This window comes from Nelumbo lutea, chromosome 3, assembly GCF_056320005.1.
Source record: "Nelumbo lutea isolate HS-2025 chromosome 3, American lotus-T2T, whole genome shotgun sequence".
Taxonomy (NCBI): domain Eukaryota; kingdom Viridiplantae; phylum Streptophyta; class Magnoliopsida; order Proteales; family Nelumbonaceae; genus Nelumbo; species Nelumbo lutea.
In genome coordinates this window covers 7,667,966-7,812,144 of record NC_142686.1, presented here as the reverse complement: position 1 = coordinate 7,812,144, position 144,179 = coordinate 7,667,966, and the positions used below count along the sequence as shown (strand labels likewise).

The 144,179-nt window shown below is 38.0% G+C and overlaps 7 protein-coding genes, 1 long non-coding RNA gene and 1 other non-coding gene across 12 annotated transcripts; 6 read left to right on the top strand and 3 right to left on the bottom strand.

Annotated features, from left to right (window-relative positions):
* Positions 1–25,858: 25,858 nt before the first annotated feature.
* NBR1 (ubiquitin-associated (UBA)/TS-N domain-containing protein / octicosapeptide/Phox/Bemp1 (PB1) domain-containing protein) lies at positions 25,859–31,496 on the top strand. Its single transcript, XM_088974591.1, has 7 exons — positions 25,859–26,400; positions 28,275–29,563; positions 29,660–29,783; positions 29,863–30,111; positions 30,245–30,397; positions 30,492–31,022; positions 31,162–31,496. The coding sequence occupies exons 1-7, from the start codon at positions 26,380–26,382 to the stop codon at positions 31,258–31,260; spliced, it is 2,466 nt and encodes an 821-aa protein (XP_088830717.1). The 5' UTR covers positions 25,859–26,379; the 3' UTR covers positions 31,261–31,496.
* An 8,965-nt stretch (positions 31,497–40,461) lies between these two features.
* Positions 40,462–41,350, top strand: LOC148862697 (uncharacterized). Its single transcript, XR_016110541.1, has 3 exons — positions 40,462–40,603; positions 40,742–40,777; positions 41,021–41,350. It is a non-coding gene; the product is annotated as an uncharacterized LOC148862697 (long non-coding RNA).
* A 3,914-nt stretch (positions 41,351–45,264) lies between these two features.
* LOC148862696 (putative glucose-6-phosphate 1-epimerase) lies at positions 45,265–50,841 on the top strand. 3 transcript variants are annotated; one of them, XM_088980355.1, is made up of 10 exons: positions 45,265–45,666; positions 45,836–46,085; positions 46,298–46,444; positions 47,269–47,343; positions 48,948–49,004; positions 49,088–49,245; positions 49,347–49,478; positions 49,762–49,864; positions 50,130–50,229; positions 50,371–50,841. In XM_088980355.1, the coding sequence occupies exons 3-10, from the start codon at positions 46,367–46,369 to the stop codon at positions 50,586–50,588; spliced, it is 921 nt and encodes a 306-aa protein (XP_088836481.1). In that variant the 5' UTR covers positions 45,265–45,666; positions 45,836–46,085; positions 46,298–46,366; the 3' UTR covers positions 50,589–50,841. The 3 variants fall into 3 exon arrangements, with proteins under 3 accessions (XP_088836481.1, XP_088836482.1, XP_088836483.1); XM_088980356.1 differs by having other exon boundaries at positions 45,469–45,710; XM_088980357.1 differs by lacking the exons at positions 45,265–45,666; positions 46,298–46,444 and having other exon boundaries at positions 45,755–46,085.
* Positions 50,842–50,920: 79 nt separating this feature from the next.
* On the bottom strand, positions 50,921–54,887 carry LOC148862695 (chalcone isomerase-like protein 1). Its single transcript, XM_088980358.1, has 4 exons — positions 54,360–54,887; positions 51,585–51,828; positions 51,380–51,471; positions 50,921–51,279 (listed from the first exon to the last, which is right to left on the bottom strand). The coding sequence occupies exons 1-4, from the start codon at positions 54,625–54,627 to the stop codon at positions 51,143–51,145; spliced, it is 741 nt and encodes a 246-aa protein (XP_088836484.1). The 5' UTR covers positions 54,628–54,887; the 3' UTR covers positions 50,921–51,142.
* A 21,090-nt stretch (positions 54,888–75,977) lies between these two features.
* Positions 75,978–83,649, top strand: LOC148862694 (serine/threonine-protein kinase STY13-like). 2 transcript variants are annotated; one of them, XM_088979062.1, is made up of 7 exons: positions 75,978–76,179; positions 76,381–77,090; positions 77,755–77,887; positions 78,079–78,274; positions 82,387–82,511; positions 82,594–82,752; positions 83,096–83,649. In XM_088979062.1, the coding sequence occupies exons 2-7, from the start codon at positions 76,960–76,962 to the stop codon at positions 83,408–83,410; spliced, it is 1,059 nt and encodes a 352-aa protein (XP_088835188.1). In that variant the 5' UTR covers positions 75,978–76,179; positions 76,381–76,959; the 3' UTR covers positions 83,411–83,649. The 2 variants fall into 2 exon arrangements, with proteins under 2 accessions (XP_088835188.1, XP_088835189.1); XM_088979063.1 differs by having other exon boundaries at positions 76,102–76,179; positions 76,413–77,090.
* Positions 83,650–85,109: 1,460 nt separating this feature from the next.
* On the bottom strand, positions 85,110–85,181 carry TRNAD-GUC (transfer RNA aspartic acid (anticodon GUC)). The gene has a single exon. It is a non-coding gene; the product is annotated as a tRNA-Asp (tRNA).
* An 11,057-nt stretch (positions 85,182–96,238) lies between these two features.
* On the top strand, positions 96,239–97,420 carry LOC148862692 (ethylene-responsive transcription factor ESR2-like). The gene has a single exon (XM_088974469.1). The coding sequence runs from the start codon at positions 96,239–96,241 to the stop codon at positions 97,418–97,420; it is 1,182 nt and encodes a 393-aa protein (XP_088830595.1).
* Positions 97,421–101,693: 4,273 nt separating this feature from the next.
* Positions 101,694–105,713, bottom strand: LOC148862691 (BTB/POZ domain-containing protein At1g67900-like). The gene is made up of 4 exons (XM_088980354.1): positions 104,779–105,713; positions 104,623–104,692; positions 103,265–104,506; positions 101,694–102,440 (listed from the first exon to the last, which is right to left on the bottom strand). The coding sequence occupies exons 1-4, from the start codon at positions 104,835–104,837 to the stop codon at positions 101,940–101,942; spliced, it is 1,872 nt and encodes a 623-aa protein (XP_088836480.1). The 5' UTR covers positions 104,838–105,713; the 3' UTR covers positions 101,694–101,939.
* Positions 105,714–128,615: 22,902 nt separating this feature from the next.
* Positions 128,616–138,812, top strand: LOC148862690 (SUPPRESSOR OF GAMMA RESPONSE 1-like). The gene is made up of 6 exons (XM_088974845.1): positions 128,616–128,753; positions 130,933–131,065; positions 134,871–135,057; positions 135,870–136,348; positions 137,764–138,084; positions 138,286–138,812. Exons 1-6 carry the CDS (start codon positions 128,746–128,748, stop codon positions 138,337–138,339), a joined length of 1,182 nt encoding a protein of 393 aa, XP_088830971.1. The 5' UTR covers positions 128,616–128,745; the 3' UTR covers positions 138,340–138,812.
* The last annotated feature ends 5,367 nt before the right edge of the window (positions 138,813–144,179 follow it).

Genomic DNA, 144,179 nt, shown 5'->3' with positions numbered 1-144,179 from the left:
TGTATATGAGGTTCGGGTTACAGGAAGAAAAAACAGAATTTTGGGATGGATTTTGCCCCTAACTCTGAAGGTTCAGGATTTGTAGTTCCATTAGGAAAGGGTGCTACATGAAACCTGGAAAAACTGTTGATTTTGTAGATAATTTCTACCATTTTAGGGATGTTAATATCTAGCAGCAAATAAAGGGCCAAGAGCATGTTTGCATTTCTTTCTCTTTGAGTACCCTAGATTCTGGAATCGATGCAGTTGGAATAATTCTATTCCTTCATAGTTTTTTGTTTTTTTTTTTTCATTTTTTGTGATCTATTGCTGATTTAATGGTGACTTAGATCTCACTGAATTTGGTGTTCTTGATTATTTTTATTTTTATTTTTTTTTCTTGTTCTATCGCACTTTGCTTCTAGGGTTTTAATTTTCTGATCATCTTGCTTGTCTCTTTATTACTGTGTATTTTGGAGGAGAAATTAATGAAACTTTGCTATTGCAAATTTTTATTATTTTAATACATGTTTCTAAGAAGATTGAGAAGATATGACTCCTGGTCAACAAGCAGTTCACCTATTAGAAGCTTTGATACTAAGTTAGCAGGAGGAATCAAAGCTAACAACTCTGGCAAGGGCAGAATTATGTGGAGAGCAACAAGGGCAGCAGTATTGTGGACGACGTAGGAAGAAAGAAATGAGAGAATACTTGAGGAAAAAGGAATATTTATGGAGGATATTGTAGACAGCATCAAAATAAAAGTATCCCACTGGATAAAAACTATGGAGGCCTTTAAGGAATATACTCTGGATGATATACTGAAGGCATGGGAAGAAGTGGCAAATTCCTATAGAACTCAAGACAAAGTTTTACTGGAGTGGAAGCCTTTAGAAAATAATAGGGTGAAAATGAACTTTGTTAGGAGCTCAATTGGAAATCCAGGACCTTCAAGGATTAGAAGTGTAATCAGGACCAATTGGCTATGCTGACTCCCTAAAGGCTGAAGATTGGCACTGCTACAAGGCCTAAGACTAGCAAACAAAGCAAATTAGATTGCAGCATATTGAAATATAGGGAGACTCAAAGCTAGTAATATCCTGGATGTGCAGAAACAACCTAGGAGCATGGATCTTGTTGAGACACAAATAAAGGGAATACAAGTGTACAAGAAAAGGCCACATCAGCCTTTAAAGAATGTAACTAACAGCCAACCACTAGAACAAACTAACTAACAAACTGGACAAGTGGAGAGGCGGGTATAACAGAATTGTAACAGCAGTGTATAAATAAGGAAAGGAAGCTATGAGGGGATTATGGATTTGAGAATACAATCTCTCTTTCTTTTTCTCTCTCTCTCTCTATCTCTATCTCTATCTCTATCTATCTATCTCTCTCTCATTCAGGAGGCAGGCTCCCTCGAAAGAGCCCCTGAGTTAAGCAGTCCCTAACAAGTTGGTATCAGAGCCAAGATGCCAAGCACAAGGTCATCCGCAATGGAGAACAGAGTCGACAACATGGAAGAAGAAATGCAAAGAATATCGGCTGACGTCAAAGAAATCAAAGAAAGCTTCGCATCCTTGCTTGAACGACTGGCACAGGCACCACCTACGCCGAATCAGGAAGAGCGTAGTGACACCAGTCATCGAAGTGGATCAAGAACAACAAGAATCGAGTTTCCCATCTTGGCAGAGGGAGATCCCACATCCTGGCTTCTGCGAACAGAAAGATACTTCGATTACCACGACACACAGGGACCTGATCGTGTCCCATTAGCTTCTGCACACCTGGAAGGAGAGGCGATCGTCTGGTACCAGTGGTACTGGCGACAACACCCAAGAGCCACATGGGCAGACTGTAGAGAAGATGGGCCGAATGGCCCATAGGCTGTTTATTCTTTTGTTCTTTCTTACTGTTTATGTTCTTGTCTGTAATGGGCCTTACTCTGGGCCCATCCTTTCTATGTTATGTTCTGTGTAAATTCTTGCCCAACTAAGGGCCTCCTTTTAATTATTCAAAGTTTATCTTAATAAAATGGTGTTAGGGTGTTAGAGGGAGAGTAAGTTCGAAACTCTCATTCTCTAAACCCTCATTGCAGAACTCTCAAGGTCTGTTTTCTTCATGGTATCAGAGTAGGCCTGAACTTCAGTATTCTAGGGCTGGAAGCTTCAGCTCGTGTTGCCTGATTCTTGGAGGTCATTGGAAGTTGCCCAAGACTCAAATTTCTTGGAGAAGTGGTTCGGTGGCTAGGAAGGATCAGAGAAAAAAAAGGGGAAACAGTTCGGTTCCTAATTTGAAGCTTAAATATTGTAAGTTGTGCTCAGATTTCTGGGTTATTTTTTTCCTGTTCTGGACTGTTAAACTCCGAAGTTCCTTTGGAAACAGTACAGCTATTCAGCTATCCTCTGATCAGGTTTAATCCAGAGATTTTTGGGTTGTTTTCATTTCTTTTCTAGACTGTCAAGTAGCTGAAATACCTCTGAAATCAGTACTGCTGTTTATTGTCCTTTTTGGATTGTTTTTGGGCCCCTGTACGGATTGTTCTTTGGGGCTGTTTTCATCTTTGACAGTGTGGTCTTCTCTACTGCCCACTCTGTGTTTGTAAAAAGGTCTCTTCGACAGTAGGGACTGTTCTCTTCTCTTTTGGGGTACTGTTTGGAAAGTACCTAAATTTTTGTTTAGGAAAGGAGCTTGGACTGAGTGGACAGTGTTTGGTAGTTTTCTGATTTATTCTTGAAGGCCGAACCAAGTTTGTTGGTGTCTCGTGCAGTCAACAAGGTGCTGCCTCTGTTTTTGGGGCTTTCACAGCTTAGGTGTGACTTAGCTTTATGTATTGCTGCTTGAGGCTGGTTTAATACAGCCCTTGTTTATCCTCATCCGGTGTTGTTTGGTTGAAGTTTGCTGAAGTCTTATTTGAAGTGGTTAAAAGGATGGACTCATTAGAGATTGAAAACAAGAATGTTGCTGAATTCGGACAGGTTCCGGGAGCCCCTGCTGACTCTTTATTGACTGTGACCACAGTCAAGCTAGATGGAACTAATTATCTAGCATGGTCACAATCGGTAAAGATTTATATATGTAGTAGAGGAAAGTAGGGTTTTATCTCCGGGAGCAAGAAGGCTCCCCTAGAAGATGATCCATCTCATGAAAAGTGGATCCAAGAGAACTACACTATTATTGGGTGGCTTGTGAACTCGATGCAGCCATAGATCAGCTAGCACTATCTATGGATGAATTCAGCAAAGGAAATCTGGGATAGTGTTGCTGAAACTTATTAACAAAAACTAAATGTGGCTAGAGCCTACAAGTTGAGAAGTGATGTGAAGAATCTGAGACAGGGGGAGAAACCATTATCTGTATACTTCTCAACTTTGAAGTTTTTGTGGCAAGAAATAGACTTGATAGAAGCTGTAACCTGGGACACCATTAATGATGCAAAGACCTACAGGAAACTGGTTGAAAGAAACAGGGTGTTTGAGTTCTTAACCGGACTAAACCCAGAATATGATATCACAAAGCAGAATATTCTATCCAAGGAGAGTGTCACATTGTCACAAGCTTATGCATTGGTGAGCAATGAAGAGAGTAGGAGGGCTGTCCAGGTTCAAGGGGTTGGTTTTAGTGATCACTTTGCAAATATGGGGATTAAATCTAAAAGGGTTGCTGGGACTTCTAGTGGCTCTAGAAAGAAAGAAGTGATATGTGAGTACTGCAAGAAGTCAAAGCACACCAAAGATAAGTGCTGGAAATTACATCCTGATTTTGTTCCAATTCGGTTTCAGAAAAAACATGATAGTAAAGGGACAAGGAGTGCAAATGTGGCTGTTGAGCCAGATAGTGATAAGTACTATACTGAAGAAATGTCTGCGTGTGCACAGTTGGCATCCATGAAAGCAGAATATGAAAAGTTTGGAAAGATGATCAGTCATCTATGTAATCTGAAGAGCTATACTCGAAGTAGCAAGGAAGAGAAGAGAACCACAGAACTGAAGAGAATGTCGAACTGTACTATCTAGTCGACCAGTCCTTTATTTATAGATGAATATAGTACAAGGTACAAGAAATTACTGGGATGCCCCTGATTAGTGATGGGACACCCAGATGACTTAAATCATTAAACAGGATTAGGCCCATTAACACAAGATAAGTTAAACATAAGAATGGGCTAATAAGAACTCTTATCAGCCGAACATCACTCTAACATTCTAACACTCCCCCTCAAGCTAAGCATGAATATCAATCATGTTTAGCTTGCCAAGTATGTCCCTGAACGTCGTTGATGCCAGCCCTTTAGTTAATACATCTGCAATCTGCATCTCTGATGGAGTATAAGGCACACAAAGTTCTCCTGAAATAATTCTCTCTCTGACAAAGTGTCGATCAATTTCAATATGTTTTATCCTGTCATGTTGCACAGGATTGTTGGCAATGTTGATAGCAGCTTTATTATCACAATACAGCTTGAGAGGACCCTCAGTCTTGATACCAAACTCATTAAGGAGAGTCCTGAGCCATAAGAGTTCAGCAACCTCGTGTGCCATAGCCCGGTATTCTGCTTCTGCACTTGATCTAGCCACAACATTCTGCTTCTTACTACGCCATGTGACTAGGTTTCCTCCCAAGAATGTACAGTAACCTGAGGTTGATTTTCTGTCTCCAACGGACCCAGCCCAATCAGCATCAGTGTAGGCTTCAATTTCAAGTCTGCTGTTTTTTCTGAATAGAATTCCTTTCCTTGGGCAAGTCTTCAAGTATCTGAGGATTCTTTCCACTACTCTCATATGAGGGGTCTTTGGTGAGTGCATGAATTGACTGACAACATGCACTGCATAGGCAATGTCTGGCCGAGTAAGGGATAAGTATATCAGTTTTCCTACCAACTTTTGGTACCTTTCCTTATCACAGTATTCCTCACCCATTGATTCTTGTAATCCATGGCTTGGTTCTATTGGAGTGTCTGCTGGCCTGCACCCCATCATGCTTGTTTCCTCTAGGAGATCTAGCACATACTTTCTTTGACATATGTAGATTCTTTCTCTTGATCTAGCAACTTCAATTCCAAGAAAGTATCTCAGATTTCCCAGGTCTTTGATCTCAAATTCTGAAGCTAAGAACTCCTTCAGCCTCTTCATCTCTTTCACATCATTTCCAGTAATCACCATATCATCCACATACACAATGAGTGCTGTAAGTTTGTCATCCTGTCTCCTTGTAAACAATGTATGATCTGCACTGCTCTGAGTGTACCCTACTTTCTTCATGGCCAAACAAAGTCTCTCAAACCATGCCCGGGGAGATTGCTTCAAACCATATAATGCTTTCCTTAGTTTACATACCTTCTTTCCAACATCATATCCAGGTGGGGGTTCCATGAATACCTCTTCATGAAGATCACCATTTAGGAAGGCATTCTTCACATCCAGCTGATGAAGTTCCCAAGAGAATTTTGCTACTAGTGATAGTAGAACCCTGATTGTGTTGAGCTTTGCTACTGGGGCAAAGGTTTCCTTGTAGTCAATTCCTTCCTTTTGTGTAAATTCCTTTGCCACAAGTCTGGCCTTGTACCTCTCAATTGACCCATCTTCCCTGTGCTTTACTGTGAATACCCACTTGCACCCAACGGTGCCTTTCCCTTCTGGCAGGTCCACCAATTCCCATGTCCTTGCTTTCGTTAGGGCTTTCATCTCCTCATTCATGGCTTCTTTCCACCTTGGATCAGATGCCGCCTCTGAATACCTGGAAGGGACACATACAAAGGAAAGAACAGACACAAAGGAATGATAGGCAGGGGATAAGTGTGAGTAAGAAACATAATCGGCTATGGGATGCCGAGTGGTACAAGAATGAACAGGCTTACGGAGAGCAATAGGAAGATCCAAATCTGAATTGAGTGAATCAGAATTACTTTGGATTGCAGAGACAGATTGATCTGAGTTCAACCGGTTGCAATCATGAGGTTGAGGGGCCTTCTTCCTTCTACTGTATGTAAGTATCTCTTTCTCTTGTTTACTGGAACCTTCAGAAGCATCAGTCGAATCTGGAGAAGCAACTGGCATAGTGGAAGTCTCACTAGGTTGACTCGGAATGTTACAGCTAGTAGTAGTGGAAGGTGATGAAATGGGAACAAAAAAGAAGGGAGAATGAGAATCCTCTTCCAACCCACTACTCTCCCCTTGAAGAGGACTCTGAGAAGACTGGAAATAGGGTTGAGACTCAAAAAAGACTACATCCCTAGTGACATATTTTTTCTTGGAGACAGGATCATAACACTTATACCCCTTCTGTGTAGGAGAGTACCCCAAAAATATTCCCTTTGTAGCCTTAGGATCCAGCTTGGTCTTCTTTGGATCTTTCACATGTATGAAGCATGTACAACCAAAAACCCGCGGGGGAAGAGGAAATTTTGGAAGAGTGGGACACAAAACAGAGAAAGGGGTCTTCATACCCAGTACCTTAGATGGCATCCGATTTATCAGGTATGATGCAGTGAGAACAGCTTGAGACCAATATTGCTTGGGCACATTGTGCTGGAAAAGAAGGGCTCGAGCTGTCTCCAATAGATGCCTGTTCTTGCGCTCAGCAACCCCATTTTGCTAAGGGGTGTAAGCACATGATGATTGATGTAACATGCCTGCATCTTCCATGAATGAGTTCAGGGATCTTTCAAAGTATTCAGCTGCATTGTCTGAACGGAATTGCTTGATCTTTTTATCAAATTGTGTTTCAACCATCTTGCAAAACATCATAGTTATCCGGGGAACTTCTTCACGTCCTTTCAACAGATAAATCCAAGTGCACCGAGAATAATGGTCAATAAAACTGATAAAGTAACGGAAGCCATCAATGGAAACAATGGGTGAAGGACCCCAAACATCAGAATGAACCAAATCAAAAGGGGCTTGAATTTCATTGCTAGAAATTGGATACATTGATCTACATTGTTTTGACATTTGACACACATCACAAATTAAACTCTGACTCAGAATGCCCTTACATAATTCGGGAAACAACATTGCTAAGGAAGAAAAGGACAAATGACCTAGCCTAGCATGCCACAAGTGCAGCCTAGCTATTGACTCCACACTTTCCGGACTAGTAGTAGAAGCTTGCAAGGCTGAGCTGACATCTTCATCAAAATAGTAGAGGCCCCCATACTCATGACCACTCCCAATCGTTCTCCTCGTCAATCTGTCCTGGAAGACACAATGAGAAGGAAAGAAAGTTATACTGCAGTTCAAGTTCTTTGTAAGCTTTGAAACAGACAACAGATTTGAGGTAAGACTAGGAACATGTAGGACTGATTTAAGAGAGAGATCCTTGCTTAGGTCAACCACCCCCTTTCCAGAGATGGTGGAGAGGGACCCATCAGCTACTCTCATCTTATCTTGGCCAGACAACAAATGATATGTGGAGAATAAGGATGACATATGTGTCATATGGTCAGTGGCTCCGGAATCAATCACCCAAGAGGTAGAATTAATGGAACTAGATGCACTAAATGCAGAGGTTGTACCTGATTTGGCAAGAGAGGTGGAAGCTAAAGAATTGTTCTTCAGACGAGCTAATGCCCGACTGAGAACCTCTACCTCACTAGCTGTGAAGCCCAAAGTACTTGGTCCAGAGGAGTCGGCAGCCTGCCTTGCGGTGGAAGATGACACTGTCTGAATACTCTGTGAGTTGTTACTACTGTTGTTGGTGGCAAGATTCCCACTTGCTGTGTGGCCCTTATGTTGCCTTTTGTCCTTTCTCAGAGCAGCTGACTTCAGATGAGGGTACAGGACCCAACATTTCTCCTTTGTGTGTTTCTCACCACCACAATGTGTACACTTGAGGGATTTCTTGTCTGAAAATTTATTCCCCTTAGTGGAGACTAAGGCTGAATGTTCTCCAGGTAGTTCTGTTGACTGTGTCTGGGAGTCAACTTGCATCTCCTTTCTCCTTACTTCTTCATTCCTCACCAGGTAGTAGACATGGTGAAGCTCAGGTAATTCATCTCTCCCTAGAATCTGTGATCTTATACAGGGTCAAGACCTGCTAGAAACTTGAAGGCTCTGCCCTCCTCAATCTGCTTATCATGCCTCCCCTTATCATTAGCATTTTCCCAATCCAAAATCAAATGGTGGTCAAGTTCTTCCCAGAGGCCTTCCAGTGTTGCAAAGTAGGTTGCCACGGACATGTCTCCTTGCCTTAGGGCTGCAATGTCTTGGTTCAGCCTGTAGATTCTAGCATTGTTCTTTTTCTGGCCATATGTCTTAGATACTTTCTCCCAAATTTTAGCAGCTGCGGGGGAAGTGATGAACAGTTCTGGCCACCCTAGGAGTCATAGAGGCCAGCAACTAAGACATGACTGTGGCATTTTCCTTGCGCCACACGGTGTATTCAGGACTGCCAATTTCTGGTTGTTTCTTGTCTCCATCCAAATAGCCTGTGAGCTCACGAGAGGTAATGAACAGCATTGCTGAGACAGACCACTCTTTGAAGTTATACTCATCTAGCAGCACACTTGTAATCTGCAAGCTGTGCAGATTAGGGTTTTCCAGGTTTGAGGACCTTGTAACAGGTCTGTTATCTCTAGAGGAAACTTCACCGGATAGTGAGGACATCCTGACTTCAGTCCAAGAGTTGTTCACAGTGCTGTAGGTGGTTCTATTTAGGACTGGCCGAAGTGGTCACAGTGTTCACAGTGCTGGTAGAAGTGTTCACAGTTCGGGTACTGTGCAGTGCTGTTTAGGACTGGTCGAAGTAACTGAACCAGTTCACAGTGCTAGTAACTGAAGTTACTTCAGTTAGGGCTTGTTCTGCAACTTGAAGTAACTGTGCAGTGCAGTAACTGAAGTTCACAAAGTAGGACTGATAACCGACCTGAAGAGAATCTGTAACTGAAGTTACCACAGTTCTGCCCAAGTCTTGCTGGGGCACGAAGCTGCAACTGTAGAGAAGGCTAAGTCTTTACCACTTGTTCTGCGCAAGTCTTGCTGGAGCACGAAGCTGCAACTGTAGAGGAAGCTCTCCCCCTTTCGGCTAGTGCTAGGACTGCTGAAATCAGTCTTCAACTAGGTATGTCCTATACAGACCTCTCTTAGTAGCCCAATAGCTACTATTTGCTGGAGATAATCTAGTAGGACATCTACTTCTGGGTCTTACTTCCCTTGAGTCCTACAACCAAGAGAAACCCTAGGTTCGAACTTGCTTTACTCTCTTACACTCCTAGGTCTTCACTGCAGCAACCCAGAAAAGGAAGAGAGAAGATGAAAAGACAGCAAGAGAAAAGGGTGCGCCTGCTGAAACCAGGAAGGAGCTAATGCTCTGATACCATGTAATCTGAAGAGCTATACTCGAAGTAGCAAGGAAGAGAAGAGAACCACAGAACTGAAGAGAATGTCGAACTGTACTATCCAGTCGACCAGTCCTTTATTTATAGATGAATATAGTACAAGGTACAAGAAATTACTGGGATGCCCCTGATTAGTGATGGGACACCCAGATGACTTAAATCATTAAACAGGATTAGGCCCATTAACACAAGCCCAGTTACAAGATAAGTTAAATATAAGAATGGGCTAATAAGAACTCTTATAAGCCGAACATCACTCTAACATTCTAACAATCTAGAGGATGTGACTTCTTCCAACCCTTCAGGAAATTCAGCTCCTTCTGCATTTGCTCATTCAGGTACAAGGGCCTTTGCCAATCATGCAACCACTTCAGGTAATCTTAAGATCCCTTGGATTATTGACTCAAGTGCTTCTGATCATATGACCAACCTTTCTACCATGTTTGCTTCATATGACTTGCTTCCTGGACGTGATAAAATCACTTTAGCCGATGGTTCACTTGCCCCTATTTCTGGCAAGGGAATCATCAAGGCTACAGATTCCTTGTTCTTACCTTATGCACTTCATGTACCTAGACTAAATACAAATTTGTTGTCTGTAAGTAGTCTAACCAAGTCACTCAACTGTTGTGTAACCTTCTTTCCTTCCTACTGTGTTTTTCAGGATCTGGAGTCTCGGAAGGTGATTGGGAGTGGCCATGAGGCGAACGGAATATACCTGTTTGATACTCCGGGACAATGCACTGATTATCCTGGGAATGTTGTTTTTGGGTCTGTTTCTTCAGAGTCTATTAGTCGGATTATGTTGTGTCATCGTCATTTGGGTCATCTGTCTTTTTCTGCCTTAAGTCATCTATTCCCTGAACTGTTTAAGGGAATTAGTTTGTCCAGTCTTCATTGTGAGTCTTGTGAGTTATCAAAACATTGTAGAAACAATTATCCTTTGAGTAATAAAATATCTTCTTTTCCTTTTAATATTGTGCACTCTGATGTGTGGGGGCCTTACCACTTACCCTAATGGGTGGCTACAAATATTTTATCTTGTTTATTGGTGACTTTTCTCGGTTCACTTGGATATTCCTGATGAAATCCTGTGATGAAGTTCCAAGACTTGTAAGACAATTCCATGAATTTGTTCTAACCCAATTTGATACTAGGATTAAAATCTTCAGATCTGACAATGCAAAAGAATACTTTGAGAAGAACCTATCCTGCTATCTCTCTGACATGGGGGTTATTCATTAAAGCTCCTGTGCTAGGACCCTAGAACAGAATGAAGTTGTTGAGAGGAAAAATAGGCATATTGTTGAAGTTGCAAGAAGTATCTTATTTGCCTCACATGTTCCTACAAGGTTTTGGGGTGATGCCGTTCTCACTGCTACCTACATTATAAACCGTATGCCATCCAGGGTTTTAGGGTTTAAGTCTCCCTTCAATCTCCTTCATCCAGACAATGACCTTTTTCCTATTCCTCTTCGTGTCTTTGGCTGCACCTGTTATGTATTTGAACCAAAAGCCCATAAGTGTATCTTCCTTGGTTATTCCCCCACACAGAAGGGTTACTATTGTTTTGATCCAAAGACTGGCACTCGGTATGTCTCAATGGACGTCACCTTTAATGAGTTTTCTCCCTTTTATGGTTCCTCTCGGGAAGAACATTGTCCACAGGGGGAGGATTTGTCACAGGTGTTTGCTCTTCCTCTTCCTGTTCCAGTTGAGTCTTTTGACAAGTCTGCTTCTCCTTCAGATGAATCAAGGGCGGATAAGTCGTTCCATTCTCCCTGTCCCAGTGTTCTTCCTCCTTTACCTCATCGTCCTATCATTTGTCACTTCTAGTCACAGATGAGACAACATGTACTGTTTCAGCACCCTTGGAGTCATCATTCCCTGACCTTGATATTCCCATTGCTGTTAGGAAAGGAAAACGGAAGTGCACTACTCACTGCATTTCCAAGCACCTTTCTTACAGGTTGCTTTCTCCCTCATACTTTGCCTATCTATCTTCTGTTGCTTCTAACCCTATTCTCAGGTCTGTGTCAGAAGCTCTTAATATTCCAGAATGGAGGGATGCTATGAGGTCTGAAATTGATGCCCTACACAAGAATGACACATGGGAAACGGTTGATTTGCCTGAAGGGAAGGATCCAGTCGGTTGCAAGTGGGTCTTTACTATCAAATATCGAGCTGATGACACCATTGAAAGGTACAAGGCCAGGCTGGTTGCAAAAGGCTATACACAAACATATGGAATTGATTATCTGGAGACCTTTGCACCTGTTGCCAAGATGACATCTGTGAGGGTTCTTCTATCTTTAGCTACTCACTTTGATTGGCCCCTTTATCAATTGGATGTGAAGAATGCATTTCTGAATGGTGAATTACATGAGGAGGTTTATATGTCTCTTTCTCCAGGGATGTATGGAACTGATATGCAAGGAAAGGTATGCAGACTGAAGAAATCACTTTATGGACTAAAACAGTCCCCTAGAGCATGGTTTGAGAGATTTAGAACAACACTTGTTAACTTTGGTTATGTGCAGACACAGTCTGATCATACTCTTTTTGTGAAAAGGAATGGACCTCTGGCAGTATACCTCATTGTGTATGTAGATGATATTGTAGTGACTGGTAATGATATTTCAGGAATTCATGATCTCAAATCTTTCCTCCATACAGAGTTTGAGATTAAAGATTTGGGGGAACTGAGATACTTCCTTGGCATAGAAGTTGTTCGATCCAAGGATGGGATTCTTATCTCCCAAAGGAAGTATGTTCTTGACTTGCTCTCTGAAACTGGGAAGATGGGTGCTAGACCAGTTGCTACTCCTATTGATATGAGTCATAAACTCTCTGCCTCAGATGGGACACTGTTAGAAGACAAAGGAATCTTCTAGAGGCTTCTTGGGAAACTTTTGTACCTATGCATGACTCGGCCAGATATTGCATATGCAGTCAGTTGCATTAACCAATTCATGCATGCTCCTCGAGACACTCACATGGTAGCAGCAAAGCGAATCATGTGTTATTTGAAGGGCTCCCCAGGAAAGGGAATTCTGTTTGCCACGCATGGTCACATGAAACTTGAAGCCTACACCGATGCTGATTGGGCCGGAAACATTGATGACAGAAGATCTACTTCTGGGTATTGCAGCTTGGTGGCTGGTAATGTTGTTTCTTGTAGAAGCAAGAAACAATCGGTTGTTGCTCGGTCTTCAGCTGAAGCAGAATACAGGGCCATGGCACATGGAGTCTTTGAACTTTTATGGCTAAAATCATTGATGGAGGAACTTGGGGTGGAACATGACAAGCCAATGATGTTGTACTATGATAATCAGGCTGCCATCAACATTGCTCACAACCCAGTGCAACATGATAGAACTAAGCATATTGAAGTTGATCGACACTTCATTAGAGAAAGGGTCTCTTCGGGTGAAGTATGTCTTCCTTTCATCTTATCTAAAGGACAGTTGGCAGATTTTCTCACCAAAGGCATTCCCAAGGCAAAACTTCAGCATGATACTAGCAAGCTTGGCATGATTGACATCTATGCTCAGCTTGAGGGGGAGTGTAGAGAAGATGGGCCGAATGGCCCATAGGTTGTTTATTCTTTTATTCTTTCTTACTGTTTATGTTCTTGTCTGTAATGGGCCTTACTCTGGGCCCATCCTTTCTATGTTATGTTCTGTGTAAATTCTTGCCCAACTAAGGGCCTCCTTGTAATTATTCAAAGTTTATCTTAATAAAATGGTGTTAGGGTGTTAGAGAGAGAGTAAGTTCGAAACTCTCATTCTCTAAATTCTCATTGCAGAACTCTCAAGGTTTGTTTTCTTCACAGACTTCATCGACGCCTTAAACATGCGATTTGGAGTCTCGGCCTTTGAGAACTATGATGAAAGCCTCGCTAAGCTACGACATACCAGCTCCGTCCAAGATTATCAGATGGCGTTCGAAAGATTAGCTGTGCGCGTGCAAGGTTGGCTAGAAAATGCGCTTGTCGGCAGTTTTGTTGGTGGACTCGGGGAAGAATTGCGGCTGGAGGTAAAATCCATGCAGCCCACCACCGTTCTTGAAGCAGCAGCATTAGCTCGACTACATGAAGACAAACTGAATCGGGCAAGAAGAATTAATCAACCTCTGGGAGCTGCGATCATACTAGGTATACCGAACCCAGAACCAGGTATCTTGGGTAAACCGGAGCCCAGATCAGGAATAGGAATCATAGGCAAGGACGCCAACTCTAGTTCAGGCCCCGACTCAGCCAAGAGGTTAACCTGGGCTGAGATGCAAGCCCGACGGGAAAAGGGCCTTTGTTATGCATGCGGAGACAAATTCGGGCCGGGCCATCGCTGTAAGATCCCTCAAGTTTTCTTCCTTCCACCTGAAACCGAATATGTCGAGCAATCAACAGACATTGAAGAGCCAATGGACAACCAAGAATGGGGACAATGGAGAAAGGAATACTCGAAAGTATCCCTGCAAGCCTTGACCGGTCTTGCTTCTTCTTAAACTATGAGAGTAACCGGACTGGTACAAGGGCGCCACGTGTCGGTTCTGATAGACAGTGGCAGAACCCTCAATTTCGTTACCCAAACATTGGTCAGACAACTAGGGATTCCGGTCCAACCATGTATAGCCTTCCGGGTGCACGTAGCTAATGGGAGCAACCTGGTGTGCGACAGTACGTGCATAGAATTAAAGATGAAGATACAAGGACATGAGTTCGAGGTAGATCTGCACCCCCTAGAAATCAGTGGAGCAGATGATGTTCTCGGAGTCCAATGGTTAAGGCAACTAGGGCCGATGATATGTGATTGGGCCCGCCTCACCATGGATTTTCAAGTGGGCAGCTCATAGGTGCATATTCAAGGGCAGCTGTCCATGGGTCCAGGACCCATTAGTCTCACCTCCCTAAGGAAACAGGCAGCAGACCCAGCCCACATCATATTAATGCAGATAGACTCCCACGGGAACGGCCCCATTCTAGCCCAAGGAAGCAAATCCAAAGAAGGCCGCACACAACTACAGCAGCTACTTCAGAAATTTTCAGTGATCTTCCAAGAACCTAAGGAACAGATTTCAGGTGGATACGCAAAGGGAATCACATCGAACTAGAGGCATTGGTGGTATGGTCAGGTCTCCCAATTGAGGATGCAACTTGGGAACCTTACTTGGATTTATAGAATAGATTTCCACATCTTGACCTTGAGGGCAAGGTCGCTTTCAAGGGAGGAGGGACTGTTGAGACACAAATAAAGGGAATACAAGTGTACAAGAAAAGGCCATGTCAGCCTTTAAAGAATGTAACTAACAGCCAACCACTAGAACAAACTAACTAACAAACTGGACAAGTGGAGAGGCAGGTATAACAGAATTGTAACAGCAGTATATAAATAAGGAAAGGAATCTAGGAGGGGATTATGGATTTGGAAATACAATCTCTCTTTCTTTCTCTCTCTCTCTCTCTCTCTCTCTCTATCTATCTATCTATCTATCTCTATCTCTCTCTCTCTCATTCAGGAGGCAGGCTCCCTCGAAAGAGTCCCTGAGTTAGGCAGTCCCTAACAGATCTATAGGCAAACTTTGAGGGGAAATCGAGAAGCTAGCAAGGGAAGTGGGTTCAACATTCAGATGGGTTGAGGAACTGCTAACGGGATGGAAGATTCATTGGCCAAACAAGGGGTCCATAGGGAACATTATTTCTGGGCATCATTGTAAAAACTAAATACATGGGTGGCTGGGTATTTTAACTATGATAAATGCTTGTTTTGGCATTGGCAATAATATGTTTAGCTTCCATTTATTATGCTTCTGATTTTCCCAATGTATTCCAATGTCCATCTTCTCTAGTAAGACATTCACAGGGACATCTCTGATTTAATCTTACAGAAATTAAGTTATTTGTCTTGGGAAAAATAGTTTGCTTTGGCTCAGTTCTTCTCTAGGTAACAAAAATTTATCTTTTGCATCTCTGATTGATTTTATACTTTTATTTCATGTGAGGGGTCCAATGAATTGGGGATGTTTTTTCTTTTGTTCGTGTTTTTAAGCGAGGTGTTTCTGAATAACCACTCCTCTCTGTATGTTGCTTTCTTTCTATTCTATTCACACTCCAATTTCTCTCCTTATCAGTTGCAGCATGCAAATAGGTTGTTCCTCTTATTGGAATCTATCATTTTCACAATCTTTTACCTTTCAATCTATGATACTTGAATACCTCCACAAGGGTGCTGTGTCATGTTGAATACATCAATTTTTAGTGTAAATTTCATATACACCGTATTCAGCCATGCCCTTGCCATATCTGTGTAACAAAGCTTCCAATATTCTTCTTTCATTACCAAATAATCTTGGGTAGTGACCCTTTTCCTGGCTTCTTTAAGTCATTTGGTATAGTTGTTGATGTAAAGAAGTTTAAAGATGCTGGTCTGTGCACACCGCCCATAAAGAAGTTTATGGGGTTGAGAATCAACCTACCTGCCAATGTTCACACTGATAGATCCCCTGGTTTAATTTCTTTGTTCCTTTTTCTATTTTTAGATATAACAAAAAAAAGTATTTTAACTTGGGAAAATGGATGAATATAATAGTTTATGTTTCATTTACTAATTTAGTTTTCACCAAGGTCTAGAGTCCCATTTTCAAAAACTCTTGGCATTTTTGTTTCACTGTAAGTGAATGCGAGATTCACATTTAAAGGTTTCCAATGAAAATATAATTTCCTGCCTGAGCTATTATGTTCCTTCTCTTATTGTAAAATTTCACAATTAAAGGTGGCTTTAGATTTTCCTTTTTCTTTTTCATTGAATAACTTGCATCTATCAATTCATGCCTTCTAATTACTAGGAAAGGCATCAATCAAAGTAAGAAATCATGGCTTCTAATTACCTCTATCAATTTTAGAGTTATCCCTTGCTTGAGCACATGAAAAACAAGTCTGTAATATATTTAGTGATTGTAAATTTTCTTTGCATTTGACTTCTTTCTTCTTTTTGGTTATTTCGGACTTTACATCAATATTTGGATTTAAGGAAACTTCTTCCTTTCCCTGATGCTCGTCTAATAAATGGCTAGTCTCATACCTCTTTTAGTGGATGATCACGATAACCTTCAGCATTGAATAAAAGCTTTATTTCTTAAAAAGATAATACTTCCTAATAATGAAAAGTAGAAAAACCATATTTGATTTCCAAGGTGTTTTAGTACAAATAGCCCCTAAATAATTGAAGGCAACGGATGAGGGATAATAGTTTGGTGTTTATGGAATCTTGTATGAGGAGTTCTAGCTGCCTACCTTTCTCATTTTTGTGTCAATTTTAATATTTATGATATTGGAAGTGTTATCCCAAATTGTGGATCCTAGATTGTAGCTTTCAGCTTAGAAAATGTGCTTCTATATGTAAAAATTGCACTCTATTACAATCCATAGCAATTCTTAGCTATGCATAGTGTATTTGTGTTGTGTACTAGCCAGTTCTAGTATAAATCTCTCCTTCTGATGTAAATTCTAATAATGACTTATAATCCTATTGTTGATACCTTGAGGGATCACTCAATGTATCAATTACCTGAGCATATCATAAAGGAAGCACTCAAGACAAACCAGAAAGCCTTGAAAACTTACAATTGGCCAGCTAGCTAGATCTATTTATCCAGTTCAAGTAGTTAGTGTGTCTCATGTTATTGTTGTTTCAATTTCACATCAGTGTGTGTTCCTGATAAATGACTGGATCCATTCAAACGCTTCAAAAGTAAATGGTGAACCGCTATATTAATAGCATTTAATGAATAGTTGAATAGGACTGTTAAATTAGACGTTCATTTGAATATGACATCTTTTTTATTGTTGCTGATACCATATCGGTTGAAATGATAGCAGCTTAATGTAATTAGTCCTGAGACCTGTACAATAAATAAATAAAAAAAACTCACTCATCAACCCAAGCTCCCTAACCTGGGTTCTTTTTTTATTTTGTCATGCAAATATTTATCTTGTTATACAAATAATATTGGAGACATTTTCTTATAAAATATTTAAAGGCTCTACTCTTTATGTTTCTGCAATCTATTAACATCATTTGTATGGATGCAAAACAAGCAATAGCAGTCAAAAAACCAACTTCAACAGATTGCCAGAACCATTTGCAGAAACCCACCTGTTTATGGTGCTCTTCTGGTCTCCACCATCTTGGATGATCCAGTTTTAAGGAATCTTTGTGTCAAAGAGTTGAAGGTAAAATTATTCTTTCACCATTAAATACAATTTTGATTTGATACAAAGTTAAATATTGATATCTACGAACATATGCAACTGCATTTTGGAAGTATATGTGCACTTCGTCAGTAACCTAAAAGTATATATATATATATATTTGCAACTCTAATCCAGAGGCTGCTGACCTCTTTGTGAAATATAGTTCCAAAACTTAAGTTTGGCTTGTAGTTATTGGTGAAATATATAGGACTATTCTTAGTTTTCTCTATAAATTTGTTTTCAGGTTCTGATATGAGTAAGATTCTCATTGCAACAACACTATCAAGCGTGGAGCTCACAGACCAAAGTAGAACTTCCCTTGGAAAAGGAGAAATTGAACCCCTAGTCAATTTGTTTGAGGTGCATGAACTATCTTGCTTTTTTTATCAATAAAAAGAAATTTCATTGATGAAAAATAGAAGTTACAGGGGTTATAGTTTATGAGTAGCCTCGACTACCCTACTACAATGTACTGTATCCACTATTAAGTTGATTTTTCACTCTTACAGTTGAGCCCAGAAACAGTGATCCCTGTTTACCCCTTGTTTGGCTAGCTGGTCTGCAAGTCCATTTGCTGCTCTAGGAGTCCACCTAATTGACAGTTGCATGCCCTTGGATAGATTTTTAATCTTCTTGATGTCATTTCTGAATAACCAGGGTGAGCTGTCCTGTTGTTTTAGCCAACTAATGATAACTCTGGAATCCCCTTCCACAACCAGATTTTCCGCCCCCACCTCCTTAGCCTTTTGTATCCCATATACCATTGCCTTCAATTCAGTTGTAGTGGAATTTCCAATTCCAATGGGACCCAAAAACAGCCCCAACACATTTCCTCCTTCATTTCTTATAACCCCTCCAATTCCAAATCTTCCTGGGTTTCCAAAACTGCTGCCATCAAAGTTTAATTTGATAAAACCTGGTTCAGGGGGCACCCAATCCTTCAGGACCTTCTTCTTTGCCGAGGAAGAGCTAGCAACTGTTCTCCAATTCCTTATTATATCATCCGCTGTAAAATTTGAAAATAAATTTAGTGTTTTCATCCATGAAGTCACCTTCATCATAATACTTTCTATTAGTTCTTCCTTGCATCTTTCCTTGTCTTCAAATATTCTCATATTTCTTTCCTCCCATAATACCCATAGCGCTGTTGCCCTTATGCATCTCCACAGTATTCTCCTCTTTGCTTTGGCCATCTAAAAGTAGATGGCTCAAACAATCTTTCCAAGCTTAACGGGATGACCCACTCGCATCCAAAAAGGTAGAAAAACCAATCCCAAACACTACTAGCAAGAGGACATGAGACAAGAATATGAAAGGCATTCTCACCATTTGACTTGCACAAATAGCACCAATTTGGTGAAAGGCACCAACTAGGTCTTTTCCTCTGCATCAAATCACTAGTGTTAATTGCACTATGATAGACCTCCCAATAAAAACCCACTTTGTGGGGGATAGGTCGACACTAAACTTCTTGTAAAGGGAAGGGTACCCCAAGTTGGGCAGGAGAAGACAAGGACTTGAAAATAGAGGCACAACTGAAAACTCCTGAAGGATGAGAAGCCCAAAGTCTAGTGTCTTGTTTTGAAGTGTCTAGAAACACCCCATCGAGCAAATGGAGTAGAGAGGACAATGAGCCCAATTTTGAATCCCTCATTATATCTTGCTTAAATTTTCTAGCAGGAATTTGTTGTTTTTAATTGATCAAATGCATGAACTGTCCTACTATTCCTAGCACAACATGTAAGCTTGGTAATTCAACTAATTTACTCTCTATTGGCTAGAAATGTGAATTCTTACTTATCTCTGTTATTTCCTTTGTAGGTTTAACATACACAAGGAGCAACTCCTAATGTGTGGATGGAGACAAAGAGGATAATCTTTTACATGTTGAGTTAAATATATGGGTGGGCAACTTGAATCCTGTTTTTCCATTCCATTCTATTTAATGTGATATCCATTGTTAAATTGTGGGAACCTAAATTATTTCTAACTACTTTGACTGTCCTTTTGGTTTACCACTTTACCCCTAGCTCTCTCAACTTGCAACAAATCAATTCTTCTTACAGGTGTTGTTAATGGTGTTTTATGCACATGACAAAACCATCATACTCTATTTTTTTCTCATTTTATCACCTATTGGAGCTATTGCTAGGTTATTTCAAATGATTTAATTTCTGATCCTATCCTTTGAGTGGAAAAGCTAAAAAGGATAGTGCCACTTGGAGATCACAAGTAAAGCTTAACCATGGTAACTAAATTGATTTCAAATTTCTTCTCAACCATATCATAGAAGAGATCCAAATTTTTTTCGGACATCTTCTAAAACAAATTTTTGGAACTTTTGTTGGGAGTTGTTTTTGTGCCTTTTTTTGTTTGAAAACATTGCTACCAGGTAGGATGTTTCCTGGAGCAACAACTTTTTTTATTTGGTACCAATGCTCCATGAAACGTTTTCAGCACTAGTACCCATTATCCAGTGCCATGTCACTACCACCTCACATCCCTGTTGGCAGTAGCAAGCTGCCAACTCCAGGAAACACCAAATTTGGTGTTGCTCCAAGCCATGCCTTCCCGATTTCCGAGGCGTGGCTTGGAGCACCATTAACAAATGCTCGTTTTCTGGAGCACTGTTTTTTCCGATGTGGCGTTGTATTTTGGAGCAACGGCAACAATGCCAAACAAACGCTAATTGTGCACTAGCAGAAAGCAATACCAAGTTACTAACAACCTTCATTGGACTAGAGGTCAGACAAGGAGACCCTTTATCCCCTTATTTATTCCTTTTTGTGTCTGAAGCTCTCTCATCATGCCTCCATCACCTTGTTTTGCAGCAAAGAATATATGGAGTGAAACTAAACAGGGAATGCCTAGTAATTTCCCACCTCTTTTTTGCAGATGACAAATACCTCTTCACAAGGGCAAATCCATCTGAAAGTCGATATCTGGTGGAGGCAATCCAACTTTATGAAAGGTCTTCTGGTCAACAGGTAAATTTCTCAAAATCTAAGGTTTTTTTCAATAAAAATCTTCACCCAAGACTTCAAAAGATTATGGCTAGAAGACTAAACATAAAAAAAGTGGATCACCCAGGAATTTATCTTAGATTACCTACAACAATTGGCAGATCAAATAAAATGCTCTTCAATCATCTGATAAGGAGGATCCAATCCAAGACTTCTAAATGGCATGAATTACTCTTGTCAAATGGAGGAAAGGAAGTCCTCCTAAAATCAGTCGTAGGTGTCATCCCAAATTACACTATGTCATGTTTTTTTATTCCAAAATCCTTTTGTGATGACATGGAAAAAGCCCAAAGGAAATTCTGGTGGGATTCCCTAGAAAAGAAGAAAATCAGTTGGGTCAATTAGGACACAATAAGCAAAAACAAAAATGATGAAGGGCTAGGTTTCAAAGATCCACATTGTTTCAACAAGGCCCTCTTGGCCAAACAGGCATGGAGACTTTGCACTGAAGATCAAAACTTATGGTGTAGAGTTATCCAAGCAAGATACATAAAAGGGAAAATTTTCCTAAACGATAATTTTCCTCGTAGGGGTTCATGGGGGTGGTAAAGCATCTTAGCTGGGAAAGAGATCTTAAAAAAGAAAAGAGCTTTTTGGGAAGTAACTCAGGAGAGAAGGTCAGGATTTGGAGCGACCCTTGGCTAAAAGACTTGCCAGATTTCAAATTAATGGACCCTGGCCCTAGAAACAATGGCCTCATCTGGGTCAAAGACCTAATAGACCAGGAAAGAAGATGCTAGAACTATACCACTTTAGGGGCCAGCTTCACCAAAGAAATGGAAAACCAAATAAAAAAATCCCCTAGCTTCAGGAAACTGGGAGGACAGATTAGTTTGGAAGGGAAGCTCTTCTGGGAAATTCATTGTTAAATCAGCTTACTTCATAGCAAGCAGGGAAAAGTTTGAATCCCTTTCTACAACTCAACCACTCAACATAGCCCGCATCCAAAGCAGAGAAACCTAGAAGGTGTTGTGGAAGCTAAAAATAGATCCCAAAAATAAACATTTCATATGGAGATGCATGTGGAAAGCAATAACTGTTAGAATGAACCTAGCAAATAGAAAGCTAACTCAATCCATAACCTGCCCTATCTATGCAAAAGAGCTATAATCAGTTATGCATGCGTTGTTCAAATGTGACCATGCTAAGAGTATATGGTTTGGTTCTGTTTTTTGTTACAACTCAGATGCAGTTCCAAATGAATTCAATAGGTGGTTGGTTCTTAGGATGGATTGAATCCTGCATTCAGTCGAAGGACAGAAAAGAAGAGCTGCTAAACTACTTGGTTTTATTGTTGTGGATAATTTGGAAAAGTAGGAATAAATGTGTCTTTGATAATGAAGTGCCTAACCCCTACAAAAATCTTTTGTCTTAACAGGGCTCGGAAGGAGAGGAAGAAAATTTTGTTGAAAAAATGGCCAGGTACTCTGCAAGTGCCTGAAGAAGATAGGTCAGCTTTTTTGTGGCAACCCCAGAGCCAAATGTTTTGAAGTTAGACGTAGATGACAATTTTTTGAGTGAGGGAAAAGCAGGTTTTGGAGTGGTGGCTAGAAACCATTTGGATCTTTTTCAAGCCATCATTTTTGGTTCCTCAATTGCAGTTTATTCTCTTCAAGCATAAGCCTATGCCTGTCTCCAAGGAGTTAAATTAGCAAAAGTCATCAGTAGGGGTCCTTTTGAAGCTCTTGATGCTTTCATTTTTTTTTTTGTAAAGATATTCTGGATGAATGTAAAGACTTGGACTGTTCCTTTAGTATGATCTCTCTTTCACCAAAAAAAAAAAAAAAGAAATCACCCATGTCCACAAAATAACATCAAAGTGTATAAAATAGCCATTTTGGGCCCTACAAACATGTTTTTCTCCTAAAGCATCATCTTTTAGGCCATTCTGTATTACCATTCTCCTAAAGCATCATTTTTCTCAATTCAATTATTGGCACATCTAGAAACATGTTCTAACCAATGTTGATCATTCTTCTCAGCCAACCTCGACCGTCAGACCAGTCTTGAGCAAGGTTTTAATTTTTAGAATTTCAGCCATTTTGGGCCCCTGGTCTATGATATTCTTCTAAACTTCAGAGTTTCAGATTTTTTTCCCACAAGTCTTAATGATTTTATTATATTTAAATATTATTTTTATGGTACTTCGTGTCTATATTATTTTATTTATTTATTTTAATACTATATCTAAAAATTCTGACAAAATAAGTTTTCAAACTCCAAATTTTCTGAAAAAAGTTTAAAATTGTGACCAAAATAAATCCACCGTACTATATTTGTATCAACAATTGATCTGGCGTTCTACAAGATGAATGCTTTTGTTATCATTTGTTTTTAAATTACCACATCATAAAAAAATAAAAATAAAAATAATTTGGTTTTGTTTCAAAAAAACAATACATATTTGGAAACCATAAAAGTGATAGTTTTTTAAATAAATATAGATTTTGCGGTATAAAATTGTTGGGATAGAGGCAAGAGTGTACGAGGAGAATAGTCTTACCTTAAAAGATGCAAAAGATTTGTATACAAGGATTGGCCAACAAATTAATGGTTTAAACTTTTGAAAGTGATGTCCAACTCTCCCATGTCTCGATATTACCAACTGCCTTCAATGCACGACAGTTATATGATTCATGGGGGGCTGATTTGATCTCCATATTAACCTCCATCTAGGTAGCCCGTACCTTCAAGCACGAGAAATGACTTGATTGGTAGGTAGCAAAAAGCAACGTAGCATCACATAACGAGAATGATCTGGATTTTTGTTTTTATGTTTTTTTTGGGCTAAAAAGTAAAAGCGAAAAACCAAACCGAGAAGGCATATGATGCACATGCGGCATGGCGGAGGGAAATAGGGGAAATCGTATAATAAATTAATCGGGTCCCACTGCCAGAATACAATTGAAATCACTATCTAATCACACTAAATTGGACGGTGGAAAACAATCCATCCAATTGAAATCACTATCTAATCTTGTGCAGAGGGCCAGAGGCCATAAATAAATAAAAAGCAAGGCGAGCGAAGGATCGTGGAGGCTTCTTATTGTACTGAAATCTAATTAATGTTTTTTTTCCTCTCAAATTGAGAATGTGAGAGATGATGAGGAAGGTGACAAGCGAGCGAAGGACTCCAGTCACTCCCTCCACCTCCACCAACAATAGTTTAATTTGTTCATCTCTCATTGTTGGTGAATGGTGGTTATACTCATCGTCCTCTCCTACTCCTACGCTATCACCTTGTACGTACTGCTCATCAAACGCCAACAGATCTTCTTGTCCTTGTTGGAGACGGGTTGTTTTCGTCTTCGTCGTCCTCAGACTCCTCGCTCTGGCTGTGGCAGACTTAACCTTTAATTGCTCATTGTCGCCGTCCGAGCCACCATGCATAATGACGTGGCTTGCTGTCTTGATCCCGGGTTCCTTAATTTGCAGGAATAAGGCCATCAGGGCCACTGGGCCAGGAGGAGGAAGGAGGCGTTGTTGTTCATCAGTTTATATATGTGATCGTGGGACAGAAGATAACGCTTGATGTCGCCATTTATGCCTTCAACGCTTTGCTCTAATTATCGAAGCCTTTAATTAATTTCTCAGCTTAATATATATAATCGCCCCCCTTCGCAATTATTTTTCATTCTCTCTCTCTTTCTCTCTCTCTCTCTCTCCCCTACTAATTAAAATATTAAATTGTTGGCGCATGCATGAAAAGTGAAAACAAAACTTAGCTTTTCCTGTACTGAGAAGTGAGAACTTCATCATCAAGAATCGCTCCCAGCTGATGAATCTCTCATCAGCAAGCTATTTATAAATTCTTCCTCCAAAATACACACAGTTGGTGCCTTTAATAGCTTAATCTGGCTCTTGGCTCCGGGTTCTTCGATCGTCCATGCAGTTGATACAAATTTTCATTGTGCAGATTGCATCAGTTCAGTCGTCATCAATCATTTGATCTCATCTGTGCATTATTAATTACCTGCTTATCATTATCAAATTAACGCCGGCAAAGAGTCTTGACTCCGCCAGAATTAAATTGTTTGTACAACAATGGATGGTAGCTAATAACAATGCGGGATAAAAAGGAACAAGAAAATAATTACTTAAACTAAATGGAATTATTTCATTTCAATTTTGTATAATTAAGTGAGTCCACCTTAGTTTGTTATGTCAACAATGTCAATGAAATGGTTTTCAATTAATTCTGGTTTATTAAGACTTAAGATTACGTTTCAGAACAGCGAGAACTGGTCTTGACCCAATTTGTTAATGGCGACAAAAGTCTAAAACCAAAACCAACATAATTGGTTCAACTCTATCAGGGAGACGAGACCTAACCCATTGACAGTCCCATAAATGTGGGCAGCCATTCCCCAGAAGAGTTAGCCCATTGCAACCAGCCTAGGATCCCACCAAGTCACTATCAGTTGGCTGAGCGTTGTATAGCGTTTGAATGGTAGCAAACTGGAAGACCAGTTGGCTGAGCGTTGTATAGCGTTTGAATGGTAGCAAACTGGACGACCAGTAGGATATATTTTGACTATGATGGTCCTTGTTACTTCTGCTCCAAGTCACTTCGTGGGCCCTGAAATTTTGTATAGCTCACGATACCATTCTTCATGCTTCTATACTATTGATATCGAAGAGACATGAAAGAAAAAAAAAAATCTAAAGAAAAGCATTTGATAGTGGAAGCAAAAAAGTAAGAAAAAGTCAAAAGAGAGAGAGAGAGTACATACACCAGAAAAGAAAAGATAAATGTAATGGGTCTTAATAGCTATTGGGCCAAGAACAAATCCTTCTTGATGGACCCTGTAACAAAATGTAATGGGTCGGAATTCGTCCCTGAACCGACTTTAATAATAATAGGTCCAGATAAGTACGGGGCCGGCCACACCAACCCGGGAAGTTCTAGCGAAACTCAATGAGGCCGTAATTCCGTAAAAGCCCCAGCCCCCCAGTCGAGGTTGTTTTTGTCAAAACAACTAACAAAGGGACAAAAATTAGGGGTATTTTGCACTAGTGTTTTGTAAATTTGGCAGGAATTTATATTTATTTTAATAGAAATAACATCAAGATCAAGTGGAGCCGGGTAAATAAAGCGAGCAACCGACCTTCCTCTCCTCCCAAAGGCTACTGCCACAGTGCTTCACGACATAAGATAAGATGCGAACGCGCTCCACTCCACACAAATCGGGACCCACTATCATAAAAGTCCGCCAACCCCAAGAAATCGTTCATCCACCAGAAAATCAGCAAGATCAAGTAATTCTAACCATCTAATTCTCTAAACTCTAAATCAAGTTGGGATCAATACGATAGGTTGTTGATGCAGCCAAAGTCTTCGATGTGAAGGGCTCTGATTTTCTTTTGAATGGCAGTCCAGTTGAGAAGCTCCCAAGTCCCAATAGGCCACGGCTCGCATGTTGTGGGTCCCAAATCATTTATTTTTATTTATTTTTTTAGGTCATGCAGATACGGTTTCACAATTCCTGCAGTTTCCTTTGGGAAGAAGGAAACCCGAAGAACGGAACCACTACTGCTCCTAGTCTCTTCATATATAAATCAGATAGAGAGGCCAACTGCGTGCGTTCGCCATTGTGGAAAAGCGCGCAAAGCGGATTACGGCTACGCTTTGGTTCCTGATCTCCCGTTCCTAAGATTATATCTCTCGCTAATAAACCTTAAACAATTCTTCTTACTTAGGGTTTATGTTGCTGATCTTCTTGAATTGAAGTGACGCAGAGCTTCGACTTACAGTAACGCTCATTTAACCGATCCAATACTTATCATACCTCATGGCTGAAATAGTGATAAAGGTTGATTTTCTCCCTTTTTTCAATGATTTATTTCCCTTTTTTTCTTCATGAATTACATACGTTTTTATTGTTCTGGTGTTTATTGGATTCACTAAGATACACGCTTCTTATACGATATTATAAGATGTTTTGGAAGATTTTTCTGTTGTTTATGGGATCAGAGTCAGCATGCTTGGGATTTTGGTAGGAAATTTAGTTAGGGAGTATTGGATATGGGGTAATTTGATACGAGTCCCTTATTTGGGGGAAGAATTTAGATTTCCAAGGGTCGTACTTATGCTCTTTCTCTATATGTTTTTGTTCATTCATACGATTAGATTGTTGCTGCTAAGCTAATTATTTCTCTAAGTACCACTTCTGTAATAGTGAAGACTATTGTCAAGATCTAATTCATTTTTTGTTGAGGCCTTTATATATTTGTTTGGTGTATCTGTTTTTCTGTTCCTCATGAATTAATTTTACTATATTCAACTTGTCGACTTCTTTGTGTTTGCTATCAAAGCTTTTTGTGATTGATTCCTTTTCCTTGTGTCTTTTGCTACTAACATATGGAGCTGGACTACATGAGTAAGAAATTGGTCTTCCAAACGGGGTTGTGTTGTCTTTTGGAAATCATTCATTAAACATGCTGGTTCCAATCTGACAATTAGAGTCCATATAAGAAGAAATTTTGTTGAATGTCATGGAGATTGAGCCCCATAAAATTATAATAGGGTTCTTATGTTTCAGTTGTTTATTTTCCTTTTTGTTTCATCTTTTCTTTATATTTTTATGTGATTGTTATTTTTTGTTAGTATTCTAGTATTTATAATAGTTTCATATAGCCTTCCCTCTTGACTTTTAGAGGCTGGCCTGCAAAGCACCTAGATACTTGTCATCCATGACTATAACACTGAAGGACATCAATGAATTTAAAACAATAATCCCACGCAAATATTTTCATCTACCAGTGGGAACTATCAGACCAATCCTTTGTTTTTTGTGGTACTATATAAGGCTGAAGTTTAACGTGATATATGCATAAGATTCATATGTGGGCTGTGGAAATTATCACCAAATCATTCTCTAGCATGCTATGTTCCTCGCTTAGACTTGGGTGGGTGTGTTACAGTCTAATATTTGGAAAGCAATCAATTTATCTTATTCAAGTTTGCTGAATTGAGTGGTTCATTGCTTTGTCTTTTAGTGCATAATTTATTATGGAGGTTCTATCTCCTTAATGGCCGATTGAAGTTGGCTTGATTAATAAGATCTAATGTGAAAAGAGAAACAGGGTGGGCCTTGGTAAAATGGTTGGGTTGTTCCATTGCGACCTGGGTGACCAGGGTTCAAATCTTGGAAACAGCCTCTCTGTATGTGCAGGGGCAAGGCTGCACACATCTGTCCCTCCCCAGACCCTGCATTGGTGGGAGCCCTATGCACTGGGCTGTGCTTTTTAATGTAAAAAAGAGAAACTGGAATAAAACAAATTATAAAGTCTCTAGGATTTTCTGTTAATTTTGATTTCAAGTTCAGTATAATTATTATTTTTTATTCTTGATCAGAAAATAGAGTCAGAAACTTATTGTTGTTGATCAAATGGTTAGCCATAGTGGGAGTTGTATTTACGTGTTGGTAAGCTATTTAGAATCCAAGATATGTCCATGTGCACAATATTTCCTCCATCTTTTGTTTCATGTTTTTCTCACCATTCATTTAAGACATCTTGTTTCGGCTATATAATGGTCAAATAAACTATTTACATAATCATCTTGCTTTGATTAGTGAATGGAGTTTCCTTTGTTCCAATCTGTGAGTTATGTCGCCTGGTTGACATGTGTTCAATACAGTATGAAGATTTATCCTTGATATTTGCATTTCTGGCTTTGCTTCAGGTTAAATATGGTGATACACTTAGACGATTTAATGTGGATGTTCATGAGAATGGATCCGTGGATCTTGACATGGATAGACTAAGAGTAAAGATCCTCTATCTCTTCAAATTTGCTCCTGATACAGATCTTACCCTGACATATATTGATGAGGACAAAGATGTAGTAACACTAGTGGATGAAGATGATCTGCTTGACGCATTTAAGCAGTGCCTGAATCCCCTGAGGATAAATGTATTATTGAACAGTAATCGAGCTGGAGGATCTGAAACAAGATTAAGTGGAAGTTCTACTCCCATGAGAACACCCCGTTCCCAGAGTTCCCACAGTCATTCATTGTCACGCATCAACTCTGGTGCTGCTGATGTCTTGAAATCTGTGCCAGAGCCTTTGCTTGATGCAGTATCAAAGCTCTCCCTTGATTTGGCATCAAAGGCTGTATCCTCTAATACAGTACTTGCTGATATTGTTGAGAACTTGTCTTATTTAGGACTATCTCACCTAGGCTCAGTTTCTCAGAACCAGACAAGTGCAGTGTCTCCTACACAAAGTAAGACTTCAGAAAACCCAGTGGATCTCAATGACATCAAGGATCCAATGGTTTCAAAAGACACTATAATAATACCAAAGACATTGCCCATTACTAAGCCTGTTGATTCAACTCATCTGAGAAATGAACAGGAGTCTGATAGTGGTAATATCAGCAAAGGTGTCTCAGACTCGAGTCCTCCAACCACCTCCATGGTTCTTAATCTGGATCTTCCAAGAGATTCAGCTGTGCCTGGATGCCCTCCAGTGGATGTCACTTCTGCTGGGGCTTTGGGGCACAGTGATCTTTCAAGTGACAATGGAAAGAACCTTCAAGAGGAATATGATGATAATCATAAGGGAATTTCTGCTCCAACTGTGGAACAGCTCACCAAATCTCCTGCTAATCATATGGTGCATCCTAATCCTCATTCTCATCCAGTCTCTCATACATCCATTTCACGTGTCCCCCAATCTTATTCCTTGGGGGATTCTAGCGTCTTGAATGAAGATAACAGCAGGAGACTTGCTACCTGTACTGGACATTCTTCATCACAAGTTAGTTTCAATCCTGTGAACAACTATGGGCAGATTGGAGCAATAGATGTCTCTGATGTTTTCCCTCCTGGTGGGTACACCCGTTTTCCTCCATTTAAAAGGGGCTATGGTAATTGTGATAGCATGGGAAGAATATTCCATAAGGGTGTTAGGTGTGACGGTTGCGGCGTCCATCCAATAACTGGCCCCCGATTCAAGTCCAAAGTGTAAGGATGATAGATCAAATATGTTTTGATAATTCTCTGGATGTTTTTCTATCATTGTGCTTGATAAGTTCTATTGGGATTTTTGTATTTTTGCAGCAAAGAAGATTATGACCTCTGCAGTATTTGCTTCTCAGAAATGGGCAATGAGGCTGAATACAGAAGAATTGATCATCCAATATCTTATCGCTCATCACGTTCATTTATGGAGTTTGCCGATCCTGTAAGAGATTCATCATTTATGTTTTGCTTATGATAATCTTTTATTGGCTGATTTACTTATATGCTCCCCTCCCTTGCAGTTTCACCATTCCCGATTTACCCCTTTACCACATATGCGAGGTTGTGGAGTGAAGCAATATCGATCAAAAATTGACAGTCGTTTCATTCAAGATGTAAATGTCATTGATGGAACCATGATGGCCCCAGCAACTCCATTTACCAAAATATGGAGAATGCGCAACAATGGTTCTATTCCATGGCCTCATGGCACACAACTTGTGTGGATTGGTGGAGACCAGCTCACTGATAAAGGTTCTGTTTATGTAGAGGTATGACTCTAAATATTTATTATGTTAATTTTCTTTGTTTTTGTTTTAATATTTATTCCTTTATTTTTGAGATTTTGACTGAGACGTTATTTCTTTTTTCTGTAAATATTATGATGCTTTATAAACATTGTAGCATATTCCATTGGAAGGCATCCCTGTTGACAGGGAACTAGATATTGCAGTTGATTTTACTACACCAGAACAACCCGGTCGGTACATCTCATACTGGAGGATGGCATTACCATCTGGTAAAAAATTTGGACAGCGTGTTTGGGTTCTTATCCAGGTTCTAAACACTTCCACTATTTTCTTTCTTTTAAATAAGTTAGTTTTGGTTCTAAAAGTTAGCTGTAATCTCATTTTCTTTCATGTGGATACAGGTGGATGCGTCTCTGCAGAACTCATTTTCCGAGAGTTTCCATGGCTTGAACTTGAACTTACCTCCTGAGAGCACTGAACCAAAACACCATGAGAACATAGATGTGAATGCGGATCCTATGGATGGTTGTAATCTAGGCTCTGGCATCATCTCTAATGCAGAGGTGGAATTAGTGAAACCAGTGTTTGACGAGAATGCAAACAAGGACAGTCAATTTCCCATAAACGATGACTTGATTATTGGTGGTGGTGCTTCAGCTTCTGTTCCTTCGGAAGTGCCTGCATCAGTGTCATATCCCATCATTGATTTATCTATTGGTCCATCTGATCCTGCACCTCTCAAGGGTAAAGAAGTCACGGAGGCTAACATGGTTGAGCAAACCCTTCTCAAGGAGCTTGAAGAAATGGGGTTCAAGCAGGCTGACTTGAACAAGGAGATTCTGAGGATGAATGATTACAACTTGGAGCAGTCTGTGGATGACCTCTGCGGTGTTGCTGAGTGGGATCCAATCCTAGAGGAGCTGCAAGAGATGGTAAGATGCAATTCTTAAAACATATCAAGTGCATGGGAGGTCCTATATCAGCTTAACTGGGTTCTGTTTCTTCATGTTATGTTTACTTGGCTGTGGAAGGTAGCTTATTTCAATGGATTTGTGGATTTGTCTGTTGCAGGGATTTCATGACAAAGAAATGAACAAGAAATTACTGATTAAGAATGGTGGAAGTATCAAACGGGTGGTACTGGACCTTATTGCAGGGGAAAAAGCTTAATGGAAGGTGCTTTTTTACTGTCATGCTTGAATGCCTTCAAGGAAAGCAGACTATGAAACTAGTATATATTACATTTAATTTTAATGCAACCTGCCTGTATTTAAATACAGATTAAGTTATTAGTAGTTCTAGTAGTCCATCAATTTCCTTCTGTTAAATGGGTACATGGAAAGTGAAAGTCTTATATTTTCTTGGGTACATATTTAAGCAATGGGATGTCAGGTTACTTCCTTTTTTGTTTGCTGTGTTATTGTTTTCTCTTTGGAAAGAATTAGGGATACAAGGGCTTTTGAAATTAGACGAATAAAAGGGGAATCGTCCACCCAATCTGTTATATTGACTAACCAACTATCCAGATATCCGATGTGACGTTTATATTTTGTGGTTGAATTGCTTTATTATTATCTCAAGGAGCCCCGATTGACCTATACGTGACCAATTTACTGTTTTGTGTTGAGATTTGAGAACATGGATTGTGGTTGGTCAATGAATCGGCCTTGTTTTTGCTTCATTAGGTCCTATGTTGTAGGTTGTTTACACCATCCAAATGATGATCACAATTCCTTTAGAACTTCAGAAAGCTAGATCCTGTTTGATGTATTTAAAACATGAAGATCATTTGAACGGAACTTCGAGTATCTTGGATGCTGTTTTTAATTCATTTTTATTAATGAATATCAAATCATTTCCAGCATCAGCTCATCTTTTTACCAGTATATTATTTTTAGTTTAGTTTATTAATAATATTTAGTATTCAAGTGTAATATGAATTGGACGGATAGATTTCAGTTAAAATCTGAATATTAGTGGGATTTGATTCAGAACCAGGTATGTCGTATCCGAACTTGACATATCAAAAGTTTAGTGTGATGTTAAAAATCTCAATGCAAATCAGTTTTATCCGCAACACCCATTCCTTGAATCTCCACAGATCATGTAGGCTATGTTTTGTTTGAAGGAAAAGGTAGGGAAAGGTAAGAAACCTTTACAGAACTTGCATGGGTTTCCTTACCTTTCCCTTCTATTTTCTTCAAACCAAACACAGGGTTAGGGAGTGTTTGCCAATATGGTTGGTTTTCTATTTTCCACTCCTAGTATCAGTACCACTAATCTGGGATCAGAACCTTCTTTCATTCTCCAATACCCTCTCTGAAATTTTTTTAGGGAATAAATATTCTCAATCCTCTCAATTCCATTTACATCCAGCTCACCTAACTCGTGAATTGGCTGGGACGGGACAGGCCCCAATTCTGATAGGCTAGTACTGGCTATTTGATTGTATTGGGTTGGTCCAATTTGACCGACCCTATTCCAAAACCTTGTTGATTTGATTGGGTAATGGCAGATTGGAGACGATGCGTTTGATGTTTTGCTTCCTACTGCAATTTCGAACTTCCATTTGAAAGTATAAGTTACGACAATTGCAATATCATAGTGAGAATATTTCACAGTGGTGTATGATGTAATGGTTGAGGCATCTATCTATCTCATAACTATTCCCCTGTTCAAAGTCCAAAGTTTAAGATGTCTGGGCCACTCCTATTGCATTATTTCCATTATAATAATCTGTCATCGTTGGGGGCCACTGACCATTGCTTAGCGCGATACTAAAACCTTAGGCTGGTGCAGTTGCTTACTTGCTACAACTGCAAGCCCACAAAGCAGAAGTTTAGGTCTATCCAGTTGTTTAGGTTAGACAATAGTGTAACTTATACGTTCCAGCATCTGCGTCTTGCAAATGGACAATGAAGTTAAATCATGGCTTAAATTTTAGTTAAATTTTGCAAAATTTCTATTTCATCTATTGTGTTTGTGACTGATGAAATCTTTTAAAATTTTTGGTGATATAATTTCAGAATAATTTTCACATTTCTTGAAAATTTGTTTGTCATATATTTGTCCTAATTACAGATTTTTGTATATAACCTACACAAAAAAGAACCTATATAATACAATTTGTAAAATATTTGTAAAATACAATTTGTTCCAAAAAAAACCCAAGTTATAAAAACTCTTTAACAGATTTTGGATTTTAAATGAACGAATTTTTTGAAATGTAAAACCTTGGATTGAACATATAGGGGAATAGGGCTTCTAATAAAAGAATGCACAGGGGAGCACATTACTGAATATTTTATTGGTGCTTGCAATTTTGGAGTAATATGATTTTGTAAGTAGTTTTTTTTAATTCTAAAAGTAATTAAATTTACTGAATTAATGAATCATTTCTCTCTTTTCACCTTCTCAATGTGCCATGCGAGGTTGTGGAATGAAAGGTTGTTTGTTAGAGCTTTACAATGGCTTCTAAAACTCCATATGCACCTGACCAGATACCCTACGAACCATTCCGGCTTTTGAGGACAATTTCATAATGGTTGAAGTGGTTGAATTGAATGACTTATTATTTTATTTTTAGTGAATAAGCAATTAATTAGCTTGTGAAATTAGTGCATGTTGTTCTATAAACTGAAAAAGCAAAGTAATAAGTCATTCAATTCAGCACTTCAGCGCTTATCAAATGGCCGCTTAATAGCTTGTGGAGTGGATGGAGTAGCGATGGCAGTACTTATCTTGATTATTTTGACGCAACCTTATACCTGTCAATAAGGTTTTCTAGATGACTTATAAACCTGATAATAACAAAAATCTAGCAAATAACAAGTTTAGACAAAAATTTAAGGCCTCTTTTACAGATTCCTCTCATTATTCTCTGTTAAAGGACCAAATTTGAATTTAAAAAACTTTCAACGTGGCTATTAAAAGAATCTTTTTGAGTAAATTTAGTATTGAATTAATAAAACATTCTATTACCATCATTACTTGGTGAAAACTGTAATCCAAGGTGTCATATATCATGAAGACTCAAATTAACTACATCATCCCTCCAAGTGGCAAAATATGACAGACAATGTAGGGAATTTTTTTTTTTACTACATACACATACATGTACCCTTAATTGGATGGGGCCATTATTAACTAGATACAGGGTCAACCTGGTACTCACCTAATATTAACTAGATACATGTACCCTTAATTGGATGGGGCCATTATTAACTAGATACAGGGTCAACCTGGTACTCACCTAATATTAGAATTTAGAAGGGTGTTCATCTGAAAATCCTTTTTTTTTATTCTTTTAAATTTATCCCGACTTTTCAATACCCCTGGGCACCACTATTGTCAGAAAATTTTATTTATAAGGAGACCGAATCAACCACCCACAAAATAGACCCTCACAATGTCTCACAACACATTCCTGTCAGGGACATCTCTCGATGATGACATCATCATTCCAGATATTATCATCGGGAGATATTCTCAATATACGGTAAAGATGTACTGTGAGACATTGTGGAGGCAGCCTTGTGGGGGATTGATTTGAACTTATTTATAAGATACCTGCCTTCCGTTAGATGTCAGTTATTATGACAGAAGTGATTCATATATGCTAATGATATTTAATCTAATGACAAAATTAAATCTGATCAACTTATTGACTAAAAATATCCTTGGTTTATTTCTTCTCCTTATTCTCTCATTTCACAACCCAATGGAACAAAGGCCACATTGTGCAGCCTCTAGAATAGGGATGTGACTGTCAGCCTGTGGGATGCATGGTTCAAAGTATTGATACCATACGTTTAATACGGGGTATATTATATCATATCTGTTAAAAAAGATACGATCCAAAACGCCTGTTTCTAGATGTTTCAGACCCCCAATTTTTTTAATAATAAAAAATATTTTATAATTTTTTCAAAAACTAAACTTAAAAAAAAACTAAAAAGAAAATATATATCGACCATTTCTAAGTACCAATACAATATCGTATCGATACTTTTGAACCTTCAAGAGCATATGGGTGCAATACTGCAATCCTTCCCTTCTAGTGTTTTGGCATCATAGAAGGAACATTATTCTAGGTTGCTTGACGTTGACGTGAAGCCCGGGAATTGATACACGATAATTCCTGCTGATTCTGAATTTCCTCCCCCCCCCCCCCCCCCTTAAAACAAAAAGTAACAGATTCTTTATTCCCTCTGTTTTTGCATATTTTATGTGCTCAGTGTATGGTACAACACCACACATATTGGAAAACTCTTTCAGGCCCATCTGAAATAATGACTAAAAAATTCCAATATTCCAGATGTGTGGTTCAAATTTTGTAAGGACTAGCCAGTGACCCGTATGGTTCATCAAAATTCAAAGGAAACTGAAATCGCCATGGCTTTAGCAAATAGCAGTTGCCTGTTGCAAGTTGCAACCCATCCACGCATACCGAAGCAGCTTTTTTTTTTCTTTGTCGGCACAACCTACAAAAGAACCCTATCACACCGGGGTCCACACTCCAGTTAGCCAAAAGGATGGTCTCTAGTCCCTACTACCATTTTCCTACTTTAGTTCAGTTCAATACCATCACGGACCCAGTATATGGCCCACATGCAGATATGGGCTCGGACCCACAACAAAGACGGAATCACAGTGCTATTCCTTTTTTTTTTTTTTTCATAAGATGTTGATAGGAGGATAGTCTTTATGTATTAGGTGGTGATGATGAATTATTTTGGTGGTCGGTCATCAAATCAAACCGACTGCCATCATATCGTTCATGCAAAGCGTTCTAATCGTCTCGTCTGTTCCCGGTTATATAGATCATGTGATTCCTGTAAAGGCAATGGGCTTCACGGCCCACCACTAAATGGGCCCCTACCCCAGATTGTTTCGACAAAAGCAACATGATATTTGCAAAATGGAAATTGTCGTTTGGCCTTGTAATAGTTGCATGGATGGTAGGGATGAAGCCAAGTCATTCAGTCGTGATTTCTGATCCTTTTAAGAAAGGGCAACCCTATCATTTAATAAGAGCTGAAGTTAAAAAACTGAAAGAACTATTGCTTTGTTTTTTACTCAAATCTATATCTTACCCATTTATAAAAATGTGAAATGGATGAGCATCCATCGTCTAACACCCTGATTTATATTTTCATTTCTATCCCCTCTCTGATTTTATATTTTTAATCCTATCCCTTCTTAAAATGCTGATTTTATATTTCTAATCCTATCCCTTCCTTATTTCATATTTTCACTCCTATTCCCTCTTAAAATAGTATTTTCCAGTTTTACTCTTTATCATATTTTTTATTTTAAATCTGAATTTTCACTTTTCGTTTTTATCCTTTATTATATTTTTTATTTTTCCAATTTTATTTAATTAACAATTAACATTGTAATTGGATAATCTTTGTATCTCATCATTTTCATTCATTTATAAAAATGAGGATGGTAACAATGTTTCGTCAAAAAGCATATTTTTCATGTTCCATTTTTTACCCTTTATCATTTTTTTATTTTAAAACTTGATTTTCACTTTTCATTTTTACCCTTTGTTATGCTTTTTATTTTTTCAATTTTATTTAACGGTTAACACTTGTAATTGGATAAAACAAATAAAATAACAATAAGACTACTATGGAACCTATTCCTCACCTTATTTTATATTCTCCTTGAGCACCTACTTAGCGAACCTCTTCATTGATTAGATCCAACATGTGTCAGGTATTGGATGGTTTGCCCAAACCACGAATATGAATTGAAGGGAAAATTTGATTTTTTTCAGCCTCTCTCTTTTCATCAAGGAACAATCAGATGATTAAATGATGTTTTTTTTTTCTTGTTTTCTCCCTTTTTTTTCAACTGTCTCTATTAACGTAATAAGTTGTATTGGATAGGGAAATGCTCTTAGGTTCATTATATTGATTCATTTTAGGTGTTTTTCTTCGATGACCATTGGGTCAATCCGGTAATCTAACACCCTACCAACATAATATCGTATGGATTGTACTTGGTAGGGCCATGGGGGTTTGGAATGCATCTTGTTAGCAGGAGATCCAAATTCTTCTATATAAATGGAATGGATGTTCGATTCGAATTTGAATATAAATGAATCAGGATTAACCTATATCCTAATGCTGGCCATTAGATATGCAAATAACGGCCCCACCATTGACGGGCAAAGCGGCAGGAGGCAAAAGGCCAAATGTCATCATTCACACATGAAGCAAAGACACAAATCTTGAAACCCCAATTCTCTCCTTTAAACCCTTCTCTACGTATTGTATATCTTATCCACTCCCCCTACTTTACAGTAGGAAGGAGGAAGTAGAAATGGCATCTCTCTTATCCTACGCACATTTCTCCTCAAAATGAAGAAAACAATATAAATTATATAAAAACAGAGAAATATGCAAAAAATTACAAAAATATAGAAAATCATAAAAAATTCTATATCATACCAAAAAATGAGAATGTTGCCTGTACCATTTATAAAAATGAGGATGGTGACAATGTTTCATGAAAAAGCCTGATTTTCACTTTTCATTTTTACCCTTTTTTTAGTTTTCTAATTTTATTTAATTGACGGTTAACACTTGTAATTGGATAAAGCAAATAAAATAATAATAGTTTTTTTTTTATTTTTTCTAATTTTATTTAATTAACAATTCACGCTTGTAACAAATAAAATACTAATAAAACCACTATGAAACCTACTCCTCTCTCCTTTTAGGCTTTATCTGATCTTCTCCCCAATAGGATTGCAATCGGATCGGATTCTAATTGGATGTAGCAAAATCCACATCCGATCCAAATATTAAGAACCTACATTCAAATTTGATCCAAAATTCAATTGGATTGAAAGACTCGGATTTGAATTTGAATCCTAACAAACTCATATCGGATTCAGATTTAATCCGACTCAACTTTAAATTCTCTAAAATACCAGTAAAATAAAAAAAAGTATTCATTTTTCAACTTTTATATATAATAAATTAATATAAATATAACATACTAAATTTATTATATATAAATTCATATATAATATAATATTTAAAATATATTTTTATAAATTTTAATATAATTATATAGAATTTATATATTAAAATTAATAAATATTATAATATAATCATATTCAAATTTTAATCAAATCATGTTGGGTCAAATCCAAATCCAATCTGATTATTAATCGAATGTAGATTGTAACATTCGAATTTGGTCCAATTACATAAATACGTAATCTGAATCCAAGATAATCAGATTGGATGTCAAATTAGGCCTAAGATTTTTGGGTATCATTGACAGGCCTACTTGACGAACCTCTTCATTGATTAGAGCCAACATGTGTCAAGTATCGAATGGTTTGCCCAAAACCCATGAATTCAAATTGAAGGGAGGAATGGACTTTTTCGACCTCTCTGTTTTCATCATCAAACAATCAATTAAATGATTAAATGAAGTCTTTTTTGGTTTTCTCCCTTTTTTTCATGTATTTTTTTCCCATTTCCCCTCTATTTCGATTGTCTCCGTTAACACAATAAGTTGTATTGGACCGGGAAATGCTTTCAAGTTTTTTATATTGATTTGTTTTAGGGTGTTTTTTCTCGACAATCATCAAGTCAGTCCAATAATCTAACACCCTACCAACATAATACCGTAGGGGTTTGGTACTTGGTAGGGTCATAGGGGTTTGGAATGTGTTTTGTTGGCAGGAGATCCATACTCTTCTATAAAAATCGGGCGTATGTTCAATTCGAATCCGAATATAAACGAATCAAGATCAACCTATATCCAAACGCTAGCCGTTAGATATGCAAATAAATGTGTCACCATTGACGAGTAGAATGACATGAGGCAAAAGGCCAAATATTATCATGTACACATGAAGTGAAGAAATAAATTCTAAAACCCTAGTTCTGTCCTTTAAATCTTTCTTTGTATAGTGTATATCTTATCCATTCCTCCTACTTCACAATAGGAACGAGGAAATAAAAATGGTGTCTCTTTATCCTATGCACCTTTCTCCTCAAAATAAAGAAAACAATATAAATTACAAAAAAAAAAACAAAGAAATACGCAAAAGCATTTACAAAAAAATAGAAAATCATAAAAAATTCTCTCTCTTTCTCTCTCTCTCTCTCTCTCTCTCTCTCTCTCTCTCTCTATATATATATATATATATATATATATATATATATATATATACACTAAAAAATGAGAATGTTGCAATTGGTTTGGCCAAAACACCTTGATTTTACTTTCCAACTTTACCCTCAATTTTTTATTTTTTTCCATTATATATATTGTCACTATAAAATAACTATGAAAAACATAAAATGAAGAAAATAATATAAATTACAAAAAACAAAAAAATACATTGAAAATTTACAAAAAAAAAATGTAGAAAATCATAGAAACTTATATATCATACTGAAAAATGAGAATGGTGCAATTGGTTTGGTCAAAACACTCTAATTTTACTTTCTAACTTTACCCTCAACTTTATATTTTTGTGTGTGTGTGTATGTGTGTGTGTGTGTATTATTACAAAATAATTATGAAAAAACACATAAAATTAAGAAAATAATATAAATTATAAATAACAAAGAAATATATAAAAAAATGTACAAAAAAATCATAAAAATTAAAGAATATAACATAAATTACAAACCTATACTCAATATATAACATAGTCAAACATCACCATCAATATCAAATACCCCATGCATACGCACGGGCCATTCAATTAATCTAAGAGGATAGAATAGGAAGCAAGTGGTGTCACCACAAGCTTCACATGGAGCGCTTTGGCCTCTGAGTCTTTACACGTATCATCCGAAAGAACTATTGCTTTGTTTTTCAATCAAATCTATATCTATAATATATATATATATAATATAAAGAAGAAAGAATAGGAGGCAAATGGTCTCAGTAAAAGCTTCACACGGAGCACTTTGGCCTTTGAGTCTTTACACGTATGAGCCCTTTTAATTAAATGGCAAGCACCCCTCATTTTTTATTCAACTCCATTTATGTAAGGTTAATTAACTGAATAGTAAGGCTAATTAACTTAATTTTCTAATTTCCTGTGCAAGTAACCAATGAATGGAAGAGGCATTTTGACTTCCAAAACATCTCCTTCTCTATCAATTTCCAAAAAATCTAGACTTCCAAAACATTTCCTTCCCTATCAATTTGCAAAAAGTCTTGAGTCTGGAAAAGAATTGTGGACAATATCTCTCTCTCTCTCCGTAAGAAATTCTAACTAAAAACCAATCGGAGGCAAGAGACGTGTGGATTTTCAAAACATCTCCCGCCCTTTTACTCGCTTCCTTTTGCTTTTTCTAAGTCTCGATACAAGAGACTACTGACCTTTTTCCAAGGATCCTAGTGACCTTCTTACAATGTAAGGATCGACAGAAGGCTAGAATCCGAGTTTAAAGGCATATTGCCAGCAAGCCAGGACCAGGACAGGAATGGATACGTTGTGATAAGAGGAAGACCCTACACGGTTTGTTTTTTTTTAGACCATTCTTAATATTTGTGTCTCATTACAGATCCGGATTCCGGAGTAATAGGTTTTGGCTAGATTCTTGATGAATTTTCTTCTATCTCCCAAAATAAAGTTTTGATTTCTTTGCGCTCTTAGGTTTTGCACTTCAAATTTAGTATGGCTATTAATCAGGTAAACCTACTACTCTTGGTTCCTTTATAGCTTCTCCTTTGGTACGATTTGTTTTATTTTTTTTCAGTTTTCTTCTTTGGTAGGTTAAAGGAAATTTATTCGTTTTTGGGTGTTTTGTTTGGTTTTGTGTTGTTCGTTTGATTAGGGGATTGAGTACCGTTTTTCTATTTGTTTTTTAGTTCTGTTACATTATTTGGTTTTTGTTCTTCTTTGCAATGTATGGTCTTCATTCTTCTTTTGCAGGTTAGGTGTCTGGAAAGAGATTCTCTAGTTAGAAGACTTGGGTGAGATAGGAATTTAGGTTTTATGGATTTTTAGATTAAGCATTACTTTGTATTATGTCCAATACTCTTTTACAGAAGGATATTTGTCATGGTGGCATGATGTTGAAGTTGTCGGACCAAATCCAAACAAATCAATCCTCTAGTTGTTGCAGGCATTGTTTAATTATTTATTATTGTCTTGGGCTTTTGAATATGGACCTAGCCGCTGGGGCATATACATGTTATGTGTATAAATACTACCATATAAATGTTAGTGTTTTCTTTTTAGTATATACCATTTTTCCTGAAATTGGAGTACATTGGACAATTACAGTGGACTAAAAATTGGTTTAAGGTCTCAGTTCTTGGTTTTGGGTAGTTTAAGATTTGCTCTATCACTTTGCATATATACATTTCATCACTTGCATCATGAATCCAAATAACCTCATATAATTTATGATCCTAGGAAGAAACTCAATTATTATAATTATTAATATTTTTTATGATTAATAGGGTGTATTACAAAAAATGTGGAATGAAGACTGAATTTAGTTGGAATTATTGTATTTTTTATCTTGAATTTTGGGAGAGGAACACGAGGTCTAAATATTGATCCACTATTTTCTGGCCTGATTTTTTAATTGGAGGCAGGTAGGGACTGCATCTTGCAAATTGAGAGAAAGAGAGAGAGAAGGAAGAAGATGTGACATGCACATCTAATATAAAATGTTTATATTTTAAATCATAATCTTGACATAACTATTTAAATTCTTGTTTTTTTGCCCTTGAACTTTTTATATATATTGTACAATTTCTAATTTTTGAAATATGAATAGAAATAATATTCAAGGCATTTTGAATACATAAATTTAAGATGTGACATACACATCTAATATGAAATAAAGATGTGACATGCACATCATTATTGTTGGCATTATCAAAATTAATAGAAAATAATTTATTTTTTATTCCATAAGCATGCAAAGTATTTAAAATACTTGAAGCAATAGTTGGGCCACTATGTGGCCATTCAAGCTTAGTAAAACTTAAAATTCTTTTATTCAAAATCCAATTTTCATCAATGAAATGGTCGATAACACAAATATAACTAATATTTAATTTGGATGTCCAAACATCTGGAGTAATTGCAACTTTAGAAGTAAGATTTGGTAATAAAGAAATCAAAATTTGTTTATATGAATAAAAATTTTTTAAAGCATCAATTCTTATACTATTCGTAGAAATTTTTTATATTGTGGGTTTACAGAATTACGCAACCATTTTTCTAGCTTTAGATCTTCAGCTAATGTAAATAGTTGTTTTGCATGTAAAATATACTTAGCAAGTTCTTGTCTCATTTTTTCTTGTAAATATTTAAAAGTACCAAAACTATTCCCCCTCCTAATCTATGTTTGGGTTGTTTCTCTCCCTTCATCTTCTTCTCGCTCATGTGTGAGCAAATGTCTGCTCAAATGACCCATACCACCCTTACTACAATAATTAAAGTCTTTCCTACATTTTTTGCAAACGACCATATTCCCCTTCCCCTCAATATCCTCTATTTTGAAAATTTTCCAAACTCGGTTACTCAGCTTAGAAGCCCTCATTTTTCCCTAGTATCAGTACCGGGGGTGAAAGTTCCACTTCCATCGATATCAATCGCATCAGTGCTAACACTATTGTGATGCGATTGAATATTACCCATGGTGAACATGTTGGAGAATCGGTTTTTAAAAGAGTTGGCCATTTTTTTTTAATTCTAAAAAGATAAAAATTAATCAAATTTGACTTACACGAATTGCTGATTCAAAATCCCAACTTGATTTCAACGGTTGAAGCCTTTCAACGTCCAAGCTCCCCAAATTGAGATAATTGAGCTGGTTGAACAAGTTTTCTTCTTGTTAAAAGTCGAAACTTCAATAAAGTTGAGACTTGAGAATTGAAGAATGCATAATCAGATAGTCAACTAACCACAATTACTTAGATTGTAGAGAATTGAGAATGAATGAGAAAGAGAGATAGAGAGAAGAGATTAAGAGAATTGTTGAATTGGTGTGATGAGAATGGTGGAGGATAGGGCTATTTATTGCAATTAAACATAATTCAATTGCCCAAAAAACTAGATGTTATTTAGTTGTTGGGAGAGGTATTTTGGTCATTGTAAAGTTACTTATAATTTTACCCCAAAAGCCCTCATAAACTAGTTGTTATATAGTTGTTGGGGGGCATTTATATCATTTTTTCAACCCTTTATAAGCAAAATACACAAATACCCCCCTAATATGGTTGTTTATAGTTGTTGAGGGTATTTCTGTAAAAAACCAAAAAAAGCTGAAACTAGCCATTGGGTCCGTTTGAGGGAGGGCCCAACGGCTATATTCCGGGTGGGCTGAGTGCGGCCCGCAGGCTGTGCTAATACGCGGGCGGCATGGCATAAGCTATCATGCCGTGCCGTGCCGTGCCAGCCCATGGGCCTCGAACCCTTGGCTGCGCACAACATGGACCTCCGTGCCGGGCCTGGCACGGTACTTAGCCTTGATTTAATGGTAATCATTGATAGTGGATTGTATCTTCTTAATCATTATTTTGCGTGTTTTTTTTTTTTTGTGAAAAATGAACTAATATACCAATTGACATGTCTTATACCAAAGAATTACAATGGTAATTGAAAAGTTTCTTATTTTAAAATCAGATAACTATTTTCTATTTCTTTTAGGAATTTTTCCTCTATTCTTCCAAAATATATTATAAGTTATAACATTTACAATGGTTAGCATAGTTGTTATTTATACTTTCAGAGAAGCTCGGACTTGTCAATCTTAATAGAAATCAGAGGGAAACAAGAAGAGAAATGTAGTCAATATATACTTCAACAAGTGTTTCTTTGGTTTGATTTTTTGTGCAAAGGTTTGGATATTGCAGTTAAATAGATTTAAAAGAAAACAGCATAAATGGTCTTGATTTGGTGGTTGATTCAAGTTTGGTGCTTAATGCAGACCAACATTTGTGGCAAAGGAGAGAGAATAGCCATCGATTTTTCTTTGATTCACTTAGGCTGTATTTGGTTTGAAGGAAAGAATAGGGAAAGGTAGAGAGAGTTTTATAAACCTTGTATAGGTTTTCCTTCCTTTCCCTACTTTTTCCTTCAAACCAAACATAGCCTTAAAGAGGCTCACCTTTTATTTCTAAAGGGGGGTAAGAAATGATTTGTACTCCTGTTTCATGAAAACCTATTATCATCCTCTTTTTTTTTTTTAAATCTGGAGGCATTGGATGCTAGGAAGAGATATGCAAAGGAATATACATGTTTGGAAGATCTTGTTTGATCATTTCTATCCAAGAAATATGGGGAAAGGCACAATATGCATGGAGGAAAATATTGTTTACACTTGCAAGTTCTTTCCATGATTTGCTTTTTTTTTTTCACATATAAAAAAGATGTGTTTTATTTCTTTTCTTATGTAAAACATTAGAATCTTTGCCTATCTTTTTTATCCATTATTTTGTTTTTTCAAGGAGAACACTAATATGCAGGACCCTTAGACATGAGTGAGAGGTGATTTTATGCATGGCATATCCGAGGTGCCTGTGTTTCCTAAATTGTACATACAAAATGGATGGTTTTAAATTGGTTGGTAACTCATTCAAAGATGTAAAAATTTCAATTTTTATTTTTATTTGTATAAATCTCATTTCTATATTATTCAAGTTGAATAAAATCATTTCTTACTTTGAATCTTGGGCTTAAGAGATTATGTAGCTTGCATACGTTTTGGGCCATTTCATCTGTCCTTGCATTCTTTTGGAAATAAATTTCTTATAAGCTTTAATTTTAAACTAAGTGTTATATTTACACAAAAAATAATTATTTTAAATAAAATTTCAATTTTCTTTTAATAACTATTAATTTCTATTATTTCACTTTCTCTTGACAACAAATTCGGTACACCGCACGGGTCTCTGCTGGTAATTAAATAATCAAGGTATGGTGAATAGTGATGTACTGACCTGAAGATTCAGCTGTGAGCTGTCTGAGCGAGCTGGAAAGGCCTACTATTCCTGATTTTTGACGGTCCAACCGTCCGGTCCAGGCCAATTCAATATGGTAGTGGAATGTACCTGGTTGACTGGTTGTTATGTGCATAATTATAAAATTAAATTGAAAAGTTAGGGTTGGATAATAATGATAATGATTTATGGCCTTTATGGGAAAATAGTTGAGTTGAGATGGAGTTTGTAGATGTAGACGTGCAGTTGCACTGTTGTGTTGCAGGCCGGGTTTTAATTGGGAAACACCAACTCTCTCACTAAAAACAAATTAGAAAGCTGGATCATGGATGGGCTTTTCCCGCCGCGCGTCAGCCTGTTCGTGTTTTTCTTTCTTTCGGTTATAAGGGACCAGCGAGAGAGAATAAAATAAAAATGGGGGGAGAGAGAGAGAGGGGGTGACTGTCCAGATTTATTGTTTTCTTCTCTCGACTTGAACAGAACAAATATGGAATAAAGATGACTGTCCACCCAGAATCACCATTAGAATAAAATAAGGATTATTAATTCATTGGATGTGATTTGTGAATTGTGAAACGAAGGAGAAGGATAATGACAATCCCAACTTATAAGAAAAGGGTAAAGAAGAAAGAGAATAATGGAGGACGTCGATTCGAATATTTGTATATATATATATATATATATATATATATATATTTCAATTTTCAAATAAACATGTATTATTTATTTTCTGTTAAAACATTTCAGTTTTAATGTATTGAATTGAATTCAATGGAATCCTGCCCAGACAATTCGACATGCACAATCGTTAAGGGAAAGAGACGCAAAGGAGCAGGGCATCCGATGAGAGGCCAACAGTGAGACAGCTTCTTTTTGGTTCCCATTAACAAAGGCGAGGCCCCATTTCTGCCTCTCTCTCTCTCTCTCTCTCTCTCCTTCTAGAGTCTATATAATCCTTTGCAAATGGGTTTACTGCGAACTCGAAGTGGGTGGCCTTTTCGTCAGACTCGAAACCGATATTAATAAAGAAAGAAAAGGTATTAATTATTCATGATTTGTTTGTTTTGATCATGTTGATGTTTGAGCATTTTTCTTTTCTATTCTATTCAAGTTCATCAAAGCTTGTTAAGGTTCGTATTACGGAAATTAGGGTTTCTGGTATACGATTTTCGAGCGAATTACTGGAATTTTTGGCCGCTGTTACTACTGTGATGATATATGAAGTTATAAGGTTCTTGTGTTGTTGTAGCTGGAGAGCAGAAAAGGGAAAACCAATCCTTTTGTTAATAGCGTAAGAGCAAGGTTGCGGTCCAAGCAGATGCCGTTGAATATAATTCACGACGTCAATGGATTGCCCAGGGTTATATTGACAGAGCCCGGCGGATCATCAGCTGAGGTCTCTCTCTCTCTCACACACACACACACACATAAAAGAAGTGATTGATTACACTATGTTTGATATGATCAGAGGGGATTAGCCGTTGCGAATGTTCGGTAGATGTAATTTTGTGTGGTCCGTAACTAACTTTTTGGTTGAAGCTACTCTTGGGTTGATTCTTAAGGAATACCTACTTGCATTTATGAAGAAACCAGATGGCCAAAATTTATGATGTCTATATTCTATATATTTAACAAAATTGGTGCAGACGGACCAGAAACCATTTGGTCTACTTGAGGCTACTCTTAGATTCATTTTTTTTTTTTTTTTAAATCTGAGGATTCCCACCATGAGGTTTATTGCTGGTGAAAATGGCCCCTCGTGTACTAATAATCGAAAATCATAGACCCACTTTAGGATCTTAGTTACATTAGGTAGGAATAGTAAAGGAGATGGATCATCTAGGTGTCAGCAAATAAACATCTCCCCTCTCAAATAACAAATTTCTTATTCTTTGGACTACCTCCAATTCCTGGGGACTTATTGAAGTCTTTGCACATCTATTCCACCTTAATCAATGGAGATGCTACTGAATAATATTCATTTTTACTGCAATTACAATATATCTAGTCTGGCATGTTTTTCCTTCCTGTTTAGAAATCATTTTTTTTTTTTTTTGAGAGAATGTTTAGAAATCACTATCTGCACAGACATTGGTTATCATTAGAAAAAAGGGGGAAAAACTTCTTGTTCTTCTTAATCAGGAGATTTGGTGGGTGTTTGGGGAATCCTCAGTCTTTATTTATCTATGTCTTATCCATTATAACTCAAAATGGCTGTAGGTGCTCCTATATGGTGGGCAAGTTGTGTCTTGGAAGAATGAACGCAGAGAAGAGCTACTTTTTATGAGCAGCAAGGTAAACTTATTCTGATAAAAATATCTTGATCTTTTTAATTGAGATTTCATTTTGGATTATTCCTTTAGTTATTAGGATGCTTAGGCCGGATTGTCTCAAGCATGGACATGTTCAGGTTTTCCTATTAATTGTTACTTCATCTCACCATCTCTACCAGATCTATATGCTCAAAGAATAAGGATCCTGGATATATAGTTGGAACTTCTCTTCGTTTATCCATGTTTCTCTACAAATTATGTTACAAGATATTGAATAGAAGTGCATTTTTTGAAAATTGGACTAGTTTAAATGCTCAATGGTCATCAGAGAATTCTCTGAAGTAAAGGACTTCTATTGACTCCCTCTTCTTTTTTATTGATGAAAATTTGAAATGCATCGATTATCGGATGCCTGCAAACCCAAGACTGGATAGAGGATTGAACTGCATGGATCATTACCTAGGTAACTTGGTTGGGTCAAAACTTAACCAAAATTCTACCGGACATTGGAACAATCAGGGAAATTTGATTGACTAGATGATTAAGCCAGTTTTCTAAGTGAATCCACTCAACATTTTGTACTTAAGATTTTGTTAACATTTCTAAGAACAAATCTGTAGTATGGTTCTGTAATTTCTTTTTCAAGATTGCATGTTTGTGGCGCTTCTTTTTTTAATAACTATTATATTGTTAAGATAATTTTAGTTTTGACTCCTATGTCAAAAGTTTGAGCCAGTTCTTGAACCATTGACACATGGCCCCATCTCTTTATAGGTTGATCAGCTGTCCTAGTGTGAAAAAAGTAGGGAACTAGGTATAAATAAGAGAAAGCATGACATAGTATTTATTAGAATGTTATTGTGTTGTTTTTCTAATTATCATCTTTAGCCTCGTTCCAGTTATATGGTTAAAGGTGCATACATCCTTTTCTTCTATTCTTCTGTATTTAGTACCATATATTCTGCTAAAGAATAGTTTATAGATCATTTCAGAAAAAAGTTATAGATCACTTACTACTGAATTTGCTTCTATTTGACAAAAAAAGAAAAAAAAAGTGTTTTCCACTAATATGATATATTTGGTACGTTATTAGGATTAAAAAATCTGGTTGGTAGGATTTCTGGAAAGAAAATATATATGACTAGAACCTAAGGTGATTAGTAAGAGTCAGTTGATCATACAGTGTGGATATTCAAAGTAGGTACAATTGCAATGATCATCCTGGAAGACATGGAAAGACATAGAATTACTATTTTAACTTTTCAGAATATCCTGAAAAATGCATCTAATGAAACATGGTGTATCTAGTTATTTTTTCTTTCTTTTTCTGTTTCTCTTCATATTTTTATACCATGAACTGCATAGCTTAAATGCAAGTCCCAATATATGCTAAGCATAACATGTGATTGTTAGAATGCTAGGAAACTTGAATGTTTTATGACCAAAAAGAACGTTGTGAACTTTAGTTCATCATATGAAATTCTGTTCTTGCATTCAAATTTGTTATATATTAATTTATACATTAATGGCACATGTCTGGATTTTCTTGCATGTATGGCTCTCAAAGCCGTGTTGAGAGCATTATGCTTTGTTATAATAAATATGGTGCCTTGTTCTGTTCTACAGGCTTCTTGGAAACCACCTAAAGCTATTAGGGGAGGAATACCTGTCTGCTTTCCTCAGGTTTGCTATGTGGATGGATAGAAACCTATTTATCTTCCTTGTTGAGTCTTGGAAATACTTAGTTTCCAGCTCTTCTTTTGCAGTTTGGCAATTTTGGGTCACTAGAACAACATGGATTTGCAAGGAACAGATTGTGGTCTTTAGATAGCTGCCCATCACCACTGGCTCCAGTTAACAACCAGTCCTCTGTGGATCTCATCTTGAAGTCCACGGAAGAGGATCTTAGGACATGGCCACGCAGGTAAACTGTAGGGATCTTGGATTAGTTAGATAATGACAATGTGAGGAGAATACCTGCATCATGCAAACACCCAAACTTCCTGTCTAATTGAATTTTTGCAGTTTTGAGTTGCGGTTACGTATTTCGCTTGGTGCTGGCAAGCTGACTTTGATCCCTCGGGTGAGGAATACTGATAACAAGGTGTTCTCGTTTACGTTCGCTCTGCGTAATTACTTGTGCGTATCAGATATCAGGTATGCCTAGTAACCCAGAATCCACTGCTTTTGCTGGCTGTGATGAGTGATCGAGTTTTGTTCCTTTTGTTGTGTTACTGTTAAGATGTATTATTGATCCAAAAGAACTACCATTAAGATGTTGAGAGACTTGTAGATTTTTCACATTTTCTTTTCCTTATTATGTGATTCCTTTTGCAAGTTCTGTAGTTAGGTCAGTTGGTTTCTCTTATTAGGAGCTGAGTGTGGAAGATATTCACTGTTATTCTTTCAGAGGGGTTGCATGATGCAGTTTGATTTGCAGTGAAGTGCGTGTTGAGGGCTTGGAGACACTTGACTACTTTGACAATCTAATGCAGAGAGAAAGGTTCACAGAGCAAGCTGATGCAGTTACTTTTGATGGAGAGGTAGTACTTTCCTGTCTTCTTTAAATGTAGGCATTAGGCAGGCTGGGAGTAAAGCAAGAAGTTTTCAGAACCCATATGCCACATTGAGAGAGGATAATGCATTTCTCTTTTCAACTGTGGATTGAAATAAATATACTAGCTTTTATTGCAGTAAGAATGGATTCAATAAGTTGGCAGCAGGGTGTAGTGCTTCTGGTTATATCATTACCATTTCGTTTGCCTGGCATATGGTTCTAAGAAATGGCTTTCTTGATGCTTTCAACAGGTTGATCGTGTGTATTTGAGCACACCAACAAAGATTGCAATTATAGACCATGAGAAGAAGAGAACCCTTGTACTCAGAAAGGAGGGCCTTCCAGATGCAGGTTTGCATTTACCCCTATGATCTCTTGCCTTTCTGTGCAACTTTATCATATAAATCTTTGAAAAACAAAATTCTTGTGCGAAGCACATCTATGTTTAAATGCATAATATAATTCAGCATGTGACATTATATGGTGGTACAGTTGTATGGAACCCATGGGACAGGAAGTCCAAGGCTCTGCCAGATTTTGGGGATGAGGATTACAAGGCCATGTTGTGTGTGGATTCGGCTGCAATTGAAAACCCAATTGTCCTTAAACCCTTTGAAGAATGGAAGGGCCGGCAAGAGCTTTCCAACGTATCATCAAGTTATTGCAGTGGGCAGTTGGATCCTCGCAAGGTTCTTTATGGCTTTAGCTGACCTTAGGCAGGCTGTGTGCTAATTAATTAAATGGAGGCTTTCATTTCCTGTAATATAGACCATCTTCGCCTACAACGTGCGGTATTTGCATGCACCTGTTTCTGTGTAATATCATGACTGAAACACTAGCTTTTGTCATATTTGACATAGCAACCTGCCCTTGTTTAGTGTTGAGGAAGGTTGCAGAATCCATTGAAACCTCCTTGTATGTGTATGGTTAAGTTGATAAAGTAAAGCTGTTAATTTTGGTAAATTGAAATCCTGAGCAGACTGCAATCACCATTGCTCACTGCCAGCAGAACCCACTTATCATCCACTAGTAGACCCATCAATTGCAAACCATGACACCACGAGTTCATTCAGGATTTCCATGGAAGAGCTACAAATTGTCTTGTTTTGGTCGAATCAAGAAGATAACTGACTGACTTAAAATATTAATTAAATACATGAGAAGGTATGGTGGTATCCATAATTTATGAGCCGCCACCATGGCTAGAAAATAGCATTTTAGCCTTATTTATTTTTGCCAAGTGCGTGTGGCTTTAATATGTTTTTTAACTTAAAAGAGTGAGCATAAACTTTCCAAATCTTTCTTTGGCTTCATTGTCCAAGACATCATCGCCCAGGTACATGTTGATGTAGGCCCTGCACAGCAATTCACTGTCCACCTTGCTCACCACCTCATCCCTTACTGCAACCACCAGGTCAAATTTGGTTTTTGAGATTTCTGTGAAAAACAAAAGGAATAGGAATTTGCATTTTCCATCTCCAATTTCTCAATTTACTTGTACCTTTTGTTTGGAGGGTGTAGCCGGGCAGCCTTGTGATCTCAATCACGGAACCAGCTGGTAGCTTGATATTATCTGATGCCTGGCCCATGATCCTGTTATCAAAATGAATTTGTCGATTCAATTCTTGGATACGAACTAAGAAAGAAATACTCCTGTTATTAGGATTTAGGTGTTGTAAGTATAGGGGAGGCATAGAAAACTTTACTTCTTCAGCAGTTCCTCATTCTTTTGACCGGTGATCTTCTTGATAGACTTTCCAAGATTTTCATCAAAGCTCTTTCTTACTATATTCATGGTGAGCCCAGGAAAGACGATTACCAGCCTTACCATGATTTTCACGTCACTGTCAATCGCTAACTGATACATCTCTTTGGTGGCTTTGCCTGCTGGAGCCTTCCCAATCTTCGACTTCATTAGATGTTTCATGGCTTCATTATCTGTGTAAAGTCCTGCATTGCATGATGGAATACTAATTATCTACTCTGCCCCAAAGAAAAAAACAAAGTTACAACTACGATTTATCTTTACTTAACCTGCCCATATGTCTCCTATCATCTTCTTTTGCTACCAAGTCTATGGGTGAAGCCGTAAAGCTTGACCCTCAATTACCGCAGGTAGGCGCAAATTGTTCATTTGATCGGCTCATCCCAGATCTGGACTTTTCATCCCAAGTCCCAACCAAACCTGGGGTGCACAAGTTTTGGGCTAACTAAACTATTTTTGTAAACCTCGTCCTCTCATGTCCATATTGATGTTAGACTTAATCCATCTAACTGAAAGAACAAATCAACTAAATTGTAACGAGCCAATGCAAGCCATAAGCCCACAACTTGGTGATTGTCGCAAGGGTAACGCCCAATGGGCAATGGCTAGGAAATTCTTTTTGTGAGGATTACTTCAGACTGTGGATAACCAGGCCACATCACACCTATCAAAAAGAACATTTTCTCTCACTTTTTCTCCATTTAAAAAAGGAGGGAATGCTCCCTTTCATAGCGGATAACAGAACCACTTTGCCATATTAAAGAGAATCTTAAACCAAATATGAGGTTTTTATGTGAAACTCTCTCACTTTTTTTTTCTTTTTTTTTTTTTTTTTTTTGCGATTTTCTTAAACTTATCCTCTCTTTTTATATCTCTAGGCTATATTTGGTTTGAAGGAAAAAGTAGTAAAGGTTTTCCTACCTTTCCCTTCCTTTCCCTACATTTTTCTTCAAACCAAGCATAGCCCTAGGGACTCCATTTGGACACATTTATTTGTAAGATACCTACCCCCATCAAGTCACCGTTAGTGGGTATGACAGAAATGGTCTACATGCACCATTGACAAAATTAACCCTGGCCAGACAGTAGACCATATTGACTAATTTGTGTATGATGAAAACATTAAACATCCCTCATTCATTTGTCTCCTCTATTTCATGTTTTTTGTTCATTTCACGACTCACCATTTCATGATCATTCAGTTCATCTTTTCATCTATTTCTCTCACAAGATAGGTTTTGGGCTTTCGCATTTAACTAGGCTTATGTTTGGGAGTGCTTATGTTAAAAATAAGTGCTTAAAAACATGTGTTTATTCGAATAAGTACTTATTTGTATTTGGCACCCAACTTTTCTAAGTGATTATTTTAAAAAACAAGCACTTAGTTTGTATTGTGCATTTGGTGTCTTTTTCTTTGATAAGCACTTTAAATAAGCAATTGCGATTCTCTTGTCAATTTTTCTTTCAAATTTTCAAAATATCTAATCTAAAGTGAATGAATAAAAGTACTTAGAAATGTTTTTATAAAAGTACTTTTGTAAAGGTACATTTTATAAAAGTGCTTTCATGTAAAAGTATTTTTATAAAAGTGTTTTCGTGAAAGACTTATATAAAAGTGATTTTGTGAAAGTACTTTCCTAAAGGTGCTTTTGTAATAATATTTTACTTTCACAAAAGTACTTTTTCATAAAATTACTTTTATAAAAGTGCCTTTCTAAAATTGCTTTTGTAAAAGGGTATAATTGGTATTCTAAAAATTTACTTAGGACAGTTCTGGGAGAAAAAAAATTGAATAAGTGCTTTTTGTATGAGCACTTAAAAAAATCTGGAAATTTGGGCTTAAAAAATAGGCCCATATTTTTAAAACAAACACTTATTTTGGGTTGATTTTCCAAGCACCAATAAGTGCTTAATGGTGTGGTCCCTGCCTGAATAAGCACTTATTTTTAAGCACTGCCAAACATGGCCTAAGTTGAATGAATGATGTAGACATAAACTCAGAGATATAATGGTAATCTTGTATATGCTTTTTGTCTTCTGAATTTCTAATGGGAAATGTGATGGGGAACCTTTGGAGGTATTGAAAAGTTAGGTTAAATTTAAGAGAATCCCATAATAGTGAGGGGAGTGTTAGATTAAAAAAAATCTAAAATATGAAGAAACAAAGCAGTCTAAATTCAACAGCCTGAGCTATGAGCCATCAATAGAATTCTCTTCGTATGACAGTTAATTCACACAAACTCCTTATACCAGTGTCGATGTTAGATGCATTGTTGGGCCTGGGTGAACAGCTAGCTGACATGGTTGTATTATCCACTCTGAAAAAGGTGCATTGCCTCCTTTTTGTATTGTAGTTGGTCGTCAGTGAGGCTGACCAGAATTCTATACTTGTATAATTTGTAACCACCCCAAGGCAATCTGGTACGAATTTGTTGAATGAAGCATGTATGACCATGCCAAAACTCATCTCAGCCCAGCCTGCTCGAGAATTCTTGACTTGGGCCTAGATTTTCTATCAGGCCCAGTCCACGCATATTTAAATATATATGTGTTTTACATATATGCAATTTACTTAATTTTTGTTTTCCGTAAACCTATTATATCAAAGCATCTACTACAGGTGCCAAAGATTGAGAATATATGCGAGATTACTAAAAGCAGGCAGAAAAAAGAATATATGGGTTAAAAAACGGTAAAAAGGGTTTTGATACGATACCGAAGCCATAGACTTTGATGGTGATGCCAAGAATGCTTTTCTTTCTCACGCCAACCGTGCTCAGCTGCTTCCCGTCGTCCAGTTGGACAGGAAAGGAAACACCGGTTTTGGGTTCGACCTCCTCTTTCTGTGCATTACGCCCCTTGAGTTTAGTATCGTTCTTGGATTCAGTTCCGACCGCCTCTGCCTGCACTTCCGTTGGCCCGGTCTTGGGTTCTATCTCGAGCGTCTGAGCCTTTGCGGTCACCTCATCGACGGTGGCAGCCATAACTATCGTGACAGAGTGAGAAGAAAATGAACAAGCAAAGGAACAAGAATTAATTAAAGATAGCCGACGGGGTTGTGTTCATGAGAAATTTGATGGTATTGGCTGGGATTCTTATAGACAAATGTGGATATAAATTAGTTAGGAGAAGCAGTTGGGCAGTGGTGGAGGCATTAAATTGGGTCTAGCCCTCATCATCTCCCCTGCCGTTGTGTTGGCTTAGACATATTGGCCCACTCCTTGATGACTTGATCAACTTGTGTGACCGACATTATTGCATTGGCATATATATACCACTCAGAATTTGGATGCAACCTGGGCCAGGTTAACTGCGTTGAGGGTCAGGTTATGATTGGGACTTAAGCCTTTGGCCAACCCGATCCAAAGCCCAAACTAAAAAAAGGCATTGTGTATTTATATTTGCGTTCATAACTGTATATTATTCAACTGTAAACAAACAGATAACATAGAGGTATTATGTACTCCTAAAGCCAACTGGTAGCTGATAGGGCCATATAAAGATATTTGCTAGATTATCCATAATTTTGTTAATTCATGTATGAATAATCATGTGATGAGTACAGATTGATTTGAGCTATATTTTAATTCTTCTTCTACCATTTCCCAAAGTTTCATTATCATATTCCAAGAATTCACACTTGTCATGCCATGCCATTGGAGGCTTATGTGGTTATTGCCAATATAGGACTTTTATTTGGACACAACAAAAAGCTTATACCGAAATTGCCCTTTAATGTTAGATGATTGGAAAAATTAAAAAAGGTTTTTAGTTTCTCTCTCTCTCTCTCTCTCTCTCTCCCTTACACTCTCTCACTCTTACAATCATCTTTATCTACTCAACGACTATGTGATTTGAAAATAAATAAAAATGGCTTTTAGTTTTTGTATTTATGTTCTGTATATCAGTTTCCCTCATTTTCTCTCTCTACCTATCGTTCTCCTTCAATCTTTCTCATTCTATTTCTCTATCGATCTCTCATTCTTCCTTAATTTCTATCATTTTCCCTCAGTTTCTTTCTCACTCACTCTCTCATTTTTTTTTCTTATACACATATGATATTAATCAGATTATATAAAAGAACATGAGACCAACTTGGTATGGTTCAAAAATCATTACAACAATTTGATAAAAATTTACAAAAAACTATTGGCTATGAAATTTACACCAATTGGAAAATGATAGAGATTGAGGGAGAAGGAAATATTGATCGAAGGAAGAGTGAAGGAGAAGAAAATGAGAGAGAGAGAGAGAGATGTTTTGATTTGGCTATAGACCAAAGTAGATAGAGGGAGCGAGAGATTAAGAAATGACTGTGAAAGCGAGAGAGAAGGAGGGAGATCAAGAGATGGATGGAGTGGGAGAGTAATTGAAAACCTATTTTCGGTATAGGCTTTTTGTTGTATCCAACATGGACTAAGAGTCCCATCTTGGCAACAACCACATAAGCTTTCGATGACATGGCAATGGTATTTTATAATTTAAAATGTAGAGCTGGTTGTCAGAGTTTTGTTGGTTTCTGGATCAACCTGCAACCTAATTTTAAATGTACAACCGACTTTGACTATAATTTTCTCTTTAAATTATATGTTTCATTTACATTATATAAAATATTTTTACTTATCACACTTAATTTTTGTTTGTCTGTAGTATCATTTGACTTAATACACTAACCCACCATATAAAAAAATTAGTTTTGTGATTCTTTGTATTTTTTATCATTGATAAAATTATTTCTTATGTATAAAACTTATTTTTGTTCAATATAATGAATGCATAATATTAGAGATGTATCCAATATTTTATTTTTTTATAAATATATAATATTAGATATGTGACCAAAATTTTCTTTATCTTTTTTTTTATGATTCTTTGTATTTTCTATTATTAAAAAATTTATTATTTGATTATGACATCATTTCATTTCTAGTTAGATTTTAAATTTAGCATTTCATTTTCATCATTAATAAAAATACTTCTTACATTTCATAGTTATTTATTTTAATTTTTTATTATTTAATTATGGCATTATTTATTAATCCATTTGACCCTAAATGGTAGAATTGCTTGCCCACCACTGGGAGGGAAAAAATGGTTTTGTTTTCAAATTACTTTTCAAAATATTTATTTTTATACTATTAAAATTATTATTGTGGATTTAATTACAAGAATTTAATGATGAGAAAAATATATATTAAATATAGGATTTAATGAGTAGAATAGGAAAATATTTTTATTTCTAATTGGTTTTAAATTTTACATTCCATTTCCATCATTAGTAAAAACATTTCTTATTTATCATATAGTATTGTTTAATATGTATGTTAAAAATGTTCCCAATTTTTTTTTAATTTCTATTTTTTTTCGTTTGATCTATTTTTGAATTTTATTATTTAATCGTGGCAACATGGACTGAACCATTTGGCCCAAAATGATTTAATTTCTTACCATCACATAGATGAAAATACGATTTTTGTTACGTAGACTTTAAAAGTATAAACTTTTGTGTTATTAAAATTATTAATTTATTAAGTATGGATTTAATTAATAAAAGTTAATAATGAAAAGAAACAAAAATGACTTAAATATATGAATCAATGAACATGAATGCAAGTTAATAACTTAAATGTTGGTTTTAATGAGAGAGAATTGAATGCATTGAATATCTTAAAATTACCTATTTTAAACTCATTTAATATCAAAAATCGATTATCCTATTTGCCCTAATTTTTTATCAATAAATTTAAATATAAAATAATATATTTTGTCTTTAGAAAATTTCAGAAATATTCTTGAGGCTATTGATGCTTTTTAAAATAGTATAGATATAGATATTTATTGAAGCCTGTTTTATTGATATATTTTGGGGATTTATGTGAGTTCCTCTAATGTATTCATGCATGTTGATCTTTTCATTGTGTATATGGATATTCAAAAAGCATGCTGAGATATGTTTGTTAAAATTGTCTGTTATTTATGCTCCTACCTTAATTTGGATTTTCCCTTACATTATCATTTTGGGCAAGTAGCAATTGGGTTTAGTTAAGCTGAAATTTGTCCCATGCACATAGAAGTTAGAACAAGGGGGACATGTTTTTGTTTGGGCTATGAACCAGATTACCACGTGGAAATTTCTGAGCCATTTAGACTTTAGACTCGACCCAACCGTATAAACTCGTAAAACACCATTAGCCCCTGTAGTTTGTTACTGCTGGAAAACCTATACTCTGATCCTTCTTCTCACAAACCCGATCGTACCAAAAAATCTTAACAAATGATTCAATGAAATAATTAACAATAATGTATTTGGGGAGAACATCTAATAGTTAAAAACAGCATGTAGGTCCATTGATTTCACACTTACGATTTTTTTTTTCTTAATTTTTTTGAATAAGACCCGTAGGATCAGTTTGAAAAGAGTATAAGCACAAATGTATACGATGCAAAAACTTGTGTTTCACTCTAATATTTGTATTTGTACTCTTCCCAAATTAAGATTTGAACCAATTTCATTATACTAATATTTTTACATTATATGGCTTTAAATAAAATCACGTTAACATGAAGTGAGAATAATATGAACAAATAAGATTGGAGAGAAGAAGGGTCTCTCAAGTAGAAAAATGGTGAATTGAGGTCGAGCAAAAAGAAAAAAAAAAACAAGTAGAAAAATGAAGCTCACCAATGGCAAAACTTTTCTAGAGAATGAGCCATGTGATTTCTGATGGAGCACGATTTGGATGCTCCTAGCTGAAGGATGATCTAAAATTTGGATGTATGACGAGTTGGTGCGGTCTGCAAAATAGTGAAGCTCAGAGAACCCGGGGAGGTCGCTCCGATACTTAAGTTAGTATTGCGAGCTGAAAGTTGAATGATAAGTGTACTAGTGAGTCAATAATTGTGTGTACCTGGGCCCTAGAGGGGCTATTGCCTTTATATAGCTGAGATGTCATGGACTTCACGAAAACGGTTCCGGGGTCTTCGGCCTGAGTGGATGAGATCCGTTTTTGCTTTAGTTGGGGAGTAGCGTGTCAGTTAGTGAAGTCTATCGTCCTTGCCCAATCCGGGCGAGGAGAGGATAAGGCCAGCCGTTACGCAGCGTGATCCCATGAGGTTTGGAGTCTACTGTGAAGCTTTTGGGGTCGATTACGTGTTTATTTTGGTTCTTGGGCCCCGAACTGGATTAGGTACCGAGGTGCCTCTATGCTGAAATGGCTTTGTGCCAAGGTGACCGAACACCCGAGCTCTAAATACTGCTGACTAGGTTCTTTTCGTTGAATTGTTATCCTTTGGATAGATCGCATTCACGTGACCTTTACTTACTAGGTTGTGCCAAATCACCCTTCATCAATTTCATTCTATCAAAATGGTGAATTGAGGTAGAGCAAAATAAAAAGAGAAGTTTCTCACACTCGACACCAACATAATGAATAAACAAAGGGAGAAGGAAGAATTAGAATCCAACAGCAACGGGAAGTAGACAATGTCCAAGTTTTATTTATTTTTGGGTCTCCCTCTATCTAATATGATCAGTTGAAATGAATTGCCCCTTAGGAGCTCAAGTATAGAGAGACCATCCATTGGGTTGCTCGTCAAGAGTCAAAACAAGAGTGAGGAGGATGGTTAGTTTAAATGAAGGGAAAATTATAGATTAATACTCTGTATTTGGGCTTAGTCTCACTTTGTTCTCTAAACTTCAAAACATACCAATTCAATACTTAAACTTCCAAAATCTGTCAATTTAATACATGCCGTTAAACTATGCCACACTAATTGGTACAATATTGAATCTGATCTGATCTGATTTCCACAACCTTGTATATCTGTAGCTTTTAGGTTTTTACTTTTTTCCTCCGCTAGCGCTAGGCTAGCTTAGTTACAATTTACAAACTATTGATGGCACTCATCGTTGCAGTTGCAGGGCCTATCATATGTTTAATGGCTTAATGCTTTGCCGGAACCTGCATGCATTAATTCAATGGACCCATCATGCCCACATTGGGTGTCCATTGGGCCACTGCCCACGTGATCCAAATTTGCCTTATTGGCTCAGCTTTACATGTTCGGTTTTGTACTCTGCAGGATGTAGATTAATCTGAGCCTAACCTGACTGTACGATTAGATTGGACTGGACTCTAGAGTGGTATCGGCGAATGAAGCAAACAGGTACATATTTATTTAGTAACATTAAATAATATATAACAAATACAACCAAGAGAAAAAAAAAATGACAAATACAAAAGAAGTAGCTGATGGTCACGTACTTCGCACATGCAATGGACCCGAAATAATGCATGGATAGTTATTATTGTAGTTGAAGATAGAATTCATAGTAAATTGGAGATTATAATAAATAAGAGGCATAAACTGATTGATTAATTGGTTAATATGGTTGATTCTGTGCTCAGCCCTAGGCAGAACCATCTGACATCTATTCAGTGAAAGTGGGGGTTGAGCCCTTCAGGCCTTCACTATAACATAACATATAGTTCAAATCACAATTAGATTGATAAATGATAGAACCAGTAATTTTACAGCATGATTAAGTCAAATTTACTGCAATTAAATTAAGAAGAAAACGGGTGATTTAGGAATAATCATTGCAATTGAATAGAGAGTGAGTAATGTCACAGGCTCACAGCTGCTATGTGTTTTATGTCACAGGCTCACAGGCTCACAACTGCTATGTGTTTCCCATAATGTTCTGCATTATATTCCTAATGTGTATTGGAAATATCTCCCGATAATAGTATTATAAATGAAGGGGCATCATTGGGAGATGTTTCTAATACACGGTGGGGATGTGTAATGGAACGTTGCGAGTGGAGGAATATAAATATGTAATTATATTATTTTGTATGTATTTATAGTGTACATAATTGATATAATCATTTCTGGCCACGTACCAATGTTTTGTGATGTAAAATTTTTTTGGCTAAGTACCACGTTATTTGACCCGGTAGTGACGTGCCTTAGTGATGAGCTACTTGGTAGCGAACTGCCTGGTGGCGAGCTCCCTAGTGGCGAGCTCCCTGGTGGCGAACTGCCTAGTGGCGAGCTCCTTGGTGGCGAACTGCTTGGTGGAGAGCTACCTGGTGGCAAACTCCCTACTAGGCGGCCTGTGACTTAGAGAATGGTGGAGCTCCATAGTGCAGCGCAACCTGACTGCCCTCAGCATGAGGTGGTCTTCTTTCCTTTGTAGGCAGTGGAGGGACCTGCGAGAACTGAATCAGAGGACCTGGGGGTATTTTCCCGGCGGGGGCTCTCCGACACTTAAGTTAGCATTCTGATTGTAGAGAGCTTTGAAGATAATATTGGAGAAACGAGAGAGCTAGAGAGCAGGGATTACCTCCATTTTTTCCCTCTCCCTCCCCTTTGGGGGGTGAGGTCTTTATATACCGGAGTCCTCGCGGGTTAGGTGGGTGAAAAGCCTCCAAACGGTAAGACTCATCACATCCTGTCAAAACCAGGGTACGGTGGTGAACTCCTCGAGGTTGTCAGGCTAGCGCTTGTGTCAAGCGGCCAGGTCGACGCTTGGGCCAAGTTGTCAGGGCGGCGTCTGCATCAGTTGGCAGGTCGGTGTCTGAGCCAGGTTGTCAGGTTGGCGCCTGCGTCAGTCGGCGGGTCGATGTCTAAGCCAGGTTGTCAGGTCGGCACCTGCGTCAGTTGGCGGGTTGGTGTCTAAGCCAGGTTGTTAGGTTGGCACCTGTGTCAGTCGACGGGTCAGTGACTGGGCCAGGTCGTCAGGTCAGCACTTGTATCAGTCGGCGGGTCGGTGTCTAGGCCAAGTCGTTAGGCAGGAGATCTTCCTGCGATACTACTGTACCGAGCTTCTCTACAAGTGACGAGCTGCATATGGCGAGCTGCCTGTGGCAACCTGCTTATGGCGAGCTGCCTGTGGCGAGCTGCTTATGGTGAGCTGCCTATGGCGAGCTGCTTATGGCGAGTTGCCTATGGCGAGCTGCTTTAGGCGAGCTGCCTATGGGGAGGTGCCTGTGGCGAACTACTTGCGGCAAGCCGCTTATGGCGAGCTGCCGAGAGGCCATACTTAGTTGGCATGAGGTGCCACGTGTCACAATTCCACTTGAGGGCCAAATCTGCTCTCATCAATAATTATATTTATACTCCTCCCAATTTGAGTTGAATTAGGGTTAGAATAAGATTTAGCTCAACGGAGCCTAACTCGGTTAGATTTTCTCTTCTATAACTGATTGATAACTATTTTGAAGTCATTAATAATGCCATATGCCAAGCAAGCAAATTATTGTACCTTTGGAAATTAAATGAGATGCAACAAGAGACGATAAAGAGAAGCCAAGAAGAAAATTCCAATTCCATCTTCAAACAAATTTATGCACATTAGATCCGAAAGATTACTTCTGGCAAATATTTTGTACCTTGAAAGGTTGATTCAAAGTAAAAATCAAGTAACTCCAAAGTCCAAACAAACTGTCCTTAATGGTGGCAAATCATATATACATATTATATATCGATTGATCCCAATTTAATCTGCCTTCTTCATCCAAATTAACAAACTTTATAAAATATTCTTGAAGGTGCAGAAATTGTGCAAAAATTTGAAAATCGGAATTAACCAATTTTAACGGATTTTCATTACCAAAAGAGGAAGAGAATGTCTATTCCACAAGGAATGAAAATTGGAATCCGATACCATCCAACCAATAGATTGGTATTAGAATTCATTCCAAATCTGATTCCAGGCCCCTATTCTCATGAACGAAATGGGCCCACCGTTGAGGGAAGAAGAGTATTGATCAACTCTGCGACAACTGCAGGCTCTTCATGATCCCCCGTGGGCTTCATGTGATGTGGAGACCCCACCTTATGTCCCTATTTACCCTACCGACTGACTGACCAAACTATTGAATTACCGGCAAAGCCTATATTTGGAAAATATATAACTTGCTAATTGAGGATATATAATATATATTCTACAGCATCGTTGGTTTTGTTTCCATTTCACGTGCATCCAAACACCATAAATTCTAATAACATTAATGTTTTCTTTTTCTTCATGTTACTTTAATTTTATACAAAGGTAATTCGATCAGATCATGATAATCATTTTGACATGATCAAGTATTTACATTATATAATAGAGTTAGGGTATGATAGATAGTGGGGGAAGACATGATACTTAATAAGTAATGAACCATTATCATAACAGTGATAACTGATCAGGTGATATTATCAAAATTCACGGCCGGGGAGGGTAATTGGTCAAAACCCTTCTGGTATCTTGTTTTTTCTGGCAGCATAAAATTTTCCTATATAATTAATGAATTGACAGTTTAATAAAAATATTCTATATGATAATTTACTTTATATTTGTGGTTTTTGCAATTAATATTAACCATTTGAAATCTTACTTGTAATATTGGCCTTGCATGTAACTTAAAACAGAACAGGCTAGTGGCAAGATAAAATTTTGAGCCCCAAACAAGTTTTCCATTTACAAATTCTCATTGATTTTAATTTTAGGAAAGTTATATAAGTAAATGAACCGACTAGTGTACTCCCCTGATCAAGATAAGGTACATTGTATTTTGAGGAGTAGTGACATTTTCTTTATTTAAGGACCTCAACTTTTGCCGCACATCAAAAGTTGAGATGGTTAAATCAACTTCACTACCCTCCAGTCCAGTCCAGTCCGGTCCGGTCCAGTCCCTACGGCCCACCCCACATGAATTCCAGTTAAACCTGTTATAATTTATATAAGAGAGGCTTGGATGCCAAACAAATTAAAACGAAGTCCAATGACTGACCGTATCATAGGAATTAGGAAGAAAGAAAACAGGAGGGCGAGGAAGAGATAGAATGAATGAGCCAAAGTTGTGATGAAATTAAACACTTTCGCAGTCTCTCTCGCTCACAAACAAAACACATACCCACTTTCATTCTCATCCAAATTCCAAAACCAATGAAAATCGTGACTAAAACCCACCTACAAACAAAATGATTGAATGGAGTTCTGGGGAAATTCGAGACCAATAGACCATGACCCCTATTACCGTTGTACCAACTTCCTTGTTCATTTGTTGGACTGTTGTCCCATTTGCTTTGATTAGATGTTGATCAGTTGATGTTCACTACAATTAAAATTTAAATGTAAATGTATGGATAGAAAACAAAAAAATTGCACATGCACACCGAGAATATATATGCAGCTCGTATACATGGTGGAACCCATTACAATTTACAAAACACACTTGAATGCAGAGATGGACACGTACGTCTTTTCAATTTCATGGGTTCATCTTATCTCTATGAACTTAGTTGCATAAAATAAAGCCATAAATTAACTGGTTGTTCAGTAGCATTCATTCTTGGGATCTTGGTAGGTTTTTCCAAGTTCTACCCTTGTTTCGGGGCTTAATTAATTATGAACTTTGTTTATTTTTAATTATCACCGTTGCATCTTATTCTGTAAGAGCCCAACTAAACCTGGGCTGCTGCAGTTGTTATAGCCCACCTCAATTCCACCGATTGGACTTAGGTTTGAGCTGTAAAAGAAGAAAAGAAAAGAAACAAACAAAAACTCAAACAAGTCTGCTATAAATTGGTAAATACTATACGTAAAAGGTAAAAGTAAAACGCCAATAATTTTGGTTTGGGATTTCATATTTTAATACTTCGTTTTGGAGAGTGGACAATGTCAGCTCACTAGCTCAGCCTCACCCATGACTCTCGGGTCTCGACATGTCCGGTGCCCTATGGGGTGGGTGCACAATTTATTACTTTTTGCCCCAGAAATCTTCTTGTACGTAGGAGCCAGTTGCGGAGATGCTTCCTCCCTTACTTTTTGCCAGCAGAAATGTTTTGCAGCATTTCAAATAAGTCAATTAAATCTATAAAAGTATCAATACATGTGGTTGGTTTTTAGAATTTTTATTAGACTAAAATATCTTAAGTTTTTAAAATCGATTCCAACAGGAATCATTTTAGGCCTGGTGGTTCTCGAGTTGAATGGAGGGCCCATTTGACAATAAATAAATAAATATAAAAAGTAAAAAATGGCTAAAAACCGTTGTTTAGGTCAATGGGTCAATGCTTCAACCACCCAGGTCAATGATTTTGGGTTGAAACGGAACCAGTCACCTAATCGGTTTCCAGTTTTTCAGTCTGGTCTGGTTTTGAAAAACATTGAAAATATCCCATTTCTAAGGTATCAATTGGAGAACGAGTAATGGTAAATATGTAATTTTATTTTATCATTTAATGTGTAATAGGAAATGACTCTTCTTTCTCATTTAAGGCTTATTACAAAAAGATACAAAACTCTGTTCTTTTGGTTCATAATTGTAAAACAAGTCAATGGCACAACTGTTATTTAAAATTCCCATTTAATGCCTGTTAGTGAAAATACACAAAAATCCCTCTTTTTGTTCAATAATTGGAAAACAAACCATGATAATTTTTGAAACCTCCCTTGAAGTTTTTGACTGTTGCCCAAACCTCCCTTAAAGTTTGGTAATTGCAATCACCTCTCCTAAACTTTTTGATAATCGCAAATAGACCCCCTTTGTAAAATCTTCTAACAAGAGGTATGCAAATGTCTAGAATACCCATATAAATATTATTGAGGCTGGTTTATATATAAAAAAACAGTATAAATGTTAGAGTTTAATTAAAGTTGCAATTTTACCATATGATGGACAAATTTGGAAAATACATCATTTCCAAAAAAAGAAAAATAGAAAGAATTGCGCTAAGTGATTGATATGAAAAGATAATTTGGAAAATAATCGTTTTAGTCAAAAGTTTGGACATTTTTGTGCTTTTTGTTAGACTAACAAATGATCTAATTGCAATTGTGGCTAAAAGTTCATGGGTGGAGATCGCATTTACCAAACTTTCGGGGGTTAATAATGATAAAAAAAAATTTATTGGAGGTTTTAGCAATTTACCCTTTCATTTATTTAAATTAAAAAAACTTGAAAGTACATCTTATATATGTTCTCAATAGCCAATGTTGGACCACATTAAATACCACGAAGGGATTTCCAACTTGTAAATGGATGATCAATTTATTCACTATTTTCTTGTAAATGGACCACATTAACCTATTTTCATTGATTTAGTTTTTTATCATTAAGGTAGCAAATGGTTTTCTCTTATTTATTCCCACCAGGGTTTAAAATTTCGATACGATATGCCCCATATTGGGCTTATCGTATCGTATCTTTTGGGTCCTAATACACCTGTTTATAGGTGTTTCAGGACCCCACTCTTTTTTAATGAAAAATACATGTATTTAACTCTCCAAAAAACAAATTTAAAAAAAAAAATAAAAAAAAAACATGTTTCCACGTATATCGAGAGGCCTATTGATACTTTGAACAATGATTCCCACCATATGTTGGGTTAATTTTTCATTTCCTTCACCTTAAAGCGCACATCATTGGATGCATGACAAGATATCTACAAAAGTAGATAATATTTTTATTTTTATAGCAGCTCATTATAAAGTTTTCAGCGGTTGAAGGAGCTGAAGTTGGATTTATCATATAGAAGCTAATTCTTGCAAAGACAACGGAAATTCAAATAAAATTTTGATGAAGGCAACTGATAAAACTTATTAATTTTATTAATAAACCATAATAAATAAGAATAATAACAATAATAATAATTATATTAATTATTACCTTTTTAGAAATTTTATTTGGACATATCTTTATATTAATGAACCATAATAAATGTGATAAATAAGAATAATTTTTATAGATGTAGAAATATAAAAAATAATTATAAAAAATTTTAAAAATTAATTATATACTATCATCATCACAAAATTTATCATATGTATAAAGCACATATAAAAATACTAATAATCTAAAAGAGGGGATGGATCACTGGAAGGCAAAAACTCTTCGGATACTCTCAAAACAAAATACAGGCATTCAGCCTCACATTGAGAACATCTGCATGGATTGTGCGGTTGGATGTGTTGCGTCAAAGTTATAAAGAAAAAAAAATTATTTCCTTTGCCAACTAGTAAAATAGATCATATGAGATTAAATGATTATTATCTATTTATCTTTATATGACCCACAGTCCCCAAGGCCCCACTGTTATTAACACGCACAATACTCACAACTATACGATTCTATCATTCCACTTTATCTATTTTGTTGCACTCCCCCATTTAGAAAGAGACACCTGTCCCTCAAAAAGAGGCTTGTTTTCCACATGTAAAGAGGGTATGGATATATTTTTTGCTACATAAGACAGGCAAGAGCACATTATGAGTGGTCAAGGGTCACTCCGAACCGGGCCTAAGAATCTTATGTATAAAATATTAATTATAACATTTATTAGTGGAGACCCGTGCAATGCACGGGCTTTGTTAAAATAAGTTGAGACAAAAGGACTTAGGGTTGTAGTTTGGCGTAGGTGCGGAGTCAAGTATATTGGTGGAGATCCTTGCCCCCGCCACAAATTTATTGTTAAAACCATTACTTATATGATTATTAAGGGAAGGTAGGATAAAAAAAAAAAACAAAAAAACAAAAAAAGAAATTTGAACTAAAATGTAGGACCAATCTCCAACGTTCGTCCAACTCCGAAAATAAAATAAATAAATAAGTAACATGTTTATTTTTTTTCTTTAAAAAAAAAAATCTATGATAAACCCAAATCTTGTTAGTCCATTTTTCTCTAAACCCTACCTCTTCTACCTTCTATTTCATTTTCTTGTTTAAAAAAGAAAAGAAAAGAAAAGAAAAGAAAATTTCTAGTTCCACCCTTGGGTAGGCCTAACCTGAGCCCAACCCAACTCAATAAAAAATTTTGCATAGGTTAGGCTTGAGTTTTCGAACTTCAAGTTGGGCTTACATCAAAAAACTCGAGCCTAACCTAAATTCAAGTGGGCTTGGGTTGAGGCCTTGGGTAGCCCAAGATCGATTTACTCAATTTGAGCCCGCAAAACATTTTGTGATATACATATCTACATATTATCAATATATTATACCTAAAAATTGGGTTACAAAGCTCAAGATGTTGGGTAAAGCTCGGGTTAGGGCTAGGTTGGTAAGTGAAAAACTACTGATAATTTTCAATAATTACTGATAATTTACTAACCTAGGCCCGAATTTACCAACTCAAGCCCAACCCGAGTTTAACCTAACATCTTGAGTTGGACTCGGACTTGGTCGTATTGAGTTTTATAGCCCAATTTCTAGGTAAAACATATTGATGATATGTAGATATATCATAAAATGTTGGCATGGGCTCAATTTGAGGCTAGTCGAGCTTGAACTACCCAAGGCCTCAACCTGAGCCCAACCTATGTTTAGGTTAGCCTGGAGTTTTTTGGCCAAACCCAGCTTGAATATCAACAACTCAAGCCCAACTTGTGCAGAAGCTTTGGTTGAGTTGGCTTGGGCTCGTGTTAGGCCCACCCAACCCAAGCTACACTCCTTTCGCCTCAAATTCTTTTAACAAAACTCGTGCATCACATGAGTCCCCACTAATAATTAATAGCACTAATTTTAATTTATAGTTATTAAAAATAATATTAATTACTAAAAACAATAATATTGTATAGTATTTTTAATTATTCACAAAATAGTTAATAATTATTTTTAAATTTTATAATTAATATTTTAAATATTTATTAATAAATTTTATAATTCTTAATTTATAAAAATATTACTGTTATTAACAGTAATATTATTAATTAATATAACTAATATTATGAATTACTAAAATAGTAATAAAATAATTAATTATTACTACTAATTACGTGGCCTGATTTACTTTATTATATATATAGATTAACAGTATTTAAGAGCATTAATCAACTTAATTAACAGTAGTAACTCTAAACATTAATAGTATTAACAGTGTTAATTAATTATTTAACGGTATTAAATGATTTATTAATTTAATTGTTTAACAGTAAACACTTAATACTATTAATTTAAGGAACATAATTAACAATATTTATTAATACTGTACTTAATTAATTACAATATATTTAACTAACGATAGTAAATAATTAATTAAAGATGTTAAATTAATACGGTATTAATTATTTAACAATATTAATAGTATTAACGGTGTTGAATTAATTATTACTGTAACAGTAACTAATTGGTCATTCCATTTGTAATTACTTTACTTATTCAACTTTCCGTTGAATGGGTTGATCCATAGGAATGGCAACAGGGCGGGGCGGGGAGGGTAGCCTCTCCCCATCCCCATTCCCGCAAAATTCCCCATCCCCGTTCCCAATTTCCATCCCTGTGCGGGGTGGGGAGGGGAGCCTCTCCCCATCCCCATTCCCGCAAAAATCCCCATCCCCGTTCCTGTCTCCATCCCTGTTAAAGGGGACAAGGTTATCCCCATCTCCATTCCCACGGGGATCCCTATTTCCCGTAATTTTTTATAATGTTAATAATTTTGTTTTTGCTTTTTATTTTATTTAAAAAATAAAAATAAAATAATTAAAATTTGCAATCTATTAAAAAATCATCCCCACGGGGATCCCACGGGCGGAGATCGGGGTCCCCGTGGGGTGGGGAGTGGTCTCCCCATCCCTGCTAATAGGGATGAAAATTTCTCCATCGTTGTCCCCATGGGGAAAAATCATCCCCATCCCCGCTCCATTCATGACGAATCTCCAGGGGGATCGGGGAAATGGAAAAATTGCCATCCCTATTCATCCATTTGTAATAATAATAATTATTATTATTATTAACATTAATTAAGTAACAATAAGCAGTAATTATTAACATTGTTAATGGGTCGGTCCGTTTGTACCCGACCCATACCCTGATCAATTTGTCTTCTTCACCCGATTAACGTCTACGGTATTCGCTCGGTATAGTGGTTGTTCGACCATAATATGAAATAGGGCCTATGTATGTGGGTTTGGACGACAGAAATGAGTGACCAGTCGCCGGAACAATGGAAACCACCAATGATTCTCGCAAAACAGACCCATTTGGACGTAAATGGTCGATGGTGTTTAAGACTAAGGGGTCAAAATGCTCCCCTGTTTTTTGTCCTTATTGTATTCCTTCCAAACTGAGCATAACTGCGAAACATGAACCAATTGACGGTGGGTTTGGATAGCGAAAAAGAGTCGTCGGTTGCTGGAACAACACCAACATCCAATATTTCTTGCACAACCGGCGCATTTGAGAATCAGTTCGGGAAAGCAATGGAGTGATTTTGACAGGGGCGTCGTATGTAAAATCAATAAGAAGGGACCATTCAGTCGCATGTGAGTCGGGAAGAGATAACATATGAAGGGAAAAGGGAAGTTGTTTTGGTAAGATATGAAACTAATAAGAAATGGTTTCCTATTAGGTTACGGTAGTTTGCAAAAGCAGAGTTATCTTGCGTTGAAAACTCTCTTGCCATGTGGCCAAGTGAGAGGCCTGGTAGGGTGTGAAATGTTAAGTGGTGGGCCAGGCATGATGAAGTGTTGAAATGAGAGAGAGAGAGAGGACATCGATGAGATGATATGGCTTCATGAGGGAGCAAGAAAGGCTAAGTATTTGTTTGACATCGATGAGATGATATGACTTCACGAAGGAGCAAGAAAAGCTAAGTATATGCAGTTGCAATATTGTTTTTTGATGTGTGGCTTAGAGTATCGTTTTCTCAAAAAGCGTGCCTTTTTTTTTGTTTGGAATCGTTGCTACCAGGTAGGACGTTTCCTAGAGCAACAACATTTTCTGTTCGTTACCAATACTCCAGGAAACATTTTCTGCATTTCTACCCATTATCCACTGCCACATCATTGTCCTGTTGGCAACAACGAGTTGCAGCTCCAGGAAAAGCCAAAATTGGCGTTGCTCCAAACCATGCCTTCCCGAATTCCAAGGCGTGACCTGGAGCACCATTTTCTTTGGAGAAACGGTTCCAGATAGATGGTTGTTTTATGCAAGAATGTTTTTTCCTACATGGCGTTGATGCGGCGCCATTTTCTAGAGCAACAACAATGATTCCAAACAGATGCTAAAATGAAGAGGGTCTTAGAGTTCTAAGTTGGGGTAAGAGAGAAAGCTCAAAGTATGACGTGGTATTTTTCTACTTTAGTATAGATTATAAGTGTTATATTATAATATTTATGCATGATCGTCCAATTCGACCGCCAAGGTCAATGGGTGATTGACTGATTCAATGGTTTTTGGCCAGGGATTGGGTTTGGGATAAAGCAAAACCGATTGCCTAAACGGTTCCTAGGCCGAACAATCCAACCATTTGGGTCAACAACAGTTCGAAAACCATGGGAGATACAATAATAAATTAGGTTGTATTTTTTAAAATAAAATAGCTACAACTATATTATTATGAATAATAAACAACCATGTAGAACTAGTCTTGAACCGATTATTTAATTGGGGTCGAATCATAGACCTCATTATATTGAAAACAAAATCAAAATAATACTAATTTACTTTTATGTTAATAAGTTAAACATTTTTAACTAATATTATCTTATTTATTATTTATCACATTTACTAAACATGATAAAAAATATAAGAAAGGTAAAAAATTATATATTTCATAAAATATTTGGTTCCGAACCTACATTAATTATGGACAAATAAAAATGAGAATCAATCCAATAATTAATCAAGACAAAATCATGGAACCAAAACCATTATAATTATGTTTAGTCAATTTAGCTCCATTAGGATAGAACGAACCCATTGGTTCAGCCCTAGTTTTCCTTAAATAAATAAAAGTCTATTGGGATGGGACTCGTATAGGCTATCTTGAACCAGACCCGATCTGTTGACAACACTAAATATTGGGCTCAAGGGGAGAGAATAATTTGTTAGTAAGTTATTTCTAAATAAATAAATAAATGTTAATTGAAATCTATCTCTTAATGTCACATCTCTTTTATTCTACTGATTTATTTTATTAAAATAAATAATTTATTTAATTTTATTAAATAAATAAATGTTTAAATAATAATAATAAAATAAATAAATGAATAAATAAATGTTGAGATAGAGAATAGGAGAGAGAGAGAGAGAGTTGAGAAAGAAGATGAATGGCATTTTATTTATAGGATGTCATAATTGTAAATAATTGCATGTGGCACTAATGTAATTTTCGAATGCCATTGAGTCAATTATATAAGGAGATTTGTCTTGTGGTATTACTATAATTTTTGAATACTATAAAGACAATTATATAAGGAGATTTGTTTATATGTGACATTCTTGCAATTTTTCAAACAAAGAGAGGTGAGAGAAAAGAGAGAATAATGAAAATAAGGAAAAGAGAGGCACGTGTCAATAATTTAGAGAATAAAAAACATATAAGTGTCAACCTCAAAGTGATGCATACACCTTCCCAATGCTTTAAGTATATAGAGAGGTAAAAAACATAAATATAATATGAAATAATATAAATAAAAAGTTTTGACCAATCAAAATCCACCCATGAATTTTGATAAATAACACATGATTGGCTATCACATTTATGATTCCAATTGATTGGTTAGACATTTTCCCGATATCATATCTTTACCGTGTCATAGTTGAACCCATTTTAGCAAAACACAAACTATACGTTAGGTTTTAATAAATCCGTAAAATTATAGAGATGTTTTAATAAATGACCATTTTTTATCCAATCACAGGTGTATCTTGGTGGTAACAAGGAAATCTTCGTGACCATGGTTGTAGGAGACGTGCCCTAGGGATGATCATTATCAATATGGCCGGAAAAAATTTGGATTTGGACCTAAGATCTCGGTGATTATGGTTGTAGGAGACGTGCTCAATGGAGTTTTTTTCGCATCATAGATTTAAAATGATAGTCTTGACCCTAATATTCATTCGGACATTTAATAAAATGAAAATAACAATGGAAATTTTGTTCTTGCTCTTGGTAAAATGTGGTCAATACTACTTCATTCGGTCAGTTTTCTTCTTTGTTCATAAAAAAGAAGATACACTGTTGTAGACCAATTATAAAGACACCGCTGTCCTTTCTTTTTTAATTTCTTTAAACCAAACATTATTTGATAGATCTAACATCTAGACATTGTTTCTTTCTAAAATCTTGGTGTAAACAACCATGTGCTGATATCTTTAAAACAATAGAAGGTGTTTTAGAAAATGAGCCTCAATTTATGAATGCTTAGAACATGTTGGTACTTGGTACTTCAATGGGGGTGACAAAGGTTTCTTGCGATGGAGAAGATGCAATTGTTTGAGCGATTTGATACAGAAAATAGATAAGAGAGTTTTGTAAGAGAAATAGTAAAATAAACGTTCCAATGTTCACCTAGCTAGCAGATTTGAATTTTCTCAAATTCTACCATTGTATTAGACGTTGATAGCGAGAGATTCCTCAATCATCTTCTTCCTTTGAATGCTTTTCAAGATATCTGAATGTCTATTAGACATGAGATTGGTTTACAAAAAGGGATGATTATCAGCCTGGTCTGTTGAGGCCTGGTTCGAGCTTGGGATTGGGTCCAATACTTTAGGCCCATCCTGGTCTGCACATATTTACATATATATTATTTATACAAAATTCATTTCATGATATATTTTATATATAAATATTAGGGAAAATTTTCAATCATTACCATGTACCTTGGCTCAAGTGACAATTTGGTCCCCAAACTTTAAAATGCGACAATCCAGTACCTGAACTTTTTAAATGTGACAAATCTATTATTCAAACTTTCAAAATGTGACAATCCAGTACCTGCCATTCATTAGTATGCTAATCAGCCATTAAGTGGCAATTGAAAAGTCAAAAATACCCTTTGAATGGCATCTAATTCTCTTTATGAACCATCCAAACATTGACAAAAAACTGAACAATCCCAAATCTTAGCCTCTTCTATTCAAAAAAGTTGGTGACTGTTTAGAAGAATCTAGAATTTGGGACTGTTCATTTTATTGTCGATGTTTAGATGCTTGATAAAGAGAATTAGATACCATTCGAAGGTCATTTTTGACCTTTCAAATGTCACTTAATGGCCGATTAATGATAGGTACTGGATTGTCACATTTTGAAAGTTCAGGTACTGGATTGTCACGTTTTGAAAGTTTGGATACTGGATTGTCGCATTTTAAAGTTTTGGAACGAAATTGTAACTCGAGCTAATGTATAGGTACTAATCGGGAATTTTCCCTAAATATTATAACACAGCACCTGCAATACTTAATGTAATAGTTTAGAATTAATTTTATGCACATATTATATATCATATAATATAAAATATTATATATTCATGGTTTGACTATGGTACTAGAAAGACATGGTATCATGGCATTAGGAAAACTTACAACTAGCCAATCAACTGGTATCTTTAAAAAGGGGACCAATGAGGTGGTATTCATCAAAATTCACAATGGTTCTTTGACATGGTCAAAGTTATTCTGGTACCATATCTTTCTGGTGTTACAGATTTTTCCATATAATTAATATTTTATATTTAAAATTCATAGACTTGAAACCTAGTCTTGGCTTATAACCCTTAGCACAGGAGCTAAGGCTGCATTTGGCATTTCTTATTTTAAGGACTTATCTCATTTTGCAGTTAAAATACCCCTATCGATACTGGGTTTTTAATTCCTAAAAGGAGATAAGTCATTAAAATAAGGAGTGCTAAATGTAGCCTATGCTTGGCTCAACCCAAGATCGGCTTTTATCAGAACAAACATGTGTCCACGCTGTTCTAACAGCCTTTTGCAACCTTGCATTGAGAATATCTTTCTATGAAATAAAGCACATAAGTGCAAAAATATCCTCAATGCAAGGCAATAAAGGCTATTTGGATGGGCTTTGCCCTGACTGAAGCCGAACCCATGATCACCAAAAAGTAATGTCCATGGCAAGGTTTCTGAATAAAAAGATGAGAGTAAAAGTGAACCAAACAGCGTTGGCCTCCTTGGAAAGACGAGAGAGAGAGAGAGAGAGAGGCTAAGGTCAGAGTAGCACTTTTCCTTGATTATGTAATATATAAAGATAAGAGATTTAGAGGGTAGGAGGTATGAACGTGAGACCGAGTATGAGAAGACAAACTACTTGGCCACCAAACAAAGAAGTGTACCAACGTAGAAGCAATTAAGGAGACTCACGGTTTAGGAACTCCTTTTATCTCCTTATCCATTTAACTCTTACCGTTCTATTATGGTTGCTGTTTTTTTTTTTTTTTTTTTTATTTCATGACCAAAAAGAAAAAATCAATGGAAAAATGTTGCAGAAGGTTGATATTCACCAAAAAAACACTTTTTTTTTTCTTCACATTGCCTCTTTTTTTAGAGGGCTGGACCAGTAAGGGGTGAGAGGTAAAGGGAAGAATGGGTTGCAATAAGGGGTATAAGTCAGGTTGGCTTGAAGTCAACCATAATCTAATCCAAATTGTTGAATCCAACTTAAAGTTTTTGGGTTTCTTGACTTTTCTACTTCATTCTTGGAAAATGATCTTATTTTTGGCTATATATATATATATATATATATATAGTTGAATTTAGGGTCATTTAGTAGAACATCCCCTGTAGTTTTGCAGATTTATTTAAACATATCCTATGGTTTGTGTTATACTAAAACATCCTATATAATTTGTAACCTATTTACTTAATTGACCTTTCATTAAGAATTTATTGTTTTGCCATATGAAAATAGTAATATGATCACATAAACTGAGAGCAAAATATTTGAAGGCATGGATTCATGGTATTTTATTCCAAAAGTACCCCTAATACTTTTTTGTATAGAAAATAAAGTTGGCCAAATAGGAAAAAATAGAGTGGTTGTTCATGTTTTACTAGGAGAAAAATGATATTTTTATTTTTAGTTTCTTTTGATTAAATTTATCTCTATCGATGTTAATAATAATTAATAAAACTGTCATTTTTCAAATAGAATACGAATTAAATAAATTGATTGTAAAGTATAGAGGATGTTTTAATAAAACAAAAACTATAGGGTAGGTTTTAGTAAATTCATAAAACTATAGAGAGTGTTTTAATAGATGACCACCCTTGAATTTAACTATTTACCTTTTATAATGACCATAAAGCTGATAACAAGTATCTTAAAAAAAATATAAATAGTTATTATTAACATACATATATAATTGCACATATGTACTATTTATACATACAAAAATGAGATTAAGGCAATATTTGTGTTGAAAGAAGGGAAGTGGCCAAGACCTCAACCCTATTGCCCAAATCCAAAGCGAAGTTAAAATAGGTTAATATTTTTCAATCCTAAAATATTGAATTTTCAACCCCGCAGCCCTAACGTCCTAGGTTAGGGTCGGGGGAGGAGGGCAGAGAAAATGTCAAAATGTAATACGAGGGAAAACGTAGGTGGTGTTGGGGGACAGGTGTCTCTCCCTGAATGAGAGGACAGACGATCCCAACTCCGGTAGGAAAATGTCTCCCGCGTTCTCATCTCTATTTAATCCACCTGTCCGATCAAAAGTCCATTACTGCTTTCACACTCATGAGTTATACGGTGAAATATAAAGCACCCGATAGCCGATAGTGAACAGTAAACAGTTATTTTCTTTGGTATGCCACAATAGGTTTTTTTTTGCTTCCATGTGCACTTAGAATACTTTTTGCTTCACACTTTCTTTTCTTTACTTTAAAAAAGAAGAAAAAAAAATGTATTTTTAAATGTATCTACCCTTCCTTTCTTTCTTTCATACGAAAAAAAATAATATATACATACATATGCATATTTACTTATTTATTTATTTTTGTTGACAGAGACTCAATTCCTTCCATGGTTTTGTCTGCAGATCGAGAGGGGTTTTATACACATGATTAAGATTAAAATAAACACAACCCACTGCCCATCAAACAAAACTTCAATCTGGGTTGGTGAAATTTAAGGAAGATCATTATCTTCTTTAGAGTATTCATTGATTGGTTCTCCTCCCCTGTTCCATTTCAGGGGGATCTGTTCTATTCCCAATGAAAATTTCTGTGATATGTTTCTGATTACTCGTTGGGTTTCGGATTAACTTTTACATCTTATCTCGATTGGTTGTTGGGGTGATATTTCTGCCTTCTGAGACTTGTGGGTTTATATTCTTTGCCTCCCATCTGTTTGTTTTGATCCTCGTGCCTGATCTTTGAGTTGAAGTTATGTTGGGAAACTCAGTCATGACTCATGAGAGCAGAGCAGAGTATGCTTTTTACGGTTCTCTGTTTCATGTCAGCTTATCCAAGTAAAAGGAACTTTCAGTGTGGTTTTTGATCTCTTTTTACTATAAATGAGTGATGAGTACAAGGACCCGTTGCCTGTTGCTAGATAGAAGGTAGATTGTTTCTTATATTAGACAAATGGAATCTAGTAATGGATTCTATGCAGTCGACGAGTTCCGGTTGGATGCCAAGTGGCTGATCGATCCGAAACATCTCTTTGTTGGGCCGAGGATTGGAGAAGGAGCTCATGCCAAAGTATACGAAGGAAAGTAAGTCAGCAAGGTTTCTTTGTTCTTTTTCTCCTTTCTAAGTGAATTTTGATATCCAAAAAAAGGTGAATTTTGATCTTCATGCTTTGTGACTTTACTTCTATTACTGTTCAATTTCCTTTTTTATTGTCTGGAAAACCATAATTCTGCTTTTATGGGCAATTTCTACCTTTGATTGGAAACACCCCTTTAGATTTGACAAATCCTCACTTTTTCTTACTTCTGAACTTTTACAAAGAAATTAATTGTTCAGATTCATAACCTCCTTTTCTTTTTCATTTTTTTTCTTCGTAAGGAATGGTAGGGCTGCCTCTTCAGAATATGGAAGTCCTCGGTGTTCAATGCAGATAACTGAATAGCTCTGGTTCAGATGCTGAATCTGACCAAGTTTTTTTTTTTTTTTTGGGGGGGGGGGATTTTTGGGAAATTCAGACTCGTAAATTCTTCAAGTTTGTCTGTCTAATCAAGATTATTGCCTTAAGCATCAACGTCCATTAAAATGTTAATCGAAATCCAGAAACTTGCAAACACGAACCTAATGTTAATCGAAATCCAGAAACTTGCAAACACGAACCTATAAAGTAAATGCTTATGGTTTCTTTAAAGAACTATTTTCTAGTTGTCTTGCACCTATCTCATGGTCAGTCTGCTGGCTTTTCCTTAGATACAAAAACCAGACTGTTGCTGTTAAAGTTGTTCATAGAGGAGAAACTCCCGAGGAGATTGCTAAGAGAGAAGCGAGATTTGCAAGAGAGGTTGCAATGTTATCTAGAGTTCAACACAAAAATTTAGTAAAGGTAATGTTATTTTTTAATTAGTTTTTACGAATAGCCTGCTGCTGACAATTATTAGATAATAATTTTATATTGCTCTATGTCAAGGTTTATCTAGATCTGGCTAGGGTATATTAATTGCTTCGTATGGAAATTTTTATATTTGCTATAAAAAAGATGGATGTTATCCAGTTGTTCTTATTGTGTATTGACAGTTTATAGGGGCATGTAAGGAACCTGTCATGGTAGTAGTGACTGAGCTTTTGTTGGGTGGTTCATTACGAAAATACTTGCTGAACATGCGGCCCAGATGCTTGGACAGACGTGTTGCCATTGGTTTTGCACTTGATATTGCTCGCGCAATGGAGTGTTTGCATTCTCATGGGATCATCCATCGAGATCTAAAACCTGGTAATCCTCTTATCTTCATTTAACCTGATTGGATCATTATCATTTATGAGAGCTTATGTGCCCCAGAATAAATAACGGATCAGGAACTCAGTAATTCTACACTTGCTGGACCCAGGACCTAGATTGCTTTCGTTACTTGGGGATATTTTTTGGTTCTTTTGGACCCAGATTGATATAGTTTGTGAGTAGAAGAACAATCTCAAACTTGTTTACAATTAGTATTATAGTTGTACTCCTTTACTACATAGACTGAGGATCAATCTTGGGTGTGTCATTGCGCTATGCGTTATTTTTGTTGCAGGTTCTTCTACACAGAGTTTACTTGGAAATTCTGTATTAGTTTTCATTTCCTCCAGAGTCTACAAACTTTGAATCTTCATAAACATGTTCCGAAAGTATTTAGATTGTTCTGATCTAAGTATTGTAACTTCTTTTATTTTTTGTGTTACTGTTATGTTGCTCAAATAGGGGCCATTGCTTGTGTAGTGGTAAAATGTTGGGTCGACAAAGCCTTAGAATGCATTTTCAACTTCCAGTCTAAGATTGGCCATTTGTGCAAAAAAAAAAAAAAAAGTTAGGTCCATTTCCAGTGCATCCCTCCTGAGATCCCAGATAGTTGGGACCAACATTGGGTAATGGCCTGTTCTCTGTTATGTTGCTCAAATACTGAAATACAGATGCCCTAGTTAACTTCTTGACACTTCTGACCACTATTTTTATCGTTTACCTGATTTTAACTTTGCCCTTTCTTTACCTGAAATTAGTTTACGCTAATTACCAACTGACTCTGACACCTCAATCTTTGAATTCTACTTTTACCCTTAAATGGAGAATATCGGATAAGATTGGACAATGGAGGTACACCACTGTTTATACTAGTTGAAATTGCTTTCTTTTAAGTTAGTGATCTACTAATCTTTACCACTTAACAAGTTAAATCTTTCAACTTGATGGCAGAATGCTTTTGCATTCAAGAAGCTATGTTAAAGACTGAGCTACTAAACAGCATTGTAGGCATTCCAAAAACTGTATGCTGGAATTTTAGCTGTTTGTGAATCCGAGGAGCCTTATTGAAAGAAGATAAACTTGGTATCACTTTGAATCCTACCTTCAATTTATTAAGTGCATGTTTAGAACTTTCAGAACTTAACTAGGTGCTTTTTTAGGGCTTCTTGTGCTATGAGTTAACTGTTATACGAAAGTTGATGATTGAGTTGGAAGAGGATGTTTCAAGGATTCTATTGTTAAGGTTGAAATGATAATATTGAAAGAAGGCACTGGTTTTTCTCGTATGCTTATAAAAATAGGCAAAAGTCATTTCATGTTGAAACAAATTGGAGATACTCAAAACAGAAGAATAAGACAAGCCTCTCTTGATGCAGACAGATTATTGTGGATGATAACTCTTCCTTGTGGTTGAGTCTGCAACCAACATGGAGGTTTGAGACATGCATTCACCATAAGTGGGTTATTGAGGAAATGGCCAAACTGAATTGCCAGAAATCACTACATGAGGCATATGATGAAAGGCCACACAAGGACGAAAACTTGGATGTTTTTGAGATTATCACCACATATTTTGGTTTTTGTCAACTTTAACACCTTAATCAGATACTTTTCTTGCCAAGCACCTGCCATTATTGATGACTGAAGATTCTTCGGAGCCTGTGCAGAAAGTAATCTGGAAAGATTGACTAAATTAATATATGTGACAAGGATGGGATAGATTTCAGAGTGAAAAGGAAATATGCTGTTTTTGCAGCAGAGATGTGTTTCAATTCATGTAGTTTATTGTAGTATAAACTAGCTCTTATAATGGTCTGTTGTACTCCAACTCTTGCAACTTTTGTATCACCTGAACTCCTGAAGTGCCCTGCAACATTCCAGACCTAAATTGCATTTTTAATTCACTGTGAAAGGTTTTAATTTTGATACATTGTTGTCACTCTACAAGGATTTATAAGGAATGCTTTTAAGGGGAGAGGACACTGCTCCAACTTAACTCCCATTTGGGCTCCCTTCTTCCTATATTAGTCATTCAGTATTACCTTTTTGTGATATTTTGCATTCCCTCAAGATGGAGTAGCTCTTTGAGTTGTTTTTGCCGCCATACTGTAAGATGGAATAGCCATCTAAGCACCAGAAAGGAGGATTTGTCTAGGCATTCTATGAAAAGAAACTAAATCTGTGCTACTGGAATTTCAAGCTTGGATTTTAAAGAGAATACTGGTTTGGAGTGCTAGCCAGTGCCTATGTCAATTTTGTGTTGATTTTTCATTTTTATATGCATTATGAAACCTATAGAAAGCACTTCTCTTTCTGTTCCACCTGAATGATGTAATCAATTATCCAATTCCCTGAGATCCAGTGAATTCTCCCACTCTCTGGAGATTGAAACTTCAACTCATTTTTTTTTATGGTTGTCCATGGAACTGTGCTTTTTGGCCCAATATATGTTGGTATTGTTGCTCTAAGGGGCAAAACACCCATATCAATGGTGCCAATGCTGAGGCTAAGGACAAATTTGAATAAAGCTAATCCTAGGTCCTTAATGCACTTTTAACATATAAGATTAATCTCTCCCCAATAGGAAAGAAAAAGAGAAATTGTTACCTTTTAATTATGTTTCACAGAACTGTATAAATTCCCATGATAATTTCACATAAAAGATTTTCGGATGCTTTTCCTGTAATAGGTCATATTTATTCTGCTGATGGCTTACCGGTTGGCCTAGCCTATGAATCACTTTGTATTTCAATTTTCTTTGCAATGAATCTCCTTATAAGGGAATATTCAAATTCAAACACAATGAACATCCCTGCAAAAATTCCTGACATATGAAAAATCCCATTACCAAAATTTAACATATCAGATAATGCAAATTGTACCTCCTTAAGTCATGTCGGACTCATTTAGGTCTACTGTAAATCAGTGGCATATTAGCATCAGCACAATGAGCAGAATCTCATCTAACTCATTCCTAGAATTACATTTTGTATGGTTTTCTGTGTCATGTGTTTGTGATCTGTTGGCGATTCACCACGTGGTTCAACTTGCCATGCATTGAATTTTGGATTCCACTGTGCAAATTTTAGCACTGAATTAGCCATGGAAATGCAAACTCATACCTGAGGTATGGTGGACCTGAAAACCTAGTTGTGATACACATAACCCTATCAAGTTTATATGTAGATAATTGGACTGATTCTGTTTCAGACAGGTAAATGCTTCATAATGGCACATCTGTTAGTGAATGATGAAAGGTAACATCTACCTCAGACTCTGAATGAGTCAAATCATGTGTATATTTTATCCAAATCAATTAGGGTATAGTGTATACTTGTTCTAAAATTCCTGATTAATAGAGTAAAGGTAACTCCCCAAGTTAGTTTGGAATAATATCAATATGGCTTTGGATGAGTTGAGAATCTGCAGTTTCTTGCTTTGACAAGGAAAACCTAGATTTGGAAGTGAATGAGTGATTTCGTTCTGTCTGTGTATTATTTTACTCCAATAGTTAAAGGAATAACAATAGTAAATAGGACAGATCTTGCATATCAGTTTTAAAATGCTGAAACTTTAAGTTCCTTTGTATATTTATTATCTTTATATTTTTTAATCTCCTTGAGACACCTTGAGGACTCGTTAACAAATGAAGACACGGACTAAGTGGTGGATTGCACCTAAATGTATGATGTACCCTACTAATTGTAATTCTGGTGGAAAGATGTAATTGGTCTAACATAAAGTGTTTTTATTAATGAGAACTTGCACTTCTCAATCTTTATGGAGTGTCTGGTGGTTCTCAAGGCCAAGAATGCTTCTCTGCAACAATGCCTTTTTTGTCATCTTAAAAATTATATGTTGCTGGTTAAGTATGCCAGATAAATATTTCTTTTTTGGGTTAAAATGACCATGTATTTAATTCTTTTGTGCAAAAGTGTTAACATCTTTATGTTTTAACCTGGGTTGCAATCTACAGCATGATGTTCCTTTCATGTTATGTCAAGATACTCTCTTCAGGAATTTACATTGTCCACCCTTGGAATGAGAATGATATTTCATGTAGTTGAGGAAAAAGATGGTGATAATTGGATTTAATTTTTCCCCAGAAAACTTGATATTGACTGAAGACCACAAAACAGTGAAACTGGCGGACTTTGGTTTAGCAAGAGAAGAGTCACTAACAGAGATGATGACTGCTGAGACGGGCACATACCGCTGGATGGCCCCAGAGGTAAGCTTCTTTTAAAACCTCTTTTTTGGATCCTTTTGCAATGACTATTTGACAGTTTTAGTGACCATCTTATTTGATGCAGTTATACAGCACAGTCACATTGAGGCATGGAGAGAAGAAGCATTATAACCACAAAGTTGATGCCTACAGCTTTGCAATTGTGTTATGGGAACTCTTGCACAATCGGTTGCCATTTGAAGGGATGTCGAACCTGCAGGCAGCCTATGCAGCTGCTTTTAAAGTGTGTTTCTTTCTATTTAGTTAGTTTGTAAAGGGTAATGCGTAAGTGAGGAACCATAACTGCACAAGCGTGGAACATACAATGCTGTGGTCTTGATTGGACGATGATCTAGGATATCTACCGACCTGACTGATGATTGGGGTGATCCTAATCATCAATGACCTTGGAAATCCTATAGATATAATGAGCTCCTTCAATTGGGTACAAATTTTGGCCTGATGTGTAACCTTAGGTGGGATTGCAATCCACTGCTTGTGTCATGTGGTTCCCTGCAGTAGTGCAATAATTATGTAGTTCGGTTATTTCTGTGACTGAAAATTAATGTCATCTTTTTCTGTTTCAGAATGTGAGGCCTAGTGCAGAAGACCTCCCTGAGGATTTGGCCTTAATTCTAACTTCCTGCTGGAAGGAGGACCCGAACGCCAGGCCCAACTTTAGCCAAATTGTGCAGATGCTATTACATTATCTTTCGACCCTTTCACCACCTGAGCGAATGATACCATCTCCCATTTTCACTTCCAAAAATGCAGTCTTGCCACCAGAGTCTCCAGGTACAAGCTCTTTGATGGCTGTCCGAGATGACTTGGTGGAGACCCCAAAAGCCAAGATGGAAGACGAGCCAAAGGGTTGCTTCTTCTGCTTCAACCAATGTTGTTAATTATCAGCATGAAAAAGAAAAATATATGAGATTAGATCTCCTGGGGAACCCAAATTACTGTATGGGAAGCTTAGCGAATTAGGTTCTGATCCCGCAAACAGATACTACAGATAAACAGTTGATGTTTAGTTTCCTCAAGTCTGTTAGTTCTGTTGCCAAAGAGATGCTCTTTTGTACCTGGATAGTGTCGCTAAAATCTACATATTTGTAAGATCCTTTCCTAATTAGCTTTTGATCTACATTAACTCCTCTTTAACCTTGTCTAGATTCTGGACTAGAGACTTGAGACTTGAGATGAGCTTTAGGGAATGAAATCCCATTCCCTAAAGCCGAAGGAACAACACTTATTCTATAAACAAATATAAAATCTCAATAGATAATATATTCTATCCACCAAGTCTCTGTTCGCTTTTCGGTAAGTTATTTATCTGAGTAAGTTTTCCTTGAGAATTAGCCATAAAAATCCATTATTAAAAAGGGATTGGGAGTTTTCCCCTTAGGTGGAAAAGTTATTTATCCACCTAGGAGAACATGAGATTCTTGGTCAATGGGATTTTAAATCCCATTGACCAATTTTCCCTTCTCTCAGTCTGAAAAAAAAAAAAAAACACCCCCTCAGGGTATTTTTGGTACCATTGCCATTTTCAGATGAAACCCTGTCACCTTAGTACCACTTAGGCGTTTTGAATTGCAATGAGATTTTTTTATTTGATTGAGACTTTTTAACTCAAAACAGTCAAAAAACGTTTTGTTTGAAAATAGGCGTCGGAGGAAACATTAAATTGAAGTTTCCCCAACAGCCATTGTCTCTCACATTGTTTTAGCTAATATAGCACTTGCCTATCATCTGATGTGGCATGGTGATGAATTGATATGGTGCATCATGTATCATCTTGGACTTATTGGAATTCTTCAAATAATTCAGGCACTAGTAGGTTAAAGTTATATTCCTCAAACCCAAGATAGATTAAACATTGCTTCTGGGAATTAAATTCCTCAAACCCTGCTTCACAATTTTGATTGGTTTAGAGCTTTAAGCTTAGGCTTGTAAACCAATTTACAATGCCATGATAACTTGTTTGATAGTTATCCCTTCCTTTTCACTGAACCCATATAGAATTTCTTATATATGTAAGTTAGAGCTACACTTGTTTGACCAAGGGGGTATCATCAAACATAATACCCCTGTACATTGGAGAAAAATAAAATATGAAAATTCTTGTCCGTTAGATTAATATAACAGTAATTGGAAGTGTGATTGGTGTTCTATAAAACTAAAAAGTTTACTTCAAACACTTCATCGTGAAATAGGGCATGCCAAACACATATATCTACCATAAACGCCTAATCATTATTGCTGTTGAGACTATAAACATTAAGCATTAATCAAACAGGTTGCTCCTCTAACCTTTAAAACTTACACCATTCACGCAGTCGCACTAGTTAAAATGTTTCAGTCTGAAATGACAATGATAATGCTATCAAACACAACCTAAAACACAAAAGCCATAAGCCTTTGAGTTTGCTTTGACCATATTGTTATTGACTTTTCAGACTAGTGATATCGACTGACATTCTAGGTGGTTGCGATGGACAACATAAGGAACATCATACCTTCGGCTTATCCCCTTTTCCCAAATCCCAAGAGGAAACTGATTGAATATTAATAAAATTAAGATTTAAAGCTAATTAGTTTTCACGCCGTTGCCGTGGATCGAACCCGGGTCACCCGCGTGACAGGCGGGAATACTCACCACTATACTACAACGGCTTGCTTGTAAATGGATGAAAATAGTTTATCTTTCTATAAAACCTACTTTGATTTGATTCAGAATTAAGCCCACCCATGAGGCCATGACCCAACCAAACATAAAAGAGAGAATCAGAGTTTTTTTGGTTTTTTTTTTGAATTTACTCTCAAGGGAGACGGAATGACCGATGACGGATATTTTTCTTTTTATGAAATTAATAAAAACGAAAAATGTTGGCTGGTGATCGTTCCATCATCTAACAAGAGGAGATAAACACAGGATCATAACACAATGTCCAACTTAATTTATATAACCTTTCTTTTTCAACTTATCAATTGTTTCTGCTTTCTGGGGAGCAGGGAGCTCAGACAGTTTAATAAATGAATAGGTCAAAACCTTTAAACGTTTACACATTTTACCCAAGAGCAAAACTAAAGAAACCAGTCCGATGTGATCATGCAAACTTTTGGGGCTAGGAGTTGCCCGTTTGATGGAGCGCTCATAACCCTTGATTAGGAAATTCCAAATTGGTTCTCTTACTCACTTTCTAGTCTATCTTAGATTTGTAATTACCAATATAGGGAACATTTTGTAGTCGATGGAGATGAGATGGGTGTTAGCTAGCCTATCAACAACTACAACAAAAGGAAAAAAAATAAAAATAAAAAATAGAAGAAAAAAAACTGTATAGTTGTGATTGGATACTTTCCTAGAGCAGTCAATATAAGGTGGTAAAGAGACGCAGAAGAAGAAAACTGTTCATTGATTGTGGCATGAAACTTTTCAATCTAACGCTCAGTTTGGAAAGAGTATACATACAAATATGTGTATAATATAAATATATACAAAATAATACAAAATACAGGATTTGCACTCTACAAATTTATATTTATACTCTTTCTAAACTGAGTCAATAAAAAATTGGAAAACAAATTTACTTTCGTATTGAAGTTCTATATGTGAAGCACCTTTTTCCCGTCCACTTTGGATTGGATTGTTCCATTTCTATAAACAAAATGCAAGAAAAAAGTGAAAGATGATATTGTATCTTAAACTTTTGTCATCCTTTTACACAGATGACAGAGCTTCTTCTCTAATTATTCAGTGGAGGAGGAACGAAGCATAACTAATGTAACCGGTCATAACCACATCTCCAATTTTAGCAGTGGACCCAGTGGTCCTCTAAATATAGCCTAGCCCAAAGAGAGGGCCCAAAAAAGAAGAAGAAAAGGATTTGCTTCGCCAGCCCACTGCCCACTCTTGTGTGATTGGTTCACATAATATATATATATATATATATATAGATAATAGGGTGCACTAAAAGATGGGACATGGGAGCTAGCTATTATCATTGTTATCAGTACAATTATTATTGTGATAAACTGATAATAATGATAAATAAATTTTAGCTTTATTGGTTTCAGACAGACACGGCCCACTCAAAGTTAACCCTTGCACGGGCTAGATCGACCCTACTTACTGTAGCTAAAACCTAGTTTATGTTCTCTAAAAGTAGGCAAAGGTTAGAAACCCAAAAATGCTCATGATGGATCCACGTGGCAGACGTAGGCACACGTGGCATATGATTGCTGGTCGATTATTGGGGGCAACATCCTGAACACGAATCCACATGAAAACAACGTGCCCTTATTTATTACGAGACTAAAGTCGACGTGGTTTAAATACATCCATTAAAGTGTGTGAGCCACAGATTATGTTAAAAAGATAGACATTCTCTCCTCTGAATGAGAATGATGGTTCCAGACCCCAGCCAGCTCTCTCTTGTATACTTGTATGTTCTATTACACAAAAGCCACATGGAGGAGGAGTACTGTAACATGGGCTCACACATGAAATGGGCTGCAGCCTGTATGCCCAATACAATTCAACATGATTGGATGAGAGATCTGAGAGGAATGGTCGAGGAGGCCGCCAATGGGTTTTTGAGGGTCCAACTTTGTCTACTAAATGAGCCAATGAAAAAGAAAGAAAGGGAATGGTGGGTGTGGGTTCACCAATTACTTCCATGCATCATCTACAAAATAGTGCCAACACTCTTAGGCTCTTAGCTACTAATTAATTTTGTAAGGTTCTAGTCCTTAGTCCTCTGGTGCTCGCCTCAAGTCACCACCAATCACCATAGTGTTATTCAAGCGCAACAAATTATCTAGGGCTTACAAGTTCGAAGATGGTTTGGCTTGAGCAGAAACCAGTGGGTGAAAGGGAGACTGAGGGAAGACAGCAAGGAGTACAAGTGTCAGGTGATGAACCTTATAGTTCTTAGGTTTGTCGTGGGGGGTGATTAGAGATATCAATGAAGGAAAGGCAAGGAGATAGGGTGGGTGTAGGAGATTTTAGCCATGTCAGGGTTTTTTTTTTCCACCTCTGGAGTTTGGACTTTTTTGCTTAGAGAGCTAATTAAAGCTACATTTAGAAGTCTATATTAATTTCTTATTCTTTTTTATTTTATTTTTGCTAGGTGCAGACCCGCCGCATAGGAACAGCTTATGGAGAAAGGAAAAGATGGATATATATAAAAGAGGAGGAAAGAGGAGGATAGGAGATCAATTCAGGTTCAGGGAGACAAAGGCAGGAGACCTCTGAGATGACTGTTAGTCAGCAGAGGGACAAATATTGACAAAAAAGATGAAATGGATTTCAGACTTGGAATTTTGGACTATTGTATTATATATTGGGTTTTCTTTCTCTTGCTATCTTCTTAATAATAATAATAAGAAAGAACAACATTTACGAAGAAGTTAAGCTTAGCTAGCCAAAAGAAAAGAAAAGAAAAGAAAATAATGTAAGGAAGAAAAGTAGTGTACCTGCTGTGCTGGGGGACTGTCGACTGATCGAGGCTCTGGAGAGTAGTAGGGTAGTATCAAGGAAGATAATAGATACATAGAGGTGGAAAAGGAGAATAGGCCTGTACCGGCTCAAACTTAATCCCCCACACGATGTAATATCTGTCTCAACCTCATTAATGAATGCATGCATACATTACAGACTCTCGTGCAGTTTTGTCCCCCATGCATGCATATGCATGCATGCCCCCTCATAACTACTTTTCTTTTGGCCTTAGATCGAGTACATATTATTAATTCAGTATGCATTGGGCCTTGAATGCCATGCCATGCCATGCATGCAATATTGTCTAGATCGATCCAAGTTGGCAAACAAGTTAACGTACACCATCCTCACGAGCCCCTCCACCTCTACATCATTTTCGTCATTTTAATTACATACTGATGAAATGAAGTCTAAAGGGAGCAGCTGTTCTCACCTAGTTTTCATTCTAAAAACAGTAACAAGGATAAACGGGCCGCCCTTATTAAATGAGATATATGAATATATAGCCCCTTTAATTTGTTTCTGCTCTGTATGTCTTGGACAGTTGTTGGACTTGTTCTGATCTGCAAATTCTATTATATTAAAAATTTATTTACCAAAACATTATTTCTATTAAAGCTAGCTTCCCACAATTGCCTAAATAACTAGTGCTGCAACTTGAGTTGGGTTGGCCCATTTGGTTGAAGGTATGAACCTGAATTAACTTCCATTTCCAGTAGGATTAGGATTGAGGATTTTACCAATCGGATCCATCCCAAAGCCAGTTTGGCATTTATGCACATATGCAGTTATGCATCCATTAATGTATTAATGTATGTATATATGTATTTATTTATTATTTATATATATACCTACCTATATTTATACCAATAACTTTTAGTTTAAAGGTGAAAATTTTATAAAGTATGATAATTATGTCCTTCTACATATAATAATGCTTAAAACTGAATTGACCTCAAGTCTTAAGTATGGGAAACAAGAACATTTGGCAAAAAGGAAATAAAGAAGTTGGGCCAACCCAACTTAGGATTATGGGTTCCACAGGCCACAGCATGAATTCATTAACTTCGACCAGATCTAACCTGGTCCAACTTATGCCCTTGTTTGCCAATTCATTAACTGTCGGACCCTTACGACCAAACCAACTCTTTGATTTTTTTTTTTTTTTTTTTGCCTTGATTTAAATAATGGATCCAGTTTAAGGAACAAACAAACTCTATTCCCCTTAAATGAGTGTGAGATTACAAAGAAAAAAAAGGAGGAGGAGGAAAATGGACTGCCATTGGAATTTGGTCCATGAAGATAAATTTGAGGCCATTCAGCGGTTATTCAACTAGCACAATTCTTCTATACCTTAAGAGATGAGCAGACCAATTTATACCATTACTGAATAATGGTCATCAATTATTAAGATCCACCATCCACTGACCTTAACATGGCAAGCCCGCATTTACGTGGTTTTGAACTCGCATGCACCTCCACACCACCTAATTAACTATTCGGCTGATAGATCATCAGTCTTCACTTCAACTATCTGAGTATCTAATTAATTTTAATTACCATTAGGCAATTCCGTATATTAACTTATAAAATTAACATCCAAAATAGAGAAAAAAAATTAAAAATGCTAATCTAATATATTGGTGATAGGTTTAGAGATGATGATGATGATGATGATGATGATTGAGAGATATATGGAACTAAAAGATAAACAAGCCTATTATCTACTGACCACAAAATACTGATCAATAGCCGCACATTAATTGGGAACATATCCCCATAAAAAAATAAATAATATACAAGATGTTACCATTGTGTGGCTGTAGATGTATATACAACATTATGTGCTCAGCATATCCAGACTCATAGTACCATCAATTTTGCCTTCATATTCTTTTGGTCTGGTCATTAGTAGTACTCAATCGACCAGCAGCAACAGAACTGCTATTTATTGTTGAATCCATTTTATTTATTATGCAAAATAGTTTCTTAAACAAAATTTTAGTTTTGAAGGTAACTACAGATTTAAATAGAGAAAAATTAATGTCAGATATAGCCGACCCCACATGTTTGGGATAACACCTGCAAAGGTGATAAATCAAGGCAGATATTTAAAGTTGATTTCAATTGTAAGATTGAGTGGTAATTTATTATGGTGCTAGCAATACTCCCCTCCCCCGTATTTTTAGGGCTAAGCTAATTAATACCCCAAATGAAAATGTCTAGAAGAACTATATATCTGCGATCAATGACTCAAAGTTACAAATGAATGTATGATTATTGTTAGTTATTGCCATCGGTGCCCTATCAATGTTATAGGGATTCCAGCAAAAATCCTTATTCCTAGGAATATGCGACCCCAGTATGCCTGGGTTAAGTTTAATATATGGTGCATGCATGCATCAGTAACTCTGCTACCTTGCCTTGCAAGATAATTCCTAATCCCATTTGAATCAAGTACTTGGGTTAAACTTCATGTTATCACTTCGGTACAAGTTAGAAATAAAATTCTCCACTCCACTACGATATGTTATCTTAAATAAATTCCTCCTAGTTATCATATGTTATCTTAAATAAATTCCTCTAATTATTACAATTATTGGTAATTGGCAATGCAAATTTTGTATCCTAAAAATTGATACAAATTTTGTATCATCTTACTCTTATATTTTCTCTCACAAATAATTAAAATTAAGGGAAATTTTCCGATTAATACCCTACAATTTGGACCTAGTGCCGCTTTGGTTCCCAAATATTAAAATGTGATAATTCAGTATCTGAATTTTCAAAACATGCCAAACTGGTGTCTATCGTTAACCAATCGTTAAGTGGCATATGACACAAATGTTCTTAGAAAGCCATCTAATTTTCGATGTCAACCATCCAAGAAATGAACATGGATATGCTCAACTTGGACCAAAGATGTTTTATATCATCCAATAGTTGTATGATTGATGAATGAAAAACAAAAGAAACACATGCCCAACAATTAATAGATATATAACAAAACAGATGAGTGAATGGAACAAAAAGTGAATGAACGAGATAAGGACATAAGACGAATCCGGCTTGATTAGCTGACGAAGCGGAACCGACCTGGTTTTTGAACTCCTCTAAACAAGTCCTCACATAACTGATGAACCGTTAACGGTTTGGGGTTGTTCACCATCGCTTTGGTTCAATTTTAATTCCTGTGGAAGAAGATGATAAACAGTGTTTTGAAGGGCAATTCTGAAAGTTTCAAAAATTTTAAATAACATTTGTCAATTGTCATCATTTAATGTAGGTAACTGATGATGGCTGGTTAACAACAAATACAAGATTGGCACGTTTTAAAAGTTTGAGTATTGAATTGCTGCATTTTAAAGTTTGAGGGCCAAAATGACACTAGACCCAAAGTATAGAGTACTACTCAAAATTTTCCCTAAAATTAAATCAAACCCTAAAAAAAAAAGTAAAACACAATTTACACTTGAGCTATTTGTATTTTCGTACTGTCATACATACAAACCAGTGCAAATGAAATTTGAACGGAAAACAAATGGGACTTAAAGAAAGTATTTGAAGCACTATTTAAACCTTCCTCATCTTCTCTCTGTATGTAAAAGTCATTTCTGTGTATGTGTCATCCAGTGAATTGCACATATTTCCCCAAGTTTGTGGAGTTGGTGTCACACCCAACCCTTACATCTGCATTTTCTGTTTACATTCCGAGGAAGGGTTCGATAGATGTATGAATCATATATGGGGACCCGAGTATACTGGGACAATAGGACTGGAGACAATTTGAGTTATAAGATGTTTCCAAACTTTATCAAGTAAATAAAACGAAAAGTTTGTAATAAAGAACTTTTGATTTTGATGTTAAACTGAATGACTCGTTTAATGAGTAACAAAGCTGAATCGGTTATTATGTCCTGAAATATTTTATTAATTTATTATTTGATTACTTTATCCAGTAGGTTGAGTTTGGAAGCAATTTAAAATGTCATCGATGTAAAAGTAGATCGATGAGGTTTTATATCGAATTGTAAATAAGTTATCATTGAACTTTGAAAAACATTAAGTTTTTATATCGATTTTATTAATATAGTATTTACATCTAAAAACCGATAAAACTAAATAGGAGAAAAATTTTATATTGATCTTCGTTTATACTCCATCCAAATACCAACAAAACCAAATCAATATAAACTTTTACATGAATAACATTTTACATCACTTCTAAACACAGCCGTAGCATGGGTACTAATAAAAAGCAAATAAGAAGGCATATCAGCTAGCTCTTCGGTCTTCACTCCCCACGATTGGCTAGAGAACAGTAATAAGCAACTACTTACTGGCCCCCCGCCTTTAAGAGAGCATAGAATGTGTGTTAGGTTTAATTTGAATCGTGAGCACCATCGTCAAGCGCTGTACGAAACATGGGAAAATTAGAGATATAAATCAGGCCGTATTATTAATAATCCCAGGTCGGAGGGTGGGACTGATATGACTCGCATTATCGTGCCATATTACTCATGTCCCATAGGCTGACTCGGTCCTGCCGGCGACGCGATCAGGCCCGCAGTAGGCTGCGCTCAACCAATCCGAAGTGTCCAATGGCTAATTTCAACATATTAAGAATTTGTTATAGAAATATCAACAACAACAATATAAGAAGGTAAAATGACAATAATATCCCAACTACATGACAGCTGATTTAAGAAAATCCAAAATGGATGTTAGGGTCTGATGGATCCGAAAAGAACACAGTACTGCACGATATGATCCAACTTTACGAAGAGAGATATCTGATTGGAAAAGCCTTTGTAATTTGTGTTTCATTTGCGCAGTTTGACTTAGACCCATAATAATAATAATGATAATGTGTCACAGACCATCTTCTGCAAAATTGTCCATCAAATCAAGCTATCCCACTCCCATACTGCCACGCTTTTTTTCAGTCTCTCCTTGATTCGTCTACCAAAGTCCCGACGAGAGACAAAAAGGGGATTTCGAAAACAGATAGTTGGGAGCGGCTCCAACCGTTTTGATTCGGCGGAATTAGAATTTCATGTTCATTGTTCATTGTTTTCATTGTTGGTGGGATGACATTCCTCCGTCGTTATTCGATTGAATATAATTGGCTATCCTTTTTTTTTTTTTTAGGAAATGAAATGAAATCCAATAAATAAATTATTTGAATTTCAAATTTCAAGAGACTTCGAATTCCAATTGCAAACTAATAAATAGCCCCTAAAATATTGTATTGTGTTGCATTACATTTCCTTAATTGGTTTGTGGAAACGGCTAGGATGCCTTTTAGGCCTTATTTGTTTTTAATTACTTGGGCAAAAAAGTTTTCCTGGTAAAGCAAGTTTCCAATATTCTTGTATATTACTACCGGTTGTTCAGGTAACGAGAGAAGTGATGAGGGGAAGATGGTGCTTATCATCTTCAAGAAACAGGTGGATCAATTGTATACCCACCTCAGGAGAAGGTATCAGTCAGCAGAGAAGTGAAGATAGAAATTGTTGTTAATTTATTGATTGATCGACTTATTCTCCGCTGTTCCTGGACGGGATGTTTGGTATGAACCATTTTGAATGACTAAATATATTGATATATTTAAGCTATGGTTATTGAATCATCGCTGATTTTTCACCTGTTCGGCCAGACAGAAATTTTGAATGATTTTTATTTTAATTTTTTAAATTATAATACACCATCTAATTTAAACCAAATTAGACGGTTGAGCCATTAACCTCGAAACCGATTTTTAAAAACATTGGTTTCAATTTTCATTGACAACCCCATTGAATAGTTGATTTTGATTTATCAAGTAGTAGATGTTAAAATTAATTAAAAAAAAACTTCTGTTTCCAAAGATAGGATGGAACCTAAAACATCTCCAAATAAAAAAACAAAGGTCGTCGTATGAAGAGAATTCATATGTTTTGAAGTTAAATCTGGGACTCCTGAGATTTCATAAAACGGCAACCCAGAAAATCGTTTAAATTGGCGAACACGACGTGACAAATACGATTTTTCGCATGCTGTGTCTCGACGAGGGAAAGACCAGAACCGTTCACCCTTTGCATTGTGGACGTGTGACCTTTTTCCTTATGACCACATGTACTACCAAGACCCTGGAACTCACATTCTTTATTCTTTTAGGTTAGCTTTAAATAAATATTTTTTTTAATCTTCCCATTGTAGTGGTACTATTTCTGACCACTGAAATACGGATAGATGAGACATGATAGGCATTTTCAGACATTCCATTTCCTTCGTATATTTAAAATTAAAAATATTACATTAATTATTTTATACCAATAATAATAATTAAATTTAAACAGCTTAATTTTAGAATGAAGACTAAATTAATTTAAATCAAATATTGTTTTTCATTTATCAAAAATATATATTTTTTTCCTATTTTTATTCCCTTCTCAGTATCCAAAGGGACAAAAGCTCGCCATCACAAGTGCGAAAAGCTGGTTCCGTATTGATTTTGTTTGTTCTGACAGGATCTTCTGCTGTCTAAAATCTAGTTACTCTTCTCCCTTTCCCTGCTTTGACGTCTTCGCGCTTCCCAACCCTCCCACCGCCATTTATTAATATTTCCTTATTTTAATTATTATTTTTTCGTAACGAGTAGTACTACGACTTCAATGAGTTTGAGTTCGAACATCATCTGCATGAACCTGATCAAAGAGAGTGATGGGATCCTTTCTGTAACATGTATTCATGCATGAGTGATGAACATTGAAATTAAGGTGACGACGGCATCACAATTTATCACCTTCAGGCCTCGTCGGCGAAGTTAATTACTTCATGGGATTTTCTGATCGATGCTTCGTTCAGTATTTGCCAAGGTTGACTATGAACATTCATGCATGTTAATAGTTTTATGGCTCTTTCTCTGATTTCAATCCCTTTAACCTCGCATGTCAGGACTCAGGCGGCACAGAGAGAGAGAGAGAGAGAGAGAGAGAGAGTCAGAGGAGCGATTGCTAGTAGCTGCTGGTTGCTGGTGACTTAAAACACAAGGAAGAATGGAGCAAAGAAGCATAAAGAAGACAGTTAAGGAGGAGCTGATGGTGTTTTGCACAGGAGCTGCTGTCGGTTATAGGAACAGTAGACTTTTCTCTCTGCCTTTTTTTTTTCTTTTCGGTCTCTATGCATCTATTCCCCCTATCAACCCTAATATCCCTTCCTTAAAGAAGCTAGTTAAACCTACATCAGACAACTCCATGTGAACGAATACAAATTCTTGGTTTCCAAACCCAACAGCCCAATACCAAAATTTTTGTAAAATAAAATAAAATAACCAAAACGGGTGAGAAAAATAAAGATAAAAACAGAAAAGAAAAGAAATAAACCAAAGAGGGAGGAACAAGTTCTGAGCGCCGCCAGTGTAATCATTCAGAATGATAATCGCGCAGACCACTTCTTCAACTCCCAAAGATGAAAGAAGGATAGTTCCTCTCCCTGCTCGAAAATCCCACTCTTTTATTACATGTTGGATGGAGATGGGTGGATGACTGGATGCAGACTCCCCAATGGGAATGCTTCAACATTAACTAGCTACAAGAAAAACAGATCGAAAATCACTTCAAATTTCCTTTAAAATTTCAATCACATCAATCAAACTCGACCAGTAGGCAGCCAACAATCCTCCTCTTTTCGCTCTCTCGATTTTAATCTCGGAAATTGCTGAGCCTGAGTGCAATTACTAACCAATATTGCTCTTAGCTGGCAAACCCAGATGTATATCAAAAAATTAGATCAAATTAAAAAGATTCCCACCTCTAGAGTAGTACTGTGGTAGTATAGTATGGGACGACAACGAAAATTATATATTAGCATCACTCTCCATGCATGCAATTGCGATTTTTCATTTATCTATCGGAAAAAAAAAACAGAAAACGAAAAATCACAACCCTGCAAAACAAGGACGGTTCGCCCACTACAGATCTCAGTCGTTGGAAATCGAATTTCTTTCGAATTTTGTCTTTCACGAACAAATCAATCACTTCACATTCCTCTTTTCTCAATCTCTCTATAAATATACCCACCACCACTGCGTCCCCAGGTGCCAAGTTATCAGTCCCGAGTCTCCTGACCTGACTAAAAGCTCCTCATCTTTTTTCTCTGCGCCCTTTCCTCCCCCCCCCCCCCCCCCCCCCTCTCTCTCTCTCTCTCTCTCTCTCTCCACAGCTCGCCTTTCTCTACGAGAACCATGGAAGAAGCAATGAAGCGTCTAAACGGTGTAGCCCATTCACCTGATTCTGACACCAACGACCTGAGTAGTGATCTTCACAAGAAATGCAACAAGAGAAACTTGAAGGACGGTGGAAGCGGTGGTGGAACAATGAGATACCGGGGGGTTCGTAGGCGCCCCTGGGGTCGATATGCTGCTGAGATTAGAGACCCACAGTCTAAAGAAAGGCGTTGGCTGGGTACTTTCGACACGGCCGAGGAGGCTGCGTGCGCCTACGATTGCGCTGCTCGTGCCATGCGTGGTCTTAAGGCTCGAACCAACTTTCAGTACCCTACTTCGCCCTCTCACCCTTCCACCGATCATCTACTCCCTCCCTTCGATATTGCTAGGCCATCGGCCCCGTCGCTGAGGGACCTAAGCTCGCACCGAAACGTGGCATCTTCTGATTGGTCTACTTGGTCAAATACTCGAGGTATTGATTTTCCTGGGTCAACAACACACAGATGCTCTTCCTCTTCTCTTAACATGCATTTCCTTCGCGACTTCCTTGGTTCTTCGCCGTCAAGCTCTTCTTGCTCCAACCCCCCTCAGTTTCTTGATCCCGCCCCCTTCTATGGTAGCTCTACTTCTGTTCCTTGTTCTTTCATTTCTTCTGTGTCCAATCCTTCTTTCTCTAGTGATGTCAGCAATCTGTCGGGTGAATTGTCTTTCAAGGGTTCTTCTCTCAATCTACCGGCCGTTGAAGATCGTCAGGCCTGCATGCCGGCGATTGACATCACCGACCCAACCGATGATATGAAGTTCTTTCCCTCGGAGTCATCCGGTTCTGGTTTATTACAGGAAATTATCAGTGGGTTTTTCCCTAAAACTATTTGCACCAAGTCGGTTTCCTCGTCGAAGGATTCCAATTGTACTCGAGATGCTCTGTTTGTAGCACCTGACTCTGAAATGGCCGTGGACCCGTCGTTGGTTGAGACTGTTAAAAAGGAAATTGAAACTGAACATATTGGTCTATATTTGGATTATCAAGGAAACCCTCAGCAGTTTGAGGTTCGTCGGGATGGTCAGCTTTCGGAGCCGATGCCGCTGTACAATGAAGTTCCTAGAAACTTTCCCATGATGACTGAAGGGATGTTGGAAGATATTATACATCACCCAGAGCTTCTTGATATTTTTGCATCTAAGTTGCAGAACTCTTGATTGCTGAAGGAATGGAGTTGGGCTCTCTCTCCCTCTTTCTAATGAATTGACTTCCTTGTTTCATTGTAATCCAGTCATCTTAAGATGGTTTCTCACTTTCTTGTGTTGGGTTATAATTTCTATGAACTATAGTCCTTTTTCTCTTTTTATGTTTTTGGATGGTAATCCTGAAAGCTTCTCACTCTTTCCCTGATGTAGTAGTTATGGTGGCAAATGGTCTAGAAAGAATTAATGACCTTAATTTCTCTTCATTGCAAGTGATCACAAAACTGTATGATGTACCTTCTGGCCTTAATCATCCTAAATATGTTTCTACCTTGCATTTTGATATGTTTATATATAAATCTCGGCTTTTGTTTATAATTTCATAAATCTCTCCATTCCTAGCGCGCGGTACGTAGGACGATTTAATTATGATGTATATATTTATTATTAAAGTTGACCTTCCTTGTAGCCGAGCCTGTTGGAATTACCATTTTTGAGAAGCTGTCTTTTTCGAGCTTTGCATGGGGAAGAAGGTAGGGAGATCAGATCCTTTTGGGTTCAAAATCCAAGGGGATTTCAGAGAGAAGCCCCCAAAAGGGAGCCGGGAAATCTTTTTTAATCCATGGTAAACTGATCTGCTTTGATTTGATTTTGCCTTTTGGGGTCGTCGTCCTCTTGCTCCTTTAGACGTTATCTACTATCTGTCTTTTCGCCATTTTTTATTTTTTATTTTTTATTTTTACTCTCAGAGGCTGCCTACTCGATGGAAGAACGAAGAATGAGGAGTTTCATACAGTCGTGTACTTGTTACTGATACCATCTTTTTTATTTTCTCTTAATTATTTTTTTACGGATTATTTATTGATTTTATTTTATTTTATTTTATTATTGTTATTATTGTTACACTTAGTATATACAATATACATAACCCTCCAACAATATTCAACTGTTATAAAGCACCTACCTTTCCGTCATCATATGTGTACCTGTTCTTCATGGTATCATAGATTTTTTTTTTTTTAATTTTTTTTAAGAAGTGAATGATACCTCGGATTTATCCATTGATTCGCATAAATGTTTTTTTTTTTTTCTTTTTTTCTCATTTGGAACCGGCAACTGCGACATCATCTTCCTGGTTTGTACAAGTTCCTGGCCAAATACAATGGGAGATGCCTTAATTTATAAGTTTCAATTGTTGATTTAAATGTATTCATTTAATCATGTAAGGATCAAGATGAGTAAGGGGGAAATCACATTTAGCCATTTGAGGAGAAAGGGGTGAAGGTGAAACAGGTAAAAAGAAGGAAATTAAAATAAAATCCTCACATTAGAGGGTTTCTCCCTTACACGAATGGTATCTTATGTTTTTAACAAAGATCAAAGATCATCTTATAAGTGGTTAATTATACTCTTTTGTCTATCTATCCAAAAGTATGAACTTCAAATCCTTGTTCCTTAAACTTTCTACCAAAAAAAAAGAAGTTGATGGTGTAGTTACCTCCACAAAATTTCATGTAAAAAAAAAGTGTCAAACAAAATTTATCAAAATTTAAAGTATATGAATTAAAAAAAAAATTATCGGAATAATGGCCCCTTACTTAACACGAGGTCATTCTCTAGTTTTGTAACTCTGATGAAGTGGTCCATTCTACTCATGTACACTGTTTAAAACTGTTTGGATAGGCCAAGTGGCTAGCTTAAGACGGAGGTCCATTGGAGAATCATGTAGAAAATTGTTTCGTTCCCTTTTAAGATTCTAGAATCATCGTCAGACATTGGGCAGTTAGTTTCGTAATTAACTGGTCGAACACAAAAGCTGGCTGGGTAGTAACTAGTGAGGTTGAAAGTTCAAACTTCAACCTAGTGGCTTAGCCTGTGAATCATTCAAAACCTTAAGAAACTGAAGACCCAGGGAAAAAGGTGACTCATTCCATTGCCTTGCGAGTTCACATCCCCGCCGTGCATTGGGATGTGGGGCGAGACGGGGGGATGTGAACTCATTGCCTTTGTGCCTTAATGACCATGCTGAACTTTATATTTGGGCTGTGACTGTTATATCATTCAGGGCACACTACGGCCCAACGGCAAAAGTGCGCGATAAAGTGAATATAGCATGGATTTTGTTGGGAAGAGTTTCCTCCCCTTCCCATTTCCTTGCTTGTCTACGTTCTTTTCAAGCCCAACTCACGACCTTTGATGCAAACTAGCCCACTCTCACGGCGAGATTGGGCCCATAAAAAATATTTCAGCCTAGTCACGAATTACATCCTACATAGAGCATAGGAGTTTAATCTCGCTCCTTTTTTAGGGGGCTGTCTGATCATTCTGTGAGAGTCCAGCATCAAGACGGATCAAGGACACAGGTTTGGGATGGTAGCGACCCGGTGCTCATCTCTACCTCCTTCCATTGAATCTCAAAGAGACGAACAGAAGAGAAGGGATGGGTTTCTCCGAAAAGCTGTTTGAGAGGGCCGAAGCTTTGCTTGAGTCGCTTCCTATGAACTACTTTGGAGAAACAAGCTTCAGCCTTCATGGGAGAGCCATTCCATTTATTAGCTGTTTGGGTGGGCGTCCGCTTTTGGGATTTTGAGAGAAATTAATGTTCTTTTTTCTGATTTTTGTCTGAACTAGGGAAAGTTTATTTTTCAAGTGGGTTCTCAAGATGGAAAAGTTGTCAACACTTAGATGGAACAAAAAATATCCTTTTGATAATGAAAAGCGAACAGGGCCTAAAAGTGGGTAGGAGTACAAGTGAGATAGCTGTTTTGAAGAATTTACACTGTATCATACCTGGGCTTCTGGTCTGAGCCCAACCCGTCCAAGGAGTGAATTCGAACTCTGCAGTCTATGCATTGGAGGGCCTGTTGGACATCGGGTGAGGCTGAGCTCACCCTACATGATTTATGATTTGTGAACCCAATAAGTATCTCTTTAAAGGGAGAGATGGTTTCCACTTTAACATATTTGCATATCCTACACGTACAGTGCTCCTATGAATACCGAATTTTTAACTGCAAAAAAGAAATAAATCCTTAAAATAAGGAATGTCAAATGCAGTCTTAGTAGGGATAGATTGTCTAACAACTTGATTCAATCAGTCCAAGGGAACATTCTTCTCTTGCTGTTAAAACATAAAAAAGGCAAGGGTATTCCGTTTGAGCAATATACTTGGCCCCGTCATCTTTTGCAGCTGTGAAGCACGTGCTTTTTAGTTGTATGAAACTATGAATTTTGGGTCTTGGAGCAAGGTTCATCGTAGATAATGGGACTTGGGGCATAGAGGTTCAACTTGGATGGGTTCGCGTTGAGAATAAGTCAAAATTTGAACGGAGTCGATCCGAAATCCCAGGCCCAGGCACAACACAATAAATTCTTTGGATACCCAACTTCCATCCCTACATGGGGCAGACAGAAGGAAGGAGAAAAGCCATTTTACAGCAGATGGCACTCATCACCACTATTTGTCCTGACCAGTTGTGTTTGGTAACATTGGCGTTTCAACCTCCCATGTATTGAGTAGAAATAAATAGCAATTATGATTGGAACACAAACACCACTACTTGAACTTGAATCCTGTTTGATGAGAAATGTTTGTTTTTCAACCATGTCAGCATCTTAGCACCACACGAATGATGAATCAGGGTGTTGAGACTTTGCTTCCCAGAGCAGAGCAGGAAATACCAAATTGACTTTTCATGAAACACCTCCTAGGCCCTAGCACAGATTTCATGCAAAATTATTTACGAATTACGAGTGTTCTAACTAAAAACATCTTCAACTAAACTAAACTAAACAGAAAATTAACCATTAAACAGAAGTTACCATGAAACTCATCCAGTACATTTGTTTTGACATTCAAGTAGGAAGATGGCTATTTCATGTGTATGGGTTTGGCTGTTTGAGCCCTATGATACATGCAATAATTTCTTTCCCAGTATTGATATTGATAGTGGAGAGCAGGTGGTCTTGATCTATCAACAGTTGGTCTAGAATGGAAAGATTTCATACGAATGCCCGGTCCGACTAAGAGTAGGCTGGGAGTCTTCTTTATTCCTCCAAGGTTGGGCACTTGTTTGGTCATTTTCAGGGTATTGGGAGGCAAATTCCTTCCACCACGGAAGTAGGTGATGTTTGGTACTGTGGCTGTTTCTACTTGAGGGTGTTCACCACCGCCCATCAGATAGAAGAGGGTGACCATGACTGAATTTCGTATAAGAAATACAGCCCCGGTAAGTAAAAACCAATGATTAGCAAAAGATATGGTGATGCAGCTTACAGACATTACAAATTTACAGTGGGAAATAACAATTTTGGTTCCACATTTGGTCATTTACAAATCTTGTCAGGCAGTTTTCCTCCCAATTCTAACATGTAGCTGTTTATTAGAACAGCTGAACAGAGTACGGCAATGTCACAAAATGAGAACTGATCTTCTACGAGATACATGCATTCTGCAAGAAAGCAAGTAACAAGAGATAATATATGTCGACCTCTTCATATTACCTTCTTGGAGCCTAGGACTAAAGAAAGTAAATCAATGCTTTTCATTTGCACTTCTGTTCATAGACCAAAACTTATTGAACATTCTCTTTGGTCTAGTAGGAAAGGAGCAGAAAGCTTTAAGCCTAGAAGTCTTCCTAATTCCATCCTGGTGTATGACATTGTCATCCACATTGTTGTCTTCTTCAGCCAGCTTCATTCTTAGAGTTGACAGCTTTGACCTAGATGATTTGAGGCCAGAGACACTCCACTCATCATCCTCTGGACCAGTGGCAGTGATGCTTAGTGAATGAGGATGCCGTGCAGGGTCATCTTCATGCACAGTTAGAAGTGTCTTGATGTTGCTAGGAAGTTCAGTCAACTGTCCACCCGCCAAGGCAGTTCGCACTTGTTCATAGAAAAGGACTTGCACCACCACCCTCAGTGGGAGTAGCTCATTTTGTGCTGCATGCATACATGCCTCCATTGATAGTTTTTTGCAGTCTAGAATTCGACAAAGCTGTTTACGCTCACTCTTAGTAAGATCTGGGTGTGCCTGAACGATCAAACAAAGGAATCCCATTACAAGTTTGTATATTAGTTCTAATTGTCACATTATCTGAGAGATGGCCACTGTGAAAAAAAAGAAATGCCAAAGGTTAGGCTTGTATCACCCTCCCAAGTCCCCAAGGCAGCTGTAACAAAAAATGGGTTATTGCCTTTTAATTGTTAAGTACACTGTTAGTTGAATAATATATCCCAAGACCCCAGTAGTCCAGTCCAACAGTTCAATCATCAATGAAGAGATCTTCCAAAGAAAAGACAGTTAACCTGATTGGATGAATGAAAAGATGAAGAAATATACTTTTCTCCTTATGTAATCTTCATTTTTTTTTTCTTTGTCCTTTTATGTTCTGCTATCCAAAGGACTGCAGCCTGCAGGTTTAATCACCATATAGGACTCGCCAAAGGCAATCAAACTAGGACTCACCAAGGGCACATAACTTTCAGTTTTCATTTTATCAACAAAATTATTATCTGGAAAAGTTTGACTATATAGTTTCAATCAACTGCAGGGCTTACTTATCTGATAACAGCAGGGACTGAACCCATGAAATAGATGGCCTCCACTTACACTGGTATGCCCAACAGCCACTCAGTACCTGTATAATGCTAAATTGGTTGGCTGCTTAATTCAGTTTCTGGACCCCTCCCCCAAATAGTCAGAATACTAAAAATAAGATTCAAGGTCAAAAGGTTTGGTTGTTCCTGAAAATAACAGAAACCCACCTAAAAAGTGGATTACGATTACTTTGGATGTATCTGAATCTTCTATGTCAATCAAGATTAACTTGGGAGACCATAAATTATGCAAATTACCTTGAGGTAAATATCAACCGCTCTGTAGAGATCATCATGATCGGGCCTTGCAAAATCCGGTATGGCCTCAGCAAGTTGAATCACCTTTGACAGAGGCAAATTCACATCTCGAGCAATCTCTTGAAGATACCTGTCGACGAGTTTTGCCACCTTTAGCTTTGAGCTATGTGATGCCGAAGAAGACCTCCTGCTCTCCTGAAACTCAAAATCAATATTCTCCGCTGATCGTGATCTTCTCCTGTCAAAACCTTCTTTGGCTCTTGGAGGACTTGTTGGGGGACTCTGTCCTTGCAACATGAAATGCTCCAATATGGACATCACTATATCAACATCGTACACTGTATCGCTTGTGTGTGATAGTGATGGTATCAACAGATCACTGACAGTGGCTTCTTCCAACTGAATTCCCACTCTTCTGGCTAATTCCATTTTTGAAGAAGAAGAAGCACCAAGTATGTTTGCAGCCTTTAAGAGCTTGAGCAGAAAACTGCAAGAAACAGCACCTCTCTCCGATGGAAGTAAGCTCACTATCGATTCCAAGAGCAACCGGTGCTTCGATGTTATCTCTCCAGACACAGAAACAGAATCTGGTACATGTTGCTTATTGGCAGCAATACCATCCTTGGACACACTAGGTAGCCATCGAGATGCATAAATCTGCAACGCCTCGCCTATGAGATTAGAGGGTATCATTCCACCGGATTTAATTGCTATTATAGTTCTCCAGTAGAGGTCTATACCCAGTTGTGCAATATCCTCAGCCCACCATCCCTTTGGTGAAGGTTTGTGTCTCTGGCTCTCATCTCTACGCCCTCTGGAGTAGCTGTTTGACAAATTCGCCTTGGAGGGATGACTTAGGACTTTCGAGGCAATGGCATCTATGCATCGGCTCGTGATGCCAAGATCTTCGGACCACAAAGGGAAGGATTTCGTGCTCTGCAATGCCACGATTGAATCCTTCCACCCTTGCAGGATGCATGAATTGAAGAAGAATTCAAGCTTATAAATGAAGTTTCCTTTCTCCACGTCCTCTGTCATCTCTAGGTATTCAGCAGCACATATAACAGATACAATGTTATGGGCACTCAGGGTGATGGTAATGCCATAGCAGAACTTGGCACAGATCTCAAAGGTTTCGGAACCACCGGGGAAGTCCGGAAGTTTGATTATTTGGTGTTGGGAGGATTCGGGAGATTCAGAACAGAGCCTCTGTAAACGCAAGCATTTGGAGAGCAGAGGAAACTGTGTAACAAGTAACAAGTACTTAAAACAATAAGACGAATCACAAATTATAGCATTCAGCTAACATTCGGCATTAAATTATGTCGCAATATTGAAATGGGTCCATAGATTTTTACCTTGTGAAGCAAATATCTGCTTCCTTTGAGTTGAATTATGAGATCACTAGAGACTTCAGTGGAGACAGACCTGCACTGACGGAGGAGAAGCCTTAACTCTTGTAGCTCTGGAAATTATTATGAGGAAAATGTGACATTAACCTGTTCCGCTCTTACCTCACAGCCTCAGCGGTATAGAAGGTATCCGGACGAGACCCCAGCTTCATAAATTTCATTTCTCCACTTATATCCTCTTCAGGAATTCCTTAACATGGGCGTGAAATCATGAATCGCGAACTTCATCAAGGCTTCTCTTTCAGTACTCCAAATTGCTATTTCAAATAACGTCCTTGAGAAGCATTTCCTATATTGAATCCTCCCGGCTTAGTTATCCCAAGTGGACGAGATGATAATTTTCATAGAGGAGATGGAATACAAAAGAAAAGGAATGCTAACAGCTTTGGTCGTGGATCTCAGGATATGTGAATTACGACGTCTAAACATTTGACGCGGACGCGGAATTACTCAAAGATCAAAGCAGAAGTGATGTCATTTCAATCAAACTCAGAAACCCATTTGATTTGGACGTGCAAACTGAAGAATCATCTATACTTCATCACAACCAAAATTCCCCACCCATTTGATCAAAGCAAAAAACAGAGCTGTATAGCAGCAATTGACGCATCAAACATCACCATCGTTTCTTCTTGGTTTTTAAAAAAGGAAAAAAAAAAATTAGAGAAGTGAAGGCCTGAAACTAATGATTTTGATTCTCCCCATAAACAGAAGTATCGATAACTTGCCGGAAAACCAACCGGAAAGATTGAATGCCACCTTTTTCGTCTGGTCTTCGGCTCTTAATGTTCTAATGATGTTGTTTAAAAACTTTCAAAGTCCCCTTACGCGTGCAAAGAAGGGGACGGGTGGGAGAACGTGCAATCCGCACGTGCTTACCCTGCGCCACGATGCACCCTTCATCTCTTCTCTCCCATTGGTGATCAATTCAATTCATTGATCTTGCAATTTCTTATCGTTCACCCACAGGACTATTTTAGACAAGTGCCATTGGAAAAAGCAGCATATACACCTCTCGCTCTCTTATGTTATGCATCAAGAGAAATAAGAATAAATATTTATAGTTTTATACATATAAAAAAAAGTGGTAATAATTGGTTGGTGATAAAATCGTAGAAAGGAGATGTACCAAAACCAAAGGTGGGAACGGGATGTGTGTTATCACTATCAAATCAAAGGAGGCTTTTAGTTTTAAACCACCCAACTCAACGAGTCAACTTTATTTTAATGTTTTTTTGTACATAATAAAATAAATGGCCAAACCAAACTACCTTCGAACTTCATCGAAATCACCATTTTATCCTCCGCTCTTACACGGCCGGCCACTCAAGTCATACTCGATCATCCTCATTCCTCACCCATGCCGTGAAATGAAACAGTGTCTCCACTAAGCATGCTAAATAAGAAACCAAGAATTCAGAAACAATGTACTTTTGACCAAGGACAGGGACTTTTTGGTCGTAAAAAAAAAAAAAAAAGGAAGCAAGCACGATATGTTCATTTTACGCTGCCACGCATTAATTAAAATTAATTTGCCGATTGCAGCAAATGAGCAATCAAAATCCGAAGTTTGATGCATGGACTTTAAATTGGGCCTCAATAAGTCCACCGTTAAGTGATGCCGGTCTCGCCTCTAGACTTGTAGAGGGCTGACTTAAATCGACCTTAACAAACCTGAGATAAAATTCCGTTTTGGGGCCGGCGCGGAGTTCAAGTTCCAACAACTAACCCACCCACCACGGCCCACGGCCACGGGGACGGGGGTTGTGCTGCTTTTGGCCAAGTTTCGTTCGTCGCACCTTTGCTTGTAAATCTGTCGATATCACCAACAGAAAAACGGGAGGGAGTAGGGCTGCAAGTCGGGTCGGATTCGGTCGGGTTGAGGTCAATTCTAACTTAATCCTAAGTTTTAAACTCCAACTTTAATTCTAATCCAACCTGACCTTTAACCTGGCCAATCGAATCATAATCTTAATTCTAACTAAATTCTTTAAACTCTAACCTAATTCAACTCAACTCAAAGTTAATTTCGGGTTGGGTTGGGTTCGGACCCGATCCTAACCTTCTTCCCATCCCTTAAAACTTCATAAATTTCTCGATTTTAGATCTTAACTTAATTTTCACTACATATATTAATCTTATGTTTCGTTAATATTTGTTTGACTTTTTTTTTTTGTTTTTTTAGTACACAATTCAGAAAAACAAATGTTAGAAATAATTATAGTTTATTATGAATTACGACTTATGATAGATCTTTCTTGGGCGACAAACAACATAGAGGAGATGAATAATAAAATTTTCAAAAGATAAAAATAAAATAATCTTATTAAGGTTTTAATTTTTATGATTAGGATTAAGTGAAGTGATTATCTTAAAAGAAATATATGATACTATATGGTGGGGGCTATACAAATGTCATGCATCTAAATAAATCAATATATATTATATATTACATATAATATATATTTATATATGACATGTACAATAGAGTCAGGTTCATGTTGAGTTGGAGTGATTAAAAGATCAACCCTAATCTAACCCAAAATAAAACCAAATTTAGGAATTTCAACCCTAAACCTAATCCAAATATCAACCTATTCCAACCCAACTCAATTTTTTCGGATTGGGTTCGGACCAACTCGACCCAAATTGCAGCCTTAAAAGGGAGTATATATGTCGTTAGGGGGGCAATGGCAAAAAAATAAATAAATAAATAAATTGAGAGGATACATCATCACGCACACGAAATTCAACAACTTCCACCAGTTTGTTAGAGAGGAGGAAAGCCAAATTCTAGATCTAACGAATTGCCTAGCAAATTGGGTAATGAGTCGAGACTAAAGACTACTCACTCCTCTGCTTTGGCTCGATCAATGTTCCCTTGGGGCTGGGGATGAGAATGAGATTTTATGTTGTCGTGGCTTCTATCACTGTGTCCACTGGCTACCAGCTTGCCTCGGCATGTGTCATACTTGATATTTTAAGAATGAAGCAGGGGGTAAAATGACAATGAAAGGGAAAGGTCCGGACCCTTCCGGTGCTACTGCACCCATAGGGGAGGCCAACCGACAACGGCCGCTTGGGTGGGACCCTTTTCTCTCCTCCATCTCTTTAGGTCGACACCTCCGACCTCCCTCTCGCTAGCAGCTACCTAGGTGGGTATTGTTTCTGTAATTGGGATTTGGGATTCCCCCAGGCCTCCTCTCCCTCTCTCTCTCTGAAATCTAAATAAACAAAAGCGTTAGTGGTGTTAACTGCGCATTTTAAAAGGCAAGACCACTCGCCAAACCAAAAGCATTAGCCATTTAGCCATTAGACTACCTCTTTATGGACTTCATTTGTCACGAATACAAGAATCTTATCAAATTGTTGTAATGCAATTGCATGAAGTTTGGATTACAGTCAATCTCATCTCGACACACAGAAGTTGGTACCTGAAAGTCTGAATACTAGAGCAGAAAACATTGATCTCACAATGCATGAAATCAGCTAATATGTCGATGTCAATGCAAGAGCAAGTGTTCTGATTGATTTTGGCCTTCTTCTTCGTTGTTTTCTGATTTTTCTTTTTCTATCTATATATCCTGCACTTCCATTCCATTTGTGACAGAAAGGGAAGAAAGACGATGATGATTCTACCGCCAGTCACCGATCATCGGTCTCCCAACTTGGTTGTTGTTGTTTGATGCTGAAAGACGATGAAAGGGGAATTCGAATGGAGGAGGTTGTCGTTTTTTACTTTTTTTTTTGTCTTTTAGCGGCTGGTTGGACCAATCTTAACAGAACAATTCCGTTAAATCCCTATTAACTTAATAAGGTGACATTCTTATTTTTCATTTGCAAGTACACACTTCCTATGAACCTGAGGGTCCACAAAATTCGAGATCTAAAACAGGGGGAAGGGAAAAAAGTGTAAAGCATAACATATATTAATAAGAGGTGAGGTTTGGTTTGATGGTATGGAATTAAGAGGTTATTTCATCATCCACACCACATGCCACGCTTTACCATGCTCCCTTTCTTCATTCATCTCCAAATCTAATATCGACTTTCAAGGCACTCATGCCTCAACAATTTTTCTTTTGGGTGTGGAGGATGTTTTTGACTAGACAACTCCATCCATGCCTTGCTGGAACAGAGCCTGAAACTACCCTCATCCTCATATTCCAAAACATTAATGGGGTGATGTTAGGTCATTGACAGGCACATTTAATGATTCGTATGAATCCACCCAATCGTCCATCCATTGCAACAGAGGATCTCACTTCGATCAGATTGAAGCCAATGAAAACCCCCGGTAAATTTGTGTGTACACCATTTTAACAACATTTCGCAATCTTACATTTGCAATATCTCCCCATAAAATAAAACATATAAATATGGAGATATTTTCAATATAAGGTGATGGTGCGCGATCCGGTCACTCCTAATTGACAGTTCCGTGGCTCCTGGATGGTATCTAAGATGGAGAAGATGAGGAATCCCCGAGGGGCTTGCCCGGCGAGAATACTCCGACGTTTAAGTTAGAGCTCTGTGAAAGATGCAAAGATGGTAAAAGAGGCTAAGAGTGTAGATAGCGCGAGTATCAGAACATTACCTCTGCCCTTTGGAATTGTAGCTACTTATAATAGAACTCTGTTAGACCAGGCCCACCTGCTTTTGTCAGGGCAGGTATAACCGCCACTGTCGTCCTGCCGCAGCCGTTACAGCCAGAGCTGGGGTGGCACGTGTGGGGCCGTCGTTGCAGGGTACGCACTTGTCAGATGTAAGACATCTTTCAGAGGTGGTGGGCACGAAACTGTCTGACAAAAGATGTGATCGCAGTCTTCAGGTTGTCGGGCTTAGTTGTCGCAGGAGATCTTCCTGTGACATGCCGGACTGCTACCCTATACCGAGCTACCCTGTACGTGGCGAGTTGCTTGTGGCAGGCTACACCGAGCTACTTGGCTCGGGGTGTCTCCACCTTGGGGTATCCAGGCTACACTGAGCTATGAGGTCGGGCCAAATCACCCTTCATCAATTGCCCCCCACTCCCTGTGCTGGCGGTGTTGACCCAGTGCAAAGAGTTCATGATGCGTTGGGTGGATTTGGCTTCGGTACTCATACCACTTCGTCATGCGATTCGCCTGGCCGGACCAGTTCGGTGCCCGGCTCAATCAAAAGAAACCCAGGTCGCATTCGGTTTACGCACAGACGTCACGCGATTTGGACTTTGCGGACGCCAAAAAATGCGGTAAACTAATTTCGCCTCGAGGAGCCCGTAGCCGATTTCTTTGAGAGCCGTTGGATCATCTCAATCTCAACCGTCAACGCCCGGATACAGTGGCTATAATTAGTGGGGGACCCTGGTCATTTTCTTCGCCACAAAGTCTTTAGCGTCAATATTGAGCTCGCATCTGAGGTTCCTAGCTCGGGTCTTCTAGTTCAGTTATTTCCTCAGTTCGGTTGCGTCTTTCACGGTGAGTCCCCGAGCTTCCTTTTCTTTTCTAAACTTTCTTTTCTTTCTGTGCTTTCATGTCATCTAGTGTAGACAGTCTTATAGACAAGCCCGAGGTGGGTACCTCGGCTCAAAGTGGCCTCTCTTGCCACCCAGCTGTCCGAGGTACGGGTGGCTTCGGGCCATTTGGCATCCACCTCCCACCGAGGTCGAGTGCCAGATCAATTCAGCCCTTCCATTATGACTCTAGAGAGACTTCAGGATCTCATACAGAGGTTTCACCTTCCTAGGGGAGTACTCTTACAGCCTTCCTACCGGCGGTTTTCCATGGGAAAACGATCCTGATGAGATCGTGGTCTTCAAGGAGCAACTGGTCGTCGGACTCTGTCTCCCTCTTCATCCCCTGATCGTTGAGGTGCTGGTGCACTTCAACATTACCTTGGACCAACTCCACCCAAATTCCACTCAAACGTGGTTGGGACCATTTCCCTCTGCTTCGACCGTGCCTTCCCTATTGACTTAGATATTCTTTGTTCCATCCTGGCAATAAAGAAGAGAGCTTCGGGCATTCTCCCCAGGCACAAGCGGGCCTACTACTTGTCTCCCCGCCCGAGTTTTTAATTAATGCACAAGGTCCCGATTAAAGTCGCAGCCTGGAACCGGGACTACTTCGTAGTTCGGAGCAGCACAGGGTGGCCTTTCCCTACTGACTGGAGGGTGGCCGTTCAAGACCCCGGTGTTATCCTTGATGGGAAGACCAAGAATTCATTACAGTCGTGGGCTCAGCTTGGGATAAACTACAAGGATTTCACAGCCGAGAAGAAGTTCATTTAGGTTGGCTTAAGCCTGGGTAGGTTTGCCTTTACTTCGGCTTTTTTCGTTTACATACTCACTTTGGAGTTACTAATGTCGAGCTTCACTGCAGGTCCCATGGAGGTGGAGAGGATAGAAAGCCAGAGGCTCTTCCACCAGATGAAGAGGAAGAAACGCATAGCCAAGAAGGCGCACATCGAGTCTCCACAGACTCCTATCGAGGCCCAGCCTCCATAGGTCCCGGCTCCGGAGCCCGAGCTCCCCGACGCTCCCCCCATGATCGACTTGGAGGGAGACATGGCGCCTCAGGGGCCCGAGGTGGTGGCAGAGCCCACCCTTAATCCTACCGAGACTGCTGTTGGGGATGCCACTGAGACTCGCCCCACAGAGGCTACAGCCGAAGCTCGTCCTGCTAATGTCACCGCTGAAGCTTCCGAGGAGTCCACCCATGCGGTAGAGATGGCAGTATCCAGCTCGGGGAGTTAGGAGGAGTGTCCAAGCATTCTGAAACACCAAGTGTAGCCTTCAGAAGAGTAAGGAGGCTGCGTACCTGGAGGAGGTTACAGACTGGGCTGATCTCACTCCAGGTCAGCTCGGTAACCGAGCTGCTACTCATACTATGGCGGTGAGTTCCTTACGAAAGATTCTCTTTCTTTTTTTCTTTTTTTTTTACTGTTCTCCTTTTTGTAGGTGAACTCAGCCGTGTGCGCCTTAACCCTTCAATCTGATCGGCACCTGAAACGAGCTCTGGCAGCTGAGGAGTCATCCCACACAACCCATACCGAACTAAGGGAAGCTCGTGGCCAGATCCACCACTTGTAGAGCGATGCCTTAGCTTAGAAGAGCTTCATCGAGGTACTGCTGGCGGAGAAGAGTGAGCTGGCTCGAGACAAGGCCGAGGTGAACGGGTTCAAGGCTGGCCAAGAGGCCTTGAGGCTCGAGGTGGACAACCTCAAGGCAGATCAGGATGCTCTGAAGCTTGAGGTGCAAGGCCTCAAGGAAGCGAAAAGAAAGTTGGAGCACGAGGTGGAGTACCTCAGAGGTGACCTCAAAGAGAAGACTGAAATCTTCGAAGATGCCCTTAAGGAGACAAAGGTCCAAGCCGGCATTGACTACGTCAAATATCCAAGGTTTGACAACATGATGACCGAGGCCTACCGTAAGGGCTTCAAGCTTAGTCGATGGCTAATTAGGCATACCTACCACAGTCTTGATACGAGTTCCATCACCACTTCACGGATCATTGATGATATGGTGCGTCAATCAGCGGATGATCCGGACTCCGAGGATGAAGGTGCTGATGATGATGTGGAGGCCACCGATCCAGTTGATGCCCCTTAATTAGTTCCGAGCAAAGGCGGTGAGCCTCCAAAGTAGTTCAGTTCCTGTACCCTGAGCCTGCGAGCTCGGTTTTTGTTTCCTTCTTCAATCCTTGTAAATAATTTTGTAGAATTAATGAAAGTACATGTTTCATACGGTTTTCCTTTGCTGTTCTCTGAACTGTATACATTTTTTACAAGTAGACTCCATACGTCAGAGTGGACATAGTAAGGCATGTGCCCGACCTGTCTACTCGCCTGATATTCACTCTTGGCATATGCCGAGGTGGGCCATCTATCACTCAGTGTTCGCTCAGCCAAAATGTGGTGGTTAAGTTGTGCGCGGCGCTGAGGTTTCTTACTAGCTTGGCTTCTTGGCTCTTAAGCCATGTGGGGGTGACTTATAGTCTATCCACCCGTGCTGAAGGGGTGGCTGGTCTTCATGTGTTGCGGAGGTTCATGTCAGTTCAGCATTTCGGTCCTTGGGCTCTGAGTGACCCGTGGTCTGCTCAGTGGTTACAGGTAATACTGCCTCAGATTGACAATATTTCATGCCCGAGGTACTCGTTTCCCTTCAAGGGTTTCAAGCTCTTGTGTTCCCTCCCCGAGCACTAGCTTCACTCGGTAAGGTCCTTCCCAATTAGGCCCGAGCTTGCCAATGCCGGGCTCAGGTACCATAACTTTACGAAGGACCAGGTCACCAACGTGGAGGTTCCGCTTCTTGACCTTGGCGTTATAGTACCAAGCTACTCTTTGCTGGTAAGCTGCGGTCCTGATGTACGTGAGGTCCCTTACTTCGTTGAGAAGATCGAGGTTGGTACGTAGCTCATCTTCATTTGTCTTGTCATTGTATGCTTCCAGTCGCAACGTAGGTACTTCGATCTCTGCCGGGATAACTACTTCGGTGTCGTTAGTAAGGTTGAAGGGAGTCTCTCCTATGGCGGTTTTCTCCGTGGTTCGGTAAGCCCATAGAACACTGGGTAGTCCATCCACCAACAATCCTTTAGCTTGGTCCAAACGTGCCTTCAGTCCACGGAGGATAGCTCTATTCGTGAATTCTGCTTGACTGTTTGCTTGAGGGTGTGTGACTAAAGTGAAATTCTGTCAGATCTCCATGTCTTGGCACAAGTTCTGGAATTTGATGTCCTCGAACTGCTTGCCATTGTCATAAATTAGTACCTGGGGTAGCCTAAAGCGGCACACAATGTTCTTCCAAAAGAAGTTTTGGACGTTCCGGGTTGTGATCATTACAAGAGGTTCAGCTTCTACCCACTTTGTGAAATAATCCACTGCTACTACTAAAAACTTCCTCTGGCCTGTCGCTGGCGGGAACGGTCCAAGTATGTCGATGCCCCATTGTGCGAAAGGCCATGGGCTGGTGAGATACTTGAGGTCGGTAGTAGGCTGATGGTGAATATTGGCATGCTTCTGGCATTTGTCACACTTTCTGATGAGCTCGATGGCGTCTGCTTTCATTGTTGGCCAATAGTACCCCCGTTGTAGTACTTTTAGGGAGAGGGCCTTGCCCCCCAAGTGTCCGACGCACAGACCCTCATGAGTGTCGCGGAGTACGAGCTTGACTTTGGTAGGTCGCAAGCAGCACAGGTAGGGGAGCGTGTAGGATCTTCGATACAGTCATCCGTCTATTATAACGTATTTGGCCGCCTGACGCTCTACCTTTCTAGCAGCATTGCAGTCCACAGGGAGGGTCCCATGTAGCAGGAAGCTCGCGAGCGGGTCAATCCAGCTCGGCTCTGCTTGAACGACAAGAGCGACCTCCTCTGCCCCCCCCCCCCAGAGAAGGCTAGGCCAAGGCAAGTCCTCTATGTACACGGTTCTCATGGTAATATCGCTGGTGCTGGCTAACCAGGATAGAGCGTCAGCCTCAGCGTTCTCTGACCTCGGGATTTGCTTGATGAAGTGTGACTGGAAGTTGAGCAAAGCCTCTCTTACTTTGGCTAAGTAGGCAATCATGGTTGGTTCGCGAGCTTCATAATCTCCGGTGACTTGGTTGACTATGAGCTGGGAATCGCTACAGATGACGATATGCTTGGCTCTTACTTCTCTGGCTAAAGCTAGCCCGACTATCAACGCTTCATACTCCACTTCATTGTTGGATGTTGCGAACTCGAAACGTAGTGCGTACTCCAATTCTCTGGCTAAAACTAGGAGAGATGCCGCATTGGCTGCTACCTTACGGGGCTCTGACTTAGCTGGCCTGGGAGCTCCAAGCTTGCCTGAACTAGGAACCTCATGCTCGACTGGCCTCGGAACTTCGGAGCTGAAAGTGCACTCCGCAATGAAATCTGCTAAGGCTTGGGCCTTAATAGCAGTTCACAGCTTGCATTGGAGGCCGTACTCGCTGAGCTCAACAGCCCACTTCGTTAGTCGACCAGAGACATCGGGCTTAAGTAAGACTTGCCTCAAAGGTTTGTCGGTGAGGACGATAACAGTATGAGCTTGGAAGTACGGGCAAAGATTTCGAGCTGCGATGACTAGCGCGTAGGCTACCTTCTCTATCTCTGGGTATCTCGTCTCTGCTCCCTACAACACTTTACTAACGTAGTAAATGGGTCATTGGACTCGACCTACTTCCTTTATTAGTACCGAGCTTACCACTTTGTCCTTTGCCGAGAGGTACAACTCTAAAACATCACCCTCTTCGGGCCGGGTTAAGATAGGTACACTAGCGAGGAATTTCTTGAGCTCGTCAAATGTGAGCTGGCAATCTTGGGTCCACTCGAACCTTTTGCTTTTAATTGCCTTAAAGAAAGGCAGACAACGGTCCGCTGACTTGGACATAAAGCGGCTCAGGGCGGTTATGCGGCCATTCAACCTTTGAACCTCCTTCAACTTTCGGGGTGGTCTCATATATAGGATAGCCTTAATTTTATTTGGGTTGACCTCAATGCCGCGCTGGTTGACTATGTACCCTAAGAATTTACCTGAGGTAACACCAAAGACACACTTGTTTGGATTTAACTTCATGTTAAATTGTCGTAGAATTTGAAAGACAGAATGTAAGTCTTGTATTAATTCATGTGAGAATTGGATTTTGACGACCATGTCATCTACATAACACTCTATTTTTCTACCGATTAATGGCTCAAATAGTTTATTTACAAGCCTTTGAAAGGTTGCCCCAGCATTTTTCAATCCGAAGGGCATAACCTTGTAACAATATAGACCGAACTTTGTGATGAAGGCAGTCTTTTCTTTGTCCGCTGGGTCTATCTTGATCTAGTTATAGCCCGAATAGGCGTCTAGGAAACTCAACAACTCATGCCTTGAGGTCGCGTTCACTAAGCGGTCGATTCTGGGGAGGGGGAAGCAGTCTTTCGAGCAAGGTCGATTCAGGTCGGTATAGTCGACGCACATGCGTCACTTGCCGTTAACCTTCTTTACCAGAACAGGGTTGGCCACCCAACTCGGGTAATGGACTTCTCTTATGAAGTCGGCTGCGATGAGCTTCCCAATCTCCTTGTCGATTGCTTTCCATCACTCTGGGGCTAGGTTGCGTTTCTTTTGTCTAATGGGCCTAACTATAGGATCAATATTGAGTTTGTGAGTTATGAGATTAGGGTCTATGTCGGGCATCTTTGCCGCAGACCATGCAAAAACATCTAAGTTTTGGAGTAGAAAACTTACTAGTTCGGATCGCAGGGGCTCCTGGACTGAAACTCTGATATGAAATGTCTGAGCTGGGTCTTCCGCTGAAGCTGGAACAACAGTTGTTTCTTCCATGGGTGCAGCTCGTTCTTCGTCTTGTTCTGTAGGTCGCTCTAGTTCGAGATTGTCGGCCACCTTGGTCTTTCCCTTGAAGGCGGCAACATAGCACTTGCGAGACTCAAGCTGGTCGCCCCGCGCTACCCGCACTCTGAAGTCTGTAGGGAACTTCATTGTCAAATAATAAGTGGAAACCATCGCCCATAGGGCATGGGTGATCAGTTGGCCTAGAATGGCATTGTATGGGGAGGGGGTTGCAACTAGTAAGAAGTCATGGTTGAGCCTTACTATGCTGGGCCATGCGCCGACTTCCACAGGTACTGTTATTTTCCCTAGGGGTCTGACTTCTTCTCCGCTAAAGCCTACAAAGGGAATATTCGCGGGCCTTAAGTCACTTCCCTGCAACTGAAGTTGGTCGAACGCGGCTTTGAAGAGGATATCTACTGAGCTACCCGAGTCTACGAGGATGCGTCTGACCTCAAAATCATTGATCCTTACTTTTATGACGAGCGCATCGTCATGGGGTAGTGGACCCGTGCGCATTGTCCTCCGTGAAGAAGATCAGTTCCTCTGTCTTCGGTCGCTTCAGAGGATTATGCTCTTCTTCAGCAGCTTCACAAACTGATGTCTGAGCTGCCGCCGAGGTACAGCCCGCAATGATCGAGCCTCCAACTATCATGTGGATGGTGCCCCGAACTGGCATCTCTTTCGGGGGCTGCCTCTATGACTACTTTGCCGGCTTATTGTTGGACTCGGGAACATCCTTGCCGTGCTCCCCTTGCCGACCTGCTTTATTATTATTATTATTATTATTATTATTATTATTATTATTATTATTATTATTATTACTATTATTATTATTATTATTATATATATATATATATATATATATATATATATATTTTTTACAAAATTCCTTAGATATTCGCGATGAATGAGTCTGCCATTCTTGGTACTATGACCATGGTCTCTGTGAAAGCTACAATATATATTTTTATTCCTTTCATTAGGATTCCTCCTCAGGCGGGGTGGCCACTTCACGTACAGGGCATCCTTGATTTCCATCATGATTTCATCCCACTTAGCATTCAGTGGGGTGTAGTCAGTTTGGTCTGCTACAGGGGCTCAGAATGGCAGACTCGACTTTGCCCCCCGAGCTAAGTCCTTCTTCTTTCAGCTGTCTCCTTGGCTGGAAGATTCCCCTTCTCTCTTTCTCTTTTCGGGCGCGCTTTCGCCCTTCTGGTTGATCTCCTCTTTCGTGGCTACAAACCTGTCTATGAGCTTGAGGAATTCAATTATGGTCGTTGGCTGGTTGACAACCATGTGCCACTTGAATTCCTTGTGCGTCACGCCCTTCTTGGCTGCTGCAAGGCGCACTACGGGCGGGGTCTAGGCATGGTATCTGCATGCACGCATCATTGAACCACTTGATGTAGCCCTAGATGGACTCTCCCTCTCTTTGAATTATACTGAGAAGGCTTTCCTCAGTTCGCGGACACCGCTTTCTAGTGACGAAGTGGGACGTGAAGGCTTGCGTGAACTGTGCCCAGCTTCTTATCGATCTGAGTGCAAGGTTCTGATACCACGTGCGGGTTGCTCCTCTAAAAGTGGTGGAGAAGGCCACGCACATGCAAGACTCACTGGCTCTTGCCAGGTGCATCTGTGACTGGAAAGCGTCTACATGATCATTCGGGTCGAACGACCCATCATACTTATCAAGAGGGGGGAGCTTGAAGTCCTTAGGCATTGGAACAACTAGGAGCTCGGGAGACAAGGGGAATGGAACAGAAAGGAGGGGAGCTTTTACTTCACCCGAGCTTACCTCTTCTCTGCCTTTGAGTTCGGGCAGGCAGTGGGTGGCAGCTCGGTGAGCTCGACGGCAATGTCTTTTCTTCTTGGCAGGCTCTGCATTGATGCTTCTCACCTCCGTACTGTCAGTGATAGTTTGCGCAGGAAGCAACTCGGGCTGCTAGTGATGGCTGCGGACAGAGGGGTTCTGCTTAGAGTCCGTAGCCAGGATCTCGAACCGGTTCTCCAGAAGCAGAGCTTCGAACTTTGATTGTTGGGGTGATGTAGACCTAGCGAGTTGGGATCCTCCCGACCTGACTGCCCGCGACGAGACCGGAGTGGTTGGTCTTTCCTTTCTGCCGCGGGAGGAGACCTGGCTCTTAGGGGGTTCTGGGAAGCATCTTCTGGTCGAGAAGGGCGTTCATCTTGGTGGTGAGGCCTAGCTTGTCGCGTGGCTGGGTGCAGAGGAGGGAGCCGAGGCTGAGGCAGTTGAGGGAATTGCTGCTGATAGTGATATTGGGAGACTTGGAGAAGCATCTGCTGCTGGTAGAGCTGAAATTGCTGAAACTGCTGCATCTGGGCTTGCATGGCCCGCATGGACTGCACCAGGTTGTCGAGCTGGCTCTGGCTTGTCATCGGAGGGACGATGGAAGGCTCATGAAGGTCGTCCTGACTGAAAAAGGTAGAGGGACACTCAAAGGTGACGTTACTTGCTGTATGATCAAGCTGGGGACTCCGTCTATGGAAAGGGGAATAGTGAACTGCCCAATGCAGAGCACGGGAACCTGGAGTTGTTCCCCAGCGATGTCCATCTCCATGCTGCGTCCGACATTGCTTGAAGAAGCCATGGGTGCTAAGTCTTAAAAGGTAGTTGCAGAAACTAAGGGGAGGCTTTTTGAAGTTTTTCCCACAGACGACTCCAAATGATGGTGCGCGATCCGGTCACTCCTAGCTGGTAGCTGCGTGGCTCCTGGATGGTACCTGAGATGGAGAAGATGAGGAATCCCTGGGGGGCTTGCATGGCGGGAACACTCCGACACTTAAGTTAGAGCTCTGGGAAATATGCAAAGAGGGTAAAAGAGGCTAAGAGTGCAGATAGCGCGAGTATCAGAAGATTACCTCTGCCATTTGGAATTGGGGCTACTTATAACAAAACTCTGTCAGATCAAGCCCACCTGCTTTTGTCAAGGCAGGTATAACTGCCACTGTTGTCCTGCCGTAGCCGTTACAGCCAGGGCTGGGGTGGCACGTGCAGGACCGTCGTTGTAGGGTACGTACTTGTCAGATGTAAGACATCTTCCAGAGGTGGTGGGCATGACACTGCCTGACAAAAGACGTGACCGCAGTCTTCAGGTTGTCGGGCTCAGTTGTCGCAGGAGATCTTCCTACGACATGCCAGACTGCTACCATGTATCGAGCTACCCTGTACGTGGTGAGCTGCCTGTGGCAGGTTACACCGAGCTGCCTGGCTCGGGGTGTCTCCACCTCGGGGTATCCAGGGTCGGATCGTGGTGTTCCTCTTTCGGGAGTGGCCTAGAACCCACTGGAAGGAGCTCAGGCATTAGGAAAAGTCAAGAGGCCCCGAGCTCGGAGGCAACTCGGGGCGCTTCAGCCTTAGGAAGAAGGTGCAATACAGACGACTCTCGGCAAGTAGCCTAACCCGCCGAGTTGTCGGGTTAAACTCGGCGAGCCCTTCTCACCGGATTTCGGTTACGCTTGCTGTGCTGTCACACTGAGTCATCGCTTAAGCAAGGTCATATCCACGTGTCCCTGTGCTACGAGGTCAGGCCAAATCACCCTTCATCATAAGGCAATAGAGGCTACTTGAACAGGCTTTACTTTGACTGAAGCTGAACTCCCTTGAAGCGTGGTCAGATTGATGGATGGTAATGGATGGTATCATCTCTATCTCCTCTCCCAATTCCCAAATATACATATAGAGACATGGCAACTTCAAACCTTTGAATGAATACCAGTGGCAAGTTATGTGGGCTTCATCCAAATGATAGGGTAGGGTTGTGATCTTTTGAATCTACCATGTGGCAAGTTATGGCACTAGCTAGATCCATGATAATCCAGTTAAAAATTAACATCACACTTTATTCTCCTGCCCTCTTTTCTAACCTAAATAGCTAAATTATACTCTCCCTCACTTTGGAACAAGATTCAAAGTATCGACATGTATCGACCCATATCGGTCAATATGTATTGATGGAGTGCAATCCGGCCGGTCTTAGCTGTCAACGAACTTGCCTCTGAGTTGGAGCGTCGGGGGCCCTGAAACGGGAAAGATGAGAGAACTCCGGGGGGAACCCAGTGTGACAACTTCGAAGCTCAAGTCAGTAATCTCTCAAAGGCAAAGTGTAGACCAAATAGCGCAAAGTTCACATACCTTGTTCGTTGGGGGCAGGGGGCTCTTATAATCACTTCGCGCACTCGCTCCGAGGCCCTTGTTAGGTCGGGTATGATTACCCTTACGTCTGTCAATTCGGTCGTCGTCCTTTCTGTTGGGACAGAACCGTCACTGCCTAACCGTCTCTCTAACTGGAGATGGCGGTGTCAGGTGGCGGTGGCAGGTGGCCGTTTAGAGTGCGGCCGTCAAGCGTCAGATCCCAAGTCAGTCAGGTGCGGTGCCCTCGGGAACAAACTTCCTCAGTGTCAGGCATAGTACGGTTTGTTTGGTTTTGGTGCCCTGAAGGTGATGTGGAGTGGTGAGCGAGGCGAAGTCTTGAGTTCGGAGGTATGTATAGGGCAGGTCAGTTCGGCGAGGGGTATCCCGAGCTGTTACAAGGCAGGCCAGTTTGGCGAGGTGTATCCCGAGCTGTTACAAGGTAGGTCAGTTCGGCGAGGTATGTCCCGAACTGTTACAAGGTAGGTCAGTTCGGCGAGGTATGTCCCGAACTATTGCAAGGCAGGTCAATTTGGCGAGGTATGTCCCGAACTGTTGCAAGGTAGGTCAGTTCGGCGAGGTATGTCCCGAACTGTTACAAGGAAGGTCAGTTCGGCGAGGTATGTCCCGAACTGTTATAAGGTAGGCCAATGGATTACTTTCCGGTTTGGGGCCAAGGGTGAGTTCGGGCCCCTAGTAGGGAGTTCGGTCCGCTGATTTCTCCCCTTGGTGAAAACGCCTTAGGCTTGCTTTTGTGCCGAGCTGTTGCTTTTGCCACGTGTCGCATAACTGTGAGGTCAGGCCAAATCATCCTTCATCATGTATCATTTCGGGACCCCTCCGATATGCCCCTACAGTGGGTATATTGGAGGTCTGACCGGTTCAATGTGTAGAGGAGACCAAAACTGGCCCCCTGAATCGGTCACGAAAAAAAAAAAAGCCTAAAACATCTGAATCTATTCACCCGATACACCTATACCAACGTATAGGACATATCGATATTTTGAACCTTGCTTTCGAACCTTAATTTGTAAGGCATTAAGCTATTCTCCCATACAAAAAAAAGGCAAGGTTATGGGCTTGTACATAAAGGGAAAAGAAGGGGAACAATCGCAGAAAGGGTTATTTTGCAACTGCTGCAGGGTATTACTATTTGGTCCCTACACAAAAAAAAAAAAAAAATGAGGGTTGGTTGGAGAAGAAACCTAACCCTCAAGTGAGACACCCTTATCCATTCAGAAAAGGATTAAAAGAGTTGTCATATGCCATTTTAGGGGGTGTTTGTCTACATGTATAATCGTTTTTGTTTTTCAAAAGCAAAGCAATTGAGACATCACCAATATCAAAACCCGTTTAGTTTAGAGTTGTACTTGGGCAAAACTTCTTTAATCGCTATAACAATTTTGATTGTTTTTTTAGTATTACGTGTTTAATAATTTTTCCTTTACCCTTTTTTCTTGATTCGATTCCACATCAACTGGAACAAACCAATTAACACACCAACCACACACATATATTGGCAATTGGCAAACAGTCAAACACCCCCTTTTCCTTTTGCATCTAACACAACACATTTTTGTTTTTAATGCCTTTCCTTTTGGCTGTGGTCGTAGCAAATATTTATTCCACTTTTAATATAAACCAGTGTCCTCCTATTGTATTGAATTAACATCTACCCCCCTCCCCCCAGGCACCCCGAAAACGCCTTTTCATACTTGTCATTAATACAGTGTTGAGACATTTTTGAGACGCATTCTGTGGAGGGCAGATGTAATATTGGTTTTGGTACAAATTACAAAGTCCACCCTTTCAATACAAATGGACACTTAACCGGAAAATAACACGTTTGAGCATCATTTTCAGCTTTTCTCTAAATGGACTCATTACATGAATCATTAATTCCCTCCACGAAAACTTAGTACAATTTTATTTATTTTTTAATCTTAGGTAAATAAATTATTGTTGGGGGCAGATGTAAGTTCCCTTGTATGAGTTCAAATCAGCCCTCACCATATTACCCCTTACGTCTCATAACACATTTCCACCGTATATTATGAACATTTCTCGATAATAACATTATCATTTCTAATATCATCATCAAAAGATGTTCCCAATACACTGCTTGAATGTGCTGTGGGACGTTGTGGGAGCTGATTTGCTCGCCCCTTATATTGGTTTTGGTACAAATTACAAAGTCCACCCATTCGATACAAATGGACACTTGACCGGCAATAACACGTCTGAGCATCATTTTCAGCTTTTTTCTAAATGGACTCGGTACATAAATCAATAACTCTCTCCACGAAAAATTAGTACAATTTTATTTTTTAATCTTAGGTAAATAAATTATTGTGGGGTCCTTGACTCCTTTCTAATTTGTTACTCAAAAATTCAAAGTTGCGGGCACCTTTCTATTTTCTACAGGGCCCACTTAATTGACTCTTCCTCTACCAAGGGGTTGCTTTCGATCGTTAGTGATGCCAACCAGTGCCGGAAAGTATCATCCAACAAGTTCAATTGAGTGATGTGGATCGGCTGCTAACCCAACCATATATAATATTCACATACCACTTGTAATTTGTTTGTTGGATATTCATTCAATTACCCACTTGGCAAGGAGTGTGTCCAGGAACCCAAGCCCCCCAAGCGGAGTTGAAATTTAAAAGATTGTTTCTTTGGTATGTTAAATCCGGAACCAAACAAGTTTGAACAGCACAAAAAAATGAAACTCCACAGAGATACACCCAGATTTGATTTAGGTGTAGGGGAAAGGGAGGAGTAGAAATCTATTAAATCATAAATCATAGGATGAGTTGTAAGATTAAAGTAATAATCTCACACAAATCCAACACCCAATACACCCAAATCCCGAAAACTCCCTCTATTTTGTATATGTGTTGACAGATATGATGAGATCACATCTGAAAACCCTACAAATTATATAAACAAAGCAGGTTGGTGCCATATCCTCCACCACTAACACAAACGTCATTCAAAACTCATATTTGGGTTCTTCCCCATGGGAGTGAGCCACATATTATAATTAATTCAAGGCAAAAATTGAACACCTGTGTTGTGAGTTGGGCCACTTCCCACTTGCACCTTCCGCTTCCATGACTTTTCTAACAATCAACCTCCAAGCTGCATTGTATAATGTATACACATGAGACGATGAGATGAGATTGAAGCATTCAACTGGTAGCCAAATTATTTGAGCTCTTCATGCATCTTAGCTCTCGTCACATAGGCCTATATAGGGCCAGGCCACATTATAACCTAGACCAGCAAAGGCTAGGATCTTAATATTGTTCACACTTTCTTTTGTACTCCAGTTGTTTGACATTCAGTAGGATCGAATGTTTGTTATGCTTTAATTCCACTTAATTAATCTAGCTATGAGCCTATGACATAGACATTGGTGTACACAATCCGTTAGCTAGTCTCTAGTGCTTGCCGTTGCCCGAGATGGCATAAACTAATTAAAAAAAAAATGAACAGGGCCCTTTTAATTAAATCATGTATTCATCTCATCCATGCTTTGGGCACATTCTTTAATTTGTGTAGAGGTGTGCCTCTTAAAAATAGGAGCAAATTTGAATCTCTGTCTTAGCGTACGTTTCATCCATACATGCTTGAATATAGAAATAATATTGTAAATAAATCATGTATTCATCCATGATGAAGTCATTGCATAGGGTGATGGAGAGAGTTGGTTGAAAACCAGCAAAAGCTTGTTAGTATATATATGAGAAGGAATTGAATCCATATATACTGTGGTTGGTAGGCAGGCGGGACAGTAGTGACACTCTCTGAGAGACAAAAACACCCCCACTTCCTTTGCTCTCTCTGCAGTGTCCAAGTATAAGCATGCTTTGACATGATCATGAGTGCGAATGTGCGATAAGACAACAATCCTAGCTAGCTCTTCTTTGGCATTTTATCGTTGATGAATAGTGGTTTGAGTTGACAATATGACCCCCCCCCCCCCATGTTTTAATCGTCTGATGAGATGGATGCAACTACATAATTTAGCAGCGATCCATCCCTATCCGTTTACCCTTTATTTACCTCCCACCACCCCCCAAATTATTTCAAGTGTTGCTTTCACTATGAGAGGTTGCTTCTCACTTTTATCATTATTTCTTGGTCCCTTTTTTACTACCTATTTATCAGAATGGAATTCTTGATGATTGCATGTTACATTAATCATCCAAAAAGGTTTGTATGTATTTCTTTGTTTTCCTCTATAGCATATCTTCCTTTTCGGCCGGTTGAGGTTCGGGAATATATTATTCCTCATCATTATTCACCAGCTTTCTAACATATTTTAGTTTAATCATTTGCACTGATCGTCTGTATAGTGACTTCATTCTCTAATTTATGGTTGATGGGACACCTTTTCTAAGCATATATAAAAATAAATGTGAAAATCAGCTTCAGATCATCATTTTTAACCTCTCTCTTGAATTATTACTTGATATTGATTCTAGGGAGAATAGGGGATTCAAAATTAAACTATTCGGATCAATCCATAGTAAAAGCAAATATATATATATATATAGGCAAGTGACAATCATGCATTGCATAGCTAATTAGAACTGCAAATCTAAATATTGCCAGCTTTATCTTATATTTTATGCTCAAATCTCTGCCTTTTTAAGTGTTAAAGCAACAACATTAATGCTGATGGATTAGATTTATTTTACATCTTTAGAGGCATATATCAACTTACAAAGAATTGAATAAAACAACAGAGAAAAAGGTAGCTAGAAAAAATAAAATAAATAAATAAATAAATTGAGCTGATACAATTAGAGGCGCCTAGCAAATAAGCAAACAAAAGAAATGTGGCACTAAGTTAGATGTGCTTGCAAGTTGTAACCACTAAAGTCCTGTGTATGGACTATATATGGGTAGAGAAAGTACAACCAGAATAAACATATATAATTGCTACTAGCTAGCTATATAGCTGCACCCTAACGGCTTTCTCACTCTTTCTAAAGAATGAATTTAATTATTAATGGATTAGAGAATACAAGAAAGATCGAAGCTTGAATCTATCATAAAATTTATAAATTAAGAATAATAATAAATAAAAGAATATATATATATATATATATATATGGTATACTTGACATCAAATTTGTATATAGTTTTATTAATTAGAAATGTAATCATGGAGCTAGGTTATCCCATTTCCCAAATCCCATGTAAGGCCGGCCAAAAGAAATAAATAAAAGATAATGGTCATGATCTTCCACCACCTTTGTAATAAAGGGAATAAAGTAGCCCTTTATGTGATTTGAGGTATCGATCGAATGATAATGCATTTATACTTGCTTCTGAATTCTGATGATCCTTAGGCTGTGTTTGGTTTGATGGGAGATGAGAAAGAATTAAAAGTCCTTGTTTTTGTTAACAACTTTCTTTTAATTCTCTCTTATATATTTTCTATCAAATCAAACATAAACCTGGAGTTGGAGGGTTGGCTCAGGCTTTGGCATTTCTCAACATCTTACCACTTTACGGGTTTGGAAAGAATGGGTGAAACAGTAAATTAAATCAACTAAACTAAATCTTGTCCGGCCAGCTAGCTGGGGCCTGGGGTGTACCGGGTGCGGACTGCGGAGCCCCCTCCCATAATTGGGTGGTTCTTACGTAGGAAAGGAGCGAAAAAAAACTTTGCTTGTTGGAAAAACAGCCTGGGATGCTTGGGAGCTTTCATGGATGTGGCCCATTTGGAGTAAAACAAGATTTCCAATCAATTTTCTTTTAGCTTAAAAGACAAATAAAGGACTGAATGGAACAACGTGTCATGCGGAAGAAGCTCTGAAACATCCCACACTGGTTTTACCGAACGGCTAAAGTTTCCAGGGAGAGGACCGGCAACAAAAAACAGCATGCATGGTCGGGTATGTTTTGTCTGACTCAATTAATTAACCTATTCATTCATTTCTTTCAAGGTGGGATCCATTCAATGACATATAGCTCCTGCACCATCATCCTAATCTTATTTTTACAAACTATGATCCCTCCCTCATCCTACTAGTGGCTGCAAGCAGCTTCTCTACTTGTAATTTAGGGATTGCAAATGTCCGGTCGGGTTAGGTTGAGTGGATGAGACGTCAACCCTAAACTTAACCAAGTTTGTTAATGTTAAACTCCCCAGCCCAGTGATATGATATCTAGTTGGATCAGGATCATCAGACTGGGTTCTGGGTGGCCCATATAATTAATGGACATATTGGATTTCAACCCAACCCACTTTTTAAAGTTGGGCTGAAGCTAGGCTAGGCCCAATTACACCACAACCATCTAAAGAAAATGCATACATTTGAGGTTATTTGTTGGCACAACACTGTTAATACGGGGAATGAGGAATGCTTTGCTTCTTTCTTACTAGTTTCCTGAAATGGGAAACTCTGAGCAATGCTTTGCTGTTATGCGGTGTAACTGTCGGATCTACTATATATGCATGCGTGAAAGTGAAGAAAGTTATTAATTTCCTAATATGCTTTGCTTTTTTGCTATGTTTAGGCCTGGTTTGGTATGGCGTTATCATTAAAGTGAAATATATTCCATCATCTTTCATCTACACCATACAAGAAATTCAAGAATCAAGACTTTCACTTACCTGTTTCTTTTTGGGTGAAAGTGAAGAGTCCGGATCTGCTTCATAGCATTTATCAGTCAAACAGGGAACATCTTCCTTATATTTCATGGGAAATATTCCCAATATATGATGGGACGTGGCTGGCTGTGAGGTCGGTGTATGACAAGCGCTATGTGGAAATGGGATCACACATGGGCGTTTCACAGGCACATCCGTCGTGTGCATTGGGAATATCTTCCGTGAATAATACCTTATAAGTACAGGAATTGCTCCCAATGCATGATAGAATGTGTGTGTAAAGTCAGTGTGAGGCACCTTGTGTGAGGAGCAGATCCAGTCTTCGCTCTCTCCGTTAAGTTCTACTGTCTGTAAATTTTGTTGGAGTCTGGATCTGTTCCTCACTCCCATATTTTTATATTCCATACTTTGTGTTGTTATTTATGGGAAGATGTTCCCAATGCATGGTGAAATGGGGCTGTAAGATGAATATGAGTGTGATCCGTGAGGAATATGTCCAGACTCATTTTATTGTGGTGTCATTTTTGAAAAAATCTTCAGTTCTTTTGGAAGATCTGACCGATAAAAGATATAACGGGCTTTTATATAAGGATCTTGGCATAGTCCATTTGATTAGAGGCTTGTTTTTATGTGCATTTTTTCACATGAAAATGAGACGAAATAAGTTAAAAAAAAAAAAAAAAAACTTGATTAACCGAAAACGGCGTTCCTATGTCTTGCTTTGGGAAATTATATGTTTGATCAGTTACTTTCCTCAACCAAACGAGAAAAATGAAAACACGAAATACGACGCACCAAACCGGGGCCTGTATTTTCATGTTTTTAAGAACCGTCTCATTAGTCAGTAGTCACTGAATTGACTTTAATAAAACCCAAACTGTTTATTATAATACGGATGTGATCTCTCTATTATCATTTATCTGTATAAGTGGTAAGCGGTATATGGGATTGTTTAGAATGAGGGTTTTGTAATTTGAATGGATGACAACATCTGCTGCTTCTACATCATAAACACACACTAACAACATACCACCACGATCATATTGTACGTGAGAAACAGGCAAACAGTCTAGATGCAAGTCAGAAGTTGGATTGGCACATCCCAAGATCAAATGTTTGAACAGTATTATTGCGGTCTCACACTCACAGCAGAAACCCAACTTCAAGCCCTCATGGGCCCAAGCAAGAACCTTTGAAGACTGAACCCATGAAATGAAATGGGCTGAGTATTTGCCATTTCCAAATTTCAACCCAATGACACATTCATCACACCGTGTCCAGGATTCCAGCATTTGCAGCTGTCCGATGCATGTTTATCAAGTGTCGTATTGGGATCTGACGAAGGAAATGCGATCAGAAGGATTACAAATCAATCCCATGGTATTCTTATTATAGTTTATAGGTAACAGCACCAGGTGTTACATTCCTGCTGTAAGATATCCAGTGGATACGTGGCTTCATCGAAGGTGCTTTGACGCTCTTCTCAGTACGGTCGTCATATTTTGAAGTCAAAAACGGTCAATCACAAGTCATCACATTTTCCTTTGTTTAGCTTGGCAAGCAAGGCAGCTTGTCTGCCCGCGTCGCGTCCGACACTCCTAACCCACCCTCCATCCCTCCTCCCTCGTTTACATCCCCAAGACTCCAACGTCCGGCTCTGACGACGAACCCCAGCCTCGGAATTAGGTTCCGTCAACGGCTGGGCCCAGGTTAGTAGGTTATACTTGGTGGCTCGGCACCTCGTGTCTCTGAAGATTCTCTTAACCGAACCTGTGGCTCTGAATCCGAGCCTCTTCTAACGGCTCCTTAGCTAGTTCCCGCTCACGCTTACTTCGTATGGTGGAGAAAGAGAAGTATTAATCACCGCACTGTATAGTAGCTCCCTCCCTCTCTCTCTCTCTCTCTCTCTCTTATCACCTATGTTCTTCGTTCTCCGGAACTTCTCTCTTGATCTGTAATAAGAAAAATGGCCAAGTAAGACTATGAAAAATCACACAATTCTCTTATTTCTACATTCTTGAGCTGTAACTGTAATGACTTGCTATCTCTTTCTTTTGCACTCCCTCTCTTATTTCATTTGTGTGTAATGCATGTTGGTTTTGTTGATTCTCAAATCTGTTAAAAATTCAATTTTCTCTTTGTATAATTTCCTGTGAACTTCCTCTTCTTCATTTTTTTTGAGCCGTTCCCTTTATTATTTACCATATTCGTTTGGAGATGTTTTGAGGGTTGCCATTCGGCATTCGTCTTTCATGGTTGGTTTCATTTAATCACCCTCCTTTTGCTCGAGAAGATACAGAAGGTGCAATATCTTATTTAATAATGCTTCTAGCATATGTAATGCTTTCGCATTCATTCGGCATGAAATTCGTACTTTGGAGATACTCTAGGTGAAGTTTGAATGCCATGCCATTAAATCAAACAACAATTATAGAAAGAATTTACATCATTCAGAAGATGAAAATGCTTGATTTGTTTTAGCTATGGTACTTCAATTTTTGATAACTGCTGAAATAGAACTGATAGTAACATGTGGAAAAAATCCCAAACTTAAAAATAGCTTAAATCTAGGGATATTATGGGTGTACTCAATTCCACTCATCCTTAATCCTAACTATTTGGGGTCAGCTACACGATTCATGTCCCATCATTTTGCTTTATCAAGACCATATTTTCTGTTTATTGCAAATCTTTAGATCATTTCTTACCACTTTAATCAACATTGTTTGGTCTTCCTCTTGCTCTTTTAGAGCCTTCTACTTGAACTAAGTCATTCCTTCTCAGTGGCGCAATCATTGGTCATCTATGAACATGATCAAACCACTTGTCTATCTTAGCATCCTCATTGGTATATGCTAGTCATACAACACACCAGATGCATCTCCAGTTAATCCACCCTGCTCGAATTCTATCTCCTTTGGTTTTTCTCTCTAATGATGGATGATTAACCCAAGATGCTAGAAGCAGTTAGTTTGGCGTATCTTTCCGTTATCAATCCAATTGCACCTTTATTGTTACTACCATGTTTGCTAAAATTGCAGTACATGTATTCTTAGTCTCGCTCATATGTTGTTTTCTAAGTCAATAAATACAAAGTGCAGATCTCACCTGTTCCTAATCTTCTCAATAAAAGGATAAATTCCATGGTTGATTTCCATATCACGAATCCAAATTGGTTTTCCCATACACTAATTTCATGTACTTTTTTGCAACTTTGCATGTCACTTACATTAGGGGAATTACTTAACTCAACTAAACCTTGTCCCAACTATATGCGGCCAGCTACCTGAATCCTGTCCTACTCTGTTCAGTGACACTGGAGTATATTGGTTATCTCCAGGTAAACTATCATGATTGTAAATTAAGATTGAATAAGAAAGTTACTTGTGCATATTTTAGATAAGGTCAAGGTTCAGGACTGTGAGAATATGTGTTAAAGTCTTTATAAATTTAAAGAAAGTGAAGGAGTGTATACAGGTGACAGAGTTCTTGTTCAGGGCATGCTTGGTTGGAAAAGAATTTAACTCCTTAGCTTATATTGGTTAGCACTAGGTAAACTCATCATGATTGTAAATTAAGATTGAGGGTTAATAAGAAACAACATGTGCATATTTAAGATATTGGGATCTGAATTGGGATTGACTATTAAATCTAAAAATATTTATCTCCCTGTACTTTATGATAAATAGATCTAGCTCTCTAAGTTCGGTCTTCTAGCTTGGTGGTTATATGATCACCCGATCATTGCCTAAAAGGTGCCCAGTCATATGAATAGCTCATATAATTTGAGGCAAGGTAACAAGGTACCTTTTATCTTTTGCCTTTTTGAAAACTAGAAGTTTTAGTTTCACCAATCACTGTAGTGCCATGTATTTCCTCTTTCAATTATTATATGTTTTTTCTTTTGTTTTCCTGCAAACCATTTTTTGTTTGTTTCTCTAGTGAGTATGTTGTTTAGCATTTATAGGTGCTGAAGTTTACTGTTTGAATCTTGCACTAATGAAAGATGCTATGTGCTTCTTCATGCACAATTGGTGCTATGTACATAACACAGAAGCTTTTTTTTTTTTTTTTTGTGCAAGAAAAACTCTTTACAATTTTACATGCTTTTATTTCTTAAGTTTCATTAGCTTCACAAAATATTATTCTGCAGGTCTTGGCTTATTGATGGTAGAGGAATTGCAACTAAAGTAAAAAATGCCACTCAATTCTCTGCATCTAAGATTAAAGACTTGGGGGCAATTCGGGAATGCCCTAACTGCCATCATAATATTGATAACAGTGATGTAAGCTCAAAAATATACCTTTGGTTTGATGGAATGAACTTTGTTATTAATGATATTATTGTTTGATGTCAGCACCATGATGGTTCCAAATCATCCTAATTCATTCTAGATTTTGTTTTGAAATTTTCAGATATTTTGAATATTTTATCAAGGGGTATTTTGGTAACTTTATTTACCATAACTAGCGGGGAAGCCCCTGCTTCGCAGGGGTGAAATAGAAAAATGACATTTGGAGATACAATAATAAATTAGATTACTTTTTTGTTAAATAAAATAATTATAACTATGTTACTACAAATAATAAATAACTATAGTGGGCCCCAGTTTGGTTTAGGGCTGTCAATGGGTCAGGTCTAGGTAGAACCAGTCTTGAACCAATTATTTAATTGGGATAAAATCATTTACTAATTTATTTTTATGTTAATAAGTTAAACATTTTTTAACTAATACTATTTTATTTTTTATCTATCAAATTTACTATTTCAAACATAAAACGTAATACAAATTACAAGAAAGTTAAAAAATTATATATTTCCATAAAATAATTGGTTTTGGATCTGAATCAGTTTTGGACAGGTAAGAACAAAAACGACCTAATTATTAATCGAGACAAAATCATGGAACCATAACCGTTATGATTATGTTCAATCAATTTAGCTCCATCGGGTACCCAACCCATTGGTTCAGCCCTAGTTTTTCTTAAATAAATTAATGTTTATATGATAATTTATTAAATTGAATAAAATAAATAAATGAATGAATAAAAAGTTTATTGAGATGGGATTGGTATAGGCTATCTCAAACCAGACCTGACCCATTGACAGCCCTAAATATTGGGCTCAAGGGGAGAGAATAATTTGTTAGTAAATTATTTCTAAATAAATAAATAATTTAGTGACAATAATCTAAGTTCTATCCTTATCTGGTATATATATTTTGTAAGCCTTGGTTTGGTTAAAGAATGAATTGAAAGTCTGAGTGGTATTTTTTTGTCTTTAACCTCTAGATACTCTCTTAGTCTTTTTTTTTTTCTCTTCTCAGTCTTCTTTTTGTATTGTCTCTCTTCCCTCCTAGTTCCATATTGCAGCTTTAGTCAAGATCTTCTAATTAGCAGCTCTTTGAGCTCTTTCTTAGGCTCTTAATCACTCCATAGGACACTCTAACAACCCAAGTCTCCTTTGTCACTCTTTCAGTTTCCTTACTCTCAGCCTTTCTTGGTCCCTTTCTCATTGGGAAGTTTTCATCCTTCTAATTTATACATATTAAATCTCTTTCAAATTCAGTCATCCCTCATTATTCTATGTTATAATTCATCCTACTAAGTTTCAACCTGAAATTCCAACTAAAATATCAATTTCCAGAATTTCTGGGTTTTCTTTCATGAAAGAAGTTTTCATCCTTTTGTGCCCAAACTGCCCAGAAATGTCTCAAATTAAATCTTCCCAAGTTATCATACCCATTATAAGTTTGCATACAAAATTTTATAAGAAGTTCCATCCCTGGACCTACTTTTTTTTAATATAATTTCCATAATTTTTGGGTTTTCTTTTAGAGAGGACTTTCATCCTTTTGTGCACAAACTGCAAAGAATCCCTCTAAATTAATCTTCTAATACATCTCCTCATTCTTGGTCTACACAAAATTTCATAAAGAATCCATTCTTATATCCATCTTCTTGAATTTCACAAATTCCATTGGTTTGCAGAGAAACAGATATGTTGCTGAATATGATTTGGAAACATCTATAGGTTAAGTCACACATCTTAGATTGTTCCAACTTCCAACATGCTCTATTGATAGCATGGTAGTTGTAGACTCTTTGGCTAGAGCTGAGATAACTAGAACTGAATTGATTTAGGGCTCCAGGCCCGTAAAAAGAATTTTGTTTGAAAGTAATTACTTTTGGCATATGTCAGCCTGTGGCTGTGTTTTTGTACTGGTTTCCACATCCCTATGTGGGAATGTAGGATTTTCTTTCACATCTTAATAAAATTCAAAGGGTACACTTTCTGAGTGCAGGAGTTACAAACAAGGGTACCAAACAATGGTTGTAAGTGGTGTTTATGTAGCTTGATGAAACAAAGGCTTAAGTGCTGAAGGAAATCCAGCCTACTTTTACAAGGATAATAAGCCCTACTTCCTTGTTATTTTTTTTATTCCCCCTCTCCTCACCCCCTCTGTTTTTTTTTTTTTTTTTCTTCAGCACCAAAAGATCTAACAATATTATTCAGTGACTGTACTTGTCACTTCATTCACCATCTGAACTCCCTTCCACAGCTCATTGCCTTTTCTTTTGTTAATTTCTGTCCTCTTTTCCACAGTTGCTTTCTTTGCATTTCTTCCCATATTGAAGCAATTAGCATGGGAGTCTGGGATACCATGGTTTGTTGTTTAACTTCAACATATGGTTCAAATCCTACAAGTATATAACAAACTTAATCATCAATCCTTTCCTTTTCTCTAGTTTTTTACCTTTATTTCTACCAAGTACTCACTTTTTTTCTTCTTCATTTTTGTTTTCTGTATGTTTTGATGCTGCTTTCTAGAAATAGCTTGGAGAGATGATACCTCTTGCCACACGTCATAGCAAGATTCAAAGTATCAGTACTTTTCTTTTAATCAAAATACTTTTTTTAACCTTTTTGATTTGATAACTTGAAGTTCACATCAACTGATAATGATCAAAATCAAGGTTCAAAGTATCAATACTCTCAATATACAATTCTCAATATCAAGAGTTTCAAACAATTGAAACTCTTCTTCTTCTTCTTTTTTTTTTTTTTTTTTGTTTGATACTTTTAAAAAGGGCAGCCCAGTGCATGAGGTTTCTCCCGATGCGGAGTTAGGCTTCACCTAACTCCACCTATTTAGAGTATCGGTCACCCTGAAAACTGATGCATATTGGTTGATGCACACCAATACGTTGCAATATTTTGAACCTTGCCCCGTAGGGAGAAGTGTTCTCTTTGAAATTTACTGTCATGTCTATAATTTTCTCTTGACCTGTAGAACAAATAAATGTTCATAATTTTATTTTCTCTTTGGTGCATATCATGATAGAAATCCAAAATCTCTTTTGCAGATATTTTCGTGAATACATTCCATGAGGGGTTGAAAATGTTTGTGGACTGCTCCACTGCAAACAACCCACAATGATGTAACGTTCCACTGAATTGCAGAGACATGGCATGAAGTGGAGTTTATTCCCATTAAGGACATATCAGATCAAAACATTAGCTCTTCAAACATGCCACTGCTAGAGCCTAACTTCAGCTATCCATCAATGACAATTTTCTCCTGTAGAAAAAGGGAACAGCAACTCTATTTTGCTGTATTAATCTGAAAGAATGGGCTCTCCCGTTGACTGGAAAACCTTTCTTTTTCTTTTTTGTGAACTTTAAAACATGATTGTTGGACATTTCATCCATTATGAATTGTATCAACATGTAGGATCTTTTACGTTGACTGTCAACATTAAAGATCCTAATCATCTGATCATTGACTGTTATAAAGAATATGAGAGATCATTTAATTAAAATTGTCTGATTACGTTGAGCCTGACCTTGGCCTGGAACCTGGGTCACATCAAATGGAGTTCATTTGTTTGTACTTGCACCTTATGTAGCATCATCCAATTGCCTGAGTATGATTGCAGTCTTTCATATGTTTCTTTATTTTTTCCCTTGTTTTTAGCATATATGGGGAAATTGTGTGGATGTAATTGAGCTATTTTAATGTTTTGGTAGGAGAGATGAAATAATTATTGAATCTTAGTTATTTTCTTTTGGAGCTTTTTTCTATGCAGGTTTCACTTGAATGGCCAGGCCTGCCTGCTGGTGTAAAGTTTGATCCATCTGATGCAGAGATTTTAGAACATTTAGCAGGAAAAGTTGGACTTGGAGATTCAAAACCCCACTTATTCATTGATGAGTTCATTCCAACAATTGAAAGAAATGAAGGAATTTATTATACTCATCCTGAAAATCTTCCTGGTGAGCAAAATTGTAGATATAGATGGAACCAAGTATAATAGATATCAAAAGGAGAAAATAATGTAAAAAAACCATATTAATAGAATAAAATGAGCTCCAATTGTAGCTCACTTAACTCTGGACATCCAGATGCAACAATCTGCATCAGGATCTTAACATCCCTGTTAAATTTAGAGAACATATTCAAAATTTAAAAGTTAAAATTGATTTAGCTGCTTTCATTGAGTGAAATGAGTTTTCTCAACCTTTACCTTGTCCAAGTCAAGTGCAAGGCCATTGAGTTATGGTTGAGCCAAAAGAAAATGTTCAAGTTTTTTGAGGAAAAACAAAATATTCAAGTCAAGATGGCTAATTGGATTCTCATGTAACGTCAACTAGTTCATGGTTTGATTATTGCTATCTGGTGTTGAGGATCTCAAGACAAAAGTTTTGGAAAAGGACTAGGGATTGAACTGAAAGGCAATCTGGTTCCCAGTTTTCTCAGTTCAACAGGGTGGTTCTACCATATAATGAGAAAAATCACTGAAAGACAGTCAACCAGAAATATATCTGGTTCAGCCAGTCAGTTTGGTCTGGTTTTCAAAACTTTGCTTAAGAAAACTTCAAATTTTAAAATTACAATAAAGGATTAAAATAATTTGATTTAGTTCCTTTTTGAGTTAAATGAATTTAGTTGACTTGCCGGATGACCTCAATGGAATTCTGCTTACTTTTTGTTGAGCCAAATGAAAATCCAACCAACTTGTGGACTCAATTCTGTCCCATATTGAGTTGATCCATATTTTTTATTCTTATATTTGTTTTTTCCTCAGGTGCTAAGAAAGATGGAAGCAGTGTCCATTTTTTCCATAAAACAGCAAATGCATATGCAACTGGTCAGCGCAAGCGCCGCAAGATCCATGGTCAAGGTGGTAAAATAGAGGAGCATGTACGATGGCATAAAACTGGTAAAACCAAACCTGTGATAGAGAATGGAGTGGTGAAGGGCTGTAAGAAGATTATGGTTCTCTATAAAACTTCAAAGAAGGGGTCAAAGCCTGATAAGTCCAATTGGGTGATGCATCAGTACCATCTAGGAACTAAGGATGATGTAACTGAAGGTGAATATGTTGTTTCAAAAATTTTCTACCAACAACAGCAGAGGCATACTAATAAGACTGAAGTCCATCTGGTCAATGAAGAACCTGATAAAGTCACACTCCAAGTTAGTCCAAGGACTCCAAAGACAAACACCCCTGACATACGGCGACCTGGAAAGCGCTTTCTATGTGATGACATCAATGAAGATAGTGTACACAACTCATCTTAGCTACTCATTTACTTGTTATACTGTCAGAAAAGAAAATCTGAGGACTCCACCTGTAGACTGGTGGTGGTCAACAAATGCCATGCAGTGCATATGACACTGTGCAGTTGCATAGACCAATCATTTGGTGGTGCCACTTGGGGTCTTCTGGGTGTAAAGTTGGCCCATCATATGATAATGATCATATGTCACATTGACATTAGCTTAGCTAAAAGATTCTTGGTTGCATCTGACCACTTCTTGATTGTAACATGTCTACAAGTGAGTTGGGCATAGAGTTCTTTTATTCCAACAACCCTGGTAAGTTTTTAAGAACATATTTGATGCAAACTTAGAAAAGGGAAGGAGACCATGGATTAAGAAAGAAAGTTTCTACAGATTCCTATTCCAATGGCAGTTTCATAATTTTTGGGTAATTCAACTTTTGGTTAAGAGCCTTGTAGAAGTTTCTGTTGAAGTCTCAGAAATAGGGTTAATTTTCTTAGTGGATCAAAAGTAGTCTAAAGAATTCTAGAGAATCTTATTACAAAAGTTCTAGAATTTTGAAAAGATTAATGTGTAACGACATTAATTTTATTTCAGCCTTTCTTTTCAAGGCCAAATTTGTTAATTCTGCATGTTTATGGTGTTTAATAAGTTGTTGATTCATCTTCCAATCAAGTTCTTGTAAATCCACATTTTTTGAGAGAGATTGGCATCTTTCCAATAATTTGCTATTATATTAGTAGAAATTCCATGATGGGATTGGCATCTTTCCATTTTTTTGATCTCTCCTGGAGCTAGGTTCATTTAGTTAATTAGGATTGTTAGTGGCATTTTACAGTTTTAGGGGTTCAAGTCTTTAACTGAGTATCCTATGGCTTTTTCTTAGTTTGAAGCAGTTAGGATTTGTTTTTCGCTGATTTTCTACTTGAAATCAGAGTTTGTAAATGGAGATATAAGACATGATACTGGAAGGGCTTTGACCAATCAACATCCCCACCCCCGTGAATTTGATAAATAACCACCTGATTGGTTACCACTTTTATGATACCGGATCATTGATTACAAGTTTTTCCAGTATCTTGTCTTTCTGCTATCATAGTCAAAATATGATTGAATAAGAGTTGAATCATTGGAATAGAAGTTTGTTGAGTCTATAAATAGTTACTCTAAAGGAGCAAATCTTTATTTTCTTTTTTCTATTTCTTTATTTTAGTTCTAAATCTATATAATTCTCTATTCAGATCCCCCTTCTTTACCAACCACCACATCCACTCTTGTATTACCCTTCCCCTTCCTGTCCAACAGTATATAGTAAGCATTCAAATAGGATGACCATATACTATTACGAATTTTAACAGATGTACTTAGACAATGATATATTTCACTAGTTACTGAAATTGCTTTATGTTAATTAGGAACTGGAATGCATCAAAGAAACAGCTCAGCCTTCTCCCTCTGTTCATCTAGATGATGATAGGATGGACACTGCATGGTGGGCAGGCGAATCTCAGGCTGTAGAAGACCCTGATCTGAATGTCATGGATGATATACTGTTATGCAATGAGATTCTTGATTCGTATGCTCCTGCAGATAATTCAGGATTAAGGCCTATTCCCAATTTCTCGGAGTATGGTTGTAGCAGGAGTGATGCACTCATTGCAGATGGCAACACAGCTTCTGGTATCCCCAGCCTTGATGATATAGAAATTGATACGCCACCAGATTTTCATCTTGCAGTAAGTTTCATCTTCTGATCTTTGATCATGTGTAGCTCTTAAGTTTTCTATTACAGTTTGTCTATTAACTGCATGGCAATATGTATGCTTCACATACTAGGTTTCCATGAGCAGGTGTCATAGGTCAGGTTACTTTTCTTGATCAATCTGATGTAAACTTGGTAATATTAACTAGTTAAAATTTGCATTCTTGTTTTGTAGGATCTGCAGTTTGGTTCACAAGAAAGTATTATGGGTTGGTTAGACCGACTGTAGAGAGATGATGTGGCTAAATCTTCAAGAATGAAAACAGAGACTACTTTCCCTGTTGCCCAGAGTAAGTTGGATCTTTATCTACTGAAGGTTATGTCCTGGTCCAGTACCAGACTAAAATGTTTGTCATGGACTAGGAGATTTTGCTTTCCTCAGCTTCCACCGACCTAAAACTTTCCACCAGATGCCCTAATGATGGTCTATGGGGTAAAGCTCTACAGCGCTTATGCTCTTTGAACATGCAGCTATGGGGAGATGCTGCTGCTGGCTGAAGCTTAGAATATAACATCCAAAAGCAGAATATGACTTGACATTGTGGATCTCACCCTACTTTACCTTCGTTTTGATGCTTCTGCAGCATGCAGGTGCCCATGCCAGATCATTTCCTTTTATGTTTTGAAGCTTGGATTATGCTATTGTTAGGTGAACATATGGATGTCATCCACGTTAAATATGAAAATTTGTGGTTTCGTTTATGTTGGGCAGTTGGTAAGATCACTAGGTACCCGTTCAATGCCAATTTCATGCATATTTCTTGAAAAAAAAAATATTAATATTTTGGAAGTCATTGCTTGGTCTAAGGGTAAAATGTTGGACTGATAAACATGAGAATGTGGGTTCAAGTTTTAGAGAAGTCACTTTGCGCAAAAAAGGAAAAAATGCCAAAGGGTAGATGAAATTTCCCATCACCCCACATAGCTGGGACCAACATAGCTGGGACCAACATTAATTTTCTAAAAATTGTTCCGATTGGTTTTGGGTTGGACCTATCCAAATCAAAATCAATTTCAACGAATTGGATCAATCCAGACTTAAATGGTCCAAAGTATTTATTGGTTTGGATTGGACCTGATTCATCCGTAATCGATTTATGTTGGATTGGGTCGGAAGTGGGATTGAATCAATATTCAAACCATTGATAGAAGATAAGAGTACATGTTTCAATGAAGCAGGTTTAGGTTGGAGCCAATCTAAATTAAAATCAATTTGAACAAATTGGATGGTTTAAACATTGAATTGGACTGATCCAAAATGGTCGAGTATTGATTGAATTGGATTAGACTCGACTTATCGACCCTGAAGAGGAAAATTGGTGGTTAGTGGATGGATTGGTCCTCGATCTGCATCTTAACCCTTCCCCTCCAATAAAAACTATAATATTTCAACTTGCTAAGACGGAATATCATTGGACTATATTGACTATATGAATCTTAAGGTGACTGTAACGCTCGCTAAGTCCATTCTAGCAAATGATACGAGCTTTGGCCGTATTAGAGACATTCTTTCTAGGCACAGTGGCACACTACAGTTTTGATTGAAGCTATTAGATGACTCAGCTCAATGTGCGCCATTCAGATTTATATCTAGATCTTGACATGGTGAATGGCTGGACATTATCACACTCTATGGAGTAAGCCCAAATATGGATTCCTCTTCTTTTGTTATGCATTTTTTTCTTCGGGTTATACCCATCTTTCATGATGGGGAGGCGGTGTTGCTATTGCTAAGGCTTGGAAGGAGTGCAAATACAAATATACAGAGTATAAATATATACAAAATACAAGGTCTTGCACTACTTATTTGTATTTGTACTCCTTCCAAATGGAGCCTAAAAAACCACACTTTTATCACATACATTTAGGGATGTCAACGTGTGGGTTGGTTTCAGTAGGGATTCACCTCCACCCTAACCCGACTCAACTTAATAATATGTAATTTAGAAACCCATCTTGACATTCTAGGTCAACCCAATACTGACCCAACCCGACCATATTGTAGCCTTTTCAATTGGTAATTTTTAAGAGAAATTTCTGATCAGTGCTGTGACTTTAGGGGGTTGTGTCAAGCCAGTCCACATGTATTTGTAATACCTGAACTTTCAAAATGTGTCTAATAATTCCTTACTGTCAACAGTCCGCCAGTTATATGTATCATGTGATGACATATGCCGCTAAACCTGTTCTTGGGCCAGGCTTGGGCTTGACTTTTGTCAAAATTCCAATGGGCCTGGCCCAAAGCCCGGCCTATAAACAGGTCTATGTGCCCCTTAAAACTTTTAAAAAATATCAAAACTACCCTTAAAGGAGGATATTGCTCATTGTCTTCTATCTTGAGATTGAGCAGGCACGCCATTACTATGACGGTGCCGGAAACAGATTTGAATGAATTGACAACAGAAATAATTGACATATATGCTTCTTTACGTAAGGCTGCATTTGGAAATGATGCAAATGGAGTGTAAATCCCGGTTCAGAATAAATTTGCATTCTGGTTCACTTTTGCCTGTGTTTGACAACACTACATTTATGCATTGACAAATGACAGACCAATGCATATTTTCTGATAATAAGATGTAAAAGTACATCAATAAAAAAGAAGTAAATTTGCATTCAAGTGGGCTTCTGATATAAAAAAGAATATGTTTTAGTGGAATTCATGTTTGCATCCATTACAGTCTGTTTGGTAAGAAAGCAAATTTGTCGGTGAACCATTTTACACTCTACATATTTTCCTTCATACTTATTTGCATCATTTCCAAATGCAGCCTAAGGAAAAAAAATGCCATAAAAAAATAATTTTGACATGCTTTATAATCTGCAAGCGACCATTTTCTGAATTTTGACATTTATAAGTATCAAGTACGAAAAAAATGTCTGAAGGGTGATATCAAGCTCTTCCTCTCTCTCCCTTTTAATTCTCCTCTTCCGGTATTCTCATCTCACTAGAAACTAGCTGTATGCTTACCTAGACCCCAAAAATTTTGTTTTGCTCGAGCTTCTGGGTATCTTCCAACTTCTCATTTTCTTGAATTTTCTTTTCTTTTTCTGTATTGCAATTTAATTTTTCCAAACTGAGCCTTAGTAAAAAATTGTTCAGTTGTCAATACTAAAAACTCTGGTAATGCAATTTAATTTTTCCAACTTGATGAAGCACATTCTAAATTGTAGTTTACCAGGTTTAAATTTGACTTGGTGACTGTATTAATTTAACAAGCTTTTTTGGAAAAAAACTAAAAACGTTAATTTAGAAAAGTTTTAGAATACCCACTTAATCTTAAGCATAAAAGAACCATAGACATTCATAGATTCAATATGCAGCCTACTTGGTCCGTCCAATTCTCTAACGAGTAAAGTAGCTCTATAAAGAACAATATTAAATGATACGTACCTTAGTTGTGTAAACTTTATCTCCATTTTCGTTTATGTTCCAACTTCGGGGATTTTGTTTTGCTTGAGCTTCTGGGTATGTTCCAACCTGTATATTCTTAAATCTTAATTTTTTATACCTTTTTAATTTCTTGTGCATTTTTAAACCTTTTCTGTTAACATGTTTGAGATAAATTAAGTTAAAGCTTCTTGTATTTGGATCGCTAATATTTCCATTAATGAGGTTGGTTAAATTTGAATATATAGGAAATTTTAGTCCATTTCAGTTCATTTTGCGTCCATGAACGCAACGATTCTCCGCCACAATCGTCACATCTAAAGTGCTACTAGATAAAGAAAATTAGAAGACTGGCTTGACACAAATAGGGACCTATTAGACAATTTTTAAAAGTTTAAGTACCATATAAACACATTTTGAAATTCGAAGACTAACTTGACACAACCCCTAAAGTACAGGATTCTGATCAAGAATTTTCCATGTTTTTTGTCTAGACAAAAATCTTCCCTCACAGAAAAAAGGCAACCTTGAAAAGGTATCAGTCATTGGAGTCCAACAATCTTATACAGCAGAGTGGATAATGTAGGTTCCAATCAGATCTTTTGTCTGTAACTTGAATGAATGTTTAGTTTGAGTTTGGTGGGAGTAAGCAATTGGTTCCTATACTCTATCTTGCCAAGATGGTGAAAGAATGCGCATAATCATCACAAAATGGATCAGCTTAAGTCAGTTATTAAAAGGAAAAAAAAAAGGTACCAATGGCCTACGCCATTGGGGGAGGAACATTATTCAGGTTGATGAATTTTCATTGTATTGTTTGAAGTTTTGAATGAACACCATACCCATGAAAATCAGGAGAAGTACATGTCTACTTGTGAGAACGAACAAGGCGTCCAGTTTTTACAGAAGCATGTGTTGAAAAAGAGTTGTTTGGCAACTTTAAAATATTCAGAAAACAAGAAAAAAAAATCAAAGAAGAAAGAAACAAGCAAATACTTTTCTTACGAGAAGCAAAAAAAATCACCTTTGGGAGTGTTTGTATAAATTCTTTAGGCCCTTCAGTATCAATGATTGCTCAAAACCACAAATAAGGTAGGAAAAGTATGGACCAACAGATACAACTGAAAGAAATTAATAAACAAGAAGAGATGAATAAAAGAAAAGACTCACCATGTCAACAAAAAAAGGTCCATCTAGTTTGTTGTGACCAAGAAATTGGCCATTGATAAGAATAATCTTCAAACCAAAAAAATGGGGAAATTGATGATGAGCAGAGATACAAAGTGTTGATGAAAACTGTCTAACAAACTTAATTCAATTATATAATTGAGCTAATAATGAAATGTTTATTTGGAGGCTTAAAAGCTAACTTGTTGAGGGACACCAAATCGTCTCATAGGTTTCAGTCCATGTTATTTTAATGTGTTTTGAAAATTTAAAGAATATTTAAGGGCCAATGAGTCCTTTTATTACTTCTGTTAGGTTATAACATCGAGTCTTTCTAATAGGGTAGGTTTAAGCCCTTTTAGGAAATAAAGGAAAGGTTTTAGTATTTGGGTCTCATTCACTTTTCGGTTTTATCTGGGTAAATGCAGGTAAGCATTTCCCATGAAACACTAAATGGAGTAAATTCATTTACCCATATTCTTTTCTTTCTTAGGTATATAAGACAATGATTGTTTTAGCCATAAAAATTCATTATTAAAAGGGGAAATTTTGCCCCATCAAAGTTTGGCAACTTTTCCCCCATGTGGGAAAATTAATTACCCATATGGGAGGTGGATATACCCTACAAAAATAAATTTTCTATGAACTCACATTAATCTGAAAAAAGAACATGGGTTTATTTGTCAATGAGAACCAAAACCCCATTAGCCAACTCCTCCCCCTCCCCCCCTCAAAATCCAAAAAAAAAACAAACAGACCCTTACAAGAAAGCTTAGGGGAGGTTTAAGTCTTTCATCCTATTTTTTATGACACATTTTGAAAATACAGAAGGCAATAAATAATTTAAGTTAGAATTTAGATTATGGCTTCTAAGTGTCATTTCATCCACAATAAAGAATAAAAACCAAAATAAACATGATAAATCATAAAAAATCACAAGAACACTCTATATACATGTAGGGGTATCATGACCCGGGGAGGTGGGTCAGCCAAACCTGAAACCTGAATCCAATTTGGGTTAAATAATCAAAATAGGGTGGGCTCCAGTTCCTTAGTTTATTGTTTGATTGGGTTTGGATATAGTAGGCACGTTAGGTAAGCACAATGAGTGAATACGTAATAGCTATATGACACATGTCCTAGTTAATGTGTTTTTCATCCAAACATTTTTGTTCCATTGGACAGAAATTATCCATTATTTTATTATCTTTGTCAAAATAATTAAAAATAAAAAACAATAAAAAAGGAAAACCTAAACGTATTGAGAGTTGGGACTCATTTATGTTTTTTTTTTATTTTTAATTATTTTGACAAAAATAATAAATAATGAATAATTTCTATCTAACAAAGAAAAAATGTTTGGATGAAAAGCGTATTAATTAAGACATGTGTCACACAACTATTAATTACTTACTCATTGTGCTTACCTAACGTGCCTACTACATCCGGACCCTGTTTAACTCGGTCCGGTGGCATCGTTGGATACGTCCAAGTGAATATTGATATATATT

Excerpts from the sequence above, each read along its gene's own strand:
- NBR1 (XM_088974591.1), top strand. The coding sequence starts at position 26,380 with ATGGCTGAAATAGTGATAAAG. Across the intron at positions 26,401-28,274 it reads TGGCTGAAATAGTGATAAAG|GTTAAATATGGTGATACACT; the intron begins GTTGATTTTCTC and ends GCTTTGCTTCAG. Across the intron at positions 30,398-30,491 it reads GTGTTTGGGTTCTTATCCAG|GTGGATGCGTCTCTGCAGAA; the intron begins GTTCTAAACACT and ends ATGTGGATACAG.
- LOC148862696 (XM_088980355.1), top strand. The coding sequence starts at position 46,367 with ATGCCGTTGAATATAATTCACGACGTCAATGGATTGCCCAGGGTTATA. Across the intron at positions 49,005-49,087 it reads TACCTGTCTGCTTTCCTCAG|TTTGGCAATTTTGGGTCACT; the intron begins GTTTGCTATGTG and ends CTTCTTTTGCAG. Across the intron at positions 49,865-50,129 it reads CAGTTACTTTTGATGGAGAG|GTTGATCGTGTGTATTTGAG; the intron begins GTAGTACTTTCC and ends TGCTTTCAACAG.
- LOC148862695 (XM_088980358.1), bottom strand. The coding sequence starts at position 54,627 with ATGGCTGCCACCGTCGATGAGGTGACCGCAAAGGCTCAGACGCTCGAG. Across the intron at positions 51,472-51,584 it reads AATGAGGAACTGCTGAAGAA|GATCATGGGCCAGGCATCAG; the intron begins GTAAAGTTTTCT and ends TTTTGATAACAG. Across the intron at positions 51,280-51,379 it reads CTACACCCTCCAAACAAAAG|TAAGGGATGAGGTGGTGAGC; the intron begins GTACAAGTAAAT and ends TGGTGGTTGCAG.
- LOC148862694 (XM_088979062.1), top strand. The coding sequence starts at position 76,960 with ATGGAATCTAGTAATGGATTCTATGCAGTCGACGAGTTCCGGTTGGAT. Across the intron at positions 77,888-78,078 it reads AACACAAAAATTTAGTAAAG|TTTATAGGGGCATGTAAGGA; the intron begins GTAATGTTATTT and ends GTGTATTGACAG. Across the intron at positions 78,275-82,386 it reads CCATCGAGATCTAAAACCTG|AAAACTTGATATTGACTGAA; the intron begins GTAATCCTCTTA and ends ATTTTTCCCCAG.
- LOC148862692 (XM_088974469.1), top strand. The coding sequence starts at position 96,239 with ATGGAAGAAGCAATGAAGCGTCTAAACGGTGTAGCCCATTCACCTGAT.
- LOC148862691 (XM_088980354.1), bottom strand. The coding sequence starts at position 104,837 with ATGAAATTTATGAAGCTGGGGTCTCGTCCGGATACCTTCTATACCGCT. Across the intron at positions 104,507-104,622 it reads GCAGATATTTGCTTCACAAG|TTTCCTCTGCTCTCCAAATG; the intron begins GTAAAAATCTAT and ends CTTGTTACACAG. Across the intron at positions 102,441-103,264 it reads CGGTTGATATTTACCTCAAG|GCACACCCAGATCTTACTAA; the intron begins GTAATTTGCATA and ends TTGATCGTTCAG.
- LOC148862690 (XM_088974845.1), top strand. Across the intron at positions 131,066-134,870 it reads ATAATATTGATAACAGTGAT|GTTTCACTTGAATGGCCAGG; the intron begins GTAAGCTCAAAA and ends TTTTCTATGCAG. Across the intron at positions 138,085-138,285 it reads CACCAGATTTTCATCTTGCA|GATCTGCAGTTTGGTTCACA; the intron begins GTAAGTTTCATC and ends CTTGTTTTGTAG.